This window comes from Osmerus eperlanus, chromosome 2, assembly GCF_963692335.1.
Source record: "Osmerus eperlanus chromosome 2, fOsmEpe2.1, whole genome shotgun sequence".
Lineage (NCBI taxonomy): Eukaryota > Metazoa > Chordata > Actinopteri > Osmeriformes > Osmeridae > Osmerus > Osmerus eperlanus.
In genome coordinates, this window is record NC_085019.1 from 19,808,632 (window position 1) to 19,952,381 (window position 143,750).

General features: G+C 47.6%; 3 protein-coding genes across 5 annotated transcripts; 1 reads left to right on the top strand and 2 right to left on the bottom strand.

The window, feature by feature from the left end:
- Positions 1-9,436: 9,436 nt before the first annotated feature.
- On the bottom strand, positions 9,437-15,042 carry LOC134037228 (eosinophil peroxidase-like). Its single transcript, XM_062482536.1, has 14 exons — positions 14,973-15,042; positions 14,796-14,883; positions 14,374-14,558; positions 14,137-14,269; positions 13,368-13,497; positions 13,043-13,249; positions 12,540-12,903; positions 12,172-12,332; positions 11,777-12,035; positions 11,501-11,671; positions 10,940-11,177; positions 10,651-10,862; positions 10,151-10,198; positions 9,437-9,945 (listed from the first exon to the last, which is right to left on the bottom strand). The coding sequence occupies exons 1-14, from the start codon at positions 15,040-15,042 to the stop codon at positions 9,509-9,511; spliced, it is 2,703 nt and encodes a 900-aa protein (XP_062338520.1). The 3' UTR covers positions 9,437-9,508.
- A 6,291-nt stretch (positions 15,043-21,333) lies between these two features.
- mrtfaa (myocardin related transcription factor Aa) lies at positions 21,334-53,503 on the top strand. 3 transcript variants are annotated; one of them, XM_062479014.1, is made up of 19 exons: positions 21,334-21,506; positions 23,072-23,135; positions 24,280-24,481; positions 38,853-38,918; positions 44,730-44,785; positions 44,934-45,009; positions 45,354-45,515; positions 46,851-47,017; positions 47,127-47,261; positions 47,481-47,734; positions 48,498-48,681; positions 48,883-49,275; positions 49,443-50,477; positions 50,610-50,807; positions 50,911-51,030; positions 51,384-51,530; positions 51,767-51,856; positions 51,971-52,028; positions 52,129-53,503. In XM_062479014.1, the coding sequence occupies exons 3-19, from the start codon at positions 24,316-24,318 to the stop codon at positions 52,698-52,700; spliced, it is 3,879 nt and encodes a 1,292-aa protein (XP_062334998.1). In that variant the 5' UTR covers positions 21,334-21,506; positions 23,072-23,135; positions 24,280-24,315; the 3' UTR covers positions 52,701-53,503. The 3 variants fall into 3 exon arrangements, with proteins under 3 accessions (XP_062334998.1, XP_062334999.1, XP_062335000.1); XM_062479015.1 differs by lacking the exons at positions 21,334-21,506; positions 23,072-23,135; positions 24,280-24,481 and adding an exon at positions 32,256-32,812; XM_062479016.1 differs by lacking the exons at positions 21,334-21,506; positions 23,072-23,135; positions 24,280-24,481 and adding an exon at positions 38,588-38,682.
- An 8,201-nt stretch (positions 53,504-61,704) lies between these two features.
- Positions 61,705-117,119, bottom strand: LOC134034880 (protein shisa-8). Its single transcript, XM_062479564.1, has 5 exons — positions 116,932-117,119; positions 116,018-116,789; positions 96,901-97,016; positions 73,635-73,751; positions 61,705-65,472 (listed from the first exon to the last, which is right to left on the bottom strand). Exons 2-5 carry the CDS (start codon positions 116,566-116,568, stop codon positions 64,880-64,882), a joined length of 1,377 nt encoding a protein of 458 aa, XP_062335548.1. The 5' UTR covers positions 116,569-116,789; positions 116,932-117,119; the 3' UTR covers positions 61,705-64,879.
- Between the last annotated feature and the right edge of the window lie 26,631 nt (positions 117,120-143,750).

Consider the following 143,750-nt stretch of genomic DNA (forward strand, 5'->3'; position numbering starts at 1 on the left):
TTTCTTAAAGAAAATATCCAGCAGCAACGAAAGAAAGTAACTCGCCGATATGTAGGGTGAATTTGGGTAATCTGGGACATTGGGTAATGTGGGACAAAGCTCCAGTGTGTTTTTATTAGTGGGCATAGATAGATTTTTTTAATCTAGATTAATCTCACTGTAATCTTGGCGTTAATTTAGATTAATCAAGATTAAAATGGCTCATTTGAATTCCGCCGAAGGCATTGAGAATATGTGTGCTACCCAAATAATGACTAAAAGTAAGTCTTTGAGAACGGGTTTCTCAAGCCAGGTGGCGCATTAGATCAGGAGCTCATCTCCTGTTTCCAAAATGCATCACAAACTGCTTGAGAGAGCTGTCATAGCTATGATAATTGGTGATAAAAAAAATTATGTTCAATAAGATGTACTTGTGTTTATTAACAATGTTAAATGTTAATTAGATTAGTTAGCTTGGCTGATAGAGCTGTGCTGACGGGCTTGCTTCGGTTGCACTCAAACATCGTAGTTTGACGACGACTCTTCCCCTGCGCTACATCAGTGCTTGGCCCGGCATCTTCCGCATTAGCTAAGGGATGCTTTGCGTTTAGGTGGTATTTGAGACTGGAAGAACTCCTACAGTAAACTAATTCCCAGGGGCGGATCTAGAAAAATATTCATGGGGTGGCAAGAGGGTGGCAGGAGATTTTGAGGGGTAGCATCCCGTGGCAAATGTGTGTGAGATCAAAATGAAAAAACTAAAGGCTGTGCAACATGTATGCATAGTCAGTGAACACTGAAATTAATTTGAGGATTATAGGTCACATGACCAAAAAGCTATTGAAGTTTGAAGATTTATTTTGAATAAAATATTTTTTAATAACCTGAGATGAAAATGAACAAAATAAAGGCTTTGCAGCATGAATGCATACATCTTCAACAGTTTAACATTATTTTGACGCTCCTAGTTCATGTTGTTGAAAAGCTATTGACTTTTGAAATGTGTAATTTGTTGACGGTCCCTAAACGTACGCGTTGTTTAGGCAGCCAAAAGCATTGGCTAAGCGCCGGTCGTAGCAGTGCTAAACACCGGTTAAAATAACACAATACTGGGCGTCCGAATATCTGTTGAATATTGAACTTCAAACTAACTTTACCACAGTCATCTTTGTTGTTGCTTTGTTGCCCAAATAATTCACGAGTTAATGTTATTAACCTCAATTCAACAGGAAAAGTAACATTGCAACTCCGTATAGCCCTGCACTTTTGTAATTATTCTTAGTCATTAATAGATAATTGCTTAACACCTCATTCCTCCGGTGTGGTCTGCTGTCCGTGCCGACGATTTCTTCCTTGAGTTGAAGCCTTCTATGGTCAGTTTGCGCCTTCCTTGTGTTCAAATGAAAGCAACTTCGGTGGCGGTGTGGGGAGGGTGGATGGAGTCGTTTTTGTGCTGCATTTACTTGCATTCAGATATTAGAAATTCGCACTCGCAAATGTCCGATGAGCCACAACTTCCCTTTGTTTTCAAAGCTGCCAACTGGGGTGGCAGCTGGGGTGGCAAGGCTATTTTTAGGGTGGCATTTGCCACCCCATGCCACCCCGGTAGATCCGCCCCTGCTAATTCCGCATAGCACAAGGTGCAAACAACCTTAGTCTTGTCGAGGTTTCGATTGGAAAGCTTCTTAAAAATACATTTTCCCTGAAGCAAACCAGGCGGCTTCATAGCTGCATCCATGTTAGCACGTCACGTTTGATGTGATAATTTCATACACAAGGCATACACGCAGGTTCGAAGACTCGTTCTCGCCCCCTACAGTGCAATTCGGCTAGGTATAGTACATCCGCGCTAAAATATCAAGGTGAAAGTCATCATAGCTTGCGTAGTATAGACCCAGCTCCTAACCCAACTTTCAGAATAGATTAACGGCGATATTTTTTTTATCACCCGATAAGAGTCTCACGTTAACGCAGCGTGTTAACGCCGATAACGACCCACCACTAGTTTTTATCCTGCTATGACAACGTCTAGTCCACAGAACCTTTACTATAGGTTTAGCATGGATGTCATGTGACTGAAATCACAAAACTTGATTGGTGTAATGTCACAGAAAGGGGGAAAAGAGGATTTCCTCTAAGAATGGAAGACATCCAGAACCTTCCGTTTACATTTAGATTTAGTCATTTAGCAGACGCTCTTATCCAGAGCGACTTATACATATACATGGAGTTTTTACAGGGACATTCCCCAGAGGCAAGTAGGGTGAAGTGCCTTGCCCAAGGACAGAACGTCAATTTACATGGCAGGAATCGAACCAGCAACCCGGATTACTAGCTAGATTCCATAACCGCTCAGCCATTTGACCCCCCTATTCCAATTTGCTGAAAAAGAGGGATAAAGGGCTTATCGGTAGACAAGAAAAAAAACGGTCTATGCCTAGTTTCAGGGATTCTTGAAGCGGAACCCTGGTCTAAGTATTAGAAAGCCTGAGAGTCTTTCCGCTTCTAGAGCGGCTGGCTTCAACAGCCTTGTGGTATCAAAGTGGTTCAAAGAATACGAGGAGATGATCAAGTCCCTGGTTTTTACATCTGATGAAGGCTAACAATGTCTACCGTATTTTACGGAAAATAAGCCGCATCGTGTATAAGCCGCTATCCCCAGGGTGAGGACTTTAAGTTTGTAAATCAGAGTACAAGCTGCACTGGAATATAAACTGCACTTTCACTTTCATTACGAATCATTCCTATTTCAAGTAATAAACCCCCGTTCAAGTGTTGAGAATTAAATTAACTGCACAGTCTGTAGAGATCTTGAGATCAGACCACTTTTTTGTTCTAAAACGTACTATAAGCCGCTTCGAAATATAAGCCGAACAAGCACAAGAAAACTGTAAAATTGGAGTACAAGCCGCGGCTTATTTTCCGTAAAATACGGTATGTCCTTGGCCTACCACCACACACTCTACAACCAGAAGACAGGGCTTTCTTCAAGAGCCTCAAGCATTACTGGAGGCAGGAGGGTAGGGCCATCACCAGGGAGAGTGGGGGGAAACGGCTAGAAGCCTTGTTAATGCCACTCTTTACAAAGGTCTGGAGCAAGACAGCAACTCTTTCAAATGCTAGAGCTTGCTTTCGGGGCAGTGGTATGAAACCCAGCCCACATCGATGATGCCCTCTTTGCACCAAGTGAAGCAACCGAGAGAGAGGAACAAGCGAGACCGTTGAGTGATTCACCAAACCATCAACCTCCACAGCATCTTCTGCAGGAAGCTAGAAACCCTCTTCACCTCCGTCCTGAAGCCCAACTTATACATGCCCAGGGCTGGACTGGGACAAAAAAATCAGCCCTGGCATGTTATACACATGTTTTTCTAAGGGTACATCCAGGCGTTTTCTGAAAGTGCCCTTTGGAGACTCCAAAAGGACCCTTGGTAACCATGGCCACATACCTAGCATAAAAAGGCTACAACTTTTGAACTCTTTCACGTACAGTCATATGTTTGGGCTCTAATGAAAGGTGACACTCAGATCTATCATATCCCATATTCAGATTCACCATTAGTGTTGTTGACAGAGTAACTGAGGCATAAGAGTGCTTTTTACCTTCAAACTAAACTTTGTGCAAATAAAAGAGTCAAAACAAGAGCTATTGTGGAAAAACTAGTTTATATAAGAAAAACACACCAAACTATTTACAAACAGTGAATTGTTGACACTAATTATTGACAATTTCACAAAATGTTTTTGGCAACATGCCAGTTATTGTAGCAGTCACGTTTGGGGACAAAGCACAAAGCTACATTGCAGGTTGAACACTTCACTGGTGTCAGAACTAGCCAACTCAACGCTCTTGACGGATTTCCCTGGCTGGCATAAACTATTAACGTAAGTTAACTATAATGTCTCACACCCACTCACATTGTCCTACATGTGTCATTTTGCTCGAAAAGTTGACTCTGTTAGAGAGTCGCGTTCAGTCGCTTGAGGAAGAACGTATGCTAGTAACTTTAGATGCGACTGGCGCAACATCACTGGCAGGGAGTCCTAGCGCTAGGGAGGACTCAAGATTAGCCCCACCGGTTTCACCTTTGCAGCATGGTGGGAGTGGGACTCCTCAGACGTTAGTGATCGGTGACTCCATCACTCGTAACATTAGATTGGAGCAACCAGCGACAGTTTACTGTGTACCTGGGGCCAGAGCTACCGACATAGAAGCTAATCTCAGGGTGCTGGCTAGCACTAGGGCTAAGGCAAAGGCCCAAGCTAAGGCACATGGCGCACGCACTGATGATAGGTATGAGAATATTGTCATTCATGTCGGCACCAATGATGTTAGGCTAAGGCAGTCAGAGGTCACGAAGGTTAATATAGCTCGGGCATGTGACCTTGCCCAAAAGATGTGTCGGCATCGAGTAATAGTCTCTGGCCCATTACCTGTTAGGGGGACTGACGAGATCTACAGCAGACTTGTTTCTCTTAACCGCTGGTTGGCTCGCTTCTGTTCAGAACAGGGTTTTGGATTTGTAGATAATTGGTCTTGTTTCTGGGCCAAACCTGGCTTGTTGAAAAGTGACGGGCTCCATCCGAGCTGGAGAGGTGCTTTTCTATTGTCTAGGAATATTGAAGCTATTTTAGAGCAGGCCTGACACTCACTAGAACAAGCCGGGCCTCAGTCTCTTAGAGAGTCTGATAGGTATGTTGTGAGCTGTTGGGGGCCCGATAGCCTAGCTTGTAGTGTAGTCAGTGAGGTTGCTGATGTCGTTTCTCCCATTGAGACGGTGTCGGTCCCCCGCCCTTTCTCTAAATTTCGGCCTTCAAGTATTAGGAATTATACCAATTTAATATGTATTCAGCCTTGCTCCCCCGTTGCTCTTCCTACTAAGTTTTCTGATGACAGTGCCGCCCTCTCAGAAGTATTATCTACGTCTAAATCTGCCAAAAACCCATACTGGAATGTTGGGCTCCTAAACATCAGATCTCTATCCACAAAGGCCATTTTGATTAATGATCTAATGTCTGAATACAGTACTCACACATCCCTCGTGTATCAAAGAAAGGTGGTGGTGTTGCTATGATATATAAAGCTAGCTTCAACCTCAGCCTAAAATCTGTGAATACCTTTAAATCATTTGAAAAATTAGCATGAAACCACCAACTATTTTAAAAAGGAATAATGCTACTACTCCTGGCCCCCCTCCCTCATTTTGTATAGTTACTCTATACCGGCCCCCCGGCCCGTATTCCCTCTTCCTGGAGGAATTTGCAGATTTTAGTGCTGATCTTGTGACATATACTGATAACGTCTTGATTATGGGTGATTTTAACATTCATGTGGATGACCCAAAAGATCCTTTAAGTAAGGCCTTTACTGCTCTAATGTATTCCACAGGTCTCACTCAGGTGGTTTCCAAACCTACCCATCTTCACTCGCATACATTAGATTTAGTTCTCACGCGGGGAATCAAGATTAGTGACGTCATTGTCCACCCCCACAATCCTATATTATCAGACCATTGTCTGGTCACCTTCAAAATGGACCTCTGCCAGAGCCTTGGAGGCACTAAGAATATTTCTACTAGCCGCTGCATAACCCCAAACACAGCTCTGGAACTGGCTAATATTCTACCCGCTGCACTAGAAGTCCTTGACGTCCCAAATAAATCATTAAATACTAAAACGAGGGATCTGAATTTGGTTCTTCAGCTATCCCTAGACTCTGTTGCCCCTCTCAAACCAAGGAAAAGAAAGGACAAGAAACTGGCTCCATGGTATTCAGAGGAAACCCGCACTCTTAAGAGGTTCACTAGAAAACTAGAACATAAGTGGCGTACCACTAAATTGGAGGTTTTCCGCCTGGCCTGGAAGGACAGCCTAATGGAGTACAAGCAAGTCCTCATTAGGTCCAGATCAGATTATTTCTCTAGGTTGATTAGTAAGAACAAACACAACACTAAGTTCCTATTTGACACTGTTGCAAACTTACTTATCCAAGGTAATATCTCCTCCTTCCAGAAATAAATCCTCAGCTTCTGAATCAAAGTCCGAAAAATCTGTGTTTGCCTCTGATAAATTGTCTGATAAATCACTATCATGTCCAGTTACTTCTTCCAAAACTTCTGTGAGACAATACTTCGTTTTCTTCTTTGCCATGATGAAATCGATATCCAACTGCGTCAATAAACTCCGTTCCCACAGCGCGCACAACGCATGAACATATGCAGCTCTTTACGCAGAGAGTATAGCTTTTCAATGTTTTCACTTACCTGGGAAGTCCCATATCATTGTTTTCAGAATGTGATTGGCTAAAAGACGTGTCAGTCATTTCCAAGATTGGTTTTGATTGGGCTGAGCTTCAAACAAAGAAAACCCAGGTGGGGGTGTGATGGGCCATCAATTCAGATGAGTCGTTGCTTGGCTGTTGAAGGCCTTGGACAGGCAATGGAAGCTCCATTGGTGTCAATCGAAAGGGGAGGGTTCAGCGGACATTTTGATGACTTTGGATAGTAAATAGACCGTTGCTAACCGGAGAAAAGTGCACTTTTATGTGAACAAGTTGTTTCTTCCGTCGGCTAACTTGCATGATGAAACAAAGGATAATGGCTATTCATGAACGTAAAACATTGTATTTGGACGAATTACTTTACATGGTTAGATACTTTGAACCCTTGGGACTGTAAGCAGATCAAGTTTTGATGGCATGATTTGCACACCTGGACCTATTTGAACCATTTAGGGTGAGTAAAACTTTTTTCTTTGGCATTGTTGAAGGAATGTTCACCGGAAAAAGACGTTGACTTTGCTTGCTATTGCGACTTGATCTTGAATTGGTTTATTTCAATGGAAGCACAAGAATCGTAGCTTTCCAATGATGTATAACATGTGTAGCGTCTAAAAAAATATATTTGTTAGAATTTAGTGCGTCGTAACTGAGGGAGGGGGGGGGCAGCATTTTTGTAACGCGGGCGAAACAGGACCGTAAACAGGTTTTAAATACAATAACCACAACCCTTCCCAAAAGCTACAATAAAGCTGAGAGTAGTATATGCCCTGGAAAAGAGCACCAATACAAGAGAAGCAGTATACTCACTGACTTTTTATTGACGATTTGGAGGCCATATAGTACACAATGTCCATACTCAAGTGCAAGTAACAGTGGAAAGCTGCATGGCCTTTGAACAACACTGGATTATTAATGCAGGCATCCGCCTGTAGATTTTTTAGCTTTTTCTCTCTGCTTTTCTGCGCCTCTCTTGCGCTCTCGTTTCTCCATGTATTGATGCTAAACTTAAACGATGCCAAACGATGTTAGGCATTAGCCAACAGCTCGTGTCTTCCTGTTTTTGATTGGGTCAGGCAAGTGCCAATTAAGGAAATTAACCAATGGGCCGCTGTCAGTTCTCTATGCGCCGGCCCGACCAAAAAAAAAAAAAAATACAATGGGCCGCTGTGAGTTTTTTATGTGCCGGCCCGAAAACATTTTTTATAAGAGGACAGCCACTCTTCCGTGCTCTTTGGGTCATCTCTGTCCCCATATGCATGGTGGCAGATGGTGCATGGCTCCTCCGTCTTCTTCTTGAGATTTGGCTTTTGCTTTGGCCCTTTTCCCTTGCCCTTCCCCTGAACGTAAACAAAATGTTCATTGCTCGTGAAATTCATGGGAGGCGGTTTGGATCGCTTCCGGAGGGTTGTTGTTTTTTCTCTGACCGGGAACTGGACCAAGTCCTCAAATGAGACTGCTGCTACCTTCACAGCCTGTACCACTGCTGTCTCCACTTCAATCTCATCCATCTCATCCATCCTCCTTTTAGGGTCTTCAGGTTAGAGTATTCATCCTCTACAAGAGACACAATCTAAAAAAATAAAAAAATAAAAAGAGAATTATTGAGTATTTTACATTATTGTATTATGTGTTTACCCCACTGTGCTTCAAGTGGTCTGCTAGACTGAGCATCCTTTTTCCAAGGCCAGCATGGGCAAGTTCTAGCTCTTCAGAGCCCTTTGGTGTATACAGGCTTGGTTCCGAAAGGACAAATACATGAAAGTCTGTACTTTTCACAGTGCAAGTGGACGGGGTTGAGAACCATCTTTTTCCTCTTGGCTGATCAGTATTAAACATACAGGGAACTGCCTGATGAGGGAGTTTCTTTTTCTTTGCTCCTCCACTGTCTGTTTTTGTCTAGCCATGTCTGCCTACACTACAGATAAAAACAATAATTTTTATTAAAGTTATTATTTGGCATTTGGGTATATTAACATATTTTAAGTAAATCAACAATGATCAAATTAGATCATATTATCATGTTATGTAGTTGTTATACTTAATAAGTATTTGGGAGCACTTTTCCACTCTTTCAGCTTACTTGTCAACACCGTCAGACAAAATATCTGAGAGTTGACGTCTGACGGATCATGTATAGTAAATGGTAGCCATTTTTATTTTTTCCTCAGTTGCCTACAGCCACTAAACTAAGCCAAAATACCAACTTTTATTTCAAAAAATTATTTCTTGATTGAAATCATCCCTACTTTGAAGACAGTGTTGACACATAAAAGCTGTGACCACAGGGATTTCAACTTGTTTGCTGAATATTAAAAAAACTGGACTGCTGCATCCATCAACAGAAAGAAGTCAAAGGGGGTGCTCAGGGTTAAAGCTGACCAAAATATGCCAGATTTATTTCGAATTTGAAAAAATATATCTTGTTGACATGAATTGATGACAGATTTTGAAAGGTTGTTGTTAATGTATAAAATAATGCAATGTTCAATTTAAGTATGTTGTGATATTTTATTAAGCCATCCAATTAACCTCATATTCATATTTGGGCATTTTAAAACACTTTTTGTTTGTAGTTTAATACTGTGACCTCTACGGCAGACGAGTTCATTTGCATGGGCTTTCATAGTACAGTGCCGGTATTTTATAAAATTACTATGAAAAAATATAAATATATACAAAACTAAGGGTCTAAACATACACAAGTCTTTCATATCCAACTTATAAAGCCTTTTAAAATGAAATAATGTATTGTTTTTTAAGGCAATTTGCAACATTTTATATAACCCTTATATATAACCCTTATATCAAGAATCAGTGATATACATTTACAATTACATTTAGTAATTTATCAGACACTCTTATCCAGAGCGACTTACAGTAAGTACAGGGACATTCTCCCCGAGGCAAGTAGGGTGAAGTGCCTTGCCTAAGGACACAACGTCATTTGGCATGGCCGGGAATCGAACCAACAACCTTCTGATTAATAGCCCAACTCCCTAACCGCTCAGCCATACATCAGTTTTAAAACAATTTTCATTGTTTTTTAAGAATTTTGGGGATGATTTATAGAGCTGTGCCTAATCTGTTGTAACAATAGGAAAGATATGACTATTTGGAAACAAAATATTCTACCTTCAGAAACACACTACTGACAACTACACTAGAACTACTTTCCCTTCCAATTTACAACATTACGTTTACAACACTTTCTTTTAAAAAGTTGTGTTGAAGTGTAAAGGGTTAGGTTGTTCATATGGTGAAAAGAAGGTGTCCTGAAAAGAAGCTGGTGGAGCTGAGACCATTGTTCCCCAGACTGGCCTCAAGCCAAAGCTGGTCTCCTTGGGCTAGCTGCAACACCATGTCACCTGTGGAGGTGTGGCGACCATTTTGGAAAATCTGGAAGCCTTGCAGCTCCAAAGCACCGTTCAGCCACAGGTCAATGCTCCCCGCAGTAATGAAGGACGTGCAGTGGTAGCTGAACTGGTAGACGCCAGGCACGGCACATGTGAACACCCCTGTCCGTGTGTTGTAATGGTCTTGACCATTGTAGATGACCTGACGAAAAACAATGACTTTCTTGCTGGAGTGATTAGTGTCGCCCAGACGGACAGCGAAGGCAGAGTGTTGCTGGGTAGCATTGCTGTTGGAACCGGGGTGTCCGGGGGGACCTCTCATGCCTTCAGGACCTGGGGATAATCACCAAGGAGTAGGTGGGAGTTATGGACAGTTTATGTCAAGTTCTTAATGCTTGTCACAGTACTTATCACATTAAATGAAAAAAAAATATATAGTTTGATATACTGTCGGCTTTTTACACAACGTTTGATATTAACTACAACTTAAAATATATTGGCCCAATACATCGATAATCTTTTTGCAATAAAGAACTACCTCGTTCTCCTGGGGGTCCTTGGGGCCCAGCAGGTCCCTGTAAACAATCTGTGGGTTTAGGAGAAGAAAGCATAACATAAAAATAATAATAATCTATCATATTTATTAAAACATTGATTCATTTGATTCATAAAGTGCACTTTATGCACTAAAGTGCATAAATACAACCATCAGATTGTGTCAGAAGGAACATTGCAGCAAACAGACCAACCACCAAAAGATTTGTTTTGACTGTAAGTGCTGTGCTTGCTTAAATTACTTCACGTCACTCAGAATCAGACCTAATTTTCAATGTAATTATTGCAACTACCTGTTGAGCCTGCAAAACCAAATACCATACATGAACCCTGAAGACAACTTCTGTGCTCTCTATCATAGGATCATTGTATATTGAAATGGGAATACAGATTTGAAACAAATGAAAGGTTACCCATTGCATTCTGATAGAATGTACAGTAAATGCAAGCGATGAAACAAAACCTTCTCCAGTGGCCATTTACCTGGTTCACAGGCTCTCTCTGTCCAGGGTGAGAGGTTGAGGGGAAGGAGGCGGTTGCAGCTGACAAGAGGGTTTGAGCTCGACCTAATGCGGAAGGGGTCACGGGGGACCATGTTGATATCAGTGTTATCACAGATGATACGACTCAAAGAGACTGACGTCAGGGAAGCTCTTTGCCTTGAGTTGAAGACGCCTGGATTCTGGTACCACAGCCTGGCAACAGCAATACAGTAACAGGTGAAACACGGCCTCGTAATACATAATACATTTAGATGCATGCAAACCCTTACCTGTCTCCCTGGCGAATCCTCTTAAACTGGTTGGCTATGAGACAGGCGAAGAGTGGGCCCACACGTCCATTCCGAACAAAGGGCTCGGCCACGCCTCCCAGCCAAACATCTATGTTGGCTGGGGTGCCGTAAAGCTGTAGAAGGCTGTAGGCCAGTTCAGTGTTGTTCAGGACCTGTGCCAACTCTTGTAGGTTTTTGGGCTCAGAGAGCCCACAGAACCTGCGCCACTTGTTATAACCTTAAAGGGAACAGGTAATGAAAGTTGGTATACTGTAAATGTACTGTTCTGTTTTTATTCATTTTCTTTTATTCTATACTATTAAACATGGGTTTCCTTTGCCTTTTTTATTTAAATAGTAACAATAGAACAGAATGCCTTTTACAGAATGTATTAGCCAGAATGTGTAAGAAAAGAGATTATGCTGTGCACTGGAAAAGGGCTGATGGACTGTTAATTCTTATAAACAATAGAGGGAGGTAAGTGTCAGCTGTGCGTTTTTTATTTCCGGAGGAAACGGAATGAGTGAGTTTTTAAGTGGGAATGGAGAAGGAGGTGTGTACCGGGCAGTCCGTGGTCACGTCCCCTCTGCATGTTTAGAGAGGCCAGGTCCAGAGCTATGTGCATAACAAATTGGAACAGTCTATCCCTCAAAGCGTTCACCATCATGTGGTCCTGAGTACCCAATTTGGCCGGACGGATTATCAAACCACGGAGTAGAGGGTCAACACCACCTAAAGGGAGAGAAAGAGAGAGAAAAACGGTATGAAAGGTTTCTCACTTCCAGGTGATATAAATCTGACAGGCAGTTCATCCATAGCCCCTGCCTTGTCACTTACCCTCAAACACCACTCTCCAGGGGGTGAAGAAGGCCTCATATAGAGGTACGCTGGGAAAATTAGGATTCTCATTGAGGTTTGTGTCAACACGGAACACCAGGGGCTGGATGGCGAGGTGAGCAAAGCGGTATGCAGCCGTAGCAAACACGTTGGCGATACTTGGATCAATAGCCTCATTGTAACCAGGATAGCGACCCAGCTTACGGTTCATCACATCTGGGCCCACAATGTGAGGCAGGTAATCGCGGAACACTAAAATCTGATAAGGAGATGGAGAGATACTGTGTATGAATGCATGTTTGAAAAGGTTTCAAAATACTTACATACTTAATACTTAATAAGAGGATAAAAGTAAACATGAGAAGAAAAACTGTGTGTGTGTGTGCATGGGTTACCTGGGCGTAGGCGCCCTGAATCTTGCGTGCCTCTTGGTAGAGTGTCTCACTGTCCCAGTGTGGGTTGATGCGACGCAGCTCACGAGCCAGGCGGTTGTGCTCACGCACAAAGAGTGTGTGAATGGATGTCAAGGCGATATTCTCATCCACACGTGCATCACCTGGGGCAAAGAAAGTGACTTAAACATCAACTTAAATAGTCACAGGCACCATCATTGTAAAAGTTCCAATTAACAATTGTCCACAGCCAACTACTGAACCTAAATGTTTTAAATCGTCTCTGCCTTCAGTTTATGGTTGCCTTAAGTTTGTGGTTGACTAAAAGGTGTTAGCATATTGTAAGAGAGACACAGTTGTGATCTACCAACCTGCAAAGAAGCAGGGCACCTCCCTGGCATTTGTGTCATTGGTGATCCTTTTGCGTGTAGCGCACATGTTGCCATTTAGGGTGGTGAAGGGTAGCAACTCCCGCCCGTTGTCTGTAAACTCGGTGTTGACGCGCATAAGGCCGCCGTCATCGGTCAGGTTACGGAGCTCCAAAGCCAGCCCCTCCTCTGAACCATACACTTGTCCTAAGTCTAGGAAGGCCGTTAGAGCATTGATCTGCTCCCTCTTATTGCTCACACCGCCAAACATGTAGGCTGTGTTTCCTGTGCCGCAGACAGGTGCAGATCTGAAGACAGGGATGCAGTTGTTGGGGCCAGAGGGAATGCGAGGGTCCCGCGGTGGAATCTGCTCACAAAGGACGGTTTATGGTTAATGGCAAAATCGTTTAACTGAGTGTTTACAATGTGGGATGCCCCATTTATACACAATGAAGCACCCTTCCAAACTTTAGATTGATTCAAAACTTGGAGTGAAAGTCACTGACTGGGATGGGGAAGCAGGGTTCTGAGCGCTCACAACTCTGGTCGCAGTCCAGGCCATTGCTGAAAGAGCGGATGCTTGGGGAGAAAGGCGTGAATGTCAGGTCGTGGTCATTCCACTGGCCAAACAGGGTCACGAGATGGGTGAACTCTTGATCGCTCACCACGGCCTCATCCGTTGTGTTCAAAATGAGGTTTGAGACCTCCCTGACCTGAGCACAAACGGTAGAGAAAAAACACAGCATTTTTTCCAGGTGTATTAATTACCAGTTTGTGACATTTAAGGTGATATATTGTTTTAATTTGTAAGTTCTGCTTTTGCGGTCATACCAGAGGAAGCACAAAGTTGTTAAACGTCTTATTTTGGTCCCAGCCTATAGGCTCAGAGACGCCATCGTCATACTGGGCAGGTAGCAGGCGTGTGAAGGGGGTGTTGGAGGCTCCGAAGAAAGGGTTATTCCTGGGAAATAGACATTGAGAAACCTTTAGAAACTCTGCGGGAAATGTTTTCAAAATGTGTGGTGAGGTTTCAGTGGCCAAGGTTCAAAGAAACATCATTAAACTTCAGCTGTTCTTCCTCAAAAATATACCTTCATATTTCACAACAGCCTAACCACACAAATTCGTTGGTACCTTTAAATGCATGAAAATGATATTTGTTTAGCTTTTGAAGTCTGAAAAAAAGATAATGTGGTTGCTCTTAGGTCTTGTTCACACTTGAAGTTCGGTTCTCTTGATTCTCTTAGTTCGGACCAAAAAATAAAATTATTTATTTAGTCCTGGTTCGCTTAGCGCTCACACTGGCATTTTTAACACCAAACCTAGGATACGGATAAGGTCGCATCCTGATTGGACAGCTTTTATTGTTTGTTTGGAAGCCGAGACCCACTATTCAGGCGGTCTCGGTACACTTGTATGGTATGCACCAAGATTCGGATGGCAGCGTTTACACTTGTTAAAATGAACCGCACTACATTTACATTTATTCATTTAGCAGACGCTTTTATCCAAAGCGACTTCCAAGAGAGCACTAACAGAGCAATCAGACCACAGTTTGTTTTAATTAAAGCAAAGCTGCCAAATTCAAACAAACCCTTACAAGTTGTTGCAGACACTTGTGGCCGTGCGATACTTGTTGATGTTGGGGGTGGTACGACAGGATGGAGGCCTTACTCTAGCCGCACAACCAGTCATTGTGGCGATGGTTTCAAGATCCTGGTCTGAGAGTATATCTGAGGTGACAGGAAAAGATCATTAGTATGTGTGTGAGTGCCCGATACATCAGCGTGTGTGTTTCTCTGTACTATGTCTGTTTGCATGCCTGTGTCTAACTGACCTGTTGCATTAATTAGGTTGATGGAGCGTTTGTGTGCATGGTGTACATTGGCTTTGATCAGTCTCAGGGTGTTCTCCATGTAGTCTGCAGCTCTCACGGCGGACCGCGTGTCTCTGCGCGGTTGCTTGTAAAGACGTAGCACATCTGAAGGCTTGACTGACTCGCTACGCACTCTGGTCAGACTCCTGAGGCACAAAAACGCACAGATAATTTATAGAACATGGCCAAGCACCGCTTTGTATCTATTCATCTCTGCAAGGAATACAAAACACTGAAATATTTGTTTTGCCTGAATTGACCACAACTGGGATCAAAACAATGCGCATTGCGATATTTTGCCAGCCAGACAGTTGCTGAACACAGATTAGAAGTACTAAGACAATTATGCAAATAGAAGATGGAAAACTGTCAGCTTCACTCACTTCTCTCTGGAGTACTTATAGGCATCGTCCACAATTCTCTTTGCCTCCTCCAGTGCACTTTGTATGTAGGGGCTGCCCAAGCTTTCCTCTGTTGACCATGATAAGCAAAATATGTAAAATATATATGATATATGCACATGAGATTCTTAAATGTGGCCTGTCTGTTTATAATCCTACCTGATAGGACAGAGTAGATCAGTGTGAGCGCCAAGCCCAACGTCAGAAGGAGAGAGGGAAGGAGATTCATCTCTGAAATAATTATAAGAAATTGTGTTGAGCTGCCGTAACTGGGAGTATATACCAAAAATACCAAAGAAACATGTTGTAAGAAAAATGTAAAAAATATAGCACCTGTATTAAACAACTATGACAACAATTGCTTTATAATCACATACACAGATACATAGATAAACAGTAGACACAGCTTTGAACACAACCTACCAATCTACTTTGAGTTATATGTTCATGCATAAATTAAAAATAACTATGACCCTCATCTGTAAAGCAAGGTAAGTGTAAGGCTTAAGTCCTCTTACCTGTGTGAGTCTTTTACAAATGCATGAATTGGAAGATCAGTCTAGTGTTATATCTAACCAGTAACTGTGTATTTATAGAAACAGGTGAAGCCTCACCCTTTATTGTGTTGCTCAAGAGGGGAGTATGCTTCTCACAAACCACCACAAACCTCTTCCTTCTTCCTCCTTTCCACTCAGAGACCTTGTCTCATCCCCTCAATGATTGATGGAATTAACAGTGTTTTCTATAGTTCAAACCATTACAATAGCTTTTGTTTCTGCATGATAGATTAGTTGAACATCTGCAGTTGCCTGCTGTACACCTCAAAGGACCTGAGCCTCCTAAGAAAGAACTACAGAGGGTACAACTTCTGGGGAAATTGTGGGGTGTGCTTGCGTCGGTTGCAAATGGGTCCGTTTTTTTTTTTACTGAAATCTTTACAACTGATATACAGCGACGCACCACACAAGCTTGAGTTGAAATAAATTATTTAATGTGACATTACGTACTGTACATGCAAGTCTTAGCTAAATGACTTAAATGTATGATGCGCTTGTCGATCAGTCCTCCTACACTACGGCACAATACTTGCTGAGCAAAAGCGCAAACACAGGCAGGGAAACAGTAACTAACAACGCTAGTGCTAAATAAATATTTAGCTGGTCGGCTCCATGACGCCGGGTAAGTAGGGCTCGTGAGACTGCTCACCAAAAGAACGAAGGGGAACCCGCTTGTCTAGCAGATTAAGACATGTTCGTAGGTACCTAGCGAAAAGAAGTCTCAACTTTCCTAGACTTTTAGCTATGGTACTAATGCTGTGGGCTCGCTGATATCACTCTGTTTTACTAGAACTGCGTTGTTGATAACGTGCTGACGTTGAGACGTTGTCACGTTAGGCTAGCACTGAGTTCCATTTGTGCACACAGCTTTTTTTGCCACAAAAACATTGTAAACTCCTAAAACGTGAAACGGAACGTAAATCCCAATACAAGCAACGCAATCGCTAACAAGACGAACCTTTTGACACCGACGTTGTCTATGTAGTCCAAATATTGAGGAATCGTTAGGGGTGGGAAAATAATTTAAAATATATATATATACAGTACCAGTTAAATGTTTGGACACATTTTCCCATTGAGCACACACAATAAACAAATTAATGAGAGAGAACAAAGGTTGTTTTCTTGCGAAGGCAACCACACCCAATTACAGTGAAGTATAATGCCAACAATAAAGATTAGCTACAATACAGATTAGCAGAGAAGTAAGGCCTTGCACAGCCCCATTTTGCACTTGGGAACTAGACAGTTTCCCTTTACAGAAAGTAAAACTGACATTGGTTCATCATATGGCAATACCATGACAAGCAAAAAATAAGTATGTTCCGACACATTTATTCATTAATATTTCATGTGTTCAAACAGTATCTATTTTGCTGAATATTAACAAGAAAAGTTTACATAAAGGAGAAATATATACACATATGTATACACACTCAGTAGGGTCTGAGTCCACCATCACAAACTTGTTTTATTTGATTATTTATGAAAAATTAGTAAAATAACGTGATCAGCTCATAATTATAATATTCAGGAATACATTACTTAACACTGATACATTACATTTTATATTTCTTTCTTAAATCTTCATTTAAAATGCCATTCATAATCCACCATTTGCTCTGCATTTTCAACCCCCCAAAAAATCAATTAAAGGCAAATATCCAAGCACACATGGGAGTTGTATTTGTCTTTAAACTATTGCAGTATGTTTCTACTGGTGCTCCTGCAAGTGGGGCCTTTGAAAAAGGACATGTGCTGAAATACCTCTTGTAATCACTTAAAAGGAGCTTAGTGAAGCAATTGTGCTCCTGAGTGCTGAAAAGCTATCCCTGTGTCAAGCTGCAGCTAAGTTCAATATTTCTGGAGGCAAGGGGGCAAAGCCTGACCAGGTAGACCTAATGTAAAGTGTACCTACCAACAACAGACAAGTATACTTCTAGTTATACTAATGGACATTGATTTGGGCCTTACTTTTTTTCCCTTCTTCCTAAGCTATAACCCTTAAGGAATATAACAGCATTTGCATCCTCCTTTCAGAAGTTTTTTTTTTTTTTTTTTTTAAGATAATGTAGGCTACCTCAAATTAAGACAACTACTTTACCCTAAACACCAACAGAGATTTAAATATATCATAGATCTGCTAAAATGGGTGATACATATTTATGTCAAGGTTAATCTAATTTCTTGCTTTGCTTCCTTATGGCTTTACCTGGATAAGGAACTGCATGTGTTATTGTATTCATTTACAGTCCTATCGGGAACTGTGTCATTGATTTGGGCCTTACTTTTTTTTCCTTCTTCCTAAGCTATAACCCTTAAGGAATATAACAGCATTTGCATCCTCCTTTCAGAAGTTTTTTTTTTCTTTTCAAAAAGATAATGTAGGCTACCTCAAATTAAGACAACTACTTTACCCTAAACACCAACAGAGATTTAAATCTATCATAGATCTGCTAAAATGGGTGATACATATTTATGTCAAGGTTAATCTAATTTCTTGCTTTGCTTCCTTACGGATTTACCTGGATAAGGAACTGCATGTGTTATTGTATTCATTTACAGTCCTATCGGGAACTGTGTCATTGATTTGGGCCTTACTTTTTTTTCCTTCTTCCTAAGCTATAACCCTTAAGGAATATAACAGCATTTGCATCCTCCTTTCAGAAGTTTTTTTTTTCTTTTCAAAAAGATAATGTAGGCTACCTCAAATTAAGACAACTACTTTACCCTAAACACCAACAGAGATTTAAATCTATCATAGATCTGCTAAAATGGGTGATACATATTTATGTCAAGGTTAATCTAATTTCTTGCTTTGCTTCCTTACGGATTTACCTGGATAAGGAACTGCATGTGTTATTGTATTCATTTACAGTCCTATCGGGAACTGTGTCATTGATTTGGGCCTTACTTTTTTTTCCTTCTTCCTAAGCTATAACCCTTAAGGAATATAACAGCATTTGCATCCTCCTTTCAGAAGTTTTTTTTTTCTTTTCAAAAAGATAATGTAGGCTACCTCAAATTAAGACAACTACTTTACCCTAAACACCAACAGAGATTTAAATCTATCATAGATCTGCTAAAATGGGTGATACATATTTATGTCAAGGTTAATCTAATTTCTTGCTTTGCTTCCTTACGGATTTACCTGGATAAGGAACTGCATGTGTTATTGTATTCATTTACAGTCCTATCGGGAACTGTGTCATTGATTTGGGCCTTACTTTTTTTTCCTTCTTCCTAAGCTATAACCCTTAAGGAATATAACAGCATTTGCATCCTCCTTTCAGAAGTTTTTTTTTTCTTTTCAAAAAGATAATGTAGGCTACCTCAAATTAAGACAACTACTTTACCCTAAACACCAACAGAGATTTAAATCTATCATAGATCTGCTAAAATGGGTGATACATATTTATGTCAAGGTTAATCTAATTTCTTGCTTTGCTTCCTTACGGATTTACCTGGATAAGGAACTGCATGTGTTATTGTATTCATTTACAGTCCTATCGGGAACTGTGTCACTTATATTATCGCTAACACAAGTTACAAGTAGAATTGCTAAAACAAGTTAATCAATTTAGGTGTTATCTGCGATGTAGGATAAAAAACTGTGACCTTGGGACTACTGTGAGTGAGTTGATAGGTGGATACCTAGAGATAGCAACAAACATAATTGGCTGTGAAATTAAATACACATTTATTAAAAAAAATCTGTATAGCCTACTTTACAATTAATTTAACAAAGGGCTTCACAATTGTCAATGTCAATATCCAACCTAACTCTTAGAGAAGACAACAAAAACTCAAAGGAGAGAAAATACATGGATGAAATGTAGTGAGTAGTAAATCGGTGAGGGATCCTATCCTCCAGAAAAAGTTATTAAAGCAAACAGTGCAGACCAGGAGCTGGAGAAAACTGTCCATATGAATTAAAGATCAACAAGAGAGGCACAGTTTAGTCAGTTCATAATCCATGCATTGAGGCAAAGTGTTCTACATTACCTTTAGTCTGTACAAATTGGAGGCAGTGGTCAAATACCAGGCCTGGGGAAACATTATGGCTCATAATGGATCCACGGGATGGTCAAATAAACCAGAAGCCTAGGGGGGCTTTATATCTTTTCAAAAAAAAAAAATCCCTTCCACAATCTGTTCATTACATTTTACAACAATATCGTAGACAAAACAATGAACACTGCAAAGGTGATCAAAACAGGGTATCATGCAAATGTTAAAGCAAAAACAGAGCACTATCAGGACCATACAAACACTACAAACAAGAGACAAAAAAAACTAAGCTTGTAGGCTGGTCTGCTGCCCGTCATATCATATTAGTGGGTACATCACTCAGGGATATTTGGAAAATGCACATCTCGAATGTCGAATGAAGGGGTCCCATATTTTATTGAATTTTCTAAGTGAGCCCCTTAGTACACATCAAATTATTTCCAATTTGGCAAACCCAAGAACTTCCCTTATCTAAAGGGTATGCAGAGGTGGTGCCGGGGATTTCCACTGCAATAAGATCAGGCGTCTGACGAGTAGAGTGTCAAAAGCTACAAAACCTTTTTCTGGGGAAGAGAGTGAAAGCATGGGTGGAATTACACCAAACAATGCTACCATAGCATTTGGATCAATTGCTATGGTAGCATCAAAAGCTTTCTCAATGACCTTGGACAATTAACTAAAGACTCCTACCCAGTAAGATTTTAGAGTGGGGCAAGAACAAAACATATGGACATGGCTCGCAGGAGCTTGTCGACATCTATCACAAGTTGGGTCGATATCTTTATAAATTTTAGAGATCCTAACTTTGGTAAAGTGAGCACGGTGTACTATTTTGTAATGAATCAGTCCATGTTTTGCGCAGATAGATGACTTTTGTACATTATCAAGAACATCGTCCCAGTTCCTCAGTGATCCCCTCTCCCAGTTCCTCCTCCCAGTGTCTTAATTGAGTTTAAGGAACCCAAACACATGGAATGTATCAGAACATAAATATGTGACATCATTCGGGGTATTGGTTTGAGGAAAGGGTCCACTGGCGAGTCAATTGGTAGATTAGGAAATTGAGGGAATCTGTTTCTGACAAAACTGTGGATCTGTAAATACCTGAAGAAATGTGAGAGGAAAACAACTTCCCAGTTAACTGTTGAAATGATGCAAAAGTGTTATCAATATATAGGTCTTTAAATGTCTTCAAGGTGCTGTAAAGCAAATTCCATGATTTGCTTCTCAGTACATTATATACGTGTGAAATTAGTTGCTGAAAGCATGTGCAAAGGTCTAAAACTCAGGTTTTGTTTAGGCGGGGCAAAATCCAACCTATCTACATCACAGCCACCTATCTACGTCAGATCACAGACACAGGGAGAAGCCACGTCCCGGAAATCTCTGCAGGTTGGGATGTCTGCAGACAGTTTTGATAACCTGCATTCTGTTACTCAGCTGGTACGATGCAAAGACAAAGTAATTAACACATAAAACACTCAGAGACTGCAGGTAGGTCTGTTCTGACATCTGCAATTGATTTAGCTAGTTGTTGCTGTTGTTGCTAAATCAATAAATTCGAGGGGGCGGAGCTTCAGCTCCTTCAGGCTACACGCCCCCCCCCAGTCTCAAGCACAGAAGACTGCTGATTTTCTCTCGATTTCCAAACCTAATTTAACATACTTAACATACTTTTTTTTCATTCGAATTTGGAAGGGTAGTTAACAACACATTATTCTGTGGTGTGATGAACTTAAAAATCATTTTCAGTTCTGCTTTACAGCATCTTTAATGGAAAAAAATGTAATGGGATTGCGATGAGATCAGTTTAACGCTGACATTGAAAACTTTTCAATAGGCTTTATTATTTTATTAATTGTGGGAACAATTGTTTGAAGATGTCTGGACCTGCGCTTAAAGTATTTTTAATGATCGGAAATGATGAGAGTCAACGTCAGCGGCAGCAGCAATCAGCATCAGCAACACCCTATACCGCCGGGGTAGCTAAAGACAGCTAGCTAACTACCTAGCAAATCATTAACTAGCTATCTTGCTTGCTTAACAATCTAGTATTAATTGATTTTATTGAGGATCATTGCACCTGTCGTATGGTATGGACTGTTCTGCTGTCAACAGTTGAAAGGTAGCTCGCGATAAGTTATATTCAGACTTGCACGAGGAGAGGCGTGAGTAGCAAGATATATTTATCTAGCCAGCTAGCTAAGCTAAACTACTTCTACTCTTACACTCGACTAGTTAAGTTAGCTAGCTATAGCTATCATCGCAGCCTAATTTTGTTTATTCACTGCTAGCAATTTATTCACTGCTAGCAATTTTGGTTATCACTCATGGGCCATGATAAATCCAAGCCACAACATATTCAAGGTAGTTATTTAGCTATTTGAAGATAACTCCAAAGTTAAAGCTAAGCTATGCGTTGTTCGCTGGTTTGGAGGATTACATAATCAGAAGAGGCATGTTGGGCTTTTAGCTCGGTAGCCAGGCAAAAGATTCTTTTGACAGCTCAGTATCACTGGTGCAATTGGGTATCACAATTACCAGATGGATATCTACAATGGATCTCGATCAAATTTTTACCAGCATGTATCTGGCAGGGATTCTCGGGCAACCAACCATCCATCACACACAGCTGACACTGTGCAGCAATCTTGTCGTTTCCATGTCTTGGCTAACTTTGTTAAGTTTAGCGTAATACACAGTTACTTATAATAAACTATTAATTTGCGTTGTGTAGTGCTACGCATATGTATTTTCTTTATATGCCATTTGCCATGCTACCATTTATGTAATCTGTGTTTTGTGTTGTCCAGGTCCTCGAGAGCACCTGTCCTGCATGTTTTAGATGTTTCCCTGCTCCAGCACACCTCATTCAAATAAATGGGTTGTTATCAAGCTCTGTGGAAGCTGGGTAATGACCATTCATTTGAATCAGGTGTGCTGGAGCAGGGAAACATCTAAAACATGCAGGACAGGGGCTCTCGAGGACCAGGATTGAACACGCCTGGAAGTAATGCATCAGCAATTTTATGTTAACATGATGGTGCTGATTAATTTTCGTAGTTAATCGCAAACTTGCTAAACACTGGTTCTCTGGTTGAGCGAAACCAAGAGACATTGAAAGAATTGGTGTGTGGCAGAGCGAAATAGGTCATATTGACATTAATAATGTGTTTAAAAGTGGAGCATGACAGGTGTCAAGAGGAAACGGTCTGCCACTGCTTCAACCTGTTCATCTAAAAATATGATCCTGTCTGTGCGTCATACCTCTTATTTGAACATTGACATTATTTCATCTCTGGCCTATTTGACAAAAAAAACAATAAAGACCTTTATTAAAGATGATACATGGTGCTTGAGTTGTTTCAATGTTTATTAGTTCCTCATCTAAACCATCTTATGTTCTTAACTTAGCCTACTGTATTTGCTTTTGGGATAGGCCTGTACTTTATTATATCTGGGTGAAAAAAATCCACTTTACAATTTCTGTCTAACAGGTGCTTAGGAAATTACCTGTAGGATTGCTGTTGCCATGAGAGTAGGAAGAACTAGAAGAACAGCTACACTGTCAGTAAAATGTAAAATTGAATATGGTAGTTGAATATAATTATAGTCTATATTGTCTTCGTAACAACATTCTCTCAAGTTTCTCTCTGTAACCATCTCCTTTTCTACTCCTTTGGAATACAGTGAGAGCAGCTCCACTGAGATGGAAACCCCCCTGTCCTCGTAAAGTAGGAAATCAAGAACTCAGGTAGGCATCCTCTTATTTCATTCTGGTTGAAGAGCCAAGATGTGTTTCTCAGTCTGTCTTTCCATGAATCACTTTTCTGTTTCTCTTGTTTAATCTCATTTTTGTCAATTATGTCCTTGTTAACTTTATCTCCCGTGAAGGTGAACTAGCTTTAGCTTGAATGTACTTACAATCAGCATTTAAAACTAGCTTATCCAAACTTCCTCTACGATGGGAAGGAAGAGGAGGAAAGGAAAGGGAAGATGATGATGAGGACCAGAGAGTTATGGTATTGGTTGTGTCAGATGTCTGTGCCTCAGCTAAACAGTTTCTACTCTAAATCTACATTCTCTGTAGGTAAAGGTATCAAATCTCTGACTAACCTCTCAGTCTGGTGACACATTCTGTCACTCCAGATAGCTCGCATGCTACAGGAAACTGCTGTCTTGCTAAGGCAAATGTAAATTCCCTGTCTGGCTTATGACAGCATTAACTGGCTTTGAATCAGCCAAACCGGTCCGGTCCGGCGTTACAAAGGACCTGTTGGTACCTTGTGTTTTAACTAACTGGTTTCATGTTTGACTTTTTTGACCCTATGTGAAAAATGCAAACTCTTGAAAGCATACCCTCCCGTGCGTGCGGTGTCTGCCTCCACAGGTTAGCCTCGAGGCTGTCCCTCTCCATGTGAGGATATGGAGTGTGGGTGTAGCCTGCTGTCTCTGCATTTGTGCTTCTGCACACACAGGACTGAGGTTACGTAAGGTGTTGCCATGGTGAGGCGGCCGTGTGCCGCAGCATGGTCCGAGTCTTGGAGTGCTCATGGCTGCTTGTTATGGTGGGTTGCCATGGGGACAGAGTGGGTCCCTCTTGCAGCAGTGCCATTATTGGGTTAGGGACACCAGAGTGTCTGTTATGTCGTCATTGCTGGGGAGGAGCTCAGAAAACGGGTCAGGAGGGGGGGATACGGCAGGGGGGGATACGGCAGGGGGAGGAAGTAAGGAGGGATGAGGCAACAAGATGAAGATGATGAGAGGTGTAGACATGATTAGATGAGGGGGGAAAGGAAGGGAAGGGTGATCAGTGTGTGATGAAGACACTTATCCTCTATCCGTCGATCCTTGTTTTGATGTTATGATGATATAGGTTTGTTTGTTATATCTCGCAGGTCTGCCCGTCGGCCTCCCCTTTCACTGTGGTCACCATGGAGGTCCAGTCAGGTGAGGGGCCACCAGACTCTAGCAACTTGGCTCCTGCTATGTCCACTGGCTCCGCCCCCAGCCCACAGAGTGAAGCTGTGACCAGTGAGCTTCAGGACCTGTCTCTACAGCCCGCCCCCAACCTGCTGCCCCTCACAGAGAGGAAGAATGGTTAGTTTTCACTCCTGTCAGCTACATGAATGAAGTCTAAATATGGAGTTACTTTATTATGGATATTTTACATTCCCTAACAATGTTGCAAACATAAACATAGTCATACATCAGGAGTATGAAAAAGAAAAGTGCCAATGGATGTTGAAACACAGAAATCCAAAGTTCAACTCGGGTCACAGTTGGCGAATGTCAGTTTAAGCTGTGGTAGCCACAGGGCTATTTAAAGGTGACATGATATGAAAACTTCACTTTAGGAGGTTATTTAACATTAATATGAGTTCCCCTAGCCTGCCTTTGGTCCCCCAGTAGCTAGAATTTTCAATAGGGGTAAACCAAGCCCTGGGTGTTCTTCTCCGCCTTTGAGAAAATGAAGGCTCAATTGCTCTGTTTGAAAATCTCCTCCTTGTGACGTCACAAGGAGGAAGGTTACCTCCCCTCTCTCTGCTTTGCCCGCCCAGAGAATCTGGCCCGCCCATAAGAAACTGAGCTATGACCGTGCAAGTGTTTTTATCCTCTAGAGACATCATGGCTCGCAAACGAACGAAGCATTACATTTGCTCAGTTTGGATGTACAAAGGAAAACAAAAATCTTTTTACAGTTCCTTCATCCGAGCCTCTGAAGACCCAGTGTCTTAACCCTTGTGTTATCTTCGGGTCATTCTGACCCATCAGTCATTGTGATCCACCGTCGTATTGCGACAACTTTACTGCATACAAAAACAAAGTGAAGCATTTTCTTTTAACCGTTAAGCTGTCTCAGACCCCCCACATTGAGAAGGTTAAAAGAAAATTATTTTTATTTGTTTTTGTATTGGGTAAAATTGGGTAAACACAATGATGGTTCGGTATGAACCTTTTGGTCATGTGACCTGAAGGCAGCACAAGGGTTAATTTTATTTTCTCTGGAAATGCGCCTACACAACTTCTGCGCATTTGTTTTGTATTTCTGCGCCAAACACTTCAGCCACGACTGTTTCCTCAACTTGAGCTAATACAAAACTGGCCTTGCTGAAATTAAATTCTGGATCAGTACTAACTCCTTCGTCCAGCTACTAACCTCGGACAAGTAAGTTAACTAACGCTATATCATTTTGTAGCTTTACTGTATGTGGTTAACGTTACCTAGCTTGCTACCCTTAGAATGTGGCTGTAACATTAGCTCTGCAGCTAACAGCTGAGTTACTGTCGCTAATGGAAAGGTAGATAGCATCAAGTACGTGTGTGAATACATGCTGTAACGTGAGTGTTGTACACTTCTTTGTTATTTGGATAACCGTTCTACTGTTGGTGTTATGGCCCGCGCGATATCCGCCTTTCCCCTCATTGAAATGACTGAGTGTGTACCTCTGCAAACCAGGGTTATCAGATGAGAATGGGCAAATTCGAGGCATCTTACGCTGCGTTCACACTGCAGCGTTTTTTAACGCTCTGCATCGCTTGCCTTCCCACAGTACACCACGCTCGGGCGCGTGTTAGACAAGTTAATACAGAGTTGTAGTTCTCTAAGGTCACTGTTGTAGTCATGGCCAAGCGTGCCGATTTGGGTTCATGTACTCACAATATCGATCAAAATACCACTTTTACACAACATTTATGTAAGTGCAAGATTTTACTAGTGCAAGATTACAGCAGAATACATGTTACGCCACCGGTCACTCAACCAGTCGTTTGTAGGCTGGGCTAGCGAGCTAGCAGTGGCACAGAACAGTCACGTAATGTGACGAGACTGAATTTAAAAGTAGGCTATAAAAACACTAGGAACAATGACGACATCGGCAACCATTCACCATGCATTATTAGTTTCATGTAATCTTTAAATTCAGGCTCGTCACATTAGTAACTTTGTTCTGAACAGAACTGGGTGTGCAGACACATACGAAAAGTTTCTCCTCCATCTTGAAATTGTGAAACCTAGAAATGTTTATCATGACCAACGGTTGCTACGTTACTAGAAACAAGAAACCAATCCGATTGGCCAACGCTAGCGTTTTCACGCTCCTCATTTACATAAAGTTGAGAAAATCCAACTTGCAATGCTCCGCTCAGCTCGCCTTCCCACAATGCCCTACGCGAGCGTCAACGCCTGGTTTCATTGAAAATGAATTGGAAGCCGACGCCACGCGCCGCCCGCTCCGCTGCAGTGTGAACGCACTGTTACAGCAACGGGGCTACAGCCATTGCGATACATCCATTGTAAACATTAGTGCATGGTGCCGCCCCTCCGCTCCTCATTAGCATTTAAAGCTACAGACACCAAAACAGCGCGTTCTGAGGAAAGCTCCTTGTGGGACTGCTAGTAGTGGCCGTAATTCTGCACCAAGGCTGAATTTCGGGAAAGAGACTTCTGATACAGTATTAGAGGACCACTAAGGCCTATATAAAAGCATCCAAAAACAGCATGTCATGTCACCTTTAATACTCTGTTAGAAGCCCATATCAAAGTATGCTGTGCGTTATATAAAGATATAGAAAAATTAAGTTTGAATGTTTTTGCATTGACAGTGGCATTCACATGGAAAATAGTTGATTCAGGAATTCTTAGTGAATGCGTTTCACACACAGATTTGTGGTGTGTAGGGCTGAGCGGAATGGCCTAAAATGTTTATCACGGTATAATTCCTAAGCACTGACGGTAACGGTATATATCACGATATATTAGTTATTCTTAAAATGTCATGACAATGCAATCCGCACCGCAGCGGCTAATCTACCGCACTCGGACGGATTTGGATTGGGTAACTCCGGTGTGTCGCATGAGTTGGATTTTCCAACTTTTGCAGTGCTTTGCCACGGAAGAGCGACTTTAGCGTTAAACAGTAGCCAACGTTTATGGGATCGCAAGAAAACTGTTAAATATTTGTAGTGAGTTAGCTATAAACAACTATTACATGGCTGAATACTCGATTATGTTGGCCTACAATAAACATTTCACAATTCTAACCAACCTGGCATTGGATTTGTTAAACGCATTCTGGTAGATTGTTCATATTCGCGCACATGCATAACGCTTGCTTACACTTGCCAACAAAAGCAGTTTACTCCAATGAATGTTTGCTTCCTCTGGAGGTTCGCTAGCTTGTTTGTTGACTTTCATTGGCTGGCACAATGCGTGCAGCGTCTATGCTTAAATGTTTTTTGTTTTTTTTAAGATTAAAAATTTGAACAAATTACAATTTTGAACTAGCCCACTAGGCTGTATCACTTGACTTATATTTTATACCAAACAGAAACACTTATTATACATTTATTAATATACCGTGATATCCATGATAATGGAGAGTGTCCTGGTAGTGAATACAGGAAGTAGACTAATTGTTTCACAGTGCAGTCTTTAGCAAACAAACTGGTTTGATAATAACCCCCCAAAAAGATATTTTGCACCAAAAAAAAAACAAAGCATTGTTTTTTGAATAGTTTACTTGACTAATATTTGAGAATTAGCTCAAAAAGACAAAACAACTCGAACCCTGTTCTCAATTGAAATACACTTGTTTGTCATGAGGACATTACCCTGTTCCATGGTGCATGATGGGAACTCTCGCACTCTGGAGAAAGGAGAAGAAGCATCAACAAGCATTGCTTGACCATTTATATAGATACAGTAGCTCACACACCTGGCCTATGTGAACTATCAACTCTGCAGTCATAATACAGGGCTGGTAACACAACACGGAAATACATTCTATCTGACTCAGTAATCACAGTTAGACTTTCTTCTGACTTGCTACTCAGTGTACATGGTTTACCTCCCACTCTCTTGCTAGTTGCTTATCTCAGTGGAGAGGAGAGCTCAGTTAAGCTGTTAGAATTTATCAGAGACCTTAGAAGAGGAGGAACAGGGCACATGCATGTGCCCTCAGGGTCAAAGGTCACCTGGAATCCAGAGATTGTGGAGAGTGGTGAGCTGGAATCAATAATCCAGAGGCTCTAGAGGGGAAATAAATACAAATAGCTTAAGAAAACCTCAGGCATCCAAACAACAATGGTTTTACTGTAGAGGAGGCTGTGGAACTTAGTTAATTGTTGACTGTAGCAGCATGTCATCTACGCAGTGGACCGTGTAACGAGACTTATCACTTCACCCTGCCGTCCGTCCCAGTCCTGTTCTCTAAGATGGAGCTGTTTACGTAGAGCACGTATCATACCTCCTACACACACACACGCACAAACATTGGTCAGCGTTTTGTACACAACTTAATATGTGAGTGTGAATGAGTGCTCAACGGGACAGTTTAGTGCCAGATCTGCCTGGGCTCAGGTACTTTGCTGAGGAGGCCTGCGTCCGGGAGTGAATGCTGCTGGACTAGCTGGCCTGTCACTGCTGGACCAACAGCATCACAGAACAAAGCAGAAGAGGTCCGGACTCTGCAGGCCTGTCTCTGTCTGTCCACTATAGTGGCTGACTGTGGATAGCCATGTATAGCATGGAAACGAGAGTGCATACTTATTTTCATATATACATATTCATACACAAATACACAGTAAGTGTCAACATTTGGCACGTGGGAGTCAGGTGGCTGAGCGGTTAGAGAATCGGGCTAGTAATCAGAAGGTCGCTGGTTTCGATTCCCGGCCGTGCCACATGACATTGTGTCCTTGGGCAAGGCACTTCACCCTACTTGCCTCGGGGGGAATGTCCCTGTACTTACTGTAAGTCGCTCTGGATAAGAGCGTCTGCTAAATGACTAAATGTAAATGTTGCTTTCAACCGCCTTGCATCTCACACATACAAACTCACTCAAACACTGCGTGAATGAGACATTGACTGTTCTGGCAGGTGAGATCAGGCTGGAGGCGTGACTGTCATGGGATGGGACATGTTAAGTGGCCTGTTCTAGGCGCTTGATATCCTGAAGTCTGAGAAAGAGAGGAATCTGGAGATTTGAATTTGTATTTAGACCGAGATATACCGCCACCTGGTGGTGAATGATGAGACCACAGAGACAGCAGGAGCAGCAGAGTGAGAATAGGCAGAGCAGGAGGTGTTATCCAGCTTGTATCTGCTTTTACAGCTCCCATAAGTTCCCAGTTTAAATCAGTGAGTTTGCCAGCTTGTATTTGATCAGTGTGTGTTTAAACCAGCATCCAGCACCCAAGCCGCAAACCGCGTGCCTGCATGCGTGCATGTGTCTATCGGGGTGGGTGACCTGTGAGAAATCCTAGCTCCCATGTGCACAGGTGAAGAGGAGCTGGATATAGCCCCCCTGGCCAGCTGGGCCTGCTATTTAAACCAGCCCTCCTCACCTTCCTCCTCTATACGTGGGAGTGGGGGTCGCCAACATTCTAGAGTGTAGGCCCAGAGAGAAGGAGTTAATTTGAGACTTGTTTACAGCACTACCGCTCCTGTGAAGAAGACCGGGGTGAAGATGCAGAGGACCCTGTCTTCAGTCAGTCATTGACGAACGCGTGTGCTAGAAACAGGGTCATTTATATTGAGATATTGTCCCCCTCAGATGTTGAATCTCTTTGATTGTTGGGGGGTTTGGTTACTGCAGAGAGATTAAAAGCCTAGCGGAAGTGTGACATACTTGTGGATGATGGGATAGAGAATAATAACATAGCCAGGGATAAATCGTAAAAGTCTCTTCTTGATCTCTCACATGCGTCCTTCCCTAAACCTGTAGTAAGCCGAAAGAACACGGAGGATCCTCTCATTCCTTCTAGCCGTTGTGTTTTGAGAAGGAGTTAAGGAGACACAACGTCGACTTGTGAGATCCAGGGTGTTGTGAGGGAGAAGAGGGGGAAGAGTTGAGTCAGGCCGTTAACCCCCCCCCCCTCCTCCTTTTATGACCTCTGACAATCCTTCACCCACAGTGACATCACAGCCATCCCAGTGACGGGTCCCGGGAACACCAACTGGAGGAGAATGTGAGATGGGGACTGGGTGCTCATGTCAGACCTGTAGGAGGGCTGTCTCCAGCTGAACTCTGGTCACTGGGTGCTGGACTGTCATAAAACAAGTGTGGTTTTCCTCACACCTGTTCACGCCACCGACCACGGGACACATCCCGACACCACTTTCCTTCATTTGTGTTTCACTCGTAATCTGCTTCAATGTACTGTATTACACGTGATAAGCTCCTTTTTGTAATATATGTACTTAGTTTTCCACAAAGCAAAAAACAACAACAAGCGTATTTCATTTAAGTTAGAAGGATAGAAGGCCCGTTATGATAAGCCCTCAAGCCTCACTGGATGTTAGACGTTGGCTTGACCGGTCTTCGAAAAAAGCCTCTGTTGGCCTCTCCAACACTATTAAACATTAGTCTCAATAAGCCACATCACGCTCTGCTGGCTTTGCTGTAAATACAGGGGCATTCCACGGATCCGACCTCAACCTTGGTACTCTGTAGCTACCTGCACAGTCGGCTGGAAATCCACTGACCCTGTATGTGCAGAGCAGACAGCCAGGCAGGCCTCTCCACATAGCAGCCTGACAGGCAACCCTTTGCCGGTCCGATAAACAACGATTAGCTCCCACTTCTGATATAGCAGAATGCAGGTAGGGTGTGTGTTTAGGATGTGCTTAGAGCAATGCAAGTTGTTATTTGCCTTTCCCTATCAGTATTTATGGCTGACATAAGCACACACTGACTACACAGTCTACACACACATACACACACACACACACACATGAAAGCAGGATTATCCCTGCAAGCGTTTGGTCGGTGCCTTATCTGCAGCAAGGGGGATCAGAGTCCTGATTCGTTTTCCCCTTCCTCGTCAAAGGGAGCTTTGCCTTATTAGTTTATGCATGCGCTCCAGCACACACAACCTGCGTCTCTACTGTAGTAAAAAAAAAAAAAAAACATCTCTTATTGACCTAGTTGCAGGACAGCGGATGATAAGTAACCGTGAAGTGTAGGTTAGTAATCGTTGTACAAGATGGGAGTCTTCTTGGTTTAGGGGTTTTCTCTCCTTGACATTGTTTTGCAGAGTGAACTTCCCCAGCTTTGTGAACTTGGGTGGAGAAAAACATTGCTCAACCGCTCCTTTACATGTGTGTGTGTGTGTGTGTGTGTTTCAGGCAAAGGCAAATACATACAGAAACACTGGAGTCAGCCCGGCGTTGCAATTTGAGCAGCGTTTATGCTTTAATGAGAACTGACAGATGAAAGGAAATACAATCACCTTGAAGGGCTCTCGCTGTTCTGCTGCATGGTCCTTGCACTCTAACAGAGGTTCCCTAACGAGGATGAATTAGACTAACTCCAGTTTGGAGAGAGAGAGAGACAGACAGAGAGAGAGAGAGAGAGCTAGAGAGAGAGAGAAAGAGAGAGAGAGAGAGAGACGAACAGAGAGTGGAAGAGTGCAACAGGGACAGAGAGGGAGAGAGAAAGCGACAGATAGTGAGAGAGTAAAAAGAGCTAGAAAGTAAAAGTGGGATATTTGTTTCTTTCTGTATCTGTGTAGAAGTTGTTTCACCCCCGCGGATCATTAACTCTGCCTTACATTACATTACTCAGCTCTCACAGGTGCACACACACACACACACACACATACACTTATGTTGAGATCAGAAGTGCTGAGAGAGAGGTATTTGGTGTGGAGGAAAAGGATCAGTAAGAGTGTGTGTGAGTGTGTGTCTACGTCTGTCAAAGGCTGAGTGAGTGAATACAACAGCAGCTGTGACAGAGTGCTTGATCACGAATTCACTGGCATTTGACGCACGCACGCACGCACACCCTTCCACACATACACCTCTCACTCAGTCTGGTGCTGCAGCACACACTGCCTCTTCAAGCTTTTAGCTGTGCAGTCTTCTCCTTGAGCTGATTCCTCTCTCTCTCTTTTCTTCTTTTGTATAGTTTTTGTACGTCAAACAGAGGATTGGACCCATTTTTGCTATAGTCTCTTTTTAGGAGGTGGACTTCAAAAGCAATTTAAGTGCACTTTGAATGGACTTTTGGAGAACTAAAACCTAGAGTTTTCCTTCTAGTTTGCAGGGAGAAGGAATCACACATTCCGTTTCATCCGGTTGTATCTTCCATGAATGTGTGTTAGAAGGTCTGTGACGCTACGGAGACTTTCGAAATGCAACCAGACTTACTGCCAGCACTGGATTGAGCTGAGTTCTTAAGGAGATAAACAATATACATACATTTGACTTTGGGACAGTTCTGGGCGTTTTGTGTTTGACTGATATCATTGATGGGACCTCGGCCTCTGCCTCCACTTGATTTATTCATTTGAACCCTGTCGTTATGCTGGACCCCTGCCTTCGCATCGACCCCGCCTCCTTCGGGGCTCCTCCAATGAGCAGCAGCATGGATAAGAGAGCGATACGCTTCGAGTTAGAGCGGCGGGCTTGTCAGAGCCTGAGGGAAGGTGGGAGTCCTGATGCGTACACACACACACACTTGTGTGTACTCACGTTGAACCATGCATGCAAAATGATTGGCAATCCACTGTAAGTTAAGGATAGATTGTTATCGATGTTAGCTAAATAATTTGGCGTTTATTATTGTTGTGATTGTTCGGAACTGATAATGTATGCCACTTTCCTCTATACTTCAGTGTTTTATATTTTTTATTGAAAGGTCACACACACACACCTGTCAAATATAGTTTTTCTCGGCCTCTGCTCCATTGAGTGTCTCAGCCTGCTGTGGCTCGCTGTGTGCCAGCGTCAGGTGTTTTCTGGGCTGCAGGTCAGATCCTGCCCCTCGCTGGCCGCAGCCCCACAGCCTGGCCCGCCTCCAGACAGGCCCCGTGCCCGCTGGACTGCACGAACCCAGGAACCTGTAGACCCCGCGGCAGCAGCCAGGACCAGGGGCCATGAGACGAGCCAAGCCCCACGGGCACTCGTGTAGCAGGGAGACGCCGAATATAACTGAAGCCTTCGCAGCACTATAAAGAAGTTGTCGGCACATAATGAATTTACGAGGGAGAATGTCAACCCCCTTGACAGCAAGTTTGCTGTTTGTCATGTTTCACAGTGGTAATGAAAATACAGAATCAAATCAAATTTATTTGTATAGCCCTTTTTACACGCAAGCATGTCACAGAGGGCTTCACATATGCCCATAGAACTGCCCCTCAACCAACCTAAACCCTCAAGGAAGACAAGGAAAAACTCCCAAAAAACTCTCAACAGGAGAAAAAAAAATGGAAGAAACCTTGGGAGGAGCAATTCAGAGAGGGATCCCCTCCTCCAGAGACGGTTGGTGGGAGAGAGGAGCAGAACACAGGCTAAACATAGTCATACAGTGTCGATGGGTTTTTAAAACACCAAAATCCATTATTCAACTTTATAGATGTAGGACAGGACCGGGAGACTCGCGACCAGGTCCAGCGTTGGCTGACCGACGACCAGGCAGGTGCTGACAACTCAAACCCCCCACACCACAAGGGATGTGTGTGGGGGGGGACAGAGAGAGGAGAGCAGGGATTAGAGAATGCCAGGAGCAGCTAACAGTTACAGTCATCATAGAATGAGATCCCCACCGGTCAAGTGTGGACTGGTGCAGCAATTTAACAGAGCAAAAAAGGGGAATTTGATGCAACCCCACACACCAAGACAGCGACAGCCCCCCTCATTTGGAACATGAAATCTGTTCCAGGGGAAGAGAACTCTAAAATAAGTTATACTTAAAGAATAAGGATGGAAACAACCCGTCCCCCGTTGCCTCCAACTAGTAACATACTTACCTTTAACAGTCGTAGAATTGACTAAACAATAACGTTTTTAACCTAATTTTAAATGTCGAAACAGTATCAGACTCCCTAATTGAGACGGGTAGTTTATTCCAGAGAAGAGGCGCTCTATATGAGAACGCCCTACCTCCAGCTGTTTTTTTCTTAATTTTGGGAACCACCAGATAGCCGGCATCTTGAGATCTAAGTGTCCTTGCGGGGCAATAGGGTGCAAGGAGACCGGAGAGGTACAGTGGTGCCAATCCATGCAGAGATTTGTAGGTTAGTAGTAGAACTTTGAAGTCAGCTCTGGCTTGGATAGGGAGCCAGTGTAGAGAGACAAGAGTAGATGTTATGTGATCAAACTTTCTTGTTCTGGTCAATAGTCTAGCAGCAGCATTTTGCACCCGCTGTAAATTTTTTAGGTGGGTAATTGGGAGGCCAGAGAACAACACATTGCAATAGTCCAATCGGGACGTAACAAATGCATGTATTAGTTTTTCGGCATCATCCTTTGAGAGAAATTTTCGTATTTTGGCAATATTACGTAGATGGAAAAATGCAGTTCTAGTAATTTGCTTAATATGGTACTCAAACGAAAGGTCTGGGTCCATTGTGACTACAAAATTTTTTACTAGCTGGCTTTGAGAGACTTTGACGCCGTCTAGGTCTAAGGTCAGATTGGAAAAATTATTTCTATATTTTTTAGGACCGAAAATTTGAACCTCGGTTTTATCCGAATTTAGAAGAAGGAAATTTGCAGTCATCCAAGCTCTCAACCTAGAAACACATTTTTCCATAGCATGTGGAAATTCTCCAGACTTTATAGACATATATATAGCTGAGTATCATCTGCATAACAGTGAAAATTTACCCCAGAGCTTCTAATTAGGTTTCCTAAAGGCAGCATATAGAGAGAAAATAACAGAGGGCCTAGAACTGAACCCTGTGGTACTCCGTATTTTACAGTGGAGCTCCTGGATGAGCAGCCATCATAGTGGACATATTGTGATCTATCGGATAGATACGATCTAAACCACTGAAGTGATGTACCAGAAATCCCAACATAGTTCTCCATACGTTCCAAGAGAATCTCATGATCCACCGTGTCAAAAGCTGCACTTAGGTCTAGAAGAAAACATGAATTGAATATGAATATGTTCAGCGACTGCTGATGGTGGGGAAGACATGTTGGCCAACTGTATACAGTTATCCCGTAGGCAATCATTCAGACACATGGAGACACAACACGACGCAAAGAGTGAATCTGAGAAGGCTAGATACCTCAGAGACGGAATTACAACCAGAGACCAACAGAGATCTACAGAGAGATACAGCTAGCTGGGAGACATACTACCCAGTCCTGAGGGTGACTGTCCGAGGGAACCCTGATGGTTGGAACTGTACCACAAAGCTTGTCCCTGGGTCTGAGTTGTGGAGCTGCTCCCAGCCCTGCAGCCCTGCCCTGTGTACGGACTCCCGGCCGTGTAAGACCAACCGTGGGGCAGGCTAGCTGCACAGCTGGGCCACCACTGAGAGGGAGGGAGGGGCTGTGGGGGTCACGTGTGTCCTTGCTAGCACACGTCTTGTGTTTCTGCCTTGGGGCAGTTTGTGTGTGTGTGTGTGTGCGTGTGATTTACAGCAATATTCCTCTAACTCTCCAGTCCGGGCCGGGCAGGGCAGAGGGATAAGGTTCCGAGCTATTACAGCGAAGACCCAAATAGACTCCTACAGCATGGACGGGAGAGGGTTTCAGGTTGAGAAGGGGAAGAGAAGAGAGAGAGAGGGGAACGGGGGTAGGAGAGATCATAAACGAGTGGGGTTTCACTCTAAATATTGGATGGAGTGATGGAAAATGATCAAATGAAAAGATGGAACATAGAGTAGGAGAGTGTGAGAAACAGTGGAAACGATGCAAAACACCATCAAGCTGATTCATTTCCATTCACGTTGAGAGAGTTCTGAAGTATTGTACTGCAACAAGTGCGCAGTACAAATGTGCCGATTTCCACAGAATAGATCGTAATTGACACATGTAAGTGTCAGCCTGCTGTTTGTGGGCACAGATCAGTGCCACAGAGGGTATGTGTGCGTCTGTGTACCTGTTTCAGTGAACTCCGTTTATGTTCCCTGAGTGTGTACCTGTTTGTGTATTTTGTGAGGGTGATCTAGAATTCTCAGACTCTTGAGGGCCGTTAAGCATGGTCAGAACTCGGAAGGACATTGTACTCATTTAGAAGACGCTTTAATACAAAGCCACCAGTGGCGGCTGGGACTTTGAAGAGGCCTCCCCGCAAAGTAGGAGCTCGAGGCCCCTACCCTAAATCCACTCAAAATGTATCTCCATCTATTATTTTATACCACTGCCAATAGACTGGTTGCTGTCTACCTTTAACCATAGCATATATTCAGCAATGTGAGAGAGAAATAAAAAATAACAAAATAACAAAAGCGCAATTGCGTCAGCACAACAGCAGCCTATTTGTCATTGTTCAAAACCAAAGACTTTTGTATTTTTATATTGTAATTTACGGCAACTTATATTTTATTTTATTTTATTGTATATTTAATTATATTCTAATCCCACTTAGTACTGCTAGTTTATGTACCCTTAGTATAGATAGTCCACATATTTAAATTTTAGGTATATGTTTATTGTATGCACCTTCCTGCCAAAGCAAATTCCTTGTCTGTGCAAACTTTCATGGCGAATAAATCCCATTCTGATTCTGAAGACAGCGCTATAGCCTTCTGATAGTTCAGCACCGCCACTGAAATAACACACAATCAATGGAATCAATGGAAAGGAAAAAATGTATTCTTGACAATAAGTAAGCAAGTATATTGGTTGCTGGTTAAGACGTGGTGCTGATAGCTACCTGCTGCTACGGTAGTGTTTCGTCTGTGGAGATGCTGATGGTAGCTTCTTCTCTGGCTGGTCTAAATAAGTGTGTAACCTTTGGGCGTTTTGCTCGAGCTTGTTCAGACAACAGTTTATTGCTGCGCTTTTGAGCACCGCTTGCATATTTTCTTTTACTTATGTCTCTGCCGTCAACTAGCAAAACGTAACGATTAGCATTTTTGAAATGTGCGCGTTCAAGAGGCGTAATGGCGTAGTAGTGCACGTAAGATATGCAAAAGCCATTGTTGCCAGATTTAGGGATTTTTAAGTGGTTACTGTTCCAAGTAAAAATACACCACAGCAGAGACTGAGGTTCAATTGACTTGTCTCACACTGATTACAGATCTTAATCAGTTTCCGTCCCTCTGGCCATGATGCTGGCTAGATGGGTGAGGCTTGCTGCATGGGACTTGCTGGCTGGTAGTGGCTGGCTGGTTCTGGGTAAGGCTGGTTGGTTCTATCTGGTGCTGGGGCTGGCTCATTGCACCACATCCTGATGAAGGTTGTTTGACAGATTTCTGTAGAAGTGCTAGATATGTATATTAAGTATAACAATGAAGAGATGATAAAATATCATGAATTAACAACAACTGTTTATTTAGTGGCAAGACACGTTTAACATATTCCACTCTCTTAGAGACACTTATTCTTTTTGCATAATCTGATTGTCTCTTTTGATTTGCCTTTATAGTGAGTACCGATCTGAGTATTTCAAATGATTATCGACCGATCGATCGGAGCATCCTTACCGACTAACCTGACCACATCCACCATGATGTGCACTTAGAACAAGACACACTCAGCGAAAGGTCATCACATGCTTAATATACAGCACATAAACACTTCAGTCACACATATTACCACACGGCTATAAACATGTTCTCTCACACCAGGCTAGCATGCTCTGTGGAACGGCACGGGATGATCTGATGTGACCACACACACCCACACACACTCACACAGCCAGACACCCATGCCTGGCTTCACGGTGCATGTGTCTGTTCGTGATTGGCTGTCGGGTGAATGTCGCACCCATCTCTTGAGAAGTTTCCCACCTTGACGGACCACACATTCAGGTCTTACCTATCTGCCGTATTGCTACCTTGATTTGAAAGGAAAAAAAACTCCTCTTTGGCCACTTGTTTGCTGCTTAAGTGTGACTCCAGTTGATTTGGAGGACCTCTCAGCACACAAGAAGGCAACGTGCTGATGGAAGGTGTGATCCTGCAGGACTTCCGCGAGCCACGCTACAAGGGCCGACATGATGAGAACATGGATCGCTCTTCTCACTCTGGATCGAACGCAAAACGCCGTCACAGTTCGAAAACACAACACTCACTCTGTGTGACCTGCTGGAGCGAACAGGCCTTCCTGTTTCTGAATCAACTTGCAGTAGCAGAGTACCAAGCCTTGTTGTTTTATGAAACCTCCAGAAACAGGAAGTGGTGTGTGTGTGTGTGTCACAAAGTCTGCCGACTGTGATAACCTCTGTATCGACACTCGCACACAGACAGAAAGGATGAGAAAGAAACACAGAGAGCCATGACGAGGGTCTGCTTCAGGCTGCTGTCTCGGGCCGCTCTCCTATAGGTGATTCTCAGTCTTCTGTGTGGACGGCGGCAGGCTGTTACCTGTATTGTGTTTCTTCCTAAAGAAGAAGGTCAGAACAGGGAACTGTAGGGTGTTTGGTTGTCCTTTTATTGCTCTTGTACAGTTCTCTCTGACACTGCTTCCTCTCTCTCTCTCTCTCTCTCTCTCTCTCTCTCTCTCTCTCTCTCTCTCTCTCTCTCTCTCTCTCTCTCTCTCTCTCTCTCTCTCCCTCTTTCACAGTTCTGCAGATGAAGCTACAGCAGAGGCGGACTCGAGAACAGCTCGTCAGTCAGGGGATCATGCCACGTAAGTAACCAACCGTCCGTCCGTCTGTCTGAACATCTCTCCCCCGCACAGTCAGCTCCTGCCGCCCTACTGGCTGGCGGATCCTTCTAGATGGAGAGGATCCAGGAATGGCCTTTTAGACTCGGGCTAACTGTTGCTGTTAGGGCTGCACCTGTTGTCTCCTGTAGCTCAAAGCAGAGCATGGTGGACATAGAGGCTGTGGGATACATAGGGTCCACATGTGAAAATACATAAATATATATATACCGACTATATAGTTGATGTTTACAATATAAGTCGGTCGAGTGAAAATGGCTAGCTTGATGACGCATATTATCGCCCTGCACATTTTTGCTGAAGGTTGCAGAGAGACGGGAATGGTAGTGTAGCACGTCTACGCCTGCTCTCCGTCACCTCAGGGCCTGGCTTCAGAGCAGAGGTAGACTCGATCTCGGACTAGACTGGATTTCAGAGAAAATCCGGTCTCAGGCTTCAAAGCCAGACGAATGAAGCTCCTTCCTCTCCCTGTGACTCTGACGTTTCGGGGGATGTCATGGCCTTCTCAGCAGAACGCATGTGTATCCGGAGCAAGACGCAGAGCCAACATTCAATCCTTTACACTTCTGTTATTTTATAGCAGATGAGCAACCGTAAACGTGGACAGTCAACAGTTCCTTAAAGTGAGTAGTTTGAAGAGAGCTACATGAGTACTGGCCCAGATCTTCTGAGAAGCACTTTGGCTCGCCGCTTCTTGGCATTGTCTACAAGTTGTCTGCTTCTCTTTACGGTCAGCTAAGCTCACTTTCTCTATTCCTCTCTTTCAAATCCTCTTTCCGCTTTGTTTATGGGGGAAGCACTGCGAGCTGGAGGTAAGGTAATGTGTTTACTGTAGATACATAAATACATGCTGGCGTTCCTGGAATTGAACACATTTATTTAACTGCACACACATATACACATATAAAAATATAAATATATATATACACACACACACACACTTTGTCTCGTCACATAGAGAAGTCACACACTCAAGAAGCCAGCGTTATCTTTAGAGACAGACAGCTGTAGCATTCAGCTTTAGCATTCAGAGTTGAACCAGGCCACAGCCTCATCCGTTTTGAGACAACATGTTTCAAAAGATGTTCATGATTATCTGTCTATGTTGACAGAAGGACGACCGCTGTTGAGTTTTGTCGTGTGTGTGCATGAGTACTGTTTGTATGTGTTCTGCTTGTCAGGCTCGGTGAAAGACGTCATTTGAGCAGTGTCATCTTCAATTCCAGCTTTCTGGTACTTTATTAGGAACACTGGCTGCTAACAAGTGAATCATTCTGCACACTGGGTTTTGTCAGTTTGATTTAATCCAATTAGAGCTCCTCGCACTTATTACACACAGAAAGAGCCAGCATGTTCCTCCACCAAGTTCTTTTGAAGAGCAGAGCTTTGGTGTCTTCTGGGCTTGTCAGTAGACAAGTGGAGCCAGAGATGAAAGCAGCATCGACACAGTTTCATGGCAGAAGCCTGTTGTAGGTGGCAGTTGGTTGGCCAACAGGTCGTGTTCTCAGTAAGGCCTAGTCAAGGCCTCCAGAATTGCTCATCCGCTCTGGGCACGCGGCCAGTGATTCATATCAACCTGGGCCTGCTATTGTGTCTTCTGTATGAGTCAGAACTCAGAAGCGAGAACAACAACCAGAGCCTCTTGATGATGTCTGTTTTGGTGGGCCTGAAAAGGAGATAAAGTGTAGAAATGGAGCAGATGGATGTTATTGTCTTTACTTGTATCCACTAGCCTCTTTCTGAGACCTAGACACAGAAGGTCCGTCACCTGGCGTGGCAGTGCCAGCTACAGGTCACACTTCCACCGCATAGCAGCTGGGGTGCAAGGGGTCCGGAGGTTTTCCTGACAAAACTAGCTTAGTCTTCATCGTAGCTTCCAACATGACTCCTGACCTAGGAGCAGTACATGGTAAGGAAAGACCCCCCCCCCATCCGCTCATTCCTGGCCTTCTGTTCCCACCTCGCCCCAACATAGAACCCATCCTCGTACCTCACTGCTTTGTTTCCCCAATGTCTCTTCCTCTAAATTGTGGCTTTGGCCAACCGCACTGCAACCCTGCCGTCCTGTTTCTCACAGTGGCACCCACCTAGAAAGTGGAAAACCTAGAAAACAGTTTGAGTTGTCAGCACCTGCCTGGTCGTCGGTCAGCCAACGCTGGACCTGGTCGCGAGTCTCCCGGTCCTGTCCTACATCTATAAAGTTGAATAATGGATTTTGGTGTTTTAAAAACCCATCGACACTGTATGACTATGTTTAGCCTGTGTTCTGCTCCTCTCTCCCACCAACCGTCTCTGGAGGAGGGGATCCCTCTCTGAATTGCTCCTCCCAAGGTTTCTTCCATTTTTTTTTCTCCTGTTGAGAGTTTTTTGGGAGTTTTTCCTTGTCTTCCTTGAGGGTTTAGGTTGGTTGAGGGGCAGTTCTATGGGCATATGTGAAGCCCTCTGTGACATGCTTGCGTGTAAACTGGGCTATACAAATAAATTTGATTTGATTTGATTTAGAAAGTCCGGTGTGTCGATTGTGGTTTGAACAGGGAGCGTGTGTACGGGCCGGCCTTTCAGTAAGAGGAAGAGCTTCTCGTAGAGAAAGCGCTCGTTAACTGGAGGGTGAGATCTTCAGCCTCATCCGTGCCTCTCCTGTCCCTCTCTGCCTCTCTCCGAATGCCTCTTCCCTTCTGCCTCTCTCTTCCTGCCTCTCCTACCTTCACCTGTCACCTCCCATCCTCTCCCCCTCTCACTCCAACCCCCCCCCCCCGCCCACTTCTCTCGCCGTCTCCTCCCTCCTCAGTTCCCCTCTTTTCTCCACCTTTTCCCTCCATGCCGCTGCCCAGTCTTACTTCCTCTTCCTGCTCCACCCCTTTACTTTCATTTTGGGGGGGGGAATACAGATGAATTATGTCCACAACGCTGATACGCTTCAGTTGTTAAGTGGGCAGACTGAATGAAAGCTGGCTGCTTTCTCTGGGTTCTCCAGGCGGCCTTCCAGACCTCCCAGGCCCCTCCTGCACTTCAAGAACAAGACCATCTCGAATGATACATTTTGGGGGAACATTCTTTTGTCTCTTGCTCATTTAACGTTTCAATAACAACTTCACTCGTGCTTGTGCAAGGGTTGTCACAATAGTGTAGTGCTAGCTGTCGTGTAGTCTGGTGTTGTGTAGTTGTAATGTAGTGTAGAGACTGGTAGACATATGATTGTCGTGAGTGGTTTTTGTACGTTTCCACATGGAAGTCCTACCACGTGGTCTGTATTGTATGTGAAATAGAGGTAATAAAGACTGAATTGTTCTTCATGGTAGAAGGTAATGTGTGTGCATGTGTGTGTGTGTGTGTGTGTGCTTGCCAGCCCGCCCACCCCCCAGTGAGCATGGTTGAGCGGCCGTGGTGTGCTGGGGTGTGTTAGGTTCACCCAGCATGACATACTTGGCTATAATAAGCATCCACAGCGATACCCAAGCTCACATGTTTGTAATACCAGGCCTAAGACACACTGTGCCTATAGTAAACCTCCCTGGGGGGAGGACGCACACACACACGGGCACCCAAGCTCGCAGAAGTGGCTGTCGCTTAGCTCACCCCTCGACCATTGCGAGTCGCGGCGCTGAGAGAGTTCTGTTTGTGTTTGCGGTTCTTTCGCCCCAACCGCTAAGCGTGATACTGACACGGGCAGGTGGTAGCATGTGAGAGGCATGACCACAGCTCATTTGCATTCGCTCTTCCTAGGGTACCTATTGCCCTCTGGACTGGCTGTGTGTGTGTGTGGCTCTGGGATCAGGAGAGCTGCCCGAGTCTAGTCTTTGTGCAGGAGGCTGGTGATGTCGCAATCTTGTTGGCCAATGATTGGGCAAACTGTAGGGTTAACGTTGTAATCGAAGAGGTCCCATGAATGGAATGTCCCAGAGTATGACACCAGTCCCAGCTTGTGTCCGATTGGTGGAAGTGACCAGGCAGGTGAGGTTTCTGATTGGTCCCGTGTGTTTCGCCTGTTAGGGCAGGTTTCGATCAGGGGGAGGAAGGAAACACACACACACACACATACGCAAATACACATCAGCCCAAACGAGTGGCAGCGTGCCGAGCTGTTGGGAACCGCTCCGTGATGTTGTCCAAGCTGCACCTACATCAGTCTGCCTCCATCCCATGGCTGCGGTTCTCTTTCCTCTTCCGCGTCAGGTCCAGCTGCCTCCAAAGAATAATCCCTACGCAGAAGCTGGGTGTGGGGAGGGGGCGAGGGGAGTGGGGTTGAGGGTGGGTGGGGGGGAGGAGGTGGGGTTGAGGGTGGGTGGGGGGGAGGAAGGCCCGCAGTATGATAATGCAGGCACCCAGGCAGATAAAGAGGTCTTTTTGCACTGACCCTCGCCCTCCCACTCCCTCCCCTCCCCGGTCTGACTGACAGGCTCTCTCGACCCCGCCTGTGGAGGCTGCCTACCCCCTTCACTCCCCCCTCCACTCCCTCTGCCCAGGGGGGTAGGAGTGATGTGCTGATGCTCAGCGGGGTGCACTGAGGCTTGAGTCTGGACCGCGAGCCTGGCCTGCGGCCAACTGACCCGCCAGGTCACCTCTCTGGTGGGGCGGGAGGGAGCAGGGGCCTGACGTGTTAGTGACAATGTTGGTTTAGCATACTGTCTCTTTATCTCTCTGTCTCTCTTTCACGGTGTCTCTCTCTTATCGCCATCGCTTTCTCTTTCTTTCTTTCTCTCTCTCTGGCCCTCTCTCTCTCTCTCTCTCTCTCTCTCTCTCTCTCTCTGGCCCTTTCTCTCCTTGGATTTCTCTCCCTCTCTTTCTGTCTCTCTCTCTTTCACACACACACACTCTTTCTCTCTGTCTATATTTCCTCTACTCCTGCTGTCTCAATAAGAGGACACAGACTCTAATGGAGGTTAGCTTGTCGCTCCTCTGCAGACAGAGAAGGTGTGTAGGTGGGGGAAGCCTCAGTTCCACCTTGCAAGTCTCCCGGTTTTGAAAACGACAGATCAGAGGTGTCTGCGAAAAAAAGCACTTGTTGCCACAACCTCAGACGCAGAGGAAGTGCCGCATTGACAGGATGCTGACAGCACGAGCTGCCGTAATCGACCTCCACCTGCTCAGTCAATGGCTGGGAGCCCACAAATGCCAACTTGAGGCCCCGTTTTCGAGGCCACGCCGTAGTAATGTGTCGCGTTTGAGTTAAACAGCCCAGTTTGTCAAGAGTCAGACTGCTTTGCCTGTTTAACTGTGGAGTTACCTAGTGCAGTTCTGTAGCCAGAGGCTGATTCCCAGTTCTGCACCCTCAGTGGAAAACGTGTTAGAGTAGAACGCTTTGAAGTTGGCATTCCATTAAATGCGCGCACACACACACCTACATGAACACACGCACACACACGCATTGTAATGACGTGCTGTTTGGTAATGGGTGGTGCATTCAGCCATTGAATGATATGGTCACTGCAGAGGATGGCTTTATGACTATAGCTATGCTGCTAGCTATGCAGAGGTATGGTTGGGTTTATGCTGTGCTGGCTACAGGCCACCAGCCACTCACTTCTGTGTGGGGAGGGAGAGCAGAGAGCGATGGTAGGCCGTCCTGCCTCCGCACTGAACCCCAAGGACTTCTCCTTCTGCATGCTGAACATGTTCCCGATTCAACATCTGTACACTCCATCCCGTTAACGGCCCCCTTTGATCTCTCTCTCATCCTCTCTTTCCCTCTCTATGCTTTCTCTCTCTTTCTCTCTCCCTCTCTCTTTCTCTCCCTCTCTCTTTCCCTCTCTCTTTGTCTCTCTCCCTCCACACCAGCGCTGAAAAGTCCGGCCGCCTTCCATGAACAGAGACGTAGTTTAGAGCGAGCACGGGTGAGTCTCCTCCCAGAATGCCCGTCTCTGTCTCTCCATCTCCCATCTCCTCTGCTGAACTCTCTTTAAACCTCGCCCGCCTCCCCTCCCCCTTCCCCACTGTCCTGTCTCTCTACTTCCTGCCCCCCCCCCCCCACCCCCCATCTAGACTGAAGACTATCTGAAGAGGAAGATCCGAAGTCGGCCTGAGAGGGCGGAGCTGGTCAGGATGCACATCCTGGAAGGTGAGTTTCAGACACAGTGCCCCCTATCCTCACCCCAGGGAAGACTGACTTGGCACCTCCAAAATCCAAACTCTCAAGTTACCATTTCCTCTGGTCTTGGTCACCAACTATCTTTGGTTCTGCGCTTCTAGTATGTCTAATGTTCTGTGTGTGTGTGTGTTTGTGTGTGTGTGTGTGTGTGTGTGTTGGGGGGGCGTGTCTGCGTGTGTGTGTGTGTATCTGGTGTTCTGTGTATCTGGTGTTCTGTGTATGTGGGGTTCTGTGTATGTGGGGTTCTGTGTATGTGGGGTTCTGTATGTGTGTATGTGTGTGTGTGTGTGTGTTATGTGTGTGTGTGGGTGTAGAGACGTCTGCAGAACCGTCCCTGCAGGCCAAGCAGCTGCAGCTGAAGAGAGCCCGTCTGGCAGACGACCTCAACGATAAGATCTCCCACCGTCCGGGTCCCATGGAGCTGATCCACAAGAACATCCTGCCTGTCCACAGCAGTCTCAAGCAGGCCATCATAGGTAACATCATACACTCCTGTTGGAAGGTTATAACTAGGTTATAACTGCTATCACTGTTATAAATACTACAGCACCATCAAATACTGTTACAATAAAGGGTTGTTACTGCTTCATAACTACGGCAGCCTCAAGCTAGCCTGGTAGCTGAAGCCCTGGACGCCTCCAACTAGCATCGTACAAAGTAAAAACATACTCCCGAACATAAACACACACAAATCCCCCCCAAATTGTGTCGACGCACATCAATCCAGAGTGCCCAGGCCGGCTTCCCTGTGAACCTTCTGTTTGACAACCTCCTCACGTAACTTAAAGAGAGCAGAAAGTACCGCGATTGCAGTCACTGTACGCCCCAGCAATTACGGGGACGGGGGGACGGGGGGGTTCGGAGAGGAGAGGAGATGGATGGATGGGGAGATGAGGGTAAACCCTGCCCTGCGAAATCCAACATGCCCGCCCCTCCGGGGGGGGGGGGGGGGGGGGGGGTCGGGCCTGGCTGTCGAAAGGCCTTAATAACCACAATCAAATTACAGCAGGTAATATCCTGAGAGAGCAGGGATGTGACCTAGTCATGCTGCTCTCCACACGCCACACACACGTACACTCAGTCATACCCACACACAGACACACACGCACACGCACTAATACACACACAAATACTCTCACACAAACGCACACACACAGAGACATGCACACACACACACACACACTGTCATACACACAGACACATACACACACACGCACTCATACACACACCTAAATACTCTCACGCAAACGCACGCACACACAGGAACACAGAGACACACGCGCACGTACGCCGGGGTGTACCCACACGCGCACACGCAGGGAGAGGGGGAGCGGTGGTTTGGGGCTGGCAGGGTATTAATCAGCCCCGTGGCGGTTCTTCATCATCTCCTGCTGATGGGAAATGAACAGGCAGCAGCGGGATTCTCCGAGTGCTCAGACTGGCTCCCGTCACTAAATACATCATCAATCATGGTCTTGATCACAGGCCTGCGGAGGACCCAGCTACCTGCCCAGCACACAGACAGCAGGGGCCGAGGCTCCCAGCACACCTGCCACTGCTGGGGCTACAGGGACACAGGTAGACAGAGTGACAGGCAGGCAGGCAGACAGACAGACAGAGAGAGAGAAAGAGAGAAAGAGAGAGAGAGAGTGATAGACAGAGAGGCAGACAGGAACAAACAGACAGATAGATGGTTGGTAGAGAGACAGTTGATGCTGGCAGACAGGAGTCTACCGGGGGAGGACCATATGTTCCTTGTTTGTGTTCATGCATTTGGATGAACTTCCTCCCTTTCTCTTCTCTTCTTTCAGAGACGGACTTCCCTAAGGTGGCGGGGGAGAGCTCGTCATTTGAGGAGGACAGCAGTGACTCTCTGTCTCCTGATCAGCTCATTGGCCAGGATTCTCCGCTGGGGGCGGGTCCTCTACCCTCCCCGACCGACACCCTGGGAGGAAACAGTAACCCCTCCCCCACGCAGGTACCAAATTGCTCCGAAAAAAATCATTGAGAGACCTACTGAGATCTACTGAAATCACAAATGACCTTCACATAAGCGTTTCCATTAAAGGGGCCGTTTGTCCTTTCAGTTTCTCAACCAGGTGCCACCCCTTCCTCCTCCTCCTCCTCCTCTTCCTCCGGTCTCTGGCCCCGCGCAGGCCATGAAGTTGACCAATGGGACTGCTGCTCTTGCAGCTCAAAGGACCCCACCAGCTCAGGCAAAGGTGAGTGACTGTCAGCACAGCCAACCAGGTCTCTCCCTCTCTCTTCAGACAACCCCCCGCTGACCACTTCTTCCTTCAACCCCCTCCCACCCCCTCCACCCACACACACTCCCTCTCTCCCCTCTCTCCCCCTCCCTGGTCCCCCCCCAACACACACACACATCCCCTCTCTCCCCCCTCCCCCCACGCACACACCCCCTCCCCGGTCACTCTCTCCAGTCCCACTCCAAGTCGAACTCCGACCGCCCCCCCCAGCGCCCCAAGAAGGCCAAGGACACCAAGCCCAAGGTGAAGAAGCTCAAGTACCACCAGTACATCCCCCCGGACCAGAAGGCGGAGCGGGAGCCGCCCCCCCAGCTGGACTCGTCCTACGCCAAGATCCTGCAGCAGCAGCAGCTCTTCCTGCAGCTGCAGATCATCAACCAGCAGCAGCAGCACTACAACTACCACACCATCCTGCCCGCTCCGCCCAAGTAAGACAGGCCGTGTGTGTCGTGTACGTGTGTGTGTGTGTGTGTGTGTGTGTGTGTGTAGTTTGTGTGCGTATGTTGGTGTGTGTAGTTTGTCTGTGTGTAGTTTACATTTACATTTAGTCATTTAGCAGACGCTCTTATCCAGAGCGACTTACAGTAAGTACAGGGACATTCCCCCGAGGCAAGTAGGGTGAAGTGCCTTGCCCAAGGACACAACGTAATTTGGTTGGCATAGCCGGGAATTGAACTAGAAACCTTCTGATTACTAGCCCGATTCCCTAACCACTCAGCCATCTGACTCCCTGTTTGTGTGTAGAGTGTTTAGTTTGTGTGTAGTTTCTGTGTGGTTGTGTTTAGCGTGTGTGTGTAGAGTGTGTGTGTAGTTTGTGGGTGTATGTGGATAGGTGTAGTTTGTTTGTGTGCAGTTTGTGTGTGTGTGTAGTGGGGTCAGATGGCTGAGCGGTTAGGGAATCGGGCTATTAATCAGAAGGTTGCGAGTTCGATTCCCGGCCTTGCCAAATTACGTTGTGTCCTTGGGCAAGGCACTTCACCGTCCCTGTACTTACTGTAAGTCGCTCTGGATAAGACCGTCTGCTAAATGACTAAACGTGTAGAGTGTGTGTAGAGCGAGTGTGTGTAGAGCGAGTGTGTGTAGAGCGAGTGTGTGTAGAGCGAGTGTGTGTAGAGCGAGTGTGTGTATGCGGGGACAACACTTGTCGCAGTGCATTGCAACATTGTCTCATCCCTGTCCTCCTCTCTCCAGACTGTCAGATCAACAGCAGCCTCCCTCTGCCACCCCCGCCTCCTCCACTGGCCCCACCGCCTCTCGCACTGCCTCCGCCCCCTCATCAACCCCGTCCAGTCAGAGTGCTCCAAACCGTCCAAATGTCTCTCTCGCAGGCGGGGCCAAGCCAGCGTCTTTACCTCCAAACCTGGATGAAATGAAGGTCAGTGAGAACGAGAGGAATTATATGGAGTTACCTACGTACAGGCTCAGTATATCAACATAGAAGCTCACATCTATACGGAAAGAGAACATTGCACAATTGGTCCACTGCCGTGACAACGGTAGGAAACCGACGGCTCATTCAATCCCCTTATTTTGACTCCCGTTTCCCCTCCCGCCCGCACCGCCCTCCTCTCCCCAGGTGGCGGAGCTGAAGGCGGAGCTGAAGATGAGGAGCCTGCCGGTCTCAGGCACCAAGAACGACCTCATCGAGCGCCTCAGGAACTACCAGGAACTGAACGGAGGCAGTGCTCCGGCGCCACCAGCAGGGGGAGCACCGTGGCCAGGGGCCGCCTCGTCCAGAACCAACCTGTCTCACAAGCAACAGAAGCCGTCCTCCTCCGTCCTGCACCAGGCGGCAGAGAGCGGCACCGGGGTAACAGGCATCCCGTTCGCCGCCACGGCGCCCCATCACATGATGCACTTTGGCAGCCCGGGCTCCTCCCCCCCACTGTCCCCCGCGCCTTCCGACCGCTCGGCCGCCGCCATGAGCCCAGGCGACACCAGCTATAACGCGGACACCTTCGGGGAGATGGTGGGTCCACTGTCCAGGGCGATTGAGTTTTCCGAGTTGATTATATCGATGAGGAACATGATTAGAAAAGAAAATTGTGATGGTGATGGTTACTAGTAAAATAATACTATACTGTACCTCATGTATCCATTCATTAAATTCCTGTTTTCATGCCTGTTTCTTCTCAGGTGAGTTCCCCCCTCACTCAGCTCAGCCTCCAGCCCTCCCCCCAGCCCCCCGTCACCATCAAGGAAGAGACCCCCTCCACCCCCTCCTCCTGCCACTTCTCCTGCCTCGCCCTGCCCAAGCCCCGGCCCCGGCCCAGCCCCGTGGCCAGACTGGCGCCCCCTCTCGACAAGGACCAGATGCTGCAGGAGAAGGACAAGCAGATCGAGGAGCTGACTCGCATGCTGAGGCAGAAGCAGAGGCTGGTGGAGACCCTGCGCTGCCAGCTGGAGCAGGGGAAGAGAGGAGGCGGAGGAGGAGGGGGAGGAGGAGGGGGAGGAGGAGGGGAGGCCGTGGTCCTGGTCCGTGTGAAAGAGGAGCCGCCAGACCTCCCCATCATCTCTTCCTCCTCCTGCCCCGTCCGTCCCCCGCCTCCGCCCCCTCCCCCGCCGCTCCCCTTGGAGGTCGGCAAGGTCACCATCAAGGAGGAAGCCAGCGACCCGGACGAGGCCCCCGAGTCCGTGCTGACGGAGAGCCAGAGGCAGTTCCGCCCCGCGCCCGACGAGGCGGCCCCCAAGCACGTGCAGGTGAAGCCGGAGCACGTGATCCTGCAGAGCCAGAGGCGGCTGGAGGAGCTGCGTCTGCAGCAGACGGCGCTGCAGCTCGGCGAGCTGCAGGCCGCCCAGCAGCAGGCCCTGCAGCAGCTGCTGCTGCAGCAGCAGCAGAACCGGCAGAACCAGCTGCAGAACCTGCAGAACCTGCAGAGGCGCTCTCAGCAGAGGAAGAAGAAGTCCCACAAACAGCAGCTCAAACAGCAGCAGCAGCAACAACTGCTGCTCAAGCAGACCCAGCAACAGATACAGACAAAGCAGTCCCAACAGTCCCAACAGCAACAGCTAATACAGCTGAAGCAGCAGCAACAGTCGCAACAACAGCAACAGCTTATACAGCTGAAGCTGCAGCAACAGCCACAGTCGAAGCAGCAACGGTTGTTGCAGACTAAACAGGAGATGCACTTACAGCAGCCAGAACAACAACAACTGCTCCAGTCACAACAGGTCGGTACACCGTCCAGTCTACAACTTGGGCCTTGAGTCAACCCTCTGGTCTGGTCATTTCCAGTAGTGTTTTTTTTTGTTCACCACCCCTTACTCAAAGCCTGACTGTTCTTCAATGTATCTCATCTTCAGATATCCCAGGTGTTCCTAAACCAGCAGACTGGGAGCAGCTCTTCCTTCCCTCTAGACCTCCTCAAGACACACTCCACCCCAACCCTGGTGACCGACAGCAACGGCAACCACTTCCTCATTGCACTGACCAATCACACCACTGAGAACCAAGGAAGTGACGCCCCTCAGGGGAAGCTGGACAATCATGTCAAGTTGCAGGTACGTGGCCGGGTCCACCCGCCTTCTACACTCTCATGCCCTCGGTCTTGTCATTCGCTGTCTCTTAAGATGTATCTCTCATCGCTATCTTCTCTTCCACCAGACACTACCGTCCCCTCCCACCAAGCTGCCTAGCCAATCCCCTCCTCTGCCGTCGAGCACTGACACCAAATCAAAACCGAGGAGCACCACATCAGGCCTTGGGAAACAGCCAACCAGAAAGGTGAGCTGGAGGTCACAAAGTTCACGTCTCCTCCCTGTCATGAGACTGAGAGGTCAATGAAGACCTGTCCTGCTGGTGAATGCATGTTCTCTAATGTTCCAATTAATCCAGGGTGACTCCAACGGGTCCAATAACGAAGGACTATATAAATTAATGATGTAGACAGTGAACGGCGACACAGACAGCATCCTTGATAAGACCCATTGACTGCTGTCATGTCATATGGTTCATTATTATGCTAATTAACCCAACGACAGTCCTCATCACAGTGATTTATATTGGTAGCCCGAGCACCGAGGCCTCTGGTTCATTTGCACGGAAGCTAATTGAGATTAATTTCTGGTTTGGGGCAGGGACAGAAGGCGGGGCTTCGGGTGTCGACCAACAACTCGCAAGGGGTGGCTCTCTCGTTCTCCGCCCCGCCCAATCTCCAGCCTTTCTTCCTGGATGAGGACTCAGCCCCCTCAGGGAAAGATGTCCCGCCTTCGCCAGCTCTGAAGGTATGCTAACTAGTCATGGAACTACTAGAATACTAGCTAACAGAACGATACTTTTAGGCTGGGTCTTCTAACTCTTTGGACAGCTTGTTGTACCAAATCTATGGGACCGCAGTTACTTTAGTACTGGGTGGCAAAGCCATAATGACAGGGCAGGACTGACTGATTCGACGTAGTTTGTGAAGGAATATAATGTGTACGCGAACCGAAGAACCAACTGTCCCATTCCCTTCTGTCAGGAGGAGTGTTCTGATCTGGACCAGCACGCCCTCTTCAGCCCCCCCTCCCCTGACGCCATCAAGACCTGCCCCTCCTCTCCGGATGACAAGGTAGCCAAGTGTTCACCACAGCCATTCGAGTTATCGTTTGGTGTCCAGGTTTACCTGGCCAGGGGGCCCATTCAGGTCGACTGCAAACTAACTATGTGTCCTAACCGCTCACAGGAGCATGGCTCCACCCAGCACATGGACGACCTGTTCGACATCCTCATCCAGACGGGAGGTAAGAGACAGGGCCCGCAAACATGGTCCCTTGACTCTGCTGTCCTTGTCCTCCCCCTTGTCGTTTGAATAACGCTCTCCATCAATCTCTCGTTTACCAGAAATCTCCGCCACTTTCAAGCCGGCGCCGGACCCCTCTCTGGCCCACCTCCGGGCCAACACTCCGGCCTCCTCCCCTTCCTCCTCCCCCCTGCAGCTCCATCTCCCTCCCCCCTCCCCCCCCGACCCGGAGACCCCCCCGCCACAGGCCCCGACGGAGGAGGGGCACCAGGCGCCACCCACCACAGAGCAAGAAGACGTTAGCCGCCCAGGAAGCGGACGTCTGGAGGACTTCCTGGAGAGCACGACCGGCAAGCCCCTTCTAGGGGTGGAGCCTGGCTGCCCTTTGACCTTGATTGACGACCTCCACAGCCAAATGTTGAGCACCCCCAGCATCTTGGACCACCCGTCCTCCCCCTCCCCTATGGACACCTATGAGCTGGGCTACCACCCCAACCCCCCCAACCTGGACTTTGGAGAGCAGGCCCTGGACAGCATGGACTGGCTGGACATCACCATGGGAGGAGGGGGCAGCGATGCCCCCAGCTTGGCCCCTCTTGGGCCCCCCAGTGTCTTCTCCACAGACTTCCTGGATGGCTCCGACCTGCAGCTCCACTGGGACTCCTGCTTATAGCCCAGAGAGAGCAGCTGCTGGCCTCAAGTACTTTATACAAACACTGTCACACACTTAGGGTGCACTTGATTTATCTTCCCCGAATGGCGACAAAATCTGGGACATCTACAGGTCCTGTGAGGGATAAACAGTACCGGTCCAGAACTGTGGAAGCTATGTATTCAGATGAAGTGCTTCTGGGTAGACCTGAGGTTGCAGATACGGAGCCTGCTACTGTTATATTTTTGTTAGACTTCCTTGTTTTCACTTTCACGCAGCAAACACACACTGGTGTGTTGGAATGTACAGAACACTGAGCTCTGTCTCACACACACGTACTCATACGAAGAAACACACACTGATTGCCTTGTGTGTGTGTGTGCTCTCACTTCCTCCAGTATAAAGCCAGCCCCTTACACAAGTACCTTTGTTACAAACCTTGTGTATTGGCTGTCATGGGGAACAAGCTTTGATCTGGTGTTGAATTCAGGGCCTGTTGACAGGGTTTGGCTGCATACCATGAACCGTGATATTTTTTAATTGCCGTGGTTGAAAGACGGCCAAGTCATTACCTGAATGTGCTCGAATTGCATCCTACTTTTTAAAGGTGTCGATAGACAGAGCCAGAACAAAGCCAGACCTACAGGCCACAGCTACCAGAGCACCGGTGGTCAGATATGATGCCTCAAACATCCTGCTGTCTCTTGGCTTCATAGGCTGGTGTGTCAGAACAAGACCCTGGTGTAGCAGTCTGGAGACCATAGCTCTGAGGGAGGACTGTAGAAGGAGCCATTGGCTGGGGAGGGGAGGCTGGGGAGGGGAGGCTGGGGAGGGGAGGCTGGGGAGGCTGGGGAGGGGAGGCTGGGGAATGGAGGCTGGGGAGGGGAGGCTGGGGTGGGGTGGGGAGGGAGGCTCTGTAAGATGCACAGATAGTGTTATCTCCTAAGTTTTGAAATTTTTAATAGATATTATCAGTACATTATTTGGGGAATTAAGTGGGATATATTTTAAGATGCCATGAAACATGATTTCATGTTTTGGAAGAAACTTGAGTCTTAATTTCAAAGTTTGTTAATACAGCTTTGTTGCATCAAAATGCACATGGGATAGTTTTTTTACTGCGTTTGACAGTAAAATAATCAGCCAATAATCAATGGAAGTATTACAGCTACTGAGAGCACACTGCCATCCATTGGCTTCCAGACATTATCATACAACTATCACAGGCAGCACATATTCACACACTGTATAAACAACTTTATACTGTATTGTTACGGCAAGGATACTCAATCGTCAAGGTTGGTTGCATTTGACTCAATCGTCAATAGTCAATCGTCAAGGTTGGTTGCATTTGACTCAAACTACACAACGAAGGGCATAGAAATGTGTGTTTCCTATCCCGTCAGTGGGGGACAGTTTGAAGCCCTCACACACTTACAGAAGCCGTGGTTAGCACGGCAATGCCCACTGAAATTGTCACTGCATTGGTGGATGCTGTGTTCTTATCATTCATGTTTAAAAGTCCTTAAAGTTAGGGTCTGTTTTATTGTTCTTCTTGCTAAACTGTAATGTACTGTATCAGTACATTTGCCAACAGGGAGAGTGAGTTTTATGCAATGTCTCCCTACTTATGTCTTGTAATACTGTAAAATACTAGTTTGGACACTGAAAATATATTATAATGCACATTAGTGGTTTATTTCCTTCTTTTGACAGTTTTTCCGTCAATGGAGCACGCTGTGCAAGCTTACTGTGAGAGCATTTAACTTCAGTCAAAAGTCTGTATTGAGATTCTACAAACCCATTTGCACGGCCTTGAAGATGCACGTTACCGCACACGCAGATACACATAGCAGGCACATGCTGCTTATATAAACTCTCACACACACACACACTCAAAAGCAAATGTTGTGCAAAGCTCGCTTGTTTGAATTTGAATTTTCAACGTTTGTTTCCTATCCCCCTTATAATATACTTTCAGATGCCACGTGCAATTTTGCGCGTGCGCGTGTTTGTGAGATGGCGGAGGAGACAGTGTCCTCGTCAACTCTTGACCCCCATCCTCAGAGCCCCTCATCATTACCGAGAACTGTAACCAATATAGAAAAATGACCTCCATGCTGGCAGTGCACTTGGTGTCTCCCACTACAATCAGATAAAGGAAAAATCCAATTTAACTGTGAGGTAAATAAAAGAATATCTTCCAGTACTTGACCCAGGCCTGGTGTTGTGATGACAACCATGGACTGGGTGCTATGATGGAAGGTGCGGGGGCAGGGGGAGAAGGAGGAGAATGAGGAGGAGGGGGGGGGGACCGGTGGGGCTTTATGCATATTTGGACGTTGCATCACATTTTCTCGTTTTTTTAGAGAAGCGAATGATGACAAATGTAATGAAATAAAAGATTGGATAACGCTGGTTAGTCGTGTGTTTTTATTTCGACAGAGTCAGACGAGAAGCTGCGTCGGGGCTACGCCGAAGAGGGAGCGTACCCGTGTTCAAAAGCGGGCCGAGCCCTCGTCGGCTCTGTGGGGTTTGTGCCGTTCCTTCAGATTAACTAACCATCTCAGCGCCTGGGCGGAAAACTGTGGGAAAGTGAAGGACGCTTTCTGCCCAATTAGCAAAGTTAATCTGTGGAAGCTTGTACTTTCTCTGGTCTCCCTCTGTAATCCATCACGCTGCCCTCTTCCCAGGCTCGCGGTAGCAACAATGGAGAGTGCTGGTTTGTCAGCCGGGATGGTGGTGGAGGGGGGGGGGGGTGAGTGAAGTACTCACATTCTGAGGGCTAATTAAATGCCTAGCTAAAGAGCCAAACCCCCCCCCCCCCCCTCCTCCCAGCTCCCGACACCCCTCGTCTTCTACTGTACCCTTGCTCTCCTCAGATCCCCCCGCCCTCCGCTCCCCCCGATCACCACCACCCCAAATGTCTTTCCAGTCATTACGGATGTGTCCAATCGCAATGAATCTCTTCCTCTACATTTAATTAATTTTGTGCTGTGGGTAAATCCATCAGGCTTTATGGCCTGTCTCCACCAACCCCCCCTCCCACCCCCTGCCCCCCCCCCCTCCCTCCCTCCCCATCCCCACCACGGACCTGCACCACCCACCGGCCAATCACGTACAGCGCCCTCTTAAACCAGACGTATTGATCGGGGTCGCCACCGATTTATGAAGTGGTCAGAATTCCTTTCTCTCTAAAATACCTGCCATTGTTTCTGGGGCGGGGGGGGGGGAGATTGAGGCAATCACGTTGAAACGACTTTGACAGATGACAACCAGCCGGTTGACACTTTGATCATAAAAAGTGAGGTTCTAAAATGAATGTGGGAAAATTTCTTGATTGATGAGGCGGATTTTTTAAGAGATCCCTAACCTGTAGTACCCTCTCCCACCAGCAGGCTGTGGTGTGGCCCCTGAGTAGGGTTCCAGTGCACATGATGTCCCTCCAGAGGAGTCTCTGTGGCACGGCGGGTGCTGCCGCCTTCTCTGGAAGGGTTAATTGAGTTTAGTAAACGGTGGATGGAGAGATCGATGAAGCCCATCCGTCTAATGTACTGTGGTCTCTGGTCAATCTCTCTCTTCAGCTCTCAGAGGACAGGTGGTCGGTGTTCAGCCATACACACGCCATTACGCCTGGTCTTGGCTGACCGTGTGCGGGGGAGAGAGATGACGGGTGTGCGTGTGTGTGTGTCCATAAGGAAGGCCGCTGCTGTGAGTTGTTGTGGCACTTGAAGCATGGCGCCTGCACATGCCAAACATCTCGACCCGTGTCTGCTCGCAGCCGTCCCTTCTCCTCCCTATCTTGCCGACGCACACACACGCTTTCTCTCTCTCTCTTTCTCTCTTTCTCCCCCCCCCCCCCCTCCGCTTCTTAAACCTGTCTGCGCAGCCTGCAACCTCCCTGCCTTGTGCGCTGACAGCTGCCGTGTGCAGACCGTGAGCCAACCAGATTGATGGAGCTGTCGCTGGCCAGGCTTGCAGAGTGGTGTGTGAGTGTGTGTGTGTGTGTGAGGGTGTAGCAGTGTTACAAGAAATGAGGAAAGGGGGTGAGCGAGATGGAGTGAGCATATGTATGTGGGTCGCTGCATCAGCGTGTGTGTGTGTATGCGAGTGTGTGTACGTGTGTGTGTGTGTTTGGTTTCCACATCTTCATGTCCTTAATCTCCGCAGTCCGCCCCCAACCACAAGCACACACCTCTCTCTCACCACCCGCTGCAGTGCTAGACTGTTGCCTGTCCCAAACCTCCTCTTCTGGGCCCCAACCCCCCCTCGAGCGCCACAAGGCCCCCTATCCCTGCCGCACAATTCACAATCAATCACAACATTAGTAGTATTACCATCACAATACTGGCTCTGGTGGTGAGCTCATCTCTCCTTTCTCCCACTCTCCGGTGTGGCTGTCTCCCTCGTTTTTTGTCTCTTTTAATCTAGCTCCATTCTCTCTCGCTCGCTCCCTCTCCCGCTCTCCTTCTTCTCTGTCTCCCGTCTCTCATGTTCCATTCTTTCAGTTGTGCGCGCCCTTTCTCCCTCGGGCAACGTCCTTCTCCTTTTTCCACGATTCTTTTCGTTCCGTCTTTTCTTCTCGCGTTGTCCCCGATTGTCTTCCTCCTGCCCTCTTTCTCTGCCTCTCTCCCTTTCTTCCACCCTTCCGTAGCTCGGTGATTTATTCCCTCTCTCCACCATCCTGTCATTATTGACTGCGGTTCCTTTGTGCTGCCGTTCTCCTCTTATCTTACCATGTCAGGTGCCAGTAAAACCTGCTCAGAACAGCAGACGCAGAGGAAGGGTGCAGAAGCACGGCCTTGGCCAGTCTTGGCCAGGGAGGGACCGGAGAGAAAGGTCCTCCGTTTTCACCCACGGGCCTCTACCGATCTCTCTCTCTCTCTCTCTCTCTCTCTCTCTCTCTCTCTCTCTCTCTCTCTCTCTCTCTCTCTCTCTCTCTCTCTCTCTCTCTCTCTCTATTGCTTTTTCTCTCTCCCTCTCTCTCACACACATGCTCTCTCTGTCTCTCCCTGTCTCTCTCTCTCTCCCTGCATCTCTCTCTCTCTACGGTGCCTTTCTCATTCTCGTGTTTTCTCTTTCGCTCTCTCCCGTCGACAGTCTCTCTCATTTACTCACTCCCCCCTTGTTTATCTTTGTCCTATTCTCACTGATGCTCGGTTTTATTATTCTATCTCCAGTTCTTTATTCCTCTTGCCATCCCCTGCATTGGGATCTCTCACACATCTCTCCATAACCCGTCTCAGCTTTATCTTGACAGACTCACGCGACATTCCAGAACACCGTTTCTCTGACCATTTTAATTTTTTATCAAGTTCATACAAAGAACATTTAAGTATGTTTTCCTCTTAAAAGAGATGCTTAAAAAGCCAGACAATACGTTTGACCTTGACTGTTCCTCAAAAATAATAATAATTAGTGCTGTAAAAACGTACACAATCATCATCTTCGTCATCGTCATTTTTGTCATTATTATAACCATCTTTGATAACCAACCAACTCTCAATATGTCTGTAGGATGTGAGACTCCAAGGAACAAAGAACCCAGTAGCTGTTGTGATGTTGCCCTTCTAAACACTGAGGTCTGTTTGAACTGTGAGGGGTACATTTGGACAGAGCTGGGGGATTGGGGGGCCGGGGGGCTGAGGGGGGATTGGTGTTGAGTAAGACAGTGTCAGTGATTGAATGCATCTTTATAGAAGGAGGCCACTGAAACTGTAGTTCTAACATTTCAATGCAAAATCTCTGACCTTCAATTGTGAAAGTGGTTGTATTAACATTAGTAAGCAGGTGGCGGAAATACTAATGTGATTTCAAGCTCTTTTGACCTGAATATTAACATTTGAAATCTGGTGCATGGCTTGGGGTTGTGACTACTGGCAAAAATAGGAGAGAGAGCTAGAAATAAAAAAGGCCGTAAGAGAGAAAGAGAACAAGATATAGAGCAACAGTGACCGGGGGTGGGAGAGATGGGGGAAGAAATAGTAAACAAGACTGAGGTGACAAACATTTGAGAGAGAGACTCGAGGGACAGCAAAATAGTGACAGAGAGAGAGAAACAGAGAGAAGGATAGAGCGAGAGAGAGAGAGAGAGAGAGAGAGAGAGAGAGAGAGAGAGAGAGAGAGAGAGAGAGAGAGAGAGAGAGAGAGAGAGAGAGAGAGAGAGAGAGAGAGAGAGAGAGAGAGAGAGAGAGAGAGAGAGAGAGAGAGAGAGAGAGAGAGAGAGAGGCAGTCTAATGGGGGACGTGGTTTGTGGCGCTTGGCTCTTTGCTCTCTGTGATGGATGTGGTCCAGGCCCTGAAGAAGTACAAATGAGACATCACTGACAGCTGGGCCTTCATGCCCCTGGACCCCCCCCCTACAACACACACACACCCCGCACACAGTGGCCATGTGCACACACACTCTTTTAACACCCCCCACTGGAGAGCCTTGGAGTCACCTGGGGCATGAGCTTTCAAAGGAGTGTGAACTAGCAACCCCCCCCCACCCCAGCTCTGGGCCTGAGTTTGGGGGGGGGGGGCGGGCAGGGCTGCGTGGAGGACCCAGAACAAGTGCCAGGCAGGGGACAGTGAGAGCCGGGGATGCCCACATAAATATGATGACCTCATGGAATGTGGAACACGCTTCACTGTTCGCAGGCTCGGTGTCAGGATTCCAAATTGGATTGTTGTTCTTTTGACTGAGCCTGCCAAGGGTACCTTCCCAACCCCTGCCTGTTCATTTGTTTACTGGATCTGGATTGTGTGTCTTGGTGTGTGTGTGTGTGTGTGTGTGTGTGTGTGTGTGTGTGTGTGTGTGTGAGAGAGGAGGGGGTAGGGTATGCAAATCTACATGTTTACAATCCTGTGTGCATATGCATAGTTGTGCATCTAGAGCATCTCGTCATCAATTCACGTCACAGACATGTTTTCCCTTAAACCCATTCTCATTACCTATTCCATCTTTGCTCCCTTTCCTTTGGCCCTGAACTATGAATAAAGACCAGCATACACTCAGATATTAACGCAACATGAGATCACCTGCAACCAGAGGTATTTATAGATTGCACTCTGATTATCTCTAACAGCCCTGCAGCTGTGTAATAACAACCGCAGGTCAAACATGCTAATGTTCCTCCACCTAAATTACACTATGTCATCATTCAGAGACAGCCAGGGCATATTAGAAGTGTCAAAAACAATTTTCCGATTCATTTTAACAGCGCATGGTAGTGTAAGTCACGGGTCAAATGAGAATTAAATTAGTCGGCTATTTCATTTCAACAATCCAATTGTCCCGCGTCTTTAATGGGATTAGTCTATTGATCAGGACGGCACTGTAGCCGAGCGTGATGCATGCTGGGTAGAGTGTGTCAGTCAAATACCTTGCCACCCTTCCTAGATGGATCTCACTGTGTTTGTGTCTCTGCGTGTGTGTGTGCGTGTGTGTGTGTGTGTGGAGGGGGGACAGGAAGAGTTGGTTGAGATGGGTATTATTGCTGTCCTATAGGCTCCTGTTCAAAGAGCCGGGGTCTGTAGGAGGAGCATAGAAGCATGTTTTAAAGAGGAGGGCCGGGAGGGCGACGGTATTCCTCTAGGAGATTGAGGAGGAGGAGGAAGAGGAGGAGGAAGAGGAAGAGGCCTCTGCTCCGAAGCCTCAGATGTTGTCAAATCTTCTCCCCCACTCCGGGGGTCGTCAACACTCTCGCCAGCAAGCAACCCACAGAGACCCATGCAGCCAAATCACAGATGATGTCAGAACATATTAGTTTGGACGCGGCAGTCGGAGGGACCCAGACACCGGGCCACCAGAGGGCTGGTAACATCTCTGGATCTCCACTATACGCTACCACAAGAGAAAGACTTCTTTTCCTTGTTTGTTTAACTATAAAAAGCCCTTATATAAACAAAGTTCAACAAAGTTCACAGCAGACAAGTGGTACAGCATACAGTATATACACGAGTACATAGCAATCAAAGGTAGTCTACTACCGAAATGTATGAAACAACACATGATTTTGCAGATAGAAGCTGCACAATGATCACAAAAAACTCGATTTCTTCATCTTTAGCTAAATGTGTTGCCAAAGCACTTGGATACAATGCGTTTATGACATGAAGACATGAGTGTTAGTACCGTACAATGTAACCCAGAACAGCACAACGCTTCAACCACAGAAAACACTCTGGCGGGGGTGAGGGGGTGGTTGTGTTGAAAAAAAAGGAACATCCGGAAGCACTTCCTCCTTCATCAGTCAAACGTTGCATTTTTTTGGACACAACTTCAAACCAGAAAATGGTACAAAAAAGAAAATGAACAAAACCAATAAGAGAAACAGAGAATCACACACAATATATTGCTAGGAAGGAAACCCAAGTATGTCTACCAGGTTGCATTCACATAACCTGTCGTAGAATACTTGCGCTGGAGGACGCTTTACAAAGAACAGTCATTGAGCTCTTTGAGGGGGCCACGGTGGTAATCAGTGGAGATTGAGTCATTCACTCTAAGGTGACATCCCCCAAACAGCACAACGGGCCTTCACACTGTTTGGTTGAATCAGTTAGGTGTACTCTGTTTCTGCTGATTCACTGAGTTTTTGGTGCTGCACCTAGCTCTGCCGAGCCATAGTGGGTGGTGAGAGAGACGTACACCTCCTTGTCGCTTTTTCTCGCCGTGATAGGAGAGTATTTACACAGGCCAATTGTAGAGCAGCAGAGGAAGATGTTTGGTCTCAAAGTCAGCCTTTCCACTGATTAAATCATCCATCAACACCACCACCATCTCCGTACCCTGTTACTGAGGCTAGCCAGAAGCTGGAGCTGTGTCATCCACAGTGGTCCAGTACTGTGGAGAGTCACACCTGGGGCTCATCAGGACCCTTCATCCCAGGTGGCAACTCATGACCGTGTCATTGTCTCAGGGCAGCTGTCCCTCAGGGGGTTTGACCACCAGGGAAACCTTCCAATAGCGCGGGAGGGATACGAGGGAGCAACCTCTCAGGCCAATCAAGTGCTTCATTATGTCCGAGGAGGCTAGAGCTTGCTGTGAGCCAGCCTCCAGGCAATGTTTGTCCCTGGTGGCATGCCATAGGCTAAAATGCCAGCTGAAGTCTCCATGGAGCATGTCCTGTCAGTGTGTCCAGGTATATTACAAGACCAGCCTCACTCAGCGTTGAACTTTACAAACAGCCGAGCACAGCTAGAAAAGCTAGCCTTCATTATCTCTCCTTACTAACACTAGCTACCCATGGTGAGCTTGTTTTAGCAGGATGAGTAGTTATTTTCAAAGGCCTTGCTTGTTTCTTCAAAATTGGATTTCACTTGATAGACTGGAGTCAGAGGATCCTCATGAAGCTTGATGTCAAGATAAAATGCTGGAGATCTCAACGAATTCCAATTCCATGATGTCACATCCTCCTGCTGTTATTCCATCAGACCCAGCGATGGGAGGGAGGAGGAGGAACGGGGGTGGGGGCGGAGGAGGAGGAGAGGAGAGGGAGGGCTCAGTCAACAAGCTGTCTGCTGGGGAGTGTGGGCCAGATCATTGTTTTGTTTAGAAGACCCAGAGATACTGACACAAGTACAGATCTGAGGGGCTTGGCAGGCGTCCTCCCGCTCACCCCCCCCCCCCCCCCCCCCCCCCAGCTGAGGGTCTTAGTCCATTATTGCTTTGCAGAACAGAACATATTGCTTGTTTCTCGCACACGGCCATTTCTTATTCCACCATCTCGAAGCTACAGGATGAAGGAGTTCAGTCCATAGAATATTATGGTGGCTTTCTTTTTTTAATCTCTGGGAAGCATTTCATAACAGCCTCTCCTCTCTGGCCCTAGGAGTGTGGATCTGTGCAGACTGAAGCAGGACGTCAGAGGAGAGAGCATGCAAGCGGTGTTCCGCTGTAGCTACGTGTGCAGATGTGCATGATACATATTCAAACGGCCTCATGCATATCCCAGCAAACTTGTCTATTCATGATAGGCTTTTCTTCTCTCAAAACAAAAAACATGCCTAGATCCCGGAGTGGGTCTTGCACAGAGGTTACGTAACAACTGATTCACTGGATGCTGTGACGTGCCCAACTACAGCATTTATTTTATAACACTCCATTGCAACTCTAGCCTAAGCCCAGTCTCCTAACTAGCAAAAAGAAAAGACTAATTGTCCCACAGTAATGTTTAGTGAAGTGTTTCTTTATATTTTGTTGTCATGGAAGCTGCATAAGACCCGCTTAGTGTTTCCACCACATTACCACACAAACGTTGCAAACCCCCATAATGTTAGTAAGGTTAATAACCAGGCAAAATGCCTGCTGATCATGCACACCTGATGAGTCTGTGTGTGTGTGTGTGTTTGTGTGTGAGTAAGTATGGGCCTGCCATGTTACGAACAGGCTGTCATTAATTATAGCGTGGCCCTGCTGTGAGGAGGCAAGGACGGTGTCCCCTGGCTGGGAACAGCTTGGAAGACCATGCAGGAGCAGAACGCTGGAGGCTGCCCACCATCCCTCCCTGGGTACAGGAGCCCAGAGTGTGGGGGGTACTGCCGGAGTTTGTGGATGGAGCTAGCAGCCTGGTGGTGGGGAGGAGTTTGCTAGCTGCAGGTGTAAAAAAAAAAACAGGTGTGACTCTGATTCTTGTAAACAACAATGTCGGACACCTGTAGTGCATGCATTGGGCGGGAAAGAGGCATCGCTCGCTTGCTTATGACTTTAAATGGAGGTCGGTGGGCCGGAGGGCAGGGCTCGTTTGTGGGAGAGTCTGCAGAAACATACGGCGAGAGACGGCCTGTGTGGACTGAGTTGGTATCGGACTCCCGTGCAAATAAATTGCTGTCAAGTCGAGTGTACAGTGTCAACAAGCCAAGGACGCACTATCCTGCCCATTCTCTTCTTCTCTCTCTCTCTCTCTCTGTTTCTCAACAAGTAGGCTTAGCTGCTCAGTCCCTGCATTTAGAGTGATTCATTACAAACACCTGCATTCACAACTAAGGAATACTATTAAAGCCTATTTTTATGTTACAGTTATATATTCATATATATATATATATCTATATATGTATATATACATATATATATATATATATGTGCATGCATCACATGAGTTAGTTTGGAGGTCGTATTCAAAAATACGTAAATGATCTTTTGCATTCAAGGTGTGATCAAATCCTCCAAAAGCATACTAGCCAAAAGTTCAAAGAAACACTTTCAAAAAACACTTCCACAACTCCAAGTACCTTGCTTTTGGCATTGTAACCTGGATACGGTGATCTATCCCCGCTCCCCTCAAGTATCTACCCCAGCACCCGTTATCCTTAGCGACCAGCACCTAGTCTGCTCCACAGATGACAGGAAGTGACAGTGACAGCACAACAGTGACTTTGTGGCTACCTGGACAGTGTGACCTTTCCCATGCACGTGTGGTTGCCTCAGATAAACACAACAGCCTGTCACAAAGACGGGGTGCTGGTGACGTTTTGTGTTCCGTGGGCACAGGGGAAGAAGGTTCCCCTGGGTTCTGCGGGCCTGGACCAGGGGTTCTCCAGGAGGTGGTGAACAATAGAGGTGCGTGTGTTGCGCCGAAGCCTCCATGTTTGATCGAGCTCTTCATACTTTCATAGCTCCAGGATGAGTAAACAAATCCCCATCCGTTTTGCGTCCACTTCCTCTCTCTCTCTCTAGTGTAGATTTGCCAGAATGATATCTCACTGTCCAGGATGGAGGGTGATAGGAGCTGACAACACAATGGCTTTGTCCCATCTGACATGACGTCTCCTGGGGGTGAATCTACCATTCAAGCCTCTCTGACAGCCCGCAAACACACTAGCAGAGAGGTTGTGTGTGTGTGTGTGTGTGTGTGTTTGACCAGTAGCGGGGTGAGCAGGAGAGTTAGGGGGGGATGGGGTTGAAAAGAAGAAGACCAATAAAATCGGTAGGATTCTGGAATCAACGAGGGCTTACTGAGTGGAACCAGGTTGCGAGAGAGAGAATGAGTCAACGGCCTGCTAATCAGCACTCAGAACCAGCCCAGTGGACGACACACACAGACGACACGATCAACAACGAAACACACAAAGAAAACCGGGGAATGAAAACCAGCGGGAGATCGCTGAAGTTTTCCATATCCCCTTAGCCATCAGCATGGATGATTGGTATAAAAGATGGCAGCCCGAGGCAGCCCTCTCTCCCTCGCTCTCCTCTTCGTCTCTCTCCGGAACGGCTCAGACTGTCACCTCCGTCTTGCTGTTGGTGGGCAGCCCCTTGTGTTTGGGGTGCATGTGGGGGGAGTGTCCGTACCCAAGCGGCTGGGAGAAGAGCTCAGGCAGCGTCTCGATGCTGAACTGCCGCTTGTTGGAGTAGGCCTGGCGCCGGCTGTTCTGTTGGTGGAGCTGTTGGTGCTGTTGGTGCTGTTGGTGCTGTTGATGCTGTTGATGCTGTTGATGCTGTTGGTGCTGTTGGTGCTGTTGGTGCTGCTGGTGCTGCTGGTGCTGCTGGTGGTGCTGGTGGTGCTGCTGCTGCTGCTGCTGCTGGGAAGGCAGGATGTGGGCAGTCGGATGCTGGATGTGGCTCTTACTGGGGTCCCAGGCTTTGAAGGCCGAACTGGAGGTGAGTGGGTGGGTGTTGGTCTTGGAGATCTTAGGCTTGGGTATCTGGCCGGCGTTGATGGTGATGGCCAATGGGGCGTGGATGTCCGGGGGAGGGAGGAAGGGCTTGTCCTTGGGGTGGAAAGCGATTGGCTGGAAGGTGGGCGGTGACTGGCGGTGGGTGTAGTCCACCATCGGGTAGCTTTTATAGTAATCTCTGGCTGCTGTGTCTGCAGAGAGAGAGAGAGAGAGAGAGAGAGAGAGAAAGAAAGAGAGAGAGAGAGAGAGAGAGAGAGAGAGAGAGAGAGAGAGAGAGAGAGAGAGAGAGAGAGAGAGAGAGAGAGAGGGAGAATATTAATTAACTTTTTAATAAAACTTGACTAATAACCAATTAATTCCTTGATATGCAAAGCCCTACCAGTCCATGGTGGTATATTGTTGTTCTAATGGGCCACAGAGACTCAGACAGTTACCTCTGTAATAGTAGCCCTTTGACTTTAAAAAGGAAAATGAAGGTGACCCCAGTCTGATGCCTTTGGCTTCCACTCACAGAACACACACACATACACACTCACAACTCCAATCTCGGCCTCCCAGCCAACCTGTCAGGTAAACTTTGAACAAAATGAAAGTAGAACAGACAGAATGTGCAGCAGTGCCTGGAGGGGCTTGTTTCACCATGAAGGTGTGTAAGTGTATCTTGGCAAAGCGTGAGTGTGTTTGTGTGTGTGTGCGTGTACATTTTTCTACCCTCATATTTGAGAGTTAAAACCTTTCTCCGTCATAGTTGAATGAAAAGAGAAGACAAGAGAGAGAGAGAGAGAGAGAGAGAGAGGGCGAGATAAAGAGAGTGAAAAGGAGAGAGAGAAAGGGATAGAGAGAGAGACAGAGAGAGAAAAGGAGAGAGAAAGAGAATGGAAGAACAGCAGCAGCAGCAACGGGCGCATAAGCGGGAGTTTTGAGCGGGGTAAAAATAGAGCGGGTTCGAAGTGTCGTGTCGGATTAGTGGCAGGGCCCTGAGACCCGCTGTGTGAGGTCAGCGCCGGAAGCCCCACAGCCCTCAGACACTAACAACCTTGCTCACATCACTGTTTTGTCATTTTGCCTTTCTTTACAAAAAATTACTAGGAGAAAAATCATGGAAAACACACTCCTGGTTGTCGTTGTTCCTTCTCTCTCTCTCTCTCTCTCTCTGTCTCTCTCTCTCTGTCTCTCTCTCTATTCTCTCCTACCACTCCCTGCCCCACCCCACTATCTCTTTATCTCTGTCTCCCTTAATTTGAGCTCCCTGGTCCCTTCTTTCAAAAATCAATAATGTTAGCAGTGAAGTGACAGCGAGAAGACACATCTGATGACAGCCTCTTTGGGTGTGTAATTGTGTGTGTGTGTGTGTGTGAGAGTATGTGTGGGTGAGGTAAGTTTGTTGATACGTATGTGTAACCTACATGTTGCTGTACATGCATATACAGTAAGAGCACAAGGTTTTACTCTTGTGAGCCTGCAGAGCACACAGTCAGCCAGGCAAGTTGGTTTTATTTGTAGTAATTGAGGACTATGCTTGCCTATTGGTTACCGACAGAGGAGATGTGAAAATGTAATGTGAAAGGAGTTAATCAGTGACGTGAATAAGCCACGTTCTACTTCACTTTAAGTATTTTCAGGACACACACAAACTTTCGACAATGTTACAACCTACTAATACAAGTGTGATGCTAAGTTAAAACTATGACGGAATGTCAAGGCTATGGTTTCGTGTTTTATTTTTTTTATTTTTTTTATTTTTTTTATTTTTTTACCTTGTGCATCGGTACTGGTGTAGCTTATGTGTCTGTTAAAAGAATGTCTCCGCTGCTAACATTTTAGAGAACTAACTACACACACAAAGACAGCCGTGTTCAACAGCCAAATCAAAAGAAAGTCATATTTCATGCAAATTATTTTTTATCGGGAGGCATTCGTCGTCTATTATGTACATAATGACCGTGCAAAGCAACGACGGTATAGGCTTTCTTGTTCGTTGGCATGTGCCAAATTCTGCAGTGCTGCCAGGACTACGGTAACAGTACTGTTGCCAGCTCTCCTATACACAACACGAGCCATACTTCACATTCTCCAGGTTGTGAAAGAAAAGCGGAAAAAGCCTCATGATTCCCGACCGGCCCACTAAAGGAATCCTGTCAAATGCTCGAGTCGGAGAATAGCGGCGGCGTCTGGCAGGTGTCTCGTCATTCATAATCAGCTGGAGAGACATTTCCATTGATTCTCCGTCGTTTGGAGGGCAAGCAGGTTGGAACGGACTGCCGTGTTTGAAATAACCCGTGAGGAAGGGAAGTGGGGAATGTGATAACATAATGACGGTGCAGTCCAGTAGAGCTAGAGCAAGGCTTCAGTCTCTGTCTCTGCCAGGGAAAGGAGCACTCCTGCAAGACTGGGCTTGGATTTCGGACTCCAGTCTCCATTGAGAGATGTCAATGGGGAGGGGGCTCCTACAAGATAAAGAAAAGACTAAACAAGTCCCAGTAATGCCCATGAAGCGAACTATTCAACAATATCGCCGTAGGCTCAACGATGCTAATGGTACTGCACTGACAGTTTGCACTGTAGTGACCTCGGGAGCGGTGACGTCGTCGTGACGGGCGGTGATTTCTCCTGGGCCCCGGCCCCGCCCTGGGTGGCACAGGAAGCGTAGTGGCGAGCGGGCATATGCGCCTGCAGCGGGGGGTCTCTGCCCTCTCTGTCCATTTCCCACCCTCTCCATCACGTTCCCCCTCCCTCCCTCCTCCGCTCTACCCCTTTGCTCCCAGGCGGAGGCCCCTCGAGTCGTTAGGGTTTAATTAAGATACAGGCTCTGGGACAGCCAAGTCCAAAGGCCTGCTGGTACACCTGGCAGAGGTAGACTGGCACCGGCTCCAGAACCTTCTGAACTGCTCTCTGTCCTCCTCGTGACTTTGCGCACACAGCCAGAGGAGGAGGATAAACCAGTAGGTTGTTTATTGCGCTGCTAGAGGGTGGAAATCACGTGTGAAGAGATGATAGGAGTCCTTAATCCTGAATTGTGTGTGTGTGTGTGTGTGTGTGTGTGGGGGGGGGGGTGTATGAGGATGTGGGTGTGTGTTGGGGGGGTGTAGATGTGTGAGGGGGGTAGGTGTGGGTGTGTGAGGGTGTGTGGGTGTGTGAGGGGGGAGGTGTGGGAGGGGGGTAGGTGTGGATGTGTGAGGGGGGGTGTGAGGGGGGTAGGTGTGGGTGTGTGAGGGGGGGGGTGAGGGGGGTAGGTGTGGGTGTGAGGGGGTGTTTCAACAATTTTTTCAAGACTGCTTCAGTCCCTTAGTTTTGTGCCATCTCGTGCGTCAACCTGTTTTCTCTACTCGTCCTGCCATCTGCGCGCATTTCAGTACGAGTGTGCTGTCAATGTGTGTGGGTGTCTGTGTGTGCACGCGTTTGTGTGGGTGTCTGTGTGTGCACGCACGTGTGCATGTGTGTCCCCGGGACCATACGGCTGTGCCCGCACCGTTTATGAGAGAGGAAGTGAAAAAGAAAACGAGAGGGAAACGAGACAAAGAGATAGAGAAGGAGAGAGAGAAAGACAGATAGACAGAGAGAGAGAGACAGACAGAGAGAGAGAGAGAGAGAGAGAGAGAGAGAGAGAGAGAGAGAGAGAGAGAGAGAGAGAGACAGACAGACAGACAGAGAGACAGAGAGACAGAGAGACAGAGAGACAGAGAGACAGAGAGACAGAGAGAAAAAGAAAGAGAAATAAAGAGCAACCTTTCCCCAAAGATCAGTGGATTCAAATGAGATGCAGGGTGTAAATAAGGAAGCAGGATGTGCGAGGCCACGGTGCTCCACCAGCCAGGAGGCGTTCCCTTGTCCAGGGCCTGAGGAAGGAGCGCGCCAGCGTGCAGCACCATAGGACCCTGGCATCCACCACAACACGCCAACTTGTACTTAGTGCTGCGTGTGCGTGTGCAATGGACTGGATGGGTATTGTGTGAGTCTGTGTGTACCGTGTAGTAATACATGTTTGTGTGTGTCTGTGTGTGTGTTCGCAATGTATATGCAAAGCACTGTATGTGTGTTGTGGGAGTCTGTGTGTGCTATGTCATAAAATCTGTTTGTGTGTGTGTGTGCAATGTATATGTAATCTACTGTGTGTGTGTTGTGTGAGTCGGAGTGTGCTCTGTAATAATATATTGTGTGTGTGTGCTAGGGTATACATGCGTGCATAATGACTGTGTGTGTTTGTGTGTAAGTGGAGCATGCGGGGCACACGGCTTTGAAAATGAAACACCCAGCTCAATTAAAATTGTAACACTTTGAAGGACCAAGTCGTCATCTCATGGATGGATCCAGGCCGTATAGGCCTTAATTCATACTTGATCTCACATACACGCCATGACCTCACATATATACCATTATACCCTCACATATATACCATTATACCCTCACATATATACCATTATACTCTCACGTATATACCATTATACTCTCACATATACACCATTATACTCTCACATACACGCCATGACCTCACATATATACCATTATACTTTCACATATATACCATTATACTCTCACATATATACCATTATACTCTCACATATATACCATTATACTCTCACATATACACTATTATACTCTCACATATACACCATTATACTCTCACATATACACCATTATACTCTCACATATACACTATTATACTCTCACATATACACCATTATGCTCTTGCACATAAACTGGCATACTCTCTTACACATACAAAAATACCGTCTTATATGCACCATCATACTAAAGTATGACAATATATGTAAGAGACAAATAGTATGTGTGAAACAGAATGTTACTATATGTAAGAGAATAACAGGATGTTTAAGAGAGAATACTTATCTATGTGAGAGAGAATACTTGTCTATGTGAGAGAGAATACTTGTCTATGTGAGAGAGTATACTTGTCTATGTGAGGGAGAATACTTGTCTATGTGAGAGAGTATACTTGTCTATGTGAGAGAGAATACTTGTCTATATGAGAGAGAATACTTGTGTATGTGAGAGAGTTTGATTGAAACGGAAGGCAGTTTGATTGAAAAGGAAGTAGTACTGAATTCTCAGTTCCTGATTGGCTTACACATGAAGAAGAAGGATTTGGGGTAGATGTAGCTAACAACCACCTTCCCTATCAAGACGAAACTGAGTGACATGACAAGATGGCAGAGAGTGGGCGGCTGAAGCCATTGGACTCATTAATAACATTTTGAATACTCCAAATGCTGCGGCGTTATTGTAGGGAGGACCCGTTCCTGAAATACGTTTTTAAAGTTATTCCTGGGGAAATTATGGAATTAAATTACATATTAACTATACTAAAATACTTGTGCACAATAATATTTGCTAAATGTAGACGTTTTTAAAGGTTTTTAATTTTACCTCGAAGCTTTTTGTGAAAATGAGGCTAGTTTCACGACAGCGACTTTGGATGTAGACTATACTTTAACATGTTAGCTGATTAGCCAGTATGAGTGAGATATGTATACAGTCACATTAACAAACCTCTTCTTTGTAAACTATTAAATACGATGGGAACACATCTCATTAACAATTCCAAAACGCACCACATGCCAAACACATTTTTTTGTCAAGCGTCTCTAAGCTCAGATTCCGAGTCGGATCCATGAAGCTATTTCGTTGCAGTGAATGGGTGCGGGCACTCATCGGGCATAGGGGCCTACACTCAAATAGGATCTTAAAAGTCCCAACTGGAAAATTTTGTGAACAGATTGACATCAAGTTCAGGTTGTGGCATTGAAGTTTAGGTTAGTAGCCAAGGGTGTAAAGACCACTCGGCTACTTAAAGACGTCAACGGTTAAAACCCCAGTGCCACGGGACGGTATTCACATAGGCATTGGCTTTAATTTAAATGATAGTTTGTTTCATCAATTGAAAAACTGATCTAGGACTTTTGACTCAAGTAGTGGGGATCGGTATAGCTTCCTAAACAACTATGGAATTCTACATTTGAGTTTTTAGTGGATTTGCTTGAATCGTTGTCAGAAATGTTGGAATCAAAGACGACAGCCATCCACAGTGGCTATTTCTAACGATGAAATGCGCCGGCTCTTCAGACCTGGATCAGGCGCATCACGGAGCGGCAGCAGCACTCTGTCAGGAGTTAGTCTTAACCGAAATACTGCGGAGTTTGATATTGGGATTGCGCCATCACTTGGCTGGCATTAAGACTAGCTCCTGACAGAGGGCTGCTGGCGCTCCTTGATGCACCTGACCCAGGTCTGAAGAGCCGGCGCATTTCATTGTCAACGTTAGCGTTAGAAACAGCCCCCGTGTATGGCTGTCGTCTTTGATACAACATTTCTGACAATGATGCCGCAGGATTTGGAGTATGCAAAATGTTATTAATGAATCCATCTTGTCATGTCACTCAGTCTCGTCTTGATAGGGAAGGTGGGCGTTAGCTACATCTACCCCAAATCCTTCTTCATGTGTAAGCCAATCAGGAACTGAGAATTCAGTACTACTTCCTTTTCAATCAAACTGCCTTCCGTTTCAATCAAACTCTCTCACATACACAAGTATTCTCTCTCATATAGACAAGTATTCTCTTTCACAAAGACAAGTATTCTCTCTCACATAGACAAGTATTCTCTCTCACATAGACAAGTATTCTCTCTTACACATCCTGTTATTCTCGTACATATACTAACATTCTGTTTCACACATACTATTTGTCTCTTACATATATTGTCATACTTTAGTAAGATGGTGCATATAAGAGGATATTTTTGTGTGTGTAAGAGAGTATGCCAGTTTAAGTGCAAGAGTATAATGGTGTATATGTGAGAGTATAATGGTGTATATGTGAGACCAAGTAGTTTATGTGCAAGAGTATAATGGTATATATGTGAGAGTATAATGGTATATATGTGAGAGTATAATGGTACATATGTGAGAGTATAATGGTATATATGTGAGAGTATAATGGTATATATGTGAGGTTATGGTGTTGTATGTGAGACCAAGTAGTTTATGTGCAAGAGTATAATGGTATGTGAGAGTATAATGGTATATATGTGAGAGTATAATGGTATATACGTGAGAGTATAATGGTATATATGTGAGAGTATAATGGTATATATGTGAGGTCATGGCGTGTATGTGAGATCAAGTATGAATTATGGCCTATACGGCCTCTCATAAGTTAGGGCTCCTTTTGGTGAGACGTTTTACAGAGACCTCATCAAACAGCAGGGATGTGACAAGAGACAAAGAGAATCTGCTGCACATGCTGATGGAACTGGTCTCTTAAGCGTTTTACTGTGTAAATCCAATGCCAACCTACTATGAATCGCTTGGCACTTCTATTGAAGGTCCCCTAGGTGCAATCAGCCTTATTTATTCAGTGAGCAGAATAATAAGATGAGCTGCACTCCATTTCCTGGCATTTGAGTTCCGACTGTTGCAGTCAGAGCTTGGGAGACTGATTGGGTTTGGCCACACGCAACGTGCTCCATGTGTGGATGTACATGTGTGGCGTTGTGTAGGTGCAGGTTTGTGTATTCGAGTGCCTGTGTATGTGTGTGTGCCTGTGTGTGTAATTGTGCAGGTTTGTGCACGTGTGTGCCTGTGTGTGTGTGTGTGTAGCCAGTGGGGTAGCTTAGGGACTGAGCCCCCTCCCTGTTGTCTCTACTCACGACAGACCTGTCCAGACACATACTGTCATTCAGCAATGAGCGCTGTCCTGCACCATTGTTCCTGCCTGTGTTTCAGCTGCTACCAGCTCTGTGTGCTTGTTTGTGTGTGTTTCAGAGACTCAGAGAGTGAGAGAGAGAGTATTTATAGTAGTGGTTGAATCAAACCCTTTTATTTTGTCATTCTTCTATTTTCAGCGGGTTGGTTGTGTTTGGAACTGGTGTGGAAGCCGTTTCTTTGTTAATTAAAGATTCCCTTTTACGTAAAGCAAAAAGTGCCTATTGTAGAGTTTAGCTCAACATTTTTTTTAAATTAAGTTTATACATGGAAGCCTGGAACCAAGTTGAATTGGTTAAAGTCACTCCTCAGAAAACATACCGACCCATCCAGGCCATAGAATGGCTAGCTTTTTGGTGGTGTAGTTGGCTGAAGGGGTGTTTCTGAAAGGTTGTGGGGGGTCAGTTGGGCGGGTGAGTCAAAGGACATGAGATGAAACTCCAGAGAGCGTGTTCCTGTGTAAGACGTACATCATGGCAGGATCAAGACAGCTCATCCTGGCTGACTCTGCAGACATAACTAATCTAACCTTCGGTGCTGCCTGTGGATGTGACTGTCCAAGCGGCGCTCCAGCGTGTGATGGTGGTTGTGGTATGTTTCCGTGTGGGTTAGTGTGTGTTTGTTTTCGCTTACCCACTGCCTTGAGGGAAGTGTACTTGTTAAAGCCCAGCCCCAGGTTGTTGTGAGGGTGGGACAGCGCCATCGCTGGGCCCAGAGGTGACAGCGCAGCATTGTTCAGGTGGCTGTGGTCTGAGAGGGGAGGAGAAGCAGGGAGAGGGGGGGGAGGGGAGGGGAGGAGGGATGGGCAAGGGGGGGGGGAGTAGGAGAGAGAAAGGGGGCGAGAGAAGAGGAGAGAAAGGGGGAGCGAGAGGAGGAGAATGGGGGGGAGGGGGAGAGGGAGCGAGGGAAGGAGGGGAAAGAGGTTAAAGAGATCAAACAAAAGCGGACAGAACTGTCATTCACTCCCAAGCAATAAAGGAAAGAGGACTCGGGGCAGATTTAGTGACCTTCAGGAGCATCGTGTGTGTGTTTGTTTTATCTGTGGTGTGTCTCTATTTTCCTTCACGTCAACAGCAGCTTACAACAAACAATACATGTTCAGAGCAACACGGTCATAGAGAAGTGCCCTTGGAGGGGTTTAACTAGTCAAACCCCCTCCCCAAACACACACACACACACACAGCCCAATCAGTTACAAGAACTCATCCTCTGGACATTAAACACTCTGTCCCAAGGCAATTTACACAGAGGTCACAGGCGTAGCGCAGCACATTCTCACGCTACTGTAGCTAGCCCTGTATCACTGCTGCCTTGCCCTGCTCTGTCTGTGTTGTACAGCACTGTGTCAAGGTCACGGTGGTCACTACCAGAGAGTCCTGGTCTGAACCCTGGTAACCCACCCCCCTCATCACTACCATCACCCCCGCCATGCCCCACCCCCCACGGGGTCAACCGGAGTGAGGGGTTAATGTGGTCTTGTCTGGGGTCGGGACAGTCACGGACATCCCTTTCACTGACATGCGACATATTGTATTCTACACACGCACACACGTATACATGCACACACAAGCGCAACACACACCATGAGCATGTCATCACAGCTCTTCATTGGGAGCAAGCTAGACCCTCTTCCTGTGTGCCCAGAGGGAGCATAGCTGGATGGATTGTTTTGATACACAAACACACACACACACACATGCATGCAGTGTGTCATCGACGTGTGGAGGAAACCCAGCCTAATGTGTTGCCGTCCCGCCCGGAGGGCAGGGTCTGGGGGTCAGAGCTCAGGGGCAGGTTGAGGGTCATGGGTGGGGTTTCATCCCACTCGCCCATGCAAAGCTCCCTGCAGATGATCAGTCAATACCGCGTGCAGCCTTCAGAAAGATGTGTTTTTCTGTTTACTCAGGGAAGGTAACCTGCAGACACACGTACACACACCTGCACACACACACACGCTGGTAGAAAACAAGAGGAGAGGAGCAGGACAAGCAGGTCAAGAGGAGCAGGACCACAAATATCAATGTCCATGTACTTGTCCTTTTTTCCAATGGCAAATGAACTTGAGATTGGAAAACTTGAAACTTGAAAGACCCAGATTTGTGTTCGCAAACAATCCCAGCAAGATGGCAGAGCGATGGGAGCCACAATAGTGAATCCACTATTCATGTACACTCAACATCAACACGTTTACACCAGCTTGTGCTTCTGAGAATCCAGTCAGAGGAACACGACACCCTCTGAGCCGAAGTGACAGACAGAGGCTCGCTCTGGGCCGCTCTGCTCAGCACTGCTCTGAACACACACACACACACACCAAGCCTGCCATCTCTGGCACTCTGCCCCAACCAATAGGCAGAGGTAATACTGGCTCCCCAGCCAATGGGAAGAGCACATGTTGACATGAAGAGAGCCACATGTGTTGGTGTGTCTGGCGATGTGCCCAAATGTAGGAAGCAGAGGAGGCTGAAAACGCTTTTTCAGGGGTGCGTCTCTGCCTACTGGAAAATTGCTGAGTCAAATTGTTCAGACATTAGTCACAGCCATCTTGTCAAAATCAAACAGATGAGAAGGAGGCTTGGTCCATGGTTACATCAGCAATTAACTTCTGTTATCCATCTACAGGAGTCTCCCCAAGCCTCAATACTTCAACACTGCCCCTACAATAGCTGCTCTCAGACTCGCTCCCCTTCAGCTCTTAGCTTTAATTGTTCCCTGTGTGACCACCACCACAACAACAACAAGAACAGCAACAAGAACAGCAACAACAAAGATGGGCATATCAACATAAAAAGTGTCTCTGGGGGGGGGCAAGGGGGGGTCAACTGCTGACATGAAAAAGTTTCCAAAGTCGTCACTTTCTGCTGCGAGAAAAGAAGGAGGGAGGAGGAGGCGAGGAGAGGAATGACTCCAGTTGACTGATTGAATTCGAAAAATGGCGCCTCACATCCCTGTGTAATTGATATGTGATCATGAGGCGTACTGAGCGCAGAGCACCGAGTGCTGAGTGCGTGCGGAAAGTTGACGGGCTTTCGTGCGACAGTTCGCTACCGCTAACGTCACTGTGACACCAGCACTCATTCGCCCGCATTGACTCTCTCTCTCGCTCATGCGCTTCCTTTTTCTCTCTGTCGTTTTACCCCGGCTCTCACGTAAGTTGCATGTTTTGGATATTTCCCACCATCTCAAGGAAGGTCCTTCCCTCTATTCACCTTTCTCTATGACTGCTCCCTCACCCTAACCCTATCTCCCAGCCCAGCCATCACCCTAACTCTACCTCCCAGCCCAGCCCTCACCCTGGGTCCATCTCCCAGCCCAGCCCTCACCCTGGGTCCATCTCCCAGCCCAGCCCTCACCCTGGCTCCATCTCCCAGCCCAGCCCTCACCCTGGGTCCATCTCCCAGCCCAGCCCTCACCCTGGCTCAATCTCCCAGCCCAGCCCTCACCCTAACTCTACCTCCCAGCCCAGCCCAGCCCAGCCCTCACCCTAACTCTACCTCCCAGCCCAGCCCTCACCCTAACTCTACCTCCCAGCCCAGCCCTCACCCTAACTCTACCTCCCAGCCCAGCCCAGCCCAGCCCTCACCCTAACTCTACCTCCCAGCCCAGCCCTCACCCTAACTCTACCTCCCAGCCCAGCCCAGCCCAGCCCTCACCCTAACTCTACCTCCCAGCCCAGCCCTCACCCTAACTCTACCTCCCAGCCCAGACCTCACCCTGGCTTTGTCAGGATGCCAAAAACTGGCTTCATAAATCCTGTTCTCGCTAAACATCAGTGGAACGAAGAAATGGAGAGGTGGAGAGTTACAGAGGTAACATCAACTAATTGCATCGATGAAAATATCTCTGGCTGGTGTCCAGTTTTACCACAGGGACAGGATAGACCATGTGGCCAGCACATGATATGGAACAGGACAGGGGGCAGGAGGCTGGAGACTAGGGGCAGTAGGCTGGGGGCTGTGGTCTGGGGGCAACTGGGTGGTAGTACTGGTCTGGAGAGAAAAATACTCTAATTCTTCTCTTCTCTCTGGCCCCTGTCAAGTGCCCCCCATTATATTTTGACTATGTTGTTGTTTTTTGTGAGTGTTTTTTATACTAGTCTCCCCTGTGTGGTACATAGCTGGCGGAACATAGACTGATGAACTGATGAAGTCTCTAAGGCTTGTGTGTTGATAAGCTTCACAGCATGCATTTGTTAGTTTGAGAGCGAAAGAGAAAGATCAAGAAAGACAGCCTGTGAGAAGAGAGAGACAAAGAATGAAAGAGAGAGACAGAGAAAGAAAGGGAACGAAAGAGAAAGAAAGAGAAAAAAAGTGAAAGAAAGAAAGAGAAAGAAAAGGAAATAGAGAAAGAGTGAGTTAGAAAGTAGAGACACGAGGAAGACACAGTATATGTGTGTGTGTGTGTCTGTGTGTGTTTGTGTGTGTGTGTCTGTGTGTCCTGAACATACATTTGGGATGGAAGCATGGAGGTAGGAAGGTAGGCAGGGAGGGAGAGAGGCAGAGAGACAGGCAGGCAGGCAGAGAGACAGGGAGACAGGGCTGAGCTGGTGTGTAGAGTGCTGCTGGGTGATGGCCTAATTCAGCAGGGCTCAACATCAAAGGCCCCCAGTTCTGCTAGGCCTTCAGCTGGGTAGCTTGTGACACAGCGGGGGTGGGGAGGGGGGGTGGGTGGGGGGGAGAGGGTGTTGGGGGGGTGGGGGGTGGGGGGCGACTGGATCTACAGCAGCACCAGTACAGCAGTGTCAGGAGTGATTATACCCAATAGTGTCCATGTACAACACTGATACTGCAGATCCGGACCCCTGAAAGAGATGAAGACAGAACAACGAGGGGGGAGCGAGAGAGACATTCACAAAGAGGAGAGAGAGAGAGAGAGAGAGAGAGAGAGAGAGAGAGAGAGAGAGAGAGAGAGAGAGAGAGAGAGAGAGAGAGAGAGAGAGAGAGAGAGAGTGAAATAGAATAGTAAAATTTGATAAAAAAAAGTGAAAGGGGGTAGAGAGGGTAGGAGAGAGAGAGAGGTGGAGTGGGGAAGGATGTTTTGGAAAGAGCTACAGCAAAGACATCTGTCACTGACAGTCTGTTCTGAAAGCACGGAGGGGGGGAGACTCCAAATGCACGCATAGTACGCATCACTTAAACGCTCTCATTCTCTCTCGCTCTCTCTTGCTCTCCCTCTCCCACCCCCCTCCATCCCTATCCGTCTCACTTTCTCTCTTTTCATCTCCTCCCTCTGCTTCTTTTTCTCCCCTACGCTGCACCTCCATATATCTCTCATCTGTCTCTTTGCTTTTTTCCACATTCTCCCTCGCTCTCTCTTTTCTCCACCCCCCCTCTGCCCTTCTCTCCACCATGTCTTTCTCTTCCATCCACCCATTTCTCTCTCTCTCCCTCCTTCTCTCCCTCTCTCTCTCTCTCTCTCTCTCTCTCTCTCTCTCTCTCTCTCTCTCTCTCTCTCTCTCTCTCTCTCTCTCTCTCTCTCTGCGTCTGTCTCCCAGCTCTGCCTCCAGTGCAGTTTGGTGCAGTAAGCTGATTAGGCCTGAGAAGCCTTCTCATGCACTCACACTGCAGATTAGAACACCTAGCCATGGACGCCAGAGCACAGAGAACATTACCCTGCCCCACCTGCCCTGCGTCACACACTTATAAACACACACACACACACCCAGACACACAGGCACACACTCACACACACACTTTGCCTCACACTCACGCACACAGGCACACACACATTGCCTGACACGGATGCCCCCAGACACACACACATTGCCTCATACTCACACACTGTATGTCACACACACCTTGCCTCAAAAACACACAAACACACACCCACAAGCACACGTGTTTCTATCATTAGACTCTGTCTCTGTACTCTGGAATGACTCATTTAAACAGCCGCAAATCCACGCAAATCCACTGTAGCTAAGGCTTGGCGGCTGAAATGAGTTCTCCCAATTAAAACATGTGAAGATGCTGCTCCTCTCAGTGCTAAGTACCCTGCCTGTGTGTCTGCATGTGTGCCTGCCTGCATGCCAACCTGTCTACTTGTCTGTTTGCCTGCCTGCTTATCTTCCTGTCTGTCTGCTGTAGCACAGTCCACAGACAAAGCACGGTACCATCACACCTTCTCCTACCCCCGACAAGGAAAGGGTCTTCCCCCTTTGTCCTTCTCCCAGAGGAGAAGCTTCAAAGCTTCTGACCCAGCATGGGGTCAGATACAGAGGCCACACGGCCCACAGTATCAGACAAAGGATTTACAAGGAAGAACTTTCTTATGTGGATTTACAAACATATTCTCAAGGACTACATGGCTCATGGACACTATTTCAATGACAGTAGTTGATGTGTTATAATGTGTGTTTTTCCCATTTACTTAGAACGTTGTTTAATTGAGGTTTGATTATAACTTCCCTTCAAGTATAGTTAAGTCAGCCAATCTTGATATCAAAATGATTGTACCATACTAACAAAACCATTTACGAATGTTTTATTGTTATATTCTGAAGTTTGAGCATTCCATGGACAGTTGAAATAACGGAACTCAAAAGGTACAGCTACTTCACACCTAGGCAGATCTCAGGACGACGCCCAGGTGGGGGGAAACTGAACAATGAAAGAGGTCACCTTCACGGGGACCCCCCCCCCCCTTGTTCTTTGGAGTATAAAACCCCCAAACGTACAATCACCCTCGCTTGTTCGTAGGAATTAAACTGAAGTGAACGCGTCATTTCTAAACTATTCCTCTCAACCTGCAAATTCACTGAGCGCCCGGAACTTTGGCCAAAGATTCCGTTGTTCTATTTTCGTTGGACGATAACGAAACCATTGACTCTACCCTTCTTCAAACCGACAAAAGTAACTACGATTTGCAATATTTCTTACCTGTGACATATTGGCATGTTGTGATTAAATTGTTGATGTTTGATTGTATTTTACAAATGAGTTAGCTTAACCCTTGCTAAGTCAGTTGCCCTTGCTCGTCCATTGTTACCACAAAGGCCTACCTGTCCCTCTCTACCCCTCTCTCTCCCTCCCCCCTTTACACACGCTCTACACAGCCATTGTGTTGCTCGCCCTCATTTGCATCCAGCCACTGTACTACTCTGACTAACCCATAACTTATCTGGTATTTGTTCATTATAATTACATTCTCCTAAATAAATCATTGTGTATAATATTCGCGTATCACTCACGTTATCTGATCTGCTCTACTTTCATAGAATTCACGACTTAAGATTAGACTGATTATTACGAAGGCTATTATTTAAATATTATTCAATAAGGTTTCCTCTATCCCTTTAACAATAAGAGGTGGTGCCCCCCCCAAGAACTACATACTTTATTATAAATTAAGTATTGCTAATCTTAAACGAGCAAACCCCGCTACACTGCATACCTACCTACCTACCTGCCTGCCTGCCTGCCTGCCTGCTTATCTCCCTGCCTGCCTGCCTGCTTATCTCCCTGCCTGCTTATCTTCCTGCCTGCTTAGCTTCCTGCCTGCTTATCTTCCTGCCTGCTTATCTGCCTGCCTGCCTGCATGCCTGCCTGCCTGCCTGCCTGCCTGCCTGCTGTCTGTCTGTCTGTCTGTCTGTCTGTCTGTCTGTCTCTTAAAGTTACGTTTGGAGGTGTTGTCCACCTTCCCTGCTTCCATTCTCTCTCTCCTTTACCCCCTCTACCCCCTCTACCCCCTCTCTCTACTCCCTCTACCCCCTCTACCCCCGCCCCCCCTCTACTCCCTCTACCCCTCTACCCCCACCTCCCCTCTACCCCCGCCCCCCCTCTACTCCCTCTACCCCTCTACCCCCGCCTCCCCTCTACCCCCGCCCCCCCTCTACTCCCTCTACCCCCTCTACCCCCTCTCTCTACCTGGGATGAGGAGCAGCAGAGGAGCAGAGCTCAGCCAGGACAAAGGCTTTGCTGTGGTCAGCCCTTCACAGCCTGGAGATTTAGAGGCAGGAGTGTATCCCTGCCTTTGTTTGACACACACACACACACAAACACACACATACACACACACAATGCTGAATTATGGTCCATTAAAGTCAATTCCCCCTCAGTGCACCATCGCTCACCAGCGAGCCAAGAGTCATCAATGTTGAGCTATGCTGAGGGAACTCTATGTACTATTGACTGTATGATGGTTGACATTTACACACTCCAGTTCATACACACACACTTTTCCCCACACAGACAGCTTAAGTTTTACACAACTATTACAAAGCCACACAAAACCAGTCAGTTACACAATAAAAGCTCTTTCCACGAAACACACACAGCTGTTTGTGTCTAAATGCTTCCCAAACCCAAATACTTGACTATGTGTGGAGTTCTGCGTAAACAAGCACCAAGCACAGTACTCTAGAAACTTTCATTACATTTGTAAAATTCTCCCTGGAATCAGCTTCTAGACTGTGTCTGTCCCTTCACAGCCATACCTCACCCTGACACTCCACTACAATCCCAACCTCAGGCTGACGCTTTTTAACTGCAAAATACATTCATTATTCAGTGGAGGTAATTGTATTGTACAATTCTCTTCAACTCTCCTCACAGACATTACCTGCTGTGAACTCAAACCTCACGTTACGCAACAGCCCATTATGTGGTGCCACCAATTAGCAAGGTTAAATCTTTAATGGGAGTTTCAGAAATAATATTTGAAGTTCTGGGATACTGACACGAGATGCTTGCTGTAAGTGGGCCTAATAGCACTTTTGTTAGCATGTTGAATGTGTTTAATTAAAGTTTTAGTCTCTCTCTCTCTGGTTGGCAATATCTTGCTGACACCTACCCTGAGAATTGACACCTTAGATAGGACAGCCTGTACCAGAGTGACTCAGTCTGCAGAGCGGGTTTGTATAACCCTGGAATGACCCTTAGAGAATACTTACACCGAGACGGAATTAGCCTTTGTAGAGTATGTTAGAGACACCCTCAGGTTGTTTGCCTCCTAAGCTCTGGTATATCTCCATCCACATCCTTAAACCACGACCACTCAAGATTTGTCCTCCACGTTTGTCTATCGATCTGAACTACAAGTGTGTTTTACATGGTCGGGTTTCCATAACATGAGCAAAGATGCAGGACATGGCTAGTGGGCCAACCACTCACTCTTTCAACCTGGAGTTCATCGGTTTATCATGACACAGATGTGGAATGTCTCACAAAGATGCCCCACAGGTTAAATCAGACATAGACAGCGATGACCAGGGGTCTATCTAAGGGGAAAACCCACAACTTTTGACTGCAAAGCTCCAGAGAGAACCATGTTCACCTACAAGGCCTTGTGCGCTCAGCACAGACGTGACTGGGGGGCCTGGATGAAACACGCTCCAATGGGCAGTAAGGACTGTTACAGAGAGAAAGCGGGAAACGAAAACATTTAAAAGAGAGATAAAAAAAAAAGAGAGGCAAGACAACTCTCTTTTTTTTTCCTCATCATTTCCTCATCCCACCATCCCATTTCCTAATCTTCCTGAAGTTGTACAAGCAAGAACCGTGGAGCAATCCATCCATTATGCATGACTTCACACAGGAAGAAAGAGCAGTGAGGATGCATATTAATTTCTCTATTAAATATTACTGGGAAGGACTTTGATGCGGGCGAGAGCGAGAAGCACCCTCAGATGAAAGAGGAGGGGTCGTCTGTTGCGGGGGGGGCTCTTATGCAACGACAAGAACGTGACAAAGATGCCGATGATGGTGATGAGGACGAGGAGGATGAGGATGAGGCCAGGGATGAGGCCAAAACCAGGTTTGTTCTGCCCGTGCACTGAGCCAGCTGATAGCCAATCAGCTGTGAGGACTGAGCTAATTAGCGGAGCTGCTCGATTGGAATCAGCTGGCTCGGCACAGGTGCGGAACCAACACACGGTTACACTTCTACTTTCCAACCTGAACTTGCCACCTCTGCACTCAACAGCCATTCCTGGTGATAATTACATGAGGAACGTCAACACAGAATGGATTCAAAGGTGTCAAAATAAATCAGACACTAATTGGTCTCAACTGTAAACCTCAGACCCAGTCAGTTCAGATGGTCTGACAGTGTTGGATGTGATGTGATGTCAGTAAAGAGCCTTCGCCTCCCAGCACCCCCCTGGCCTGCCTCACCACAGAGGTAGGGACGATTGGCTGTGATGTCATTTGATGGTTAAGCGGGGATGACAGTGATATGCCTGTGTGTGTGTGTGTGTGTGTGTGTGTGTATGCTAGGATACTGAGAGTTGAGTGTTGTTTAGTTTTTTCTCATTGCCCCCTGCTTGTTAGTTAGGGCCTCTCCTGCTACCGGCTATGATCCCTCCACAGCAGTTATGTCACTGCCCCAGACATGTATTTACTGTACGTGCACACACACACACACACACCCACACACAACATGCTGCTGATTCTCTTACTTTGCCAGGAGATGTGGTGCTGTGTATCACTTCAGTTATACATATACAATACAGTCACTGTGTGTGTGTGTGTGTGTGTATGTGTGTGTGTGTGTGTGTCTATATGTGTGTGAGCGTGTGAATGTGCTGTAGCTGTCTCTGTGTGCAAGTACTCATGCAGGGCTGTGTGACTGGTGTATGTAAAGTCTTGCGTGTTTGACAGTGAAGTTCACCTTTTTCCATCTCTGTGCATCCACGCATCAGCAGGCCCTGCACTCCAGCCCCACCCCCTGCCCCTGCCCCTACCCCAGCCCCTGCCCCACCCCCACCCCCTGCCCCACCCCCACCCCCTGCCCCTACCCCAGCCCCAGCCCCTGCCCCAGCCCCACCCCCTGCCCCTACCCCTGCCCCAGCCCCTGCCCCTACCCCTGCCCCAGCCCCTGCCCCACCCCCTGCCCCAGCCCCACCCCCTGCCCCTACCCCTACCCCTGCCCCAGCCCCTGCCCCACCCCCTGCCCCTGCCCCACCCCCTGCCCCACCCCCAGCCCCTGCCCCACCCCCTGCCCCTGCCCCACCCCCTGCCCCTGCCCCAGCCCCACCCTCTGCCCCTGCCCCACCCCCTGCCCCAGCCCCACGCTGCCTGCTTAATTTCTGCAGCCCCAAAGAAGAATGTGATTGCACAGGCAACGTGCCGAGTTCACGTCTCAGATGAGACGAGAGGCACAAGCACGCCTTCCATCATGCTATCCCCTGGTGTAGGGGTGTGTTTGTGTACAGAAAGCTCACACGATAAGATCATCTGTATTCACAGTAGTGCGAGAAGGGCTCAGTGCAGGGACATCACTACCTTTACCACCTCATCTTCTTCACCACATCCAGGACATTTAAACATGCCGTAGATCTGGCCTCCTCTTTGTTCGGTATGTTCTAAATGGCATAGGATAACAATGTCTGGAAATAGCTTTTCAGGATGATGGTGGATGTTTCCCATTGAGAAAAGGGAAGCTTTTTTCCTCGTTACACGAGGAATCAAGGGGATGGGATTTTTCCTGTCAAACACATTTCTTTCTCCCTGTCTTTTTCTCACATACAGTAGGTGTGCGTGCACAAACACACACCGACACACACATGCAGGATTGTACACATATACAATGCAGTCTCGTAGTCAGAGAGCGTGCGCAACCCACCACCATTGCTAACTGTGATTGATGAAGTTCAGACACATTAACAGACAGCCCCAGTCTTTTGACCTTCAAATCACCCTCATCTCTTTCTCTTTTTCTCTGGACTGTCTCTCTCCCTCTCTCTCTCTCTCTCTCTCTCTCTCTCTCTCTCTCTCTCTCTCTCTCTCTCTCTCTCTCTCTCTACCTCAATCCCTCTTTCTCTCTCGACTCTCCCTCCCTCTCTCTCTCGCTCTCTCTCTTTCTCTTTTCCACTCTGCCCCTCCCCATTTTGGTTCTTGACTTGGTATGATCTGGCTAGAGCCTGATTTGTATGGTGCCGTAGCGGGTCACTAAGCATGGGGAACCTAGGGAGAAGGGGGTGTTGGGGCGAGGGAGGTGTGTGTGTGTGTGTGTGTGGGGGGGGGGGCCTGTGGGGAACTGAAGAGGGGGGGGGGGGGGCTTAATGAGCTCCCACGCAGATTTGTAATTGGCTGTATGGAGAGGAGGGGGGGGGGTGAGAGAGAGAGAGAGAGAGAGAGAGAGAGAGAGAGAGAGAGAGAGAGAGAGAGAGAGAGAGAGGAATAATGATGGAGAGAGCGTGGGTACTCTGTGAGAGAAAGGTGTAATGGCATGAGATTAAATGAATTGGTTTAGGGGACGAGAGAGAGAGAGAGACAGAGAGAGAGGCATTGGATAGAGGAAAAAGAGGAGACCAGATGGCTAAGAGACATGTTTAAAAAAGGAGAGGAAGAAGAGGAAGACTGAGAGGAACGTACATATCACAGCATCCAGCTGCTCTCCTGTCACAGTGGATAAAAATCATTCTCTTTCCACGTCTCCTTCCCCCCTGTTGGAGTGCTTGCCACTCTCTCCTCTCCTCTCCCCTCCCCTCTCCCCTCCTTTTCACTCATCTCCTTTCTCCTCCACTCCTCTCCTCCCTTCTCCCCTCCTTTCCTCTTCTCTTCTTTTCTCCCCTCCACTCCTCTCTGCTCCAGTCCTCCCTTTTCCTACTTGTTCCCTTTTTCCATCCTTTGTTCCACATCTCTACCTATCTCTGTTTTTCTCTTTCCTATCCTTCCTCCCTCTCCATATACCCCCCTCTCCACCCTGTCCCTTCCCTCTCTTCCCTTGCCCTCCCCCCTCTCCTCCCTCCCTTGCCTCCCTCTCGTCCCTCCCTCGCCCTCCCCCCTCTCCTCCCTCCCTTGCCTCCCTCTCCTCCCTCCCTCGCCCTCCCCGCTCTCCTCCCTCCCATGCCTCACTCTCCTCCCTCCCTCCCCCTCCCCCCTCTCCTCCCTCCCCCTCCCCCCTCTCCTCCCCCCTCTCCTTCCTCTCCTCCCTCCCTCCCCCTCCCCCCCTCTCCCTAGGCCCTTATTTGCGGGCTCTGTCACACCTGGGCTGCTGCAGCATCCCTGCCTCCTCATCGCGACGTGCGTTTGCTCCGTCTCCAGATAATTACACTTGTTCTCCTGATCAGCGTGGCGTCACAAACGCACCCTGACTGCTGCCGGAACTGTTCGTTTAGCGCGTGTTCACCTTTTCTTACAAGTCACTTTTCGGATTCGAGGACAGCACGGAGGGGTGCTTCAGAAAATGCACCTGCTTCATTGTTCATCTGGTGATAATGTTGATGAGTCCAGACTAGATACTGACGGGGAGGTTTTGTTTTCAGTGCCACTGCGTCTGAACAGCAACCCCTGTGTGACTTCACATGCCAAGGTCAAGTTGGCTGACATTTTTGAATCTGTGATTCACCTCTTTATTGACGAAAGCAGTACAGATGGAGTATACCGCTTGAGGGTCTGTTACAAAACGCGCACACACACACACACAAACATAAACACAGTAAACATGTGTCTGAAGTCGAGAGCCATTGAATCCAATCCCAGTTCTATCACACAGATCCCTCATGTACACATACACACAATCTGACAAGGCATCTCTACCAGCCTACATTTTACAAGTCTACCACATTCAATGACATACGAAAATTGCAATGTTGTGCCTATATACTCTCATAAACACACACACACACACACACACACAGAGCTACTAGACAGACTGATACGTCACCCTTTACCATGCTTGACATTTCCCTCACTCTGTACCCATCACATGTAAGCTGTCCAGTGACATTTAATCTGCCAAGGAGGTAGTAAAGGCAAGCTGACATAGATAGAGGGGGGGGGGAGAGGAGAGGAGGAGTTGGAGAATTGAAGTTGAAGAGGTTGAAAGGTGCCAGTTTTTCCCCCCGAGACTGAAAAAGTGATATCCATTCCTCCACATTTCCCTAAACGTCCTATGAATATTCCCCCTCCCCACACACACCTCATCCTGGGCCTCCGTTCCCCCTCCATTTCACCCAGCAGTCTCGATTTTTTTTCTCCAAATTCTATTTCCCCTGCTTGTCCTCATCTTTCTCACTATATTTCTATTTTCCTCCCAATTTTGCTCCCTTAGTCCCACTTTGTTTCTCACCTCCTTTTGTCACCTCATCAGAACCCTCCCTCTCTCTCTCACACCTTTACGCCTCCCCCCCCCCGCCTGACACTTCATCTACTCATGTTGATCTCTTTCTTTGTTCTCTCACTCTCTTCCCCTCTCTCTCTCTCTCTCTCTCGCTCGGTCTCCGTCTCTTCCTCCATTACATTTTCCTTGTCTCTCTCGCCCTGTCGCTCAGACTCTCTCTCTCTCTCTCAGCCTCTGTCGCTCTCGCTTATTCTTTCTAATGCCCCATTTCCTCCCTCCCCGTCCTCCCCTCCCCTCTCCTTTGAGAGGGTGCGTGATTGAGATGCCACATTTGATGACGTGCCATGTGGTTATAGCTCCTGTCTCCCTCCTCCCTCCTAACTCTTGCCACCTCTCTCCCTCCTCCTCTCTCCCCCCTGCTCCCACCTCCTCGCGCCCTCCTCCTCTCTCCTCCCTGCTCAGACAAGCCCCTCTTTGATCCCCCATAATGCAGCCTGATCTCTGCATCAGCGTCAACTCTCTGCTCCCGCTCCTCCAGGCGCCGCGTCGCCAAGATCAATACCTCCGGCACTGGGGAGTTCTCTCTCTATCATTCTGTCTCTCTCTGTCTCCCTCCCTCCCTCTCTCACCCTCACTGTCTGTCGGTCTCTTTCTCTCTGTCTCTCCCACTCAAGCACCATCTCCGAAAACACGTGTACTGGTTCTGTTTTTGAGGACTGTGGCGTTTCCAGCCTCTCTCTCCCTCTCCCCCTCTCTCTCTCTCCAGTAGTGCAGCAGTAACAGAGGCTTGTGGGAGTACAGTATTTGTTTAATCACTGTGTCAAGCATTTACCTGGCCTCGTGTTCTCTCCTCTCCTGTTAACTCTCCTCTTCTCTGCCCTCCCCTCCTCTCCTCTTCCCTCTCCACTCCTCTACTCTTCTCTCCCCTCTCCTCCCCTCTCCTCTCTTTTCCATGCCTTTCCTCTCCTTTTCCCTCTCCTCTTCTCTCCACTCCTCTCTTTTCCCTTCCTTTCCTCTCCTCTCCTCACTGTCACCACTGGCTCTGCTGTTGGCTACTCCTGTATGTTCTGCCATGTACACCTCACACGCTCTCACTCTTAACCCTTGTGTTATCTTCGGGTCATTCTGACCCATTAGTCATTGTGACCCACCGTCGTATTGCGACAAATTTACCACATACAAAAACAAAGTGAAGCCTTTTCTTTTAACCGTTGGGCTGTCTCAGAAAGGTTAAAATATATATATATATTTTTTTTTGTATTGGGTAAAATTGGGTAAACACAACGATGGTTTGTTATGAACCTTTGGGTCATGTGACCTGAAGGCAGCACAAGGGTTAACAAGAAAACCTGAAGCATGGAGGTCGGACTAAACCTAAGTTTTAGGGTTGGGAATTTGTTTGACGTCCGTTTGAATAGCTGGTGACTGCAAATCAGTTGGGTGTCTCCCACACACGACCCAGAAATCGACCTTTACGCCAAGGCGTTCTCCGGCTGCTCCCGTAGCGTAAATATGGGATGCCATTTCAGATCTGCAGTGGGTTGGGTATCAACCCAGCGAATGCTGCATGGCCAGGCTGCTTCATTAAAGCCCCGCCTGGAGTGACCTTCACACACGCACTAGAGGTCGTCAACCAAAGATCTCCGTTTTCTCTTTTGTGAGATTCTCCTCTCATGCGGCGCTTGAGTGGTTTCATATGATTTGGCTTTATTCCAGTTGAGTAATGAGAGATTGGACGAAGGCCTGCCCAGTCCAGTCCACCCAAAGCACAACATCTGAGGGAAAACAGAAGTGAGGCACTGACTGTCTCCCCACCTTCAAGAAAAGGCTCAAGACGCACTTGTTCCGGGAGTACAACGGCACTTAGGAATGCTTGGCTGGACCTGATGTTAGTTTCCTCCAGGATCACAATGACTCGTATTGAGAGACTTGGGGCCCGATCTTGCACCCAGCGCAATTGACTTCGTCAACGATGCAAGTATCATTCCTAGTTTGTTCTCGACGCAAAGCAGACTTTTCCCTCCACAGACGCACGTCGAAATGGCCTTGCGCTCCCGTGGGCGGTTCAGCGAAAAAGGAGGCGTGTTCCGGCGCAAACGTTCCCTGGTGCTATTTTGACGTTTCCGAAAAACAATTCCGCCACTGACCAGGAAAAACGTGGTCTAAAGTCAATGGCGCATTATTCAGATGCAATTTTAAGGGCACAAACTTGGTCCGTGCACACTGCTGGCGAGGCCAGGGTCTTCTTTCTGCGAAGCTACGTTATATTGTTTTGATTTATGGCGTGTTACATTTCTTCAATGTTTATAAAAATATTTTCATGAGAAATCTCTATGTATGTGAACATGATTTGTAACAATTGTCGACATTTTCCCCCACGCCTGTTTAACCGAACCGCTAATTTGGGTGGGTTTCTTCTCCCATCTCCATCAGAATCAGAATTCGGTTTATTCGCCATGTAGCCTATGTTACACAAACACGGATTTTACTGTGGCAGGAAGGTGCAAACAATAAACATATACAGGTCTTAAATTAAGTTAAAAAGTACAATAGTTAAACTAATTCCAAGAACTAAACAATTTAAAAAATAAAATATAGGGTAGGCTATATAAAAATAAGAATAAGAATTTGAATGAGCAGCATGAGCGGGCAATTTAGTGCAATGAGAAAACTGCTCTGCCTTTCCCATACAATGTCACTTATCTATCTGTTACGGCCCTGACAAGAACATCGGTCTCCTTGGCTGTGAACCGCTCCTGGCGTGCGCCTGGCAAATCCGCCGTTATAATAGCAATCCGCCATGGAACAAGCGCTGCTCTTACAGGGAATGTGAGATGACGCTCTGATTGGTTTATTGCACGTTACGCCCAAACCACACCAATTAGTAATGTAGCTACTTCAGACCTACCCATTTTAGATTTGCGCCAGGCGCAAAGTCATTTATCTTGCCGGCAAAATAGCAACCGAGCCGGAGTCCCGCCCACAAAGTTACTTGTGCTTTGCGTTTTGATACTTGCGTTTCAGATAGTCAAAATAGAGGGGTTGTTGCTCTTGTTGGTTAGTTGTAACGGTTTCAAATTCTTGTACTCGCTGTGAAATATTTTTACTGTTGATTGTTTTTTCTACAGGTACACTCTTGCACTCTTGTAGGGAGTTTCATGTTGTTTAATTGTAACTTGTTTAACTGCATGCTCTTATGGTTCTTCCCTTTGGCACTAATTTGGTTTTCCACAATGTGTGCTTCATGTTTTGGCTGCTCACAATGTTTGGGGCTATCTCGTTGTTAAGATCAGTGACCTATGCTCTTTTGTAAAGCCCTCTCTTGGAAGTCGCTTTGGATAAAAGCGTCTGCTAAATGCATAAATGTAAATGTAGGTACAGCACGTCCTTTCTGTGGTACTGCTTTTGCCCAGCTCTGGGCATTTAACAAGTGGGGGTATTTAACAAGTGTTTAACTCCATTTGCGCACAGTACTTGACCCAGGTCTTAGGCTGGGACAGTAAGCCCTGAGGCTCAGAGGGAGGCTATGGACTCGTCCCGGCTCCTGTCAGCTCATCAATGAGAGGGTTAGGTCTCATTATGACGGAATAAGAGAGCCAGAATGGGGCCCGAGCCGCTCTCGGTCGCCCACAAGCCCTTGTATCAGCATCCGGACAGCCAGGGCTAATCCCACTCATTTAATGTATAGCCACGCCTAGCTGTGCTATCTGCCGCGGCGCAGACACACGCTGCATCGACCAAATCCCCCATCACCCCTCCCTCCCCTTCCTCCAACCGTCCCCATCGCCGCCACCCCCCCCCCACACACACACACACACACCACTACACCCTCGCTCAGCTTTTTTTAAGGTCATGCTATAGAACTGTGCCGATCCGTTGAGCTGGACAGAGTGGTTAGTGTGGGGGGGAGTGAAGGAGGGATGGAGGGGAGGGGAGATGGAGGGCAGGAGGAGAGGAGGGAGGGAGGGGAGAGTGGTGGGGGGAAGGGAAGAGGCAGAGGGAGGGACAAGAGGGGGAGGAGTAGGATGAGGAGCGGAATCGGAAGAGTAGCAAGGAGGGAGGGAGGGAGGGAGGGAGGGAGGGAGGGAGGGAGGGAGGGAGGGAGGGAGGGAGGGAGGGAGGGAGGGAGGGAGGGGGGTGGAGAGTGGCGAGGCTGCCGAAACGTCGTTTGTCTTGATTGTACGGCTCCTGTCTGCATCCTCCTCCCCACGCCATGACAGATCCACACCAGTGGCTCCAGCCAGGGAGAGCTCGTCCTTCAGATGACTGATAGAAAGAACCCCGACGTGGGATCAATTCCATCTAAACCCCGCCCCCTTCCCTCCTACGAACGGTGCATTGAGGCACTTCTGCTGTATTTCTGTCAGTCCACGTCCCCAACTGGGGAGTAGAGTAGCAGGGCAGCGAACCCCAGACTCATTCTTATCCCCAGCTCCAGCCCCATTCTAGTCCCAAACCCCAGCCCCAGCCCCAACCCAAACCCCAGCCCCAGCCCCAACCCAAACCCCAGCCCCAACCCCAACCCAAACCCCAGCCCCAGCCCCATCCTAATCCCCTCCTCAGCCTCTGAAAGGCCAGGCAGACACCAGCCCCCAGAACAGCTCTGGGGTCTGGCCCGGTTTAATTTTACTGGTGCTCCACAGCCCTGTGAATGGGCCAGACGTGATAATAATAATCCTGTAATTCTCTGTCTCTGTCTGCAGCACCATTCCACCCTCTCGTGACTTCCCAGACTCTGACTGTAACTGGGGTAGGAGGGGGGGGGCTGTATGGGGGGTAGCTGTTTAGAGATAGCCGTGGGGGGGGGGGCTGAGGGGGAGAGACTGGGGGATAGGGGAAGGAAGAAGGAGAGAGGGCGGAGGACAGGAGTGATGAAGGGGGACCCTGGAGGGGAGAAGTGTTCCTTCTGTCGCATTCTGAAGATGGCTGGGAGGGTTGGAAAGGAGGCAGAAGAGGAAGAAGAAGAAGAAGAAGAACAAAGAGATGAGAGGAGATCTATGAGTGCAGCTGGCGGGGGAGATGAGGGGGAGGCGGGAGGGGGGGGGAGGCGAGGGGGGGAGGCGAGGATGGTCTGTGTACATCCAGCTGTAGGGGTCGTTGGAAAGGCGTTTGCGACGGAGCGCTGGGATCAAACATTTCTGGCTCCTTCAGCCGCACGCACACGCAGACACATCTCAACACAGCGACAAGAAGAACAACATCCTATAAACAGAGAGGGATGGAGGCCAAGGTAGACGTCACTCAGACAGACACTGATGCGGCCTGACATATTCCCATGCTGGTGGATCTGATGGAGAAGCTCCGAGTAGACTTACGTGCCTGCAAACACACAACGTGTGACTGAACACTGACATCCACATATATAGGGGAGTCAGGTGGCTGAGCGGTTAGGGAAGCGGGCTAGTAATCTGAAGATTGCCAGTTCGATTCCCGGCCGTGCAAAAATGACGTTGTGTCCTTGGGCAAGGCACTTCACCCTACTTGCCTCGGGGGAATGTCCCTGTACTTACTGTAAGTCGCTCTGGATAAGAGCGTCTGCTAAATGACTAAATGTAAATGTAAAATGTAAATATATAACATGTGTTGCTAACACCAAGACGGGGCACCCAGATTGCAGAAGACACACACTGTACATGAGTGTCTATGTGCATAATGTAGAGGCGGTGTGACTGTTATTCCCACTGCCTAGCCCTACAGCCCCCCCTCGTTCTCACACATACTGTGGTTCCTCTCTCTCTCACTCTCTCTCTCTCTCTCTCTCTCTCTCTCTCTCTCTCTCTCTTACTCAATCTCATTCTCTCTTTCTCTCTCTTTAATTCCCTCCTCTCTCTCTCTCTCTCTCTAGAGGAGCACAGTATGATAGTCTCTCTCTCTCCCTCTCTCGTGCTCTAGAGGAGCACAGTATGATAGTCTCTCTCTCTCCCTCTCTCTCTAGAGGAGCACAGTATGATAGTGTCTCTCTCTCTCAGTATGTATGTAATTGGCACTGGCCCCATGTGGAGGTTCACCACAGAGAAAATGCAAGGAAATGAAAATAGCACAGCTGTGTGCCATGTGCACACACACACACACACTCTCTCACTCACACACACTCTCTCTCTCTCTCTCTCTCTCTCTCTCTCTCTCTCTCTCTCACACACACACACACACACACACACAACAAAACTCCTCCTCTTCTACGTCTTTTTCACTTAACACCCTCTCCTCTGGTTCCCATAACTCTCATTTCCTTGTTTTGATTCCAGTGTCACTCCGATGCTATCTCTCTCCCCCTGGCAGACGGCTGGGCTGAAACATGCAAATTACACACGCTCCACAAATGCAAATCCCAGCCTATCTACAAAGAAAGCAGAAACAGTGCCAATGGAGAATACTGCACACACGCACACACACACATAAAAGGGGAACACACATGCACACATATACACACACAAACAAACACATACAGACGTGCACACACACACACACACACTTGGTTTATCCAGCCAGGAAAACATTTGGCAGATGAGATTTGCTCTGAAACTGCAGGTCGTCGATGTTGCCTCAAGGACACCTGAGCAGTCTCTGCTTGGAATCATGTTATGGTTTTAAACTTAGACTATGTGTTGACAGGAATCATAACAAGGATTGTATAGACAGAATGGATGTAAAGAAAAGACTGTAACAGTTTGATGCTGTCCATGGTGCTGATCTTTTAAGGTTAAAGTTTCTAACTTATAATGAGGTCTATCTACGCAGTCTACTGCTCTGGTGTACCATTCACTCTGCAGTCTACTGCTCTGGTCTACCACTCACTCTGCAGTCTGCTGCTCTGGTCTACCACTCACTCTGCAGTCTACTGCTCTGGTCTACCACTCACACTGCAGTCTGCTGCTCTGGTGTACCACTCACTCTGCTGCTCTGGTGTACCATTCTCTCTGCAGTCTACTGCTCTGGTCTACCACTCACTCTGCAGTCTACTGCTCTGGTCTACCACTCACTCTGCAGTCTGCTGCTCTGGTCTACCACTCACTCTGCTGCTCTGGTGTACCATTCACTCTGCAGTCTACTGCTCTGGTCTACCACTCACTTTGCTGCTCTGGTGTACCATTCACTCTGCATTCGGCTGCCTTGGTCTACTCTAGAAGCTGTCCATGGTCCTGAACACTGCTAGCAGGCAGTTTAGGAACATCAGACAACTGCTGAGAGTAGGATTAGTCCTTGTTCTCTCTCTCTTTCATGTTCCATCTGTTCATCTCTTTGTTGTCAGTCCATCTGTCAGTCTGTTCCCATCATCTGATCCTTGTTACTCATTTAATTTGCTTCCTTTTTCTCATTTGGCACGACCTGCTTTCTTCTCTATTCTTTCTCTCTCCTCTAATCTTCCACTCTTTCTTTCGCACTCGCTTCTCACTTTAGGTCGGCAATTTCTCACCCTTTCTACTGTCTATCTTTGTCTTCTTTGCTAACTCTCCCTGTCTTCCTCCCCTGTTTCCTCTCTCTCCCTCTCTCTGTGTGTATGAGGGGAACACGCACAGTTCTGTTCTATGTGAGCTGAGTGGTCCTCCTCAGGGCAGGCAGCGCTCCACACCAGAGGAGGACTGTCCAGCTGGCCCTCTCCCTGCCAGCAGCATGCTCACACACACACGCATCCACTCACACACTCACACATGCACTCACATACACTCCCACACACACGCACACACACATACACTCACCCACATCCACTCACCCACATCCACTCACACACACATACACACACACACACATACATACACACACATGCATACACACCGACACATGCGCACATACACCCCCATCCACACATCCACATGCCTACTCTCACACACACACACACACACACACACACACACACACACACACACACACACACACTGCCAGGTCCCCTCCCCTAACCCCCTGGTCACACTGTGCTCTACAGCCCCTTCTCGAGCAACAGTCTTATCCGTATCATGTTAGTTAAATCACAGACATTACAAGGGACACAGTATAGACTTGAATAGCAATGTGTGAGTGTGTGTGTATATCTCGATGTGTATGTGTGTGAGTGCGTGTGTGTGAGACTATAGGGAACCCTACTAAGCCCTCTCTTTAAAGGTTCATTTCACACAATGTCACAGCATGATTGTTCTCTCTCTCTCCCTCCCCTCCTCTTTCCCTCTCTTTCTCTTTGCCGTACTCTCTCTCTCGCCCCAACTCTCGATCTCTCACGTTTTTTTTTAGAACCTTATCTATCATTCTACCCCCTCCCGCCTCTCCCTCACTTTGCTATTTGTCATTTAGTCTTCTATTGCCCTCCCTCATCGCTCCCTCCTCTGGGCCCTCATCCTTCCACTCCTCGTTCTCTCTCTCTCTTAAACATGCCAGCATCGCTCTCTGCAGATAGGCCCAATGAAGATGTACGGTGTTTCCTCCATCATCTGCTCCAATTCCCTCTGCTGCTTTGGTGCTCCTCCTCTCGTCCTCTCTTCTTTCCCCTCCTCTCTCCTCGCCTGTCCCCTTCTCCTCTTTCCTCTGCGCACCTTGCCTCTCTGTTCCGTTCCCCTCCTCTCCCCAGTCTAATCCTCTTCCCCACACAGGCACCTCTCCTCCCCAGTGTGGTCTGTGGTTTTTAATAAATACCCAAGAGGGGCAGTTCAGGTTCTGTCTCCGGACCTGTGGAGGAACCCGGAAGGGGAGGTGGAGGAGGGGAGGGGGGGGGGGTGTATGTGTTGGGGGGAGTGAGTGTGTATGTGTTGGGGGGGGGACAGACGGGCCTCAGCAGCCTCCATGTCCCGCTGTGTCAGCCTCTCCTGAGGTAATGATCACTTAATTAAACTCTAATAAGAGACCCAACGCTTCCCTCTAACACAGGATGGGGAGAGGGAGGGAGGGAGTGCAACATGGAGGAGAGGGAAGGGATTAGGGGGGGGGGGTTCTTTGGCAAGAGAAAAGAGAGGCAGAGTGAAGGAATCGAAGGATGCTAACAGGCACGGAAAGAGGTGAACGTAGGGACAACATCACTTGTGGGACGAGGCACGGTGAAGATGAAAGGAAGTGTGTGTGGGGGTCTTTGTTTCACGTGCGTGTGTGCTCCTGTTTGTGCGAAGGGGGACGAGGGTGTCAGAGGGCTTTCATATGCAGACAGATGGAGAGAGAGCTTTCCTGTCAGCAGGTCCTGTACTGGAACATGGATAATTACACCTTAATTAAATATGACCGGCCTGTCCCTGTCCCTCCACTCAGCCTTGGAGCAGACCGCTACAACCCTACACCCAACACAATAACAAGGGAATGTGTGTGTGTGCCTGGGTGTATGTGCCCTGGTGCATGTCTGTGTGTGTGTGTCTGGGTGTGTATGCCCTGGTGTATGGCTGTGTGTGTGTGTGTGTGTGTGTGTATGTGTCAACGATGCCTTGTTCTTGTAATTATACCCTGTCCAGGAGGGCCCTATCCTAATTTCAGAGTGCCCTATACAGAGGGTGGAGTGCCCTATTTAGCATATTGAGTGCTAAAAGGCCACTGATGAGAGTGCTAGCACAGTCGTACTAGGGCAGCATAGTATAGTTATCTATTGGATTCTAAGAATCCTCAGGAAACCAGGGTTGAGTGCTGTTGAAAATGTTGAATATTGCAATTGGGTTTGACCATGTTGGGTCGTCACCATTAATATTATATAACAGCTAACATCCAACCAGTGCAAATCCAGTTTATATTGGAGCAGCTGGACGCCAGAAGACATTGAAAATATGTAGTTTAGTGTTTGGGTGACCCGGGACACAATACCAGGTGTGAGCCCCAGGTGTGAGCCCCCAGGTGTGACCCCCAGGTGTGAGCCCCAGGTGTGAGCCCCAGGTGTGACCCCCAGGTGTGAGCCCCAGGTGTGAGCCCCAGTGGTGACCCCTCGAAGACTCACCATTGTTGCTGCGCAGGCAGCGTCCTGAGATGCCATTGCTCCCGATGGGGTGGTGACCCCCGGTCCCGTCCACCCCCCCTGCCTCGCCCGGTTGCTTCAACAGCTCCGTCAGGGTCCTGGAGGGAGGGGAGAGATAGGGAGAGAGTGAGCCTTCAACACAGGTAACACATAAAACCAGCATCGCTCACATCGCTACGATCGAACGCAACAATCTCATATTGTTACACCGGAACATCCTGAACCTTCCAAAAACGTCCCAGATTGAAGAAACACCCACGAGGCCCTGAAACCATCGTTCAGGTCGACACCTGGAGAGTGTGTCGTGACCTTGGAGACCTAAGGAGAGACCGGGTGCTTCTCTGAGCTCTCTCAGAGTTCTCTCTCCCAGGACAAGGCTGGGGAGACGCAGCCAGAACGCAGCCAGAACGCAGCCAGAACGCAGCGGTCACGGAGACAGGAAGCGCTGGTTTAGCTGCTGACATTCATGCGTGCTAGCAAGCCCAGACACCACTCCCAGCATGTCAATAACTACTGTGATGGTGGGATGCAGGGGGGGGGGATGGGGTTAACGCCGTTGCCGTAGCGACGGCCGGATTGACAGGCAGGGACACACAAGGACAGAGTCCCCCAGGCCACAGGAGGGTGTGCTCCATCCCTCCAGTCCTCTTCCATCCACCCCTATTCTCTTCAGTGGGGGGTTTCTCTCTGCCAAGCCCTCAAACGATATGTTTGATCAACACACACGTGCGCCCGGACACACTACACACATGCACACACGCTCTCCTCATACCATCCCAAGTGACACACACTCAACACATGTTGGCCAGCTTCTGTCCTCTCTCATCTCATCCGTTCCATTTAATTTGTCCTCCCTTTGGCATGTGGAGCCCCCTCCCCCTCTCTCTCTCTCTCTCTCTCTCTCTCTCTCTCTCTCTCTCTCTCTCTCTCTCTCTCTCTCTCTCTCTCTCTCTCTCTCTCTCTCTCTCTCTCTCTCTCTCTCTCTCTCTCTCTCTCTCTCTCTCTCTCTCGCTCGCTCGCTCGCTCCCGCTCTCTATCCCGGTCTCATGATTTCATTGCCTCCCTCTTCCTCATGTTTCCTTACTCTCAGGGAGAGCTTGCGGTGCTTGCATTGTCAAGTCCTGCTTGTTTTCCCCTTCTCTCTCCTCCCCCTGTTCTTCAACGCCCCAGGACTAGGGCCGATCTCCCAGCCATCTAGCCGTCCAACAGGGAGGAGAGGATATGTGATCTGATGTGAGATCACTCCAACTCCCTTTCAAGGTTTCACAAACACTCTCTCTCTCTCTCTCTCTCTCTCTCTCTCTCTCTCTCTCTCTCTCTCTCTCTCTCTCTCTCTCTCTCGCTCTCTCTCTCTCTGTCTCTCTCTCTATCTGTCTATGTCTCTCTCTCATCTCTATCTCTCTATCTGTCTCTCTCTCTGTCTCTGTCTCTCTCTCTATCTGTCTCTGTCTCTCTCTCATCTCTATCTCTCTGTCTCTCTATCTGTCTCTGTCTCTCTCTCTCTCTCGTCTCCATCTCCCTCCCGGGGCTCAGACAATACAAGGACGACCAGAGGAACTCAAAGCAAGCGTTTCCACGGCGAGGGTACGAGCCAATCGCTCTTAGCCACCGAGAATCCGGATGGAACCACAGCCTCTACAAGGATCTGTCCCTTTTATGATAAAGCACCCAGGGAAAGTGTTTGTTTGGCCGAGGCGCGGAGCTCTCCAAACAGGCTTCTGAGGGCTGACAGAACTCCTTCCCCGAGTTTTCATTGCAGTCGTTTGCATCCCACCAAGAGAGTTACAAAGAGCGCTCCTCGCTCACAAGCCAGCAGTCCCTTGGTGGCGTCCTGCTTATTTTGATTGGCAAAAAATGCAAAGCATTTCTCTCCGTGCTCCAGATTGAAATATTTCAATTAAAGATGTTTTTTATCGCTTGTGTCTGTCGGACAGCTGCTCTGATGGCGACTGACTAGGTGTTAATTGACGCTCTGCTAGTGGAGGATGTTTCCTACCACACACACACACGGAGGCCTACGTACTCACTCAAACACCCATGCACGTGTTGATATATGATCTGTCCTTCCATCTCTCTGCCATTATAGCGGCAGTTTGGACAGACACAGACTTTTCACCTGCTCCATAGGGAAATGATTGTTCCTCTGTCTTAAAGTTCAACTGTGTTTTGTTCGGCTAGGGTTATCTGGAGGTTGTTTTCAGACAAAGCTATAGATGAAGCTCATTTGCGGTCTAATTACTTAGAAATTGATTGGAGCGTTAATACAAGAGAAGAGGAAATGAATCGATTCATGAATAAAACATAACCATAATGTTTTTTTTCTTCTTTTTTCTTGCAAACCCTTATCAGCAGCAGTGTGTCAGCACAAAATTTACAGAGTTAAAGCCCAGAAGTGGAGGCGGTTTTAGGCCTGAGGGGGAGAGTGGGAGGGGCTGGCAAAGCTCCGGAACTTCTCTCCAAGACTCCGGAACTTCTTGAGGCGTGATAGGGTTCGAAATGATCTTTCTCTTGGTTTAGACGTGCCTAATTCTGCCGTGTCAGAGTACCGGGGGGTAGACGTCATCGCAGTGCCTCGGGACACATTTGATGTGAGCCAACACATGTACATTTGAGAGGTGGAAACTCAGCACCTACTAGGCTGTTAAAATTGATAATGGTAACAAATTGAAGGACCTCGTAAGCCATATACTGCGTAAGCGTTAACGAAAAGCAATTAACCACGGAAGGTAATTGCTTAAAATGGATTCCACGATCTATCCTGACGGAATGCTTTCAAGCAAGGGCGTTCCTTCGGCTTTCGCAATCAGTGATCATTCAGTCGTTTATAGGAAAAGATGATCTTGAACATGCTGAGGTTCACACAGCATGTGTTTTCAGGGAGGGGAGGAACGATGCGCGCGTCTAAATTAAAGCCTCACAATTCGGTAAAGTAATTACTATGAATCTCGTGTGATAATTACAAATGAAAGGGCGAGAGAGAAAGAGAGCGGGAGAGAGACAAGCGTCTCTGCTAGTCCTCCTTGTGTGTCTTAACGCTACAGGAAGCTAATGAATCTAACCTCGGGATACTGCAGGAGATAAACCGAGGAGAGACTCTCCACAAACACCTACATTGAAACGTTCAGTGTAGTAGATTAATGATTTAGAAGGCGATTTCACGCTGAGTTAGGTTTAACAACAGCTCCTCAGTTAGATTTGAGTACTTAAAGTAAACCCTGTATATGATGACAGAGGTAAAATACCTGAAACACTCCGAAAACAGACGGCACTTAAAGTTGTTGACTGGCTTGCAGTACTAGAATATTGTACTCTGATCAGGACTTCATTGCTGTACAAAAGTTGTACTCTGATCGGGACTTAAGTGCTGTTCTATAGGCTTTAGGGCCTTTGCCTTTGCCACTTTAAAAACAGCGCTGGAGCTTTTTAGCTGACTGTCCAAGTCAGCATTTATTGACATTTCATTATGTATTGTAAGACCAAGAGGGCATGTCGATGTTCTGGGTCGTGACACCTCTGTTACATGTTTGGGTCTGAATCTGAGGAGGTCAAAGTCCTCAGCTCTCTAGACCATGTTTTACTTGTTTAACTTTGAAGATATCTTGTAGGGCATTTCTGCTTTATTGGGATTGACAGTGAAGAATGACAGGAAATGAAGGAGAGGGAGAGATGGGGGAAGAGGACATGCAGGAAATCTTTTATTTTACCTGATTAGTCAATTAAGAACAGGTTCTTATTAATAATAAAGGCCGGGCAATCTAATAAAGATCGTGACTGGACTCCAGCTGTCTGCGCACTCCCAACCCATTGCTTCAGTACACACATCCTAACCATGGGTGGAATTTTCTTGAATACTAATGGGGAGCTGCACTTTGTCATGTTATTACTTCATATAAATGTTTTGGGTTGAACATACAGGTACAGTATACTACATTGAGGTTATTAACATCTAACTGTTTCTGTGACATCTTAAAATACAACATTGTACTAGGCTGACTGTTCTTTGGGAGCTCTTCTCTGTACTTTAAACACAAAAATACATAATTCAACAAACATCTGTGAAGCCAAGTGTGTCCTCCTGTACTCATACTGTAGATCTGAACCTCCTCAGTGTCACAGCAGCTTAGAGAGTCTTTCATGTCCCCAGTACCTGTTGTGCAAAACATATCGGTAAACACAACAGGGCTGTATTGTGTCTGAGACAGAACCTACCCGACCCCCCCCGGCTAGTTTTCTGTCAAGGGGGGGTTGGTGATGAGACCCTGCTTCACGGTGAGTCAGCCCCATCTCCCATGGGGGGGGTGTTTCCACGGCTACATGTGGGTGGGAAGTGGGAGCTGTACCAGAGAAACTTTCACAAACAAAAACAGACATGAACCCTCCAGCACTGTGGGAAAGAGCTGCGTGTGTGTGTGACATGCGTGTGTGTGTAAGCACGCGTGTGAGCGTGTGTGTGTGTGTAAGCATGCGTGTGTGTGTGTGTGTGTGTAAGCGTGGGTGTGTGTGTGTGTGTGTGGGCATGTGTGGTCATGCTCCATTCATATTTTCTTTGTCTCTTAGTGACAGATTAAGCTCAGCAGGCAGTCCCTCGGTAGACCTGTTTAATCATTATTTATCACTCCATACACACACGCACACACACTCATCTGAACACTTGTCATCTCCATCTCACTCTGTCTTTGTTGTATGACAGAATCGGCAGAACACTGCTAGTGTTTATGGATCAATGGCTCACTGTGCCCCCCGCTGCCAAGTCGGGGGACACTACTAGTCTACTACGTGCTCCCCTGTGTTTTGGGCCCTCGGTGTCCCGCCCATCCCCCTGCCCCCCCCCTCCCTCCGGCTATGCTTTGTGCTCAGCGTGGGAGCCCAGGGAGGCTGATGCCACTGCTGCCAGATAGTGAGGCCCAGCAGTCCTGGTACTGGGGCCTACAGCTGCCCACAACCGTCTACTTACCCCTTCTCTACAAGACCCGACAGCTGCCGAATAGTGCCTCTTGGCATGGCTCTGTGGCCATGCCAGTGTGTGTTTGTGTCGGCGTGCAGGCTAAATGTATGGGTTGTCTGCGCGGCACTGGTTCGCGTACTTACAAGTCTAGTACAGTTTACACTTTATTGTGAAGTTTGCTGGAATTATTTACATAAAAATAAGACTATTTTGGGCCATGCAACACTGCACCTGTGTACACACACACACTGACATCCCTGTCTATTGATCCGTTGTTTATCTTACTGTTGCAATGATCACCAAGGCTCTCCAGCACCACTAGCTGATGTCCCAGAAGCCCATGTGAGGGGCAGCACCACCAACCAGCTTAGGCCCGTGTCCGCAATAGCGTGGCACATGATGTCACTTGGGACTAGCGTAGCTGTCACGTGGACGCACACACTACCCACAGCCTACCTGTCCTTCTTTTGAGATTCTTACCCTTGGGAGGGAGGACTCATCCCCACGGCAACACACATTACCATGGTTACCCATTTTAGAAGCCAATTGATGTTATTGATTGCGTTTGGCCTTCCAAGACAACAACCGTTTGTCACGTGACCAACGTCCACCCATGAGAACCTTCCCAGCTCATCATCCCGTAGGGACTGATCTTAATCTATCATCACACCCCGAAGCATCACCCCGACACATTCACCATGCAATTTCCTTCCTGAAAACCTTCCCCACCACACCATCACTGCTTGACACGGCTATTGAGATCATACCATGCAAAGAACGATAATCTATATTACAACAACCCCCTCAACACCATACTACTCAGACACATCCATCAGCCCAGTATGGACAAGAGATCAATGGAACCTCAATGGATACCCCCGTCCAGCAGTCCATCCAATATGGCCCTGGCCATGCGTGATATGTCCCTGCATATTACCAGCCTGCCCTCAAAGTCAGGGCACCTCACATGAATTAGCTTTAGCATGTCGCTCCATCGCCATTGCATTGTAATACGTCCTGGGATGGCCTCTTGGCACATTAGCAGTCCTAGCTAACGACCCCATATTCTACCTCAGGCTGTGACGCATGGCGCTAGGTTGCTAGCGTAGCTAGTGTAGCTAGTGTTAGCTGCTATATGCTGTGGGCTGTTACGTCTATCTCTCGTCGTGCGTAGGCTAGCATAGCCTAACTAGCTGTTATGCGTTACGTAAACTCAGTATATTGCGTGTGGCTGGAGAACATATTTCACTGTGATGCTGTTCCATCTGTACGTTGCAGTGAGATTTGGGGGGTGATGAATGGCATGCATTGCTGAACGCTTACTGGCGATCGACCGTCCCATGAGGGAATCTCACCTCTCTGATAAAATGTGTCATGCCTGCTCCTAGCCGTATCAGTGCTCATCTCTAGATGAAAATGGATCCAAACAAACACACACACGTGCATGCTCCCACCCACACGATCACTCACACATTGGTTGACCTCCAACAAAACACAAGCCTAGAGTACAGTATTGCGTTAAACAGGGGCCGCTCTCAAAATAAACATGAAAACATTCCTTGGACCACGCACACATGGCCTTCTTACACACACACAGCCTTCAAACACGGACATCCTCACATGGGAAAGTGTGTGAGAGCACTCTTACAATGCAGGACAATTTCCTAATCGACTGGCCCTCTCACGCTCAATTGTTGTATCTCATTTATCATGCTAGCCAACACACACACACACGTTTCTGTTTGTCACTATTCTTTACACATGAGTGAGTGTATATCTACTGGGTGGGTTACATCAATGACTGTAATTTATCAGCCTGTCCAACCCTCATGCTTTTAATTCCAGCCATGCTCCCTGTGTTTGTATCTTTACCTCGTTCTGTGTCCCTCCATTCTTTTTTTCAATGCGGTCCTTGCAAGCATACAAGAACCAAATCACTAATGGCATCCACTCCAATTCCATCATCTTACTTTCATTGTTTTTCATTGACCAGTCTCTCTCCTTTATTCCCTCTTTAGTCTCTCCATTTCTCTAGTCTTACCACGTCCCTTCGTTCTATCATCCTCCCTCCCTCCCTCTATCTAATCCAACATCCCTCCCTCCCTTCCTCTGTCTTGCCCTCTAAGTGACTTGGCTCCAGTCACAGTGACTGATTGGCATGGCACTAATACTGCCGTCTTGACAGATGACTAGAAACAGACAATACTGGGACGCCGTGGGTGGTGGGGGAGAAGCAGGAGAAATTTCCTTTCCACCAGCCACCTCTGACAAAATGCCAATTAACCCCAATCTCCGTTTATAGTTAATCTCCTTTATTTCCCCCCGTCTCTCTCATGCTCTTTCTCTTGTTCTCTCGCTCCCTTTTTTTTCTGCCACTGCCCTCTCTCGTTTTCTCTTGTTCTCCCTCCTCCACCTCTCTCGCTCTATAACTGTCTCTCTTTCCATCTATTCCTCTCTGTTTTTTATTTCCTCATCCCCTTTACCCGCCCTCTCCATATCTCTCACTCTCCCTCCATCTTTCCTTCTTCTGTCTCTCCATCTCTCTCTCTCTTTCCATTTCCCTCCATCCCTCTCGCTCATCCCCTCCATGTTACATGTGCTGTTTAGCCGCGCTCAGCTTCACCTGTCAGCTTGAATCAGGGCTCTGGAGCAACAACATGACAAACTGGCCTCTGATTCACTCACACACTAGACACACACACACACACGAACACACGCAGGACGTGGTTAACACAAAGGAACACATCGAGAAACACACACGCTTACTTAAAGATAGCCCAGAAGTTTCCATGGAGGCACACACAGACATGATTTGGGTTGATATGGATAGACAGAGCTTTCATTGAAGGTACTTTATTCAAAGTAGGTGTTCACAGTAAACCTATTTGTATTTTCCCCACAGAATGTTTAGTACAATGGTGTATTAACAACATTCTGTAAAACATGTACGTATTAAATAGAAATGGTTAAAAATTGAAACTTTTACATGTATTAAAATGAAAATGTTTGTGTGCGCTCATGTGTGCGTCCATCCCTAGAGAACACCTAACTTTAAATCCATCTACCTTTTCATCTGTCACTTTATCTCTCCTCCTAAGGCTCTTAATGCTCTTTTATCTTTTCAAACTTTTTACTATGTGGCTATGATTCCTTCCCTCCCCCCTCTCTCTCTCTCTCTCTCTCTCTCTCCCCCTCTCTTTATCTCTCTCTCCCCCTTCTCCCCTCCTCCTACCCACCAGTTTGCTTAGTTTCCTATCATTAAGATGAATATGGCTGGGTTCTTCTGGACCAAGCATGCAGACTCCAAATCAATGGTTGTTAATGTAGGCCTTCATCCCTAGGAGCCTGCTCGGTTTGTCTTGCCCAGCTCAGCACATCCAGGGTCACACACACCATGTATGTGGACACATTTACCCACCCACACACACACGCACATTCAAACACACATATACACAGACATGCACATACCGGAATGCTCAAACTCTTCACAGACACCTTCACAGACACGTGCAAACCCGCATACCACACACACACACATAAACACAAACTGTGTCACCCAAACACAGAGACAGTGTGAGCGTCAGAGGTACCACAAAGGGCCCATGCTGACTCACTTGGCCAAACGTCCCTCGAGCTGATTCAGAACAAGCCAGCACGTCAGCCTCCAGACCGTACAACAGCACACACACACACACACACACACCCATACAAATGTCATGTATTCGTGCGTCACATGCCAGCTATGGATGTGGTATAGATTTGTGGTCAAATCATGCTTCAGTGGGTTGAACAGGGAGGGGTGAGGGGCAAAGGGCGGGGTCTGTTAGCCAATCCGTCTGCTCGCCAGCTGGAACGTGTGTTGCACAGCATCCACCTGTTACGAGGCTGTGTGTGTGCGTTTGTGTACTTGTGTTTGTGTGTGTGTGTTCATTGCGTGCGCGCATACAGTTTCCGATCGTGCCAAAGTGTACAGCATTTGTTTGCCGGCATGCATTTTTATAGCTTGTGTGTTTGTGTGTGTGTGCTTCGGTGTGCGTTTGTCCCACTCATACAGGTGCAGTGTTAGTCTGTCCTCACTGTGTCTCTGTGCCTGCGTGTTGTCCTGGGAGCCATGGTCTAGCTAAGTGAACGCATCACACAGTCATCAGTCTGCAGGGCGGGAGATGTCACATGGAGGTTTTGGAAAAAGCACGCCACACTCCCAGGGGAGAGCAACATGCAGCCTCAAACGGGAGTAAAAAGGCTGCTTGGCTTCTTTTTTCCAGGTAAGTGAAGTGGGGGATGGACAGACTAGGAATCCTTTTGTCTTTTAGTCATTCAATAACCACTTCCTGTTGACAAGTTCGAACACTTTGCGACTGCCAAAACGGAGGATTGGAATTGTTGTCTTTGGAGGGAGGGAGGTAGGGAAAGAGGGAAAGAGGGAAAGAGGAAAAGAGGAAAAGAGGAAAAGAGGAAAAGAGGAAAAGAGGAAAAGAGGAAAAGAGGGAAAGAGGGAAAGAGAGAAGAAGAGAGGAGAGTCCTTAGAAGTGCGCAGAGTTACTTGTGTAGAAAGCCTTTTGAAGCTTCCTCACTTCCAGAGACAGAGGGGGGTAGAGAGACGCAAGGGGGGGGGGGGTTGAGGGTGTCAGTGAAGTAGTCGTCCTTGTGATTTATCATGATCACTTCTGCCCAGATCTATGTGCCATGAATGGGAAAGCCTCTCAACATGTCAGAGTGACTCAGATTCTGTTTGATGCCGCACAAACGCAAGAGGAAAGGAGGGAAGAAGGGAGAGGGGAGGATAAGTGAGGAATGGAGGGGTAGGGGTAGGGGATTGGGAGGAAGGAGGAAGGCGGGAGGGGAGGGGAGGGGAGGGGTGGATTCGAAGGGTTAGTCACATTGAAAGCCGGCAGCAAAGGACACAAGACGCACTACGACTCATCAAAGAGCATATGCTTTGGCTCTGCTGAAGAGAGGGAGAGGAGGAGGGCTAGAAGAGGAGAAGGAGGAAGAGAGGGAGGAGGAGAGAGAAGGAGGAAGAGAGGGAGGAGGAGGACACGTCCTCAGGGCTTGATCTCTCATACTTCTCCTGTGATTTCTCCCTCGTCACCCACTCTCTCTCTCCCTTGCTGTCCCTCTGTCTCTGTCTATCCCTCTCTGATGTTTCCTTTCTTTTTCTCTATGTCTCTCCACTGCTATCTCTCTCTCTCTCTCTCTCTCTCTCTCTCTCTCTCTCGCCATTCCTCCCTTTTTGGTTTCTTTCCCTCTGAAGACAAGTCACATGTTATGTAACCCAGAAGCATCTCAGTGCGCTTCTCTCTTTTTGGATCAAACAGTGGCATATGTACAGTAGGGCTGGGGCTGGAGTTGGGGCTGTGGATGTGGATGTGGGCTGGGGCTGGGGCTGGGGCTGGAGTTGGGGGCTGGGGGCTGGGGGCTAGAGTTGGGGGCTGGGGGCTGGGACTGGAGTTGGGGCTGTGGATGTGGGCTGGGGCTGGGGGCTGGGGGCTGGGGCTGGGGCTGTGGATGTGGGCTTGGGGCTGGGGCTGGAGTTGGGGGCTGGGGGCTGGGTTAATGTTGCTTCTCATTGACTTACAATCAGTTCACCAGGCCAGTGGGAGTATTATATTGTGGTCTTTATCAAGCTCAAGGGCACTGTGTTTCAATCCCTCCTCCCAACACAAACACACACACAGAAACACACAGACACACACACACACACACACACACTGTATACCAGTGCAGGATCATTCTTTAATTTAAAGTACATTACAGTGACATTGATATTATTAGCTCCATTGATATGGCCACAGTATAATTAGCATATTGACAATCTGGCATTTGCTGACTGTCAATGTGTGTATGTAGAGAACAAATTGTTTCCGTACAAAACAAGCAAAACTGTTTTGACACGAAGAACGCCAGTGAAACCAAACCTGTGTTTACACTGAGACAAAATAGAGTAAATAGAATTCGATTGACTCATCGTAGTTTGAATGCCAGTAAGCCACTGTCAGAATGAATCACATTCACACCTTAGGTGTAATATTAATAAGTGCTGTGAATTACAAGAAATGTGAATCAATTCAATTCCAATTTATATTCAATAAAAAGTCTTATCCCACATGGACCTGACTTCTTCCTACAATGGATAAATTATTCAGAAGCAGAATTGATAATGTGTGTGTGCGTGTTAAAACGCTGTCGTACAGTGTGTTCTGCTTGTCTGACTAAAGAGGTGTGTGTGAAGGCAGGAATGAGATGAAAGGAGGAGCTCGGATCAAAGACCCGAGGTTCTGACCCTCTGAAGGGCACAGATCAGACGCTGTGCATCAGTAGGAAGTATGTCCACATTTAAACAGAATTCTTTAATAGTCGCGTGTCAAGGCCAACTGGTCTCTCTCATGGCTGGATGGCGCTGAGTCCTGACTAGGGTTGGAGGGTCGGGGGGAGAAAACTGTCCGGTGGCTGGAGGCTTTCGACCAATGAGGCAGGGGTAGTATTTCTCAAATGACACTTTTGAAGTGGTCAATGCAGAAGGGAAGAAGAGAAGAGTAAGGAGCAAAAATTGAGAAGTGAGGAAGAGGAGAGAGGAGAGAGGAGAGAGGAGAGCGGAGAGCGGAGAGAGGAGAGAGCAGAGAGGAGAGCGGAGAGAGCAGAGAGGAGAGAGGAGAGAGGAGAGCGGAGAGAGGAGAGAGGACAGAGAAGAGAGGAGAGAGGAGAGAGAAGAGAGGAGAGCGGAGAGAGGAGAGAGGAGAGAGGAGAGAAGAGAGAGGAGAGAGGAGAGAAGAGAGAAGAGAGAAGAGAGAAGAGAGAAGAGAGAAGAGAGAGGAGAGAGGAGAGAGGAGAGAGGAGAGAGGAGAGAGGAGAGAGGAGAGAGGAGAGAGGAGAGAGGAGAGAGGAGAGCGGAGAGCGGAGAGCGGAGAGCGGAGAGAGGAGAGAGGAGAGAGGAGAGAGGAGAGAGGAGAGAGGAGAGAGGAGAGAGGAGAGAGGAGAGAGGAGAGCGGAGAGCGGAGAGAGGAGAGCGGAGAGCGGAGAGAGGACAGGATGAATGATTAGCTGCAATCACCAATAGGATCCTTCTCTTTCCATCTGATAGAAGAGATGCAGGAGATATTGAGGAGATATCTTGAGGGATATTTCCAGGGATATCTCCGACAGGAATGGCCCTTCCGCTCCACATCTGTGGTATCGTGATCGCAGCCTCTGTAGTCCAGCTGGGGAGGGGATGATAAACAGCGTTGTCTAAAGCAGGCGTGGTTTCTCCAACCTCCATCAATCACGCCCCTACCTCCAGCACCCAGCCTCTAGCACCCAGCCCCCCCCCCCTCCCCGCCAGCCCACACCCAGCACCAGGGACAGGGAGCGACGCCTAGCCCCACAACCAGTACAACAAAGACAGGGAAGAGGCAGAGATAGATGGATGGACAGCGAGAGAGAGGGAGAAAGAAGAAGAGAGAGGGAGGGAGTGGGCGGAAATGTGGCCGAGTCGAGATGAATGACTGCAGCTTTCCAGCCCAAAAGGTTAGAAACCAGCTCTGTGATTGGGCAGGACAGGTGTGCGCTGCTCCTCAAGGCCCCCTGAGAGCAGCCAGACGCCAGCTTCAGACGAGCACATCTCAGGGCTGGAGAAGGAGATATTAGGTTTTGGGTACCTGGAGGTTTTAGGATGGAAGACTGAGAGGAGAAGGTTTTTGCTTTTTCAAAAATACTTTCCACTTTCTCTTGTCCCTTGCATCACTCTTTCTCCTTTTGGCAGGCTTAGTTGAAGAGATATGTCTGCATACTGGTCAAGTGTGGTGAAAACAAATACTGGCGAAACACATGCCATTTTATTAAAAAAAAGAAGCACAACTCAATGAACTCATCTCGCAGATATGGAAGACATGGAGGATAGAGACATTTACATTTAGTCATTTAGCAGACGCTCTTATCCAGAGCGACTTACAGTAAGTACAGGGACATTCTCCCCGAGGCAAGTAGGGTGAAGTGCCTTGCCCAAGGACACAACGTCATTTTGCACGGCCGGGAATCGAACTGGCAACCTTCAGATTACTAGCCCACTTCCCTAACCGCTCAGCCACCTGACTCTCTAGAGACAATCAACACATCCTTCTTGAAGTTGAAGCCTGATTTTGCTCTTGCTCTTTCTCCCTCTCTCTCTCACAAGCTCTCTCGCTCCGGCTCTCATCCAGCTGTGCCCCTCCCCAGCTCCAGCCCTGGCCATCGGGTCGTCCCCCCCCCCCCCCCCCTGGGAGAGAGTCCCGTTCCTGGCCTGCAGACAGGTCAGTCCCCCTTGCTCTCCAGTCTCCCTCCGCCACAGCCAATGAGGCCTGCCGGCGCCACCGCTTACACACTATTTGGACTCACGATCTCCTTTAGTCACCCCCCGCCCCCCCACTCCCCTTCCTGTACCGCGCCACCACAAGACCGCGGGATCAACGAGCGGAGAGGAGGGGAGACAGAGGGAGGGACGCAAACGGGGAGAATGTGAGGAAAGTGTACGTGCTGGGGAAAGAGAGGAAAGGAGAAGGACGACGTTTAGGGGTTTTGCTCGTTCCTCCAGCTGAGGAGCTGCTCCAGAGCTCCCCGGCTCGGATAATCATCTCCCTCTTTGTTTTCTCTTCTGTGCCGGCTGTGTTTCTTCCCATGGCGAGCCGATGGCGCATAACGATAAGAATATTACCGAGACCGGGGAGAGATTGGAGAAGAGTCTGGAAGGATGGTAGGGATGGAGGGAAGGAGGAGGAGGAGGAGGAGAGGGGGAGGAGAGCTTGATGGGTGCGAGGGGGGAGCTGCTTAGCGAGAGAGAGGGCATAGCTTCAGCCACTGATAGTGCTTGGTGCCGAGTTCGCTCCAACAAATCGCGACAAGTTAGTCGTTGATTTTCTGTCACTGCGGGTCTGGCACGGCGTCAATCTACCCAGGCCTTGCCCATTACCAGGCCTGGCGGAGAGGAAAGGAGGACCAGCGCTGGACTGGACTGCATGTCCTGGACGCATGGACAGACACTCACATGCACTGGTACACAGACTCTTTCTCTCTATTACACACACACACACAGACCCACACACACAGACCCACACACACACCAAATTACGGTCCTAAATGTACACTGTCAGAAGTTCCTGAATCCAAAGTTGTGTCATGTACTCAGGAGGAGGGATAAGCCTCAAGTGAAGACATCTTCTAGAGAAATCTTAGCTGCTCATTAGGATTTTGTCAACCAAGCTGTACAGTATTCTGTAAAAAACTGATTGTACTGCAGTAAAAGGCTGACATTTGGTTGCCCTGAGTGGGTTGGTGACACCACGGATGCCGTGGCGACGGAGATCTGTCGCTAGGTCTCAGGGACAATGCAACAACAGATGAGAGGTTGTTTTTGTACCTTACAATTCTGCTCTGTTCTCCCTTTCTCTCTGTCTCGCTCTCTGTCCCTCTTTACCATCTAGGTCTCTCGCTCCCTCGCTCCCTCGCTCTCTTTTTTTCCCTCTCTCTCCCTACACTGCATCGGGGTGTGGTGTGGGGTTCTAAGTGATGTCACACTCAATAACAGGTTTTCTCTCCCACACACACACATACACTACGTACACACACACACATACACTACGTACACACACACACAACCATACATTGTGTTGATTCCTATCGGTTTTCAGCATGGGCATATTGCTCTTCCACTTGATTGCGCAATTTGGGCTTAGATTTTACTAGACTATAAAACGGTTGTAAAAGAGAGTAGATGAGAGGCATACTTTGGCCAACTATGGGAGGGGAGTTTGCATCCCCTGTGCATGTGAGAGCCATGCATTGGGTTAGCCAATAGTGTCGCAGAAGGCAATAACGAGAGGCGATGGGAGCGATAGATGTTAATTGTGTTCAGAGAGTGATGAAAACCAAAGGATAGAAGTTTAACATAGTTACAGATGTTATGTGTGTGCTGAATACTAAACCACACAGACCAACAAACATATACAAACCCAAAGTTGTTGTGGTAAAATAAATTAAGAATACCTTTGCCTTGTCTTGTACTGTTCTTACCGACGCTCCATGGTGACTAAAACCCAACCTTGAGCCAATACACAACCTCCCCAACAACGGTATTGCTGTATTTGAATTGTTTGTCTGTGGGGGGTGGGGGTGTGTGTTCATGTGTGTGTACTGTTTGTATTTGTGTATTTTATGTGTGTGCATGGGGTAAGGTTTGCGCGTGCCAATGTGTGTGTGTGTCTAGAGCATTCTGGCTGGACCTGAGCCTAAGGAGCATCGGTGCTTAAACGTAGTTTCCAAAGCCTGGCCTTCAGAGCCGTTCACCTGCCTGCAACTGGGAGGCCTGGACCCATAGCAGAGCCGTAATGGTGGTGCACTCGCCTGGCTTCCTCCCTACAGCTTCCATTCATCAAACTTCAGAGGAACGACAGCAGTGTGCAGGACATTCACATCCTTCTGAATTCCAATATGTCACTAGTCCACCCTCCCTCCTCTATCCCTCCCTCCATCCCTCTGTCTTTCCATCCCCCCGTCCCTTCCCTTGTTGGCTTGCCGGTGCACACTGACTGACGAACAGATCAGACCAGCGGTTGCAGCCGTCAGTGAGTGAGTCACTGTCCAAGGCCTCGAAGTTATTGAACAGCAGAGACCACTCAGGGCCTCACTGACAGACACAGAGTGACGGACAGCATCTCCCGTGGGACCAGGGCACGACAGGAAGGCAGGTACCCACAGCGGACGACACGCGCCTCGATGTACACCACCGCAGGCGTCGCTGACAATGGAGACGTGTGAAAGCTGCAGTCAGCACTGTGTCACCAAGTTGGACGTGAACAAAAGTTAATACAAAATACGAAAAGTCATATATTTGTTCTCGAACATGTGCTTTCGAACATGGCGCAGACCAGAGTCAATCTCGTCATTGTAAAAAGGGGCCCAGCAGGTTCAGGTTGGGAGGCAATATCTAAATCTGTATTCATAGACATGCACATCTCTCTCTCTCTCTCTCTCTCTTTCTCTGTCTCTCTCTCTGTCTCTCTCTCTTTCTCTGTCTCTCTCTCTGTCTCTCTCTCTCTCTCTTTCTGTACCTCTCTTTCTCTCTCTGTCCCTCTCTCTCTGTCTTTCTCTCTCTACCTCTCTCTGTCCTTCGGTCTCTCTCTCTCCCTCTCTCTCCCACTCTCTTTCAATCTCAATTTCTATCTCTCTGCTGCACTTCCAGGTCGACCAAGTCACGCAGGAGATCCAGTAAACTGAGTTTAACTCTACTTGGCACATTCATCATTTCCAATGCCAACCAGAGCCAAATCGTTCCATCAAAGGAGATGATACATTTTTAATGACGCCGTGAGGCAAGGTTTTTGGAGAACATTGTGCTGGAGATGATGAGGCTGGCGCTGGCAGAACAAACAAACACGGAGAACTCTCCCAGGAGCCGGTGGAGCGGGGCAGCAGCGACGATACGGGACGGGGTTTCAACACGGGGGTGTGGGGGGGGGGGGGGGGGGGGTGGTAGTTTAGCAATAAACACTGAAACCGTTCGAGCACAGATGCATGGGATGTCGGTGCCTTGCAATCAAAGCCGTCAGTGGAGTGGAGATGTTCAACACAACGTGGAAGAAACCTGGGTATTTTGCACTGCAACTGAGGAAAATGGGTCTCCGGGCACTTTCACTGAGGCCTGGCCTCATGCACTGTAACAAACATCAGACCACAACAAACAGCGTGTTGTCCTATTGTTACAAGTAGCTGACAGGGTTTCTTCAAAGACAATGACAGTGACACTAAAAGACCCACTAAAAGATGATAAATGTCAATACATTGTAGTATCAGATTGAACCCAAACAATTCCAGGAGTAGGCTCTCGGTTTACCTTGAACATATAACGTAACTCTAAAATACTACACTGCGGCCTGAAAAGTCAATGAGCATCCTCTTTCACTCATTGGCTTTCTGAGGCTTACTTCCAGTATCCAGTGACATTCAATAGCAGGGATTTGGGCAGAGTGTAAACACAGCCTTTAGAAGGCACATCCAAAGTCATCACACACAGACGCTTACACTGTGAAGCTTTGCTGCAAGGCTGCTTCCCTTACACACTCACACACACACACGCACGCACACACACACACACGCTGTACCAGATACAACACCTCTAAGGGATCTCTCCCACCAAAGCAGCCAGAGAAACATACAAGTAAAATTCTTTGTTGTTGTCAACACAGACATGCCAGCAGCATACTATTAGAGCCAAAGACCAGATACGCATTCTAACAGAAACCAGATATTACAGGTAAATACTATACTAGCCATGCACCAGCATGTTATTAACATGACGACTATCTGCTGCTAATTTATGTTCATGGTCCTTTCCCTCTCCGTGTTTTCAGTAATTCTGACTCAGGTAGACATGTAATAAGGCTTCATAGAAATGACAATTCCCCTCACATAAAGCTGTAATACTTGAGAAGTGATCTGTTTATGAGACACTTCTACAACCCATCCACATTGTCGGAGCGGTGCCCTCAGGATTTATGATATCCATGTGTGCGTGTTCGGCTCCATATATCTCCTCCCTTTGGCATAACCTTCAAACGAGGGTCTTTGTCAATCAATGTCTCTGATGACTGGGACAAACAAGGCTGGCTGGACTGATTGAGTTTCTACCCCCAAGATCGATGGGATCTACCACGCTCAGCCCCTGCCCCGTTCGGCCTCTGCCCCCCACCCATGCCCCTGTCCTGGACCTGCCTCCATCCCTGTGCCCACCCCTGCCCAGTCACCACTTCTCTTCCTGTTCCTAACCACTGTGTTCCCCTGCCCCCCTCACCCCTGCCCCCTGCCCCCTCTTCTTCACAATCATCAAAGTTTGTAAACACCTCTCAGCCCAAACAGCCAGCCAACCAGTCAGCCAGCCAGCCAGCCAGCCAGCCACCCACACACCCAGTCAGCCAGCCAACCACCTAGCCAATAAGCCACTCACCCAGCCAGCCAGTCAGTCAGCCGGCCAGCCACACACCCAGTCAGCCAGCCAACCACCTAGCCAATAAGCCACTCACCCAGCCAGCCAGTCAGTCAGCCGGCCAGCCACACACCCACTCACCCAGCCAGCCTGCCAGCCAGCCAGCCAGCCATCCACACACCCACTCACCCAGCCAGCCAGCCAGATAACGAGCCAGTCGGCACAGCTGCGCTGTGGTAAATCATAGCGCTGCGGCCCTCGCGCTCCAGTAGCTCGCCCTTCCACAGGCTGCCTGTGTCATTGGGGCTCCGGATCATAGATCCAGAGGAGAGCTCGGGTATCGCTGTCTTCCCTCTCGCTCACCTCTCTGGGAGGACAGCCCAATCTGCCCGGGTGGGGCTGTGCCCTCTGCACCAGCCCACACACTGAGATCAGAGATACAGGGAGAGGCCGGATAGCTGAATGAACGAGCACAAATGTCGGTAATGGAGACCACTTGTTTTGAGTGTGAAAATAGGACAGCATTTTCGAAAGCTTTAAAAGATGATTTTGTTGTCATCGGCGTGACCGGCAGCCATGTTTTTAGGGTTCTGCTACTACGTATAGTACACCGCCGTCACCTTAAACACATCTCATGTGAAAGATAGTTATTTGTCGTATTTTAGCACTGCTGTTGCGCTCCGATTCTTAAAAATTAACATGGCCAGTCACACCCAGCCAACAAATCAACTACCACCCACCAGTCATCCAGCCAGCTCACATCCACCAGGCATCCAGCCACTCATCCAGCCAGCCAGATCACGTCAACCAGCCAGTCGAGCAGCCATTCATCCGCCCCACCCCCCACTCTCCCTCCCTCGCTCTGACCCGTGTCAGCCTCTGGCAGCTCCCCAGCCGGCTGCTGTCAATATCCACCCAAAACATCCTCTCCCTCGTTTGACCACAGTGTGCTAGAAGCTACTGCCCATGCCGGCTGCCTCCACCAAAACAAAAATAGCAACGCTACAAATCAACTCCTTCCCCTTCCCCCGTGTTCAAAGACAGACTCCACACCCGTTATCGCCTTGGCGCCGACTGACCGCTCCCCATCTCGCGCCAGGTGATCCATTCGGACCACTCCGCCTGCTCTCTCACCCGTTACCCTCGCCCCTTAGCACACGGGCCTTCCTCCCCCACCCCCACCCCGGTCCCACCCCTGGCCGTCCCCATCCCTGAGCACTCACCTGGAGTTGGTCATGTCGGTCTGGCGCCCTTGGCTCTTCTCCAGGCCCAGCTTGGTGAAGATTCCCACCAGCACCATGATGGCCACCACCCCACAGATGATGTACACGATCATGTGGGTGCGATCCCGGTCCGGCTCCTCCTGAACCTCGGTGACGGGCGCGACGGGCTTGCCGGTGTTGGCCCAGACGGGCGTGTCGTAGTTGGAGCACGCCATCTGATCCAGGCTGTGAACTTTGAACTGGCAGCAGAAGCGGTAGAAGCAGGAGCCGCAGCAGAACATGTAGATGCCGGCGTTGCAGTTGAAGGGCGGGTCCCACTGGCCCATCACGTCGTAGTAACCTCGGCAACGGCTGCCTAGCGAGGGTATGGTCTGGTCCTCCACGTCGGCGGCGCCAGGTGTGGCCAGCGTCACCTCCGGGGAGATAGAGGGCGCTGCCGTCTGGTTTGTGTCCTGAGCGTTCGCCCACGTGCCCCCAGAGTTCTGGCCCAGAGACGTGAGGCCCAGCAGGAGGCTGAGGGCCAGACAGACCAGGACAGGACGGACGGCCATGTTGGCTGTTGTGTCAATGTTGTTGTTGTGGTGGTTAGAGGTTGTTTTTCCGTTTCTCAGTCAGTCTGCAATCCTTGGCAAGCAAATACTGTGTCAAGAATATTGGCTTGTCTTTTGCTTGGCAAATAATACTGCCGCTCCAAAAAATGTATATTTTCACAATTGAGATTTAAGAAGAGCGGGGAAGCTTTTTTGGATTAGGCTATATTCATAGCAACTGCCTGTAAAAAGAAAGAGCATTCAATTACCATTCTGGGACCTATTAGAGCCCTGAGTCACTGGAAGCTCCGCCGAGTGCAGAAATAAATTGCCATCAAGGGGGCGATGAGCAAGCAGGGGAAACAAATCAATCTCAGATCTCACCATGCTTCTGGGGAACGATCCCCCAGTGGTTCAGTCCAAGGTAAAAACACACACTGTCCTTGGCATGGCTGAGAAGAACGACACACTGCCAAACGCACCTCGTTTACCTTCTCCACACCAGTTGGAAGTGAGAGGAAATCCAGGAATGAGCAGTGACCTCCTGTTTAGGAGGTGACACCAAGGGATGAACCCGCCGCAGGCATTTTTATAAACATTCCCCCCCACCCCACCCCCGTGGACAGGGTGTAATAATCCTTGAAATGAGAGATCTGGGCTCCTGACAGCGCCGGCCGCAGCAGCAGATTCACCGAGCTGAGATCAGGTGAGAAACGTCTTTGTTCAGGAGAGACAGTGACAGAAAGACACGCAGGCGGTGTGTTAGCTGATAAATGCCCTGTCGAGCACCAATCAATGCTGATGTCGCTGAAACTGCCGACCACTGGTGCTTAGGAGTAATCCACTAGTCGTAATCTTGAAATAATAATATGAGTCGTTGTCCGCCGTCCGCCTTGTTTCAGATTAACTGGCCTCCCTCCACCTCTGACTCTCCAGAAGAATGTTCAGCTGAAGCTTTTTTATTTTTGTTGTGGGCATCTTTTCTCCTCCTTCCGGAAAACAATGTTTTTATTTATTCTTTTTTTCAGGTGTGTTCTTAACGCCTAGTTCTTAATGCTCAGACGGACAACACTAAATATTCAGTTGGAGATAATATATCTGCTGTCTGTTGTCTCAAATGAAAGCTCAGCCTGTAGTTGTTGTTTATTATCCCGTGAGACTCGGGGTGGCCAACAGAAATCCCACGCCGATTAGAGTCCAAAAGGAGTCCCTCCGCACCTGGGGCAATTTCTCTCATTCACACACAGGCACACTCACACGTGTAGACACACACGCCCTACACAATCAAAAGCACTGGCAACAAAGTTCCGTCACTGTCAGTTCAGCTTTCTGGGTTGAGAAAGACGGTGTCCAGTCACTCTCTGAGGTGGGGTGGGTGGGTGGGTGGGTGCTGTCCACTCAGTTTAACATCCAGCCTGCGTTAGAGGGGGGGGGGGGTCTGTGGGTTGACGACCAGCACACCTCTGCTGCCTGTGTCGGGGGCTACTGGAGCCCTACAAGTGCTACCTGTAAACACATTAGGATTTAGGGTTAGAGGGTAACAACGTGCTGAAATGAATGTTCCTACCCAGGGAGAGCCTAGCAGATCCTCTCTGTCCTGTCTGATCTTAACTCAGGAGCGAGCCAGCTGGCGATAATTACATATCTGTGTACGCTTGCCCCACTTCTTCAACATAAGAAGCTCTTTTTTTTACCCATCAGCCCCTTTCTTGTTTTTGTTTGAGGTTTTTTGGGTTCTTTGTTTACTCTGTCTGTCTGCTCCCCTTATCCTTGTTTTACTTGTCTGGCTCTCTTTTCTCTTCTCTCTCTCCCTCTCTCCTCTCTCTCTCTCCCTCTCTCTCTCTCAACTTACCTTTTTTCTCTCTCTCTGTCTCTCTGCCAGCCTCAACTGCGAAGCAGATAAGTGTGGCGTCGCTTGGAGAGACACAAGGTGCTACAGTGCCTGTGGAATGCGGTCCATGCCTTCAACACACCCCAGGCTCCCCAACCTGCTCCAACCCAAATGGAAATAAAGCAACAACCAGTGGCAATGGTAGTGGGGGAAAAATCCTGTTTTCAAGAAGCCTCCGAAACATAGGACTGCAGCCAAGCTGTTTTGTTTTTGTGATCTTTTAAAAAATGTCCATTTGCATCAATGCCTATTTTTTTTCTTCTATTGAGCAAAAAAAAAACATTAATATGCAACAGTTTTTGTAAATGCTGCACATTAATGCCGTGGTCCAATTGTTATGCAAGGGACAATCGTTTCCCAAATGCAGCTTCTATGAAAACAGGCATAATTTGATATATATGTATAGGAATTTTAGATATATATCATATGTATGTGTTTTCTCGGATGCTCTTTGCTTGTGGAATTCTCCAACAGAAATTGGACGAGACAGGATAACCAGAAGCAATAGATTGCTTTTTTTAATTCCATCAACTCCTCTTTGTTTGTCTTCAGAAGTGTATTCCTCTCTGCCTGTTTGTGTTCCCTCTCTCAGAGAGCGGCTGTATCCAGTCCTTCGTGGATGCTGCACTACTGTACACTGGCAGGACTAAATGTTAATCTCTCACACGCTCACTCTCCCTCTCCTCCCTCTTTCGCTCTCTCCTCCCTCTCTTACTCACTTGCTCGTTTGCTCTCCTCCCTCCCTCTCCCTCGCTCGCTCTCTCTCTCGTGAGCGAATGAGCGCACCTCTCTGGCTAACTCCCCCCGTTCCCCTTTTCTCTCTCTCCCTCCCTCCCCTTCCTCTCCCGCTCTCTCTCTTTTTTTCTGTCACTGACACCCTCCTCCCTCTGTTCTGTTTTTGTATTCTCCCTCCTCTCTCTCCGTCCCACTCTTCCTGTCCTCTCTTCTGTTTTACCCCCGTCTTCTTTTACCTCCCGTCTGTCTAACCTTTTCTGTTTCCCGTGCCAGCCTACCACCGCTATCCCTATCCATTTTCATCCCATTAGCTTTCGCCCTCTCTCCTTCTCTCTCTCTCTGTCTGTCTCGTTTTCTCTGTCTCTCCCTCTCTTTTTCTTTTTCCCCCTGTGTGTTTCTCTTTTCTTTCTCTCTCTCTCTCTCTCTCTCTCTCTCTCTCTCTCTCTCTCTCTCTCTCTCTCTCTCTCGCCCTCCCTCCCTCCCTCCCTCCTTAAACCCCCTTCGGTTCAACAGATGAGTGCAATGGTGCTGACGGAGGAAACTGGCCGCAAAGTGTGCGTTTGTGTGCGAGTGTTTGTGTGCGAGCGTGGGTGAGTGTTTGAGAGTGTGAGTGCATAGTGTGTGTAAGTGTGTGTGAGTGTGCAATGTGTACAAGTGTGTAAGAGTGTGAGTGTGTAGTGTGTGTGTGTGCGTGATTGCGTTAATGCCTCAGAACCTTCTGGTCTTTGTGTGAGCGTGCCTGTAACGTGTGATGCAGTCTAGAAGGTTTTGATATAGAGGGGAGCGAGAGACAAGGGAGAGAGAGAGAGAGAGAGAGGAGAAGGGAGAGACAGGGAGAGATAGAGACAAGGATAGAGAGAGAGAGAGAGAGAGAGGAGAGAGAGAGAGAGAGAGAGAGAGAGAGAGAGAGAGAGAGGAGAGAGAGAGAGAGAGAGAGAGAGAGAGAGAGGAGACAGGAAGAGAGATGGCAGGGAGAGAGAGACAGGAGAGAGATGCAGGGAGGAGAGAGAGAGAGAGAGAGAGAGAGAGAGAGAGAGACGAGAGAGAGAGAGAGAGAGAGGGAGGAAGAGAGAGAGAGAGAGAGAGAGAGAGAGAGAGAGAGAGAGAGAGAGAGAGGAGAGAGAGAGAGAGAGAGAGAGAGAGAGGAGAGGAGAGAGAGAGAGAGAGAGAGAGAGAATGAATAAAGGAGCATAGACTACGTCAGAGGGGGTAAGGGAACATAACATGACCGCTAAATAGGGAGGCTTTACTCGAGTGGAGCGAAGGAGGGAGAGGAATTGTTCAAGAAGGAGGGAGGGAAAGGAAGATTAACCCTCGTGCTGCCTTCGGGTCACATGACCCAACGGTTCATAACGAACCATTGTTGTGTTTACCCCAATTTTACCCAATACAAAAACAAATAAAAATAATTTTCTTTTAACCATTCCAATGTGGGGGGTCTGAGACAGCCCGACAGTTAAAATAAAATTCTTCACTTTGTTTTTTGTATGAGGTAAATTTGTCGCAATACGACGGTGGGTCACAATGACTGATGGGTCAGAATGACCCGAAGATAACACAAGGGTTAAGGGAAAGGTTGAACAGATGAGTGGAAAGAGGAAAGGAAAGGTGGATGAAGGGAGGACAGGTGGGGGAAAAGGAAAAGAGAAAATAAATTAGATAAACCAGGGAAGGAAAGGAAGAAAACCAGCAAGAAGATGAGAGTTTTACAAAGCAAGAAGGAGAAATGGGGAATCAGAAGGACAGAAAGAGAGGAGCGAGAGAAAGACAAAATGTTTAGAATTTTGAATAATCTCTGATTTAATGTTGAACTAGATTTGGGAGAAGTGCCTTTGGGTCTCAGTGTGTACCAGGCAAATCTGCATGCTCATCAGAATACACGGCAAAAAAAAGGGTGCTGCTAAATATTTCATTCTATTTCAAAGCAATTGACATTACACTCCTGTTGAATATTCAGTTTTGTGTTAACTTCTCTGTCTCTCTCTCTCTTGCCAGAGACAAAAGTCTTTTGTTTGAGTTCTCTGCCTCTCCTGTTTCATTTGACTTTTTCAGTTTCATTCTTTTATCTCAGTCGTCATCCCCCTTCTCGCTCTCAGGAACTGAGCAACTGTTGTTCTTCCATTACTACCCTTCTCCCTCTGTCTTCCTCTGTCTCCCCCTGTCTCCCTCTGTCTTCCTCTGTCTCCCCTTGTCTCCCCCTGTCTCCCTCTGTCTTCCTCTGTCTCCCCCTGTCTCCCTCTGTCTCACCCTGTCTCACCCTGTCTCCCTTGTCTCACCCTGTCTCTCCTGTCTCACCTTGTCTCTCCTGTCTCACCCTGTCTCACCCTGTCTCTCATGTCTCACCCTGTGTCACCCTGTCTCCCCTGTCTCACCCTGTCTCTCCTGTCTCACCCTGTCTCACCCTGTCTCTCCTGTCTCACTCTGTCTGACCATGTCTCTCCTGTCTCACCCTGTCTCCCCTGTCTCACCCTGTCTCCCCTGTCTCACCCTGTCTCACCCTGTCTCTCCTGTCTCACCCTGTCTCACCCTATCTCCCCTGTCTCACCCTGTCTCACCCTGTCTCCCCTGTCTCCCCTGTCTCACCCTGTCTCACCCTGTCTCACCCTGTCTCTCCTGTCTCACCCTGTCTCACCCTGTCTCCCCTGTCTCACCCTGTCTCACCCTGTCTCACCCTGTCTCACCCTGTCTCACCCTGTCTCCCCCGTCTCACCCTGTCTCACCCTGTCTCACCCTGTTTCACCCTGTCTCCCTCTCTCTCCTTCTGTTTCCCTCTCTCTCCTTATATCTCGCTCTGTCCAACGCTCTCCTGCCCAAATTCCCTTTGAGTTTTTGTCAATGTGCATACTGACGTGCACACACTACACTTAAGCACACACATAGACACTCCCACAAACACACACACACATATCCCATCACATATCCAATATTCATGCCTGAATCTCCTCCTCCATCTCTGGGATAATATCAAAAGGTTCCACAGTAGATGGTATTTTTCAGCAAAGTTGCTGTTCTGTGAAATATTGCGCTCACTATAAAGAGATATTGGCATATTGACAAATATAGAGGACACTGTTCACAACATGGAGCACTCCGTTTTCCCCATTAGAGGCCGGCAGGGAGGAATGGAGGGAGATGGGGTAAAGGAAGGAAGGAGGGAGGAGGGGATGTGAGGAAGGAGGGAGAGAGGGATGAGATGGATGGAACAGCAGAATGAGGGGATGATAGGAAGCCTCTCCAGGGAGGAATAGAGGGCAGAGAGGGCAGCAGCTAGATGAGAGTTCTGTCTTTAATCATTTTACTCTTCCATCCGCCAGGCTGCACTCATCGCTTACCTTCCTCTTAGAGAGGGATATGCCAACATCCTGCTTTTACCTTCCTCTTAGAAAAGGATAGCTCGGTTGTACCAAGTTTTTCTATCATGTCAGGCGTGCTGTGTGTGTGCAGTGTGTGTGCTGTGTGTGTGCTGTGAGTGTGCTGTGTGTGTGAGATGTGTGTGTAATCTGCTATGTCCTGGTGCTCCAGTTGGCTGGCTTGGAGAAGCTCCCCTGTTTATTCAGTGACTGGGGAACAAACTGGCGGTCGCCATGACACTGCCCATCTTCTGTCCTCTCTCCTATCTCCCCCCTCTCTAACTCCACCCCTCTCGTCCTGCTGAATAAAAGATGAAGGAGTAAACGTGTGGGGTGTTTACTCAAAGCCAACCCCATCCCTTTTCTCCATCCCTCGCTCTTTAGTTCTCTCACCCACCGGGAAGCCTGTAGCCTGCATTCATTACAGCCGTATACATTCCCCTCCCTCTCTAAGACTCCCCCCCTCCCCTCCCCCTCCCCCCACCCACGCACCTCTCCTATTCCCTCCCTCCTATCTCTACCCCTCTTACCCCCCCCGCCCCAACACCGCCACCACCCACCCTCCATGCCCCCTTCCCTCTACCCCCCCCCCCGTCTTTCTCCGGCATCTCCTGCAGTCCAGCAGTCAGTAACTGTCACTCACTATAGATTAGTTTGGGCTCTGGTCTCCTCGATGGAGGGGGAAGGAGAAAAAAAAAAGAGCGGAAAGGAGAAAGACGGGGAGTGATGGAGGGTAGACAGAGCCCGGGGAAGGAGGACAGAGAGAAACAGAGAGAGAGACGAGGGCTGGCCTTCTATAGAGCTGTAATGACCCTGCCACGGGTGTGTGTATATATATATATATATATATATATACGGTAGATAACCAATCAAGAACCACATATTCCTGTCTGGACGGCCCCTGCAGTTCCTTTGAGGGAGTTGTGGGAGTTTATTGCCACCTAAAATACTGGCGTCTCCGAGCTTTGATGAATGTCTCTGGCTTCTGTAGCAATTCTCTTGATCGGGCCCGTTAAGTACCGACGCGCGCGGGCGCCCCCGACGCCTGCGTCCTTGACTGCAGGGTCAGTCCCCGCACACCCACCATTGATCTGCCGCGACGCTCCTCAGCCGCGCTGCCGGGCCTTCAGAGGAGATCTCTACAAGATGAATGGAAAACCTGAGCGGCCACAAATGAGGGGTGTGTGTGTGTGTGTGTGTGTGTGTATGTGTGCGCGGTTGTGGACATTGAACCACAACATGCATGATTCAGTCCTAGACACCAGGCGAGGGATATGACACGCTGCCCACACTGCCTACGCTGCTCACGCTGCCCACGCTGCCCACGCTGCCCACGCTGCCCACGCTGCCCACGCTGCCCACGCTGCCCACTCTGCCCACTCTGCCCACGCTGCCCACGCTGCCCACTCTGCCCACGCTGCCCACTCTGCCCACGCTTCGGAGTGGAAGAAACAGTGGTGACAACGTACGTTTTATGACAATTTGATGAAAGTTGTGTACAACTTGACAATTTGATGAAAGTTGTGTACAACTTGACAATTTGATGAAAGTTGTGTACAACTTTCTGGGATGTACAACCGCTGTTTGCTGGTTTTCTTCCTGTTATTCTTTTGGAGCAAGATAGTTTGTCTGTGTGAAACATGTTAGCATTGTGTCAGCAGTTACTGTGGTAGGTATGAAACAGTCAAAAGGAAATGACAACAATGCTTACAGAGCAGATCAGTTTCAGAGCAAAATATCAAACAGGGAAAGAGACTTATGACCTCCATCATACACAGCAAGATGTCAAACAGCCATCGCAGTGCATGCATGTGTGTGTGTGTGTGTGTGTGTGTGCATTTGCCTGCACACACCTGTGTGAGAGGTTACATCATGTTTGTTTCACCCTCCTTCTCAGTCCCACCTTTGGAATCTTCTCAACAGGACGGATTTGGCAGTGCTAGACAAAGTCTCTCATACTAATGAATTGAGATTTAATTCCTTTGATAAATCTTTCACCACTGGATAAATCACTTCAACCGACTCATTGCCAGCGCAGGAATGTGTTTCAGGACAGCATCATTGCTCTTCGACTGCCTGGCCCGGCTCGGCCCACTTCCATCTGAGAGAGAAGGCCTGGAGCTGGAAGCAACCCAGAAGCTCCCTGACAGCCCAGACAGACGGTTGTTATGACAGAATTCACCAACCAAAGGTCCAAGCCTTCCTACGGTTCTAAAACAATGCAGGTTGAAAAGTCTATTGCACATCTCCTGTTTCTTATTTGTAACATATATTGAGGCAAACAACCTTGAAGTGGGAGCATGAGACTTAATACTTCAGTCTAATTCTGACTTTGTAGAAAAAAAGGCTTTTTTTTAATGATAAACCTTTTTATCCTCCTCTGTCTGCTGCTTCACTCTGACCTCTTTTACCCTGCGTGTTCCACCAAACCTGATAGGTTTACCCTGTGTTCCACCAAACCTGATAGGTTTACCCTGTGTTCCACCAAACCTGATAGGTTTACCCTGTGTTCCACCAAACCTGATAGGTTTACCCCTTCCATCCCCTCCACCTCTATCCCCTGTGTCCCTCTGTGGAGCTTGAATGCTGTTGGGTGGATAATCCTCTCCCTGTGGGGGGTGGTGGGGGGGGGGGTCTATCAGTCTCTTCCTGGGAGAGAGCTCTGTCAGCCTGGGTAACCCAACCCTGTCTCTCCCTGCCCCACAACCGCACAGGCTGCGAGGCCTCACCACACAGAGTGGCCAAGGTGGCACGAGAGATATAGAGGGACACAAAGAAGGGAAGGACAGACTGAAGGCAAAGCTAGAGAGATAGAGTGATGAGGCAGAAAGAGAGGGTGGGGGGTAAATGGTAAATGGAGAGGGTTGCTGAGCGATGAGCTTGCGTGTATGGCTCTTTGCACTGGACCTCCCTTTCACTATCCTCTTTCCTCTCTTTCTCCCTCCTCCCCCCCTCCCACCCTCCCTCCCTTCCTCTCCCCCTCTCCCCCTTCCTCCCTCATGGCCCTGGTGGCCAACCCAGGGCCAATGAAGTGCTGTGACGCAGAACGGGGTCATGACTCTCTGTAACCCCTGCCGCAACAGGACAACACCAGAAATGAGCATGGTTCAATTTGTGTGTGTGCGTGTCTATGTATGTGTGTGTGCGCACATGTGTATGTACATACTTCATGCATACATGTCATCTGCCCCAAGCAAACAGTTGCTGTGTCTACGCGCACATCGTTACAGACATCAATTCGGGGTCGATGTGTTTAAGTGTAATATTTAATTTGTAACCATCTGCTTGCGTGCTCCGTATACATTCATGTGTGAGAGCCCTCTGAGAGCAGTATTCAGCGGCATGCAGGAAAGTGTGATTGGGCCTGTCTGGATCAGTCTATTTAGAAACCTGTTCGTGTTCTAATCGAGAGCTTGGCAGTGTTCTGAGCCTGCGTCTGTCTTAAGACGCTTGATGACTCACATCACACAGTGGGCTGGTGGCATCACACATCACACACTGTCTCTCTGTTTTACTCCAGGAATTGTCCCAGTTTAACACAGCTCTGAACTAGCCTGATTGGTTCTTTAGACATGCCTTATGGCATGCCACACATTAACAGTATCGAATTCCATCACGGATATCACAGTCCATCTTCTGCTCCAACGACAAAGTCCTGAATTGTCATTTTAACAGTTTATGACTCATCAAAAGACCGGCTTGTCTTTTTAGCTAATAAGAACCCAAGAGTGACAGAAGATGTTTGATCAAAGAAATAATATGGAGACGACCAACGTGTTCACTAACACATACAATCACACACAGGCTTATGAAGGTCCATACATTTGCTGTACTCTGGTAATCCTACAACTTTTAACTTTCTCTCTGTGTTAAAGTGATGTTTTAATTTGGGGGAATTTTTCTTCCTAATGGTTTCCTCTCCTGCTTTGATCTTTGAAATATTCATAATTAGGCCAAATAATTTATTGAGACTATTGCAATATTCATTCCCAGAAAGAAAACGACAATTTATTATTCAATTGAACTGCCATATGCATTGGTTTGGAAAGTGTGGAACATGTGGAGTGATCCTGTTTTATGGTCAGATGATTATTTACAAACGGTCTGTCAAGACACAAACAATTCAGTTGCATGAGCCCAGGACACGAGACCTACATTTAATCTTAGGGACTGGCTTACAGAAAATCGACAGACAAAATTGTATATCAACAAATTACTTTGTGAAATTATCAGGAATTAATGAAATTATTCTAAAGTGATATCATGAATCTTTTAAAACAGCCCCTTTAATCTCCTTGATTTCCAATTTTAGATTGTTTGATGTTTAAACTTGTATAGTAACGGTATAGTCTTTATAGTAACGGCACACCCCAATTGAAATGTACTGACCTGTCAGCCAACCACCCCGACCTCCACTGACCCCGGAACCAGACCATCTCACCTCCGACCCCTCTGAACTACAGCCTCCACTTCATGCACACTCACACCACAAATATCAGGTTCCGCTGTTGTCACGGCAGCCGCCGAGGCAGCACGAATAGTGTGATCAAACGCTATCTTTCTCCGCGGGGGGGGGGTCGTCCATGTCACAGGAGACGCGGTGTCTCTTCCTGCGCTGTACATGGAACACGACAAGGTTTCAGATGACCAGAAACAACCTCTCTGCTGTGGGAGGGGTCACACCTAGTCAGGTCCTCCCCCACACACACACACACTAGGTGGGTCACACACACACACACCCTCCAGGTATCTCTGGTTCAAGTGTAGGGCTGCTCAGGGTCACAGGTGCTGAGGGGAGGGTGAGGATGAAGATGAACTGGGAGGGATGGGAGATGGGATATACACACACTAATACAAGCGGATTACACAATACTTACACACTAATACAAGCTTACTACACCATTCACGCACACAGACTAAGACAAGTTGACTACACAATACGCATACACACAAATACAAGCCTACTGTCACGCCCCTGGCTGTGACACTGTTTCTGTTTCTCTTTTCCTTTGTGTTCTCCTCTCTCCCTTTCCCTGTGTGTGTGTGTGTGTGTGTGTGTGTGTGTGTGTGTGTGTGTGTGTGTGTGTGTGTGCATGTGCATGGGCGGAGTCTCCCGGGACAGACAACCATCCTCACCTGTGGCACGTAAACCCTGCTCACCATCCAGACTCTGCCAGATTGTTACCTCCACTACGACATTAAACACTTACCTTTTTGAACCTTTGCCTCACGTGTCCGTTTTGAGGTCCGAACGTTGCTGTACCGTAACACCGACTACACAACACACGCTTATACAATCGGACTACACAATTCACACAAACTGATACAAGCTGACAACACATGACACATATACCTGTTGGCTCTCCTGCAGGGTGCTACTGTAGCCTGTGTTCAGCCTGTTTCTGTTTCTGTGCATTGATCAGGTTCAATTAGGCTGCAAACATGTATGCTCAGGACACCATCCGGCTTAGGCCCCGAGGTCAGACCATTCATGGTACTCTCAATGTCAAACTATGTGACTCCTCTGTGCACTCACACGCATCCTCACATACATTCAGTACACGCTGACGACACACACACACTCACACGTACAATACGTGCCGGCAACACACACACACGCTCACATACAGTACACACTCCTCTTTCAGACTCCCTCAGACTCTCTCTGTCTATCTTTGTCTCAATTCTTTCTTCCTTTTTTGGTCTCTGTCTCCCTCTCCGAAACACACTCACCCCTCCCTATCCATCACTACCCACAGTAACTACAGTAAAACACACACAATCCGTTACCGAGTTCTGCAGATGTGCCCAGGAACTGATACCCATGATCGGCCTGGAGATAAAGCAGTGTTATTCTACACATATTTATTGTCAGTAAAGTCAATAAAGTTGTTGTTTCCATAATCTTTCATCGGGCCAGGTTGTGCTAGTCAGGGTGCGATAGCTTTATTATCATCACTGTGGATGCAAGTGGCTTCAGACTGTTTTCCTCCATAAATTACATTTGTTTTATCCAGACAAACCGTTCTACTGCATAGACCAATTATATGCATGAGTAAAGAACTATTTTATCATGAGATTGTATGGATGGCCACTAGGATGACCCTGTCTGCCCATGAAACAGGGCTGACATGTCTATTTATGGTGTGTGTGTGTGTGAGAGAGAGAGAGAAAGAGAGAGAGAGAGTGAGTGTGTGTGTGAGAGAGAGAGAGAGAGAGAGAGAGAGAGAGAGAGAGAGAGAGAGAGAGAGAGAGAGAGAGAGAGAGAGAGAGAGGAGAGAGAGAGAGAGAGAGAGAAACAGAGAGAGAGAGAGAGAGAGAGAGGAGAGAGAGAGAGAGAGAGAGAGAGAGAGAGAGAGAGAGAGAGAGAGAGAGTATTTCTCTGTAATAATATAGACCTCAGACAAATAGACATGTCATGTATTTCTATAACGGACCTATCCTATATAGGGTCAACAGAGCAATATTCTCACAGCTTGTACTTCACAGCATTGTACCCACACTCAAGCCATCCAAGCGAGGAACTGTGTATTGCCCTATTTGCTTTGCTTAATAAATCTGGAGTGATGGGATTGTAAAAGCCAGAAGACTTCTCCTGTGTATTTCCTGTGAAATGAAATTGAGGAGAGAATATTTTATAAACTAACAAGTTGACAGAAAATGCATTCTCATTTTCTGGAATGACCTAGGGAAGGACAGTGGAGAGGATGAGCGAGGAGCAAATAGTACAAGAAGTCAGATGGTTTATGGGTGATGTAGTTTGTTGTTCCTGTACTTTAAGAAGGATGAAGCTGCTGTAGTTAAGGAGTGAGGTAGTTCTGGAGTGATGGTTTTGGGCAGATGTTGGGGGCTGCACTTCATTGCTTTTGTCGTTTTTGAATTACAAGTACTTTAGCGGTAAAATAGTTCAAAGTCAGGTGTGTTTAAGAGTGATGATTTAGGAAGTTATTACCTACAGTATTTTAGCAGTTCGATGGTTTAACAATGTTATAGTTGTTGGAGGCTGAAGGAGAGCACACACATGCCAGCTGAGATTGATGGGGATAATATTTGACATTTATTCTCAACCCTCTGGTGTAGAGACAAATGTGTTTAAGAGTACAAATACCAGGATGTAGAACATTTCGCTCGGGGGAAAAATAACGATAAGATCACTTGTCAGCCACACCAACACAGGGGAACAAATCATAGTTTGTCGCCTGAGTCGTTCAGGCGAGGAAGAAACAAAAAACAAAGAAAGGGGATGAGAGGGGGGGGGTTTAGGGACGGGGAACGAGGAGTAGAAAGACACGAGTGAAAAAAGGTGCCTTTTTTGTTTAATTAGCGGTGGCAAATTAATTAGTGACAGAATTGGAATTAATTAGCAGTGAGAAGCGTTCTAAAGAAAATGCCACGAGGAGGGACCGGGGGTCTCGGCAGACTCTCAGCTTGTTGAAGGGGGAGAATGTGATCCCATTATTTAGCAATTAAATACATTTTCTGTTTCAGAGACGCCGACTTTTAGCGCAATTAGTGTGCCCTGCTCGCCTCAATAACAGAGCTGAAGGAGCCCCTGCTGTTTTAAACACCCTTCCGATCAACTGACTGAGTCACAGCCAAGCATGTCAGTCTATGAATAGCACGATAACGAAGTTATGTTGTTGTATTTGTGGGTTTGTTGGCGCTACTGGACACGTTGCCTACAGGCGTTAGCAATGACTTCATTCACAGTAGGATTAGGGAATTAAGTTATTTTGAATTATTGGCCGTATGGCTGATATCAAACGCTTGGAAAGAGAATCACGGGGGTATTTTAAAAGGGGGTAATAGTCCCTGTTCTCTTGCCTTTGTATGCCATAGCTCCCAGTTTTTCGAACCTAGCAGCATTTCTTGGACAGTTCTATAGCCGTCGTTAACAGTGTACTCAAGTGCATAACCCTAAGTGACATCATGTTCCCTCTTCAGTGCTACCCCCTGAGGAGCCGGCCCTCACAGCTCCCCGAGCACCACTCCACAGCAGTGCACACAGCACAGTCATGGGTCAATACCCAGGATCTATCTATCTACCCACACATTCGCTTTTCATCAGTCTTCTCGTCGTCTAACCTGAGGAAGTGGACCCTCTGCGTACCCTCCGCCCTTCGCAGTGTCACGTGACCGGTGGCCCTGGTAACCACGGTGTTGTCACCATGGAGACGGGGGTTCACGTGAGACGGAGGACGGGGTTAAACCACTCAGTTTACCTTAGAGAGCGGAGATGAGAGGGGATGGGAGAGAGGAGGAGAGGAGGAGAGGCGAGGGGCCGAGGAAAGGTGAAGGAGAGCAGAAGACAGTGGAGGGGAGAAGAAGCTCTTATCATGGGGTGGATAGAGCAAGGCTCCATACCTCGGGTCAACCCTAATTGTGTAACACTGGCCATGACCATCGATTCTTCCAGCAGCTCATTTGGAGTCATGCGCACTGCTTCCCCGTACCAATGGAGAGGCCTCCCAGCCATCGACCTGCACCCGGCCGGATCAATGCTAATGACAGTGCATGTACAACGCTAACACGGCTCCTACACAACGCTCTGGTCACGATCACACACCATACGCTAACACGGCTCCTACACAACGCTCTGGTCACGATCACACACCATACGCTAACACGGCTCCTACACAACGCTCTGGTCACGATCACACACCATACGCTAACACGGCTCCTACACAACGCTCTGGTCACGATCACACACCATACGCTAACACGGCTCCTACACAACGCTCTGGTCACGATCACACACCATACGCTAACACGGCTCCTACACAACGCTCTGGTCACGATCACACACCATACGCTAACACGGCTCCTACACAACGCTCTGGTCACGATCACACACCATACGCTAACACGGCTCCTACACAACGCTCTGGTCACGATCACACACCATACGCTAACACGGCTCCTACACAACGCTCTGGTCACGATCACACACCATACGCTAACACGGCTCCTACACAACGCTCTGGTCACGATCACACACCATACGCTAACACGGCTCCTACACAACGCTCTGGTCACGATCACACACCATACGCTAACACGGCTCCTACACAACACTCTGGTCACGATCACACACCATACGCTAACACGGCTCCTACACAACGCTCTGGTCACGATCACACACCATACGCTAACACGGCTCCTACACAACGCTCTGGTCACGATCACACACCATACGCTAACAAGGCTCCTACACAACTCTCTGGTCACGATCACACACCATACGCTAACACGGCTCCTACACAACGCTCTGGTCACGATCACACACCATACGCTAACAAGGCTCCTACACAAAGCTCTGGTCACGATCACACACCATACGCTAACACGGCTCCTACACAACGCTCTGGTCACGATCACACACCATACGCTAACACGGCTCCTACACAACGCTCTGGTCACGATCACACACCATACGGACACAGAGAAACATCATGGCCTGCTGAGCCACAACAGTGACCCCCCGGAAGAGTCCGGGCCCCGTGTAACAAGATGGATTCCATCCGTGGTTGAAGGAAAACGTCCCTGCATGTGCTGTGCTGAGCTACAAGGTGCGTATTTGCAGGGTTGTGGTTAGCGCGCCTGTCACAGAGCTCTTAGCTTCTAATGGAAGGGGGGGGCAGCCGCACAGCGAAGCGGTAATAATAATATATCATAGAGAATATATTTGCGGCCATATATCATAGTAAGATAAGGTTGTCTGCTAAGCGGCTGAATAATGATCATAATAATGCAATGAGTTGCTGCCGTTGCAAGCTGGTTTTGAAGCTTAAAAGCTGAGAGAGAATCTTTGTACACACAAACACACACATAGGTTTTGGATAGGTTTACAGCTCAGAGATGCAACCTGCTGGCTTGCCAGCACTCCTCCCAGACTCCCTAGAACATGAAAACAATAGCACCACTGCTAAATATAGAGCTCCTGTCTCTTCTCCCTCCCTCCCTCCCCTCTCCACATCCTCCCTCCCTCCCTCCCTCCCTCCTCTCTCTCTCTCTCTCTCTCTCTCTCTCTCTCTCTCTCTCTCTCTCTCTCTCTCTCATCTCTCTCTCTGTCTCTCATCTCTCTCTCTCTCTCTCTCTCTCTCTCTGTCTCTCTCTGTCTACCTCTCTCTGTCTCTCTGTCGTCTCTCTCTATCTCTGTCTCCTTCCCAAGCTCTCTCTCTTTCCCTTCCTCTCTCTCTCTCTCTCTCTCGCACTCCCCCAGTGTCACTTCTATTGCTTCCTTTATTCCTTTCTTACTTCACCTCTAATCACACTTCCTTCTCCACCTCCTCAGAATAACTGTTGCAGACCTGCAAGTGTTGCTGTTGATGATGTTGGTGCTGATGTTGATCAGTAGAGTTGTTTGTTGTATATGTTGCCCTGACTGCCAACAAGGTTGTGTTAAAGTAAAATAGGATTGGTTTCACCGGTCGTCACCTCGCTGTCCTATCATTACATCTCCCTGTTTCAGTGTGTCAGCATTTTCATGTTGTCCCCTAGTGTGTGGCGGGTACTCTGTATGTGTCTGTGCGTTTGTGTGTCTGTCTGTCAGTGAGTGTTGTGTTTGTCAGTGTGTTGTGTCTGTCAGTGTGTGTGTGTGTGTGTGTTTGTGTGTCTGTGTGTCTGTCTGTCAGTGTGTGTGTGTCTGTCAGTGTGTGTGTGTCTGTCATTGTTTGTGTGTGTGTTTGTGTGTCTGTGTGTCTGTCTGTCAGTGTGTGTCTGTCTGTCAGTGTGTGTGTGTGTGTGTGTCTGTCAGTGTGTGTGTGTGTGTGTGTGTGTTTGGTGTGTGTGTGTGTGTGTTTGTGTGTGTGAGACACTCAATCGGTTCTAACCCAAATGTAGCAGTCAAAAGTCCTACAGACACTCTGCCGTGTCTATTTAATGAGACAAGCAGCCCGTCTCGTCTCAACTACAGCCACGCTATCGAAACCTTTCTGAAACTCTCCCTCTGCACCTTTGCTATCTCTCCCCCCTGTTATCCTCCCCTTCCATCCCTCTATCCGGGCTGCCTGAGTCTGCCTGTTTGGGGCTGGAGGAGGAGCCGTGTATGTGGGTGATGTTTGGATGCAGAGCTGCTAATCAGGATAACAAGCGTACAGGCTGGTAGTGGCGTCTGATGCTGTGCCGTCTGCCACTTCAAACAAGCTCCGCCGCCGAGGGTGCGAACGCGCCCCATCACACCCGTCTTATCGCAACCAGGAGGATTCTGGGAAGCGACTCGTAGTCTCGTCGTCGCTGTGATAGGATCTGAGGCTCTGGGGTCTCCGATGCGCTCCTCTGGTCTCTGGTCAGCCCTCCTGTGTTCTGTCTCTTCTTGTGTGTCACCGTCCTGTTCTGAGTTGTAGTACACGTTTCGGAAGGTTCTATTCTAGTCTGGGTCTGTGAGGCGTTTGCCGTGGTTTGCGTTTTGCGCAGAGTGACTTGTTAACGAGCAGAGGGGTGGGGTTTGGCTGCTTGTGTGTGAAGAAAAGTAGTTGTGTGGCGTCACTTTGCGTACGTGTTGGCCGGTGCATTGGCACTATCTGAAAAGTACAGGCACGTTCACACACAGCCTCCTTCCTGCCCCTTCCATGTTTGCCTGCTTGTGGAGGCTAGCATGAGATTACAAGCTGTAGCAGCACCAGCAGGCTGCCGTTGCTGACACATGGATCGGAAATCAATTGCGTCCAGGCAAATCCATAGACAGCCCCGTCCGGGTCCTTGCATCACCCACATGCCACCAACTGCTTTGTAAGGACAAGGGAAAGGCATTATCACCATGTCCATGCCGATGCTGACTAATTGCACTGTTTTAGCAAAAGAAAACATGTCTGTGTGATCAATGGCAGAGGGCATTGATCTGATGGAGCTCTATGGAGGCAAGGGCAAGCGGGGGAAGGGACAGAGATTCTCTGCTGCAATCAAAAACCTGTTCATTCACTTCGACATGCACAGCTGACAGAGACTGATAGGCTGCATGTGTAATACGGCGGAAATGCTGACACTGCTCCAAAGGGTCAATAACTCTATCTATCTATATTAGACCGAGTCAGATAATGACCTTTTCCTTTGGTGATGATTTTGGTAGTGAAACATCTTGGGGGGGAATGGGGAATCAGGTGGCTGAGCGGTGAGGGAAGCGGGCTAGTAATCTGAAGGTTGCCAGTTCGATTCCCGGTCATGCCAAATGACGTTGTGTCCTTGGGCAAGGCACTTCACCCTACTTGCCTCGGAGGGAATGTCCCTGTACTTACTGTAAGTCGCTCTGGATAAGAGCGTCTGCTAAATGACTAAATGTAAATGTAAAATCTTGGACATGTAACAGTGGTTACCTGTGGCCCACCCATTTTTGACATTATACACATCTCATCTCAGGGCTGGTTAGTGGTCTTACTGCTGTGAGTCTATATAATGAATATACAGTCTTGAGTATAATCTAGCCGTGATTCTGTCTGGCTGCAGTTAGGCTAAGACTGTTAATGCTCTCAGAGCTCTCGCTAGTTTCCCTCTTATCTCCAAAGCAGAGCACAGGGATTTAAATGATCTTATTATTAAGGAATCTGCAGTGTGGAACGACAGCCGTGTCTTGTTCGTGCGATGAGGGTGCATGACTGGGTGAGGAGTTTCTAAAACAGAACTTTACAACGTGAGAAAACCTTTCAGATGTGTTTTAGTGCTGGTGAAGATCCGTGAGCAGGGGCCCGGACCCCACCATCCTCATGTTTAAATGCACACAAACACACACACACACACACACACACAGAGAGATAGAAGGACAAGTAGATGGGTCAGATCGATCGAAAGAACCTAGATGATCTCCGCGTTGTTTCACATCCAGACCATTTGTTCTCGCATAACTTGACGAAAGGTTTACGATAACGACCGACCCTGACCTAAATGAGAAAACACTAATGCGCCTTAAATAGATGAAACCTTTGTCTTCAATTTTCGAGACGTCCGAGGGAGCCTCCTCAGAGGCTGGGACGGCAGGTCCTCTGATTGGCTCGGCGGGAGGGGAAGTACCACGTGGCGTTCAGAGATTGACACAGTCATGCTCTGAATCCTGATGTGTACTTTATGTTCCCACCTTCCCCTGAGCCACCGTGTGGAGGGAACCTGAGCAGAGACACAGTGTGGAGGTAGCAGGCTTCCCAGCAGGGCCTCCTGGCTGTAACACTCCTTGATCATGGAGGAGAAGGTGCACACATCACACACACACCACACACACTGTCACACACATCACACACACACCACACACATCAAACACACACACGCCACACTCACACATCACACACACACACCACACACACTCATCAAACACACACCCGTGTCTCTGCTTGGTCCTCCAGGTCTCCTTCATGTCTACCTGGAGTGTATTACAGACAGTGGGAGGATAGCAGAGCTGGAGAGAGAAGAGGAGGGCTTGTGAGTTGCAGTGCGCCACTCTGCTTGTGGCATTTCTCACAAACACACTAACACAATAATGCCCTTTTGTAAGATCTCTCTGTTCTGACTTAATGGGTTCTGCTCTCTCTCTCTGCCATCCCTCTCTGCTCCACTCCCGTGCTTGGTTTGCTGTGACAGTGGTTTGAAAACGGGGGGGGGGACGACATAACAGAAAGTGTACTGTGCTTCTTGTGCCTAGGAGCAAACACATCTGCCATGCCCATGCACTATAAAGAGAATAAGGGATACATTAAGGGAGATGGAGACCGAACGAGGGGGTGTGGATTAGAAGGGGGAGTTCGGAGGGAAGGAAGGAAGAGGGGGGCAGAAAGGGAGGGGGTTCAAGGAGGGGGTTCTAGGGAGGGAAGGGAGGAAGGGGGGCAGTAGAATACAGAGGGAGGGAGGGAGGGAGGGAGGGAGGGAGGGAGGGAGGGAGGGAGGGAGCTGCGGTGGCCTTTGGAGAGAGAATAAAGAAACTAGCTGGATGGAGCGAGGAAAAGGCGGAAGGTGAGGACAGACAAAGCACAGGTCGGGAGAGATGGGAGTATATGAATGAAAGTCTGGTGACAGGGAGGAGAGTGGCATTTGGAGAGATGGAGAGGCTTGTTGCAGTGGTGGCGCTGGTATCCTTGTATGAGCAGAGGCGAGTCATCGCAGCCCCATTGTCTCTAAGCCTCTGGCAACACTTGAGAGGCTCCTCTTTGGCCTGTAAATAGAGATTTGAATTTGGAAAGAGGGTGAAAAGAGAAACACAGAGGGGGGGGGAGTGGTAGAGTGAGAGAGAGAGAGAGAGAGAGAGAGAGAGAGAGAGAGAGAGAGAGAGAAAGAGAGAGAGAGAGAGAGAGAGAGAGATGGAGTGGGGGAGAGAGAGAGGGAGAGGGAAAGATAGGTATGTGTGGAAGGAGGGATGAGAAAGAGAAAGAAAATACATTAAAGATGGGAAAAATATGACTGCTGGTATTTAACATGGATGCTTGTGTGCGTGTGAGTGTTTCAGGATGTGTTTTTGTGTCTGTCTGTCTTTTGTGGTATGTGTGTTTGTGGGTGGGGGGGAACTAAATAAATATAAATACAATGTGATTCCTGCTCCCTTTGTTAACCGATTCTTAAAGAGAGTGGGATGCAAGGAGTGTGAATCATTCATAACCATTCAAATCCTGCAACCCACACACACACTCATACATTGAGTGCAGGTCACAGATATTTCTGCACACCGCGGAAATATAACTGAATGTCCAACAAAGTGCTATATCTGCATACTGTACACACTCACAACTAGCAAATAAATGTCAGTATTCATACATTTAACTCTCTTGAGAATTCAGCAACAACCCCAAAACTCAAAAATAAAGTTTCCTTTAAACCTCAGGCCTTCAAAGTCAGCACAGGGAAAGTTAAAGATATAACTGACATTTCTCAGAACTCTTCCTTCCACTCTCAGGTTTAATCATTCTCAACACGCCTCAGCTGTTGTTGCCCAGAAACAAGTTTTTTTATTCTCTCTGCATAACAGTGAGCATATCTGAACGAGCAGCCATCTTTAATAGCTTTTCTCTGTCGGACAGAGAGCGGCTCTCCTCAGAGCTGTCACAGACATATGTAGTCTGGGTTTCTAGACAGCTGAACTCTGAGGAAGACAGCTGGAGGGGGGAGAATTTCCATACAAGATGGTGCCACCGAAGACATTGAATCTGGGAGATTCCTAGTCTGGTAACCCAATTTCATAGCCCAGTCTCATAACCCAGTCTCATAGCCCAGTCTCATAACCCAGTCTCATAGCCCAGTCTCATAGCCCAGTCTCATAACCCAGTCTCATAGTCCAGCCTCATGATCTAGCCTCATAATCTCAAAGCTGATATGGAACATTGATGATGATGTATATAAAATGAATGTGTTTGTAATAGTTTTATTCTGAAATGCTTCTGTGTTCATTGTTTAAATAGACATCCTGTGACCAGCATGTCTGTCCTGTGAGCAGGAATGAAACATGATATAACTGGGTTTTGTATGGGAAAAGAATGTGACATTTATAACAAATGAATACTTTTTTGAAGGACCAGATGTTAAGAACCTATTTAAGACTGTGTATGTTTATGACCTGTATCACTCTGTGGAACTACAGTTATCGTGTTGTCCTTTGATAGATGGACCACAAAGATCTTTGTTAATTATCATCGTATCATCGTAAATAAAAAAATAAAACAATTTAGCATCCTGATTATTTTATCATACAGGTACTGCAAAAATTCCATTACATAGCCTAGTCTCATAGCCCAGTCTCATAGCCCAGTCTCATAGCCCAGTCTCATAGCCCAGTCTCATAGCCCAGTCTCATAGCCCAGTCTCATAGCCCAGTCCCAGTGGTCCTACAGTTGGTCTCGTAGCTGTGGCCCAGTCACGGGGCTCCCATGGGAGACGAGGATGACCTAATCTCTACGCCAGAGCGGAGGCACACCTGGATGCATGGCATCATGTGCCAAGCCGGGGAGACACAAGGAGTAGTGTAGAGGGAGCCATCTGCTGGAGGACCGCACCGTCCAGACACACACACAGCGTCCAGACACACACACAGCGTCCAGACACACACAGCGTCCAGACACACACACAGCGACCAGACACACACACAGCTTCCAGACACACACACACAGTCCAGACACACACAGCGTCCAGACACACACACAGCATCCAGACACACACACAGCGACCAGACACACACACAGCTTCCAGACACACACACACAGTCCAGACACACACAGCGTCCAGACACACACACAGCGTCCAGACACACACACAGCGTCCAGACACACACACAGCTTCCAGACACACACACACAGTCCAGACACACACAGCGTTGTGTGTGTGTGTGTGCGTGCCAGTGTTGTTCTGTGTGTGTTTGGGTCTTTTTGCTGAGCTGAGGGGATTCGAGGGGACGCCCAGAAATGAATGGGAGCTGTCAGCCAGCATATGATGCTGCCTCTGCTGTTTACCAAGGAGGGGAAGAGATGGATGAGAAGCAACTGAAGACATTAAGACTGTCTCTCTATCTATCTCTTTCTCTCTTTATGTCTCTCTCTCTCTCTCTCTCTGACTCCCTCTCAATAATTAAATCACAGTCTTTCTTATTCTTTGGTTTTTCCTGCAAACTGTAGTGCCTTTCATGTAAGAAAGATATGCATCAGTTCATCTTGGAATCAGACAGTTAATTCATTAGTCTATCATGACCCATAAACACGTACACACACACAAACATAAACACACACCCAGACACACACACACACACATGCCTTCAATACTAGACACAACTTGGACTGATCTTATTTGTGTGTTTAAAGGTCAGTGTTGTCTTCACTTGCTAGGCTGACCTACATACCACTGGGCCCTAAGTTTGTGTGTGTGTGTACATCTCTGTCAGTCTGTCTGCATGTGTGCATGTGCGTGTGTGTGTGTATGAGAGAGAGAGAGAGAGAGAGAGAGAGAGAGAGAGAGAGAGAGAGAGAGAGAGAGAGAGAGAGAGAGAGAGAGAGAGAGAGAGAGAGAGAGAGAGAGAGAGAGAGAGAGAGAGAGAGAGAGAGAGAGAGAGAGAGAGAGAGAGTGAGCCTATTAAAGTTTGCAACAGGGCTGACCTACATTGCTCACATAGGCTGCTTAAGCAGAAGCACACACTCACACTCACACTCAAATCTCAGGCATGCTCAACAGTTTAATAATGATGCAAGATTCAGAGAAATCCAGTTGTCATATTAAGTCTCAGGATTAGATGCTCCTTAAGCCCTCTCACCATGCTCCAGCTCTTTTAGGTGGTTAATATGTGTGGGTATTAATCTCAGCTCACACACACAAACACACACACTTTCTCCAAAGATGTTATGTTGAGACATTCCCAAACCTGCAGTCTCAACGCACGCATCACAAGTGCTATGGCGGCAGATGTATTGTTGGTTTCATGCACACACACACATACACACACCAACCCAAACACAGCCCACCTCTCCAGGTTTAATTGTGTGGGCTGACCAAGTCTATTTCCTGCATTCTCTCAGCAGTAATTAGAAGCCAGGGAGACGGGCAGGTAGTCCTGGTGATAATGGCCCGGTGCTATTTTGGTTCTCTCTCAGTCTGACGCCCTAACAATGCCGTCAAGCAGTGAACTCTGGTCTGGAAGGAATTGAAATGTTCCTGCCGCCCCCACACCGTCCTCCATCTCCCTCTCTCCTTCTCCCACCCCACCTATTCTTCACCCCACTTTATCTCACTCTCATTCAGCTTTTTGACTTGTTCAGTGTGCGTGTGGTTGTGTGCATGAGCCTGTGTGTGCGTTTGTGTTTGGCTTGATAACGGTCCCTTCGACAAACTCAGGGCCCAGACTGACATACTTTACAATGTCAAATCTACATATTAACAAAATACAATATCGTGAGAATTGTGAAGGTGTTCTTTTATTTAGATCAAGGACACGGACAGTGTTTCAATGTCATTATGTCTAACCCAGCCTCCACTGTTTACAACATGAGTGCTGTGGTCTCTGATTCTGCTCTCGTATTGAGAAAAGCCACTGAGCCAAACAGAGATGATGATGAATTTTAAATGATGTTTACAGGTCCATTGTATGGAACGTACCATGTGATGTCAACTCTCTTTTGTGCGTAGGAGAGATTATTGTTTTCTGTCAGTCTATTGACGTATTAAATGTTGTGTAGGCCTACATGTAGAAAATCCAGCTCCAACTAGTTGTTAGCATGTCACCTGTCAGAGAGATGTAGTTCTGATTATCTAAAAGCTGCATTGATAGTTTCAGCATCTAGATTCATGAAGTACAGATAATTATCCAAATCGGATGATTTATCCAGACAGTTTTATTATTGTTACTGGTCTAGACTGTGCTTCTTGTTTGTCTCCAGACTGTACTTCCTGTCTGCTCAGTTGGTCACAAGATGTCTCTTTGAGCAATGAACACATAAGCCTTCAGAATAAACCACTCTTCAAACACATTCATTTTACATAGAACATCAACAATAGAAAAGTTCCTTCTCCAGCTCTCTTTTTCGCTCTCTCCCTCCGGTTCTCTCTCACACTGCATCTGCCCTGCACAATGACCTGAGTTAAACCTTGAAATTAGCAGCAAATTGCTATTCCTGGGCCATGACAAGGAATGTGTGTGTGTGTGTATATCAGAGTGAGAGAGAGAGAGAGAGAGAGAGAGAGAGAGAGAGAGAGAATTAGGTTGCAAGGAGCTGGATGGACTTGGCGTCAGCATTTACATTGATGTGTACACTGTGTTCATCACAGATGTCATTGTCACAGTTGACACACAGTGTGTATGTGTGTGTGTGTGAGTGTGTGTATGTACCTTTGTGTGCCTATGTCTGAACTGTTTGTGCATGTGTGCCTTTGTGTGCATGTGTCTATACTGTATGTGTGTGTGGGATTGTGTGTGGATACCGTCAGCAGGTTTTTTATCAGCATTTATCCGACCAGAAAGTTGCCTCTGAAGTTGTGGTTTTGGTGATAGTCTCTGAACACAGCAGGCCTCCAGATTGCAGAGATATTTCACTTTGCTATGTGAATGCCAATGAGTTTGACCATCAAGGTCTTATTCTGTCACTCTCTCAACCAGGCCTTGAAGAGCTACAAAAATAACACAGGACTTCTGGGGGTTTTTTTTACCTCCGATGCAATTTCACCCCCGCTCATCCATCGGGGTGTCATGTTTTTTGATCAGAAATAACCAGAGCCTGCAAGAAGAGAACATCAGTACTGTCAGTGTCCTCCATGTCTACAACACGAAGGCCGTTCTCCCTGCTCCTCCTCCTTTTGTGTGTGTGTGTGTGTGTGTGTGTGCGCCCCACTGTATGTGGCTGTGTGAGATTGTGTGTCTCCCTCTCGATGTCTGTTTTTGTATGCGTGTGTTTGTTTGTGTGCCGAAATGCACACACTGTCGTGAATCATCGTCCCTCTCAGGGTCTTTGAGACCCCCCGTTGATGTGCCCAATCGCATCAAAGCTCCGGCAGAATCACTTTGGCCTCACTCTCGGCATGCCTCCCAGGCCTGGTTTCGTCTCCCCAACAAGAAGAGATCTGGGGCTGGATTTAGGATATCTGTCTGAATGTGTGTGTTTGCGAGAGTGTGTGTGTGTGTGTGTGTGTGTGTGTGTGTGTGTGTGTGTGTGTGAGCATGAATTACCATATGGGGTGTCGCACTAGGCGTGTCCAACTCTCCCCAGCAATTTGTATGTGTGTATCTGTGTGTATCTTTGTGTGTCTGTTACCTGGTGTGTGAAAGGGCTGTTGAAAACATACAGTGCGAGAGCGAGAGCGAGAGAGGTAAAGAGAGAGAGGGCTAGAGATGTGTGGGGAAAGATGAAAGAAAAAAGAAAAAGGGAAATGAAGGCATATCAACTGGCAGGCAATAGCTGAGAGGGGAAGGGCAGAAAATGGGGAGGGAGATGGAGGGAGAGAAAGAGAGAGAAAAAGCTTAAGAAACTGGCAGCTCATGCCTCTTCTCCCTGTTTTACGTCACTCGGTTAATTAGATGTCGTGTCTGGCAGGTAACTCCACTGAGACTTATACCCATGGGGTTAAGAAGTGTAGCGGGGTTTGCTCGTTTAAGAATAGAAATACTTTATTATAATAAAGTATCCTGATATAATGGGAAACCACCTCAGAATTTGTTTAAAGGGGCTAAAAGTCCGAATTTACAGAGCCGTTTTCAACTCCTCCCCGACTGCACAAGCGGCTATTCTCGCTGGTCGTTTCAAGCAGCCGCAGTCCATGTCGAACGCACCTATTGTCTCGCGCCAGTTGTTAATTTTATCGAGATTAGCTAGAGAATTACAATTTGACAACCACTCGTTACTCACTACTCAACTCTTGATTTGCCAACTGTGCGCCCCATGAGCTGCACAGTTATTTATGCATTTAGCAGATAGCAAAACATGAAGGATGTTAACTTTTACAATGCAAATTTTTTTTCAATCAATAATTTGCAGTGGCCCGATCGGGCCAGTGAGTTGCTAGTTTAACTGTCCCGATGTTACTTTTTTACTGGCCCCGGGCCATCGTTATTGTCGAGCCCTGACAAAATAAGTTATGCGTTAGTCTTGAGTCTGAATAGTACAATGTATCAAAACAAAATGTAACAAAATGTAACAAAAACTAGAGGGTAACATTTCTGGTAAAATTGTAGGGTGTGCTTGCTTGCCTCGGTTGCAGATGGGCATTTTAGATTAAACAAGCTGAACCCCCTTTGAGACAAGCTATTCTAACAACGTTGTCACCGGCAGTATTTTTCAGATGGAATCGCGATTCAAACAGTACCATTTGCTAACTGCAAATACGCCCCCAAACGCGACTTTTTGGTCTCAGTCTAGAGCCCTGCGTGGAGAAGCTGAATTGTGCTACGAGCAACCCAGCTAACAAAATGACGTCCCCAGGACATGATGGGGGGCAGGGAGTTTGCCGTGGGGGCAGCGATAAGGTGGATCACAAAGAACAACTGCAGAGGAAAATACGATAGGATGAGAGATAGTGATGATACCGGCGGCTTTTTGTGTGTGTCACTGTAGTAATTGCTAGGAGTCATAAGGTTTTACTATTACAACAATACACTTAACAGGGATGCTTCACGACCAGAAATATGTGTACAGGAGTTTGTGTGTGTACAGGAGAGAGTGTGTGTACTCCGATACCAAATCGCTACTCAAACAAAAAGGTAAAATACCAGATATTCTGAAGTTACAGTAGTACCGAATCTACCCAGTACCCATGCAGAGTTGGGAACTTTTTAACGCAGTGCCAATCTGAAA

What these genes read in the sequence shown, in the direction of transcription:
- mrtfaa (XM_062479014.1), top strand. Translation starts at nt 24,316, where the DNA reads ATGGAGGTCCAGTCAGGTGAGGGGCCACCAGACTCTAGCAACTTGGCT. An exon ending in CAGGATGCACATCCTGGAAG is followed by an intron (nt 45,010 to 45,353) that starts GTGAGTTTCAGA and finishes GTGTGGGTGTAG; the next exon opens with AGACGTCTGCAGAACCGTCC. An exon ending in GTAACCCCTCCCCCACGCAG is followed by an intron (nt 47,018 to 47,126) that starts GTACCAAATTGC and finishes TTGTCCTTTCAG; the next exon opens with TTTCTCAACCAGGTGCCACC.
- LOC134037228 (XM_062482536.1), bottom strand. Translation starts at nt 15,042, where the DNA reads ATGAATCTCCTTCCCTCTCTCCTTCTGACGTTGGGCTTGGCGCTCACA. An exon ending in GATCTACTCTGTCCTATCAG is followed by an intron (nt 14,884 to 14,972) that starts GTAGGATTATAA and finishes CATGGTCAACAG; the next exon opens with AGGAAAGCTTGGGCAGCCCC. An exon ending in ACGTGACCACGGACTGCCCG is followed by an intron (nt 11,178 to 11,500) that starts GTACACACCTCC and finishes GTTCCCTTTAAG; the next exon opens with GTTATAACAAGTGGCGCAGG.
- LOC134034880 (XM_062479564.1), bottom strand. Translation starts at nt 116,568, where the DNA reads ATGGCCGTCCGTCCTGTCCTGGTCTGTCTGGCCCTCAGCCTCCTGCTG. An exon ending in ACCGACATGACCAACTCCAG is followed by an intron (nt 97,017 to 116,017) that starts GTGAGTGCTCAG and finishes CCCTCCCTCCAG; the next exon opens with GACCCTGACGGAGCTGTTGA. An exon ending in CACTTCCCTCAAGGCAGTGG is followed by an intron (nt 65,473 to 73,634) that starts GTAAGCGAAAAC and finishes CTCTCTCTGCAG; the next exon opens with ACACAGCAGCCAGAGATTAC.